Below are 127,337 nucleotides of genomic sequence, written 5' to 3'. Positions count from 1 at the left end.
CCGTCTGATTAGCCCGGGGAGCAAAGGACGGGAAGCCAAATCGTGGGGCGGAGACGTACGCTGGGTTGAATTCGCCAGGCTAGCCCGGGGAACTTAGATTGAATCCTAGTGGCGGAGACGCAAGCTACGCTGTGTTACTCGCGGAAGCCGCCGCGTGCAGAGAGAGCACGGGGCGTGAATAGATAGGGAACGCTGGCGTAGGCCGTGGTTCAGACGCGAAAGGGTTAAGCGCGAGACCGCGGAGTGTGCGCGCAAAGCCGAGCCGCGCAAAGCCGGGAAGCTGCGCAGATGAGAGAGGCGCGCGGGCTGAAGCGGCGCAGAGCCGGGAACCCGCCGGCGGGGCGAGGTGCCGGAAAGCTGCGGGGATAAGAGAAACAGAAGTTTAGAAGTAAAAGAGAAATAGGAATGTTGGCAGACAGAAGTAAAATGGGAGAAATAGAAATGCCCGGAGATAGAGAAATAGAGAAAAATAAGGCCTCCCCTCAACATGCCAATTAGGAGGCTTGGATTCGGTCTGCCTGATTTAAGGCGGTAAGCGCCAGCAAAGCTCGACCAGAGTATGAGCTGCAGGTCACCGAAGATAGGCACAAACCAACACTAATAAGTCTCCCCCACAATACGGCAATGAGAAGGCTTGGATTCGGTTTGCCTGATAGGTTTTGTAAACACCTGCAGGCAGTTCTAGCAGAGCAGAGTATGCGCTGCAGGGCACCGAACACAGGCACGCATCAGCGCCTAAAAACCTCCTCACAACATGGCGAAGAGAGGACCCGGATTCGGTTTGCCTGATGGATAGGACTTGTAAGAGCCTGTGGCAACTCTAGTGTGTGCCGCGGGACACCGAAGACAGGCGCGTATCAACGCTAAAAAATAAAAAGAAAGGGGGATCTGTGGGGAGCAATCCGGACTAGACTGTTACTCGAATTAGGACTTATTCTATGCATCTGCTCTCCCACAATATGGCGCTGGGAGAGAAGTAAACAGCTTCCGCACAGCTGCCTCCAGTTCAACCAATTAACTGTAGGACTTGCTCCTGATTGGAGAGCAGCGTACTCAGCCGAGTTGGGATTGGCGGAGGAGGACTATAAAGGAGGAGAGAGACGGCATGCACCAGGAACATCTATGGGGAACATCTAAGGGAACCCGTGCAGTCCCCGAGAGAACCGGCCGGTGGTGTGCCGCTCCCCTGCGGAAGTGGGGAATGTGGCCAGGGGGAACTGCCCTTCCACGGAGGTGGAAGGGAGAGTAGCCAACCCGGGAAGAACCAGCAGCAAACCCGGGGAGGGCCGAGCAGACGAAAGAACAGCGCAGGGTCCTGTGTCGTTCCTCCGCGAAGAGGGGGAGCGACAGAGGAGCTATCCAATGTAAGGCCTCCATGGGGCTTTGTATCTTTCCTCTGGTTTTTTGGTTATAGAAAGTTGTTTACTTCTGTTGATGTGTCCCACCTTTTTTTCACAGTTGTAGGACACACCAGTGTTAGTCTCTGGTGTGTTCAGGGTTATATCACCTTATTTAACAAACTGCACCTCTAATCTATGGATATTTTCTTTTGGTGAGGTTTCCATCTGTTATGAGCTGCTATGTGTCTGTGCACTGCAAGTAGACAAATTCAGTCCTGTCTATTGGAACCCAGCTCACTTCTCAATCATGGTAGAGGCAGGTATGAGCTCCAGTGCTTGGGGTCCCACCTACTGGGGCCTGGCTAGTTTCTCAATGGTGGGTGGAACAGGCTTGAGTTTTAGATATTCAGGACTTCTCCTTGCGGTACAGCTTGTGTGGTGGGGAGGAAATTCTTCTGAAATGTTGTGGTCCTCATTCCTAGGTGGGAGGTGTGGCCCCTGCAATTGATGGACATGTGTACGGGAAGCAAAGGCAGAAGTCCCATGCTTATGTTCAAAAATGTAAATAAACAATATGGCTTCTCCCAGCTGGCTGAAGGTCTGGTTGGGGGGAGGGATGGAAATGGGCAGGGGAGTAACTGACCTTTCTGTTTGTTCCTCTATATCTTCTCTTATTTTCCCACATGAAAATTCACAAGCAGTTTACCAAGTTCCCCCTACTGCTGCTATCTGCAGCTCCATGGACCCACAATTTTCCATCTAACCTGGTCTCCTGGAGCTTGACACCAGCCTCCCTGGTCCACACCTCCACCACACCTCTACTGCTTCCCTTTCTTATTTGCCCTTTCATGTGGACCTTCCCAGTTTCTGTTGGTTTCCTGGGCTTTCTGTCACGAATTTCCCACAGCTCTATCTCCAGTGTGTTTTCTTCTCTCCTTTTTATTTATTTTGCCCACATGACTCGGATCATCCTGTTGCTATATCGCCATCTTGGGGACCACACCCCTGCAGTTGTCTTCTGATTAGTGTTAGCATGGCATATTTTTCTATTCTTTAACTTTTAACCTACTAGGTTTTTAAAATCTGTCTAAAATGTATTTATTGAAGACAGCATATAATTGAGTCTTGCATTTTTAGACAATTTGACAATCTCTCTAAGACCACAAAATTCCACCTGGGTCACTCCCTCTTTCTCAAGGGTTAGCTGTAGCATTCACTGTTGTTTATTCTTTCTTAGGGATAACTGTTTTTTCATTGATTAAGGTAAAATGACTTGAAAACCATTGTTTTAATAAATTTTGTCCTTGTTATTCCAGGTGGTAGGGTAAATCTGATTCTTATAATTCCTTCTGGGCTGGAAGCAAAAGTCTTAATGTTTTACTCTGTTTTTTATTGTTGTTGTTTTGTTTTGAAAGGCAGAAAGAGAGACTGACAGACTTATACAGATAGTCAGACAGCTTTCATTCACTAGTTCACTCTCCAAATGCTCACAAGGCGGGGCCAGGCTGAAGTCAGGAGCTAGGAACTTAATCCAGGCCTTCCACATGGGTGGCAGGAACCCAAGCACTTCAGCCATCACCTGCTACCTACCAAGATGTGCATTAGCAAGAAGTGTCAAGATTCAGACTAGGCACTTTGAGATGGATGTGGGTGTCCTGAGTGGCATCCTAACCACTGCACCAAACACATACCCAAGAGTTTTATTTTTTTTTAAAAAAAGATCTATTTATTTATTTTAAAGGCAGAGTTACAGAGAGGAAGAGGTAAATGCAGAGAGAGAAAGAAGTCTTCTATCCACTGGTTCACTCCCCAAATGGCTGCAATGACTGGAGCTGGACTGATCTGAAGCCAGGAGCCAGCAGCCAGGAGCGTCCTCCAGGTCTTCCACGTGGGTGCAGGGGCCCAAGCACTTAGGCCATCTTGTACTGCTTTCTCAGGCCATAGCAGAGAGCTGGATTGGAAGTGGATCAGCCAGTCTCGAACCGGCGCTCATATGGGAAGCTGGCACTGCAGGCAGTGGCTTCACCTGCTATGCCACAGCACAAAGCCCCCAGTCCTTTACTTTTTATTTTACAGCATCTGCAACCTTCTTCAGAGGACTAATCTTGGATTACATTCTACTTCATAGGATTGCAGAGAGCCAAAAAGGCCTGGAAATTTCCCTCCCTTCAGTTTAACCAGTAGCCAGGGACTGGATGAAGAGCATCAAGCTCAGATCCTTTGCCTCCAAATGGAATAAACTCTTGCACTGTGATTTACTCACTGGATCAGGCTGATGTTGAAATTATATCATTGTTTTTCTTATTCTCCTTTCTGGTCCTGTCTCCCTAACTGACTTACTGGTTTTATATATACACACATTTCCAATAAATCATTTATACCTGAGAATCCATGTCTCAACACCATATTTTGGAAAATTCAACCTAAAAATAGCTTGCACTGTGGGCCAGTGTTGTACTGTAGTAGGTAAAGCCACTGTCTGCAACTCCAGCATCCCATATAGGAGCTGGTTCAAATGCTGGATGCCCCACTTTCATTACAGCTCCCTGCTAATGCATCTGGGAAAGCAGCAGAAGATGGCCCACATCCTATACCTCTGCACCCACATGGGAGACCTGGAAGAAGCTCCTGGCTCTTGGCTTTGTTATGGCCCAGCCCTGACCATTGAGGCCATTTGGGGAGTAAATCAGCAGATGGAAGATTTCTCCATCTCCATCTCCATCTCCATCTCCATCTCCATCTCCATCTCCATCTCCATCTCCATCTCCCTCTCCCTCTCCCTCTCCTTCTCACTCTCATTCTCTCTCTGTGTGTGTGTGTGTGTGTGTGTGCCTCTCTCTTTCTCTGTGTAACTCCTCCAAATAAAAAAATCTTTAGAAAAATTATCTTGCATTTAGACATTGCTCTTCTGTAAAATGTCTCCTTAACTAATCTACTTTGCTGTTATTCTTAAATTTTTTAATTGCTCACTTGCCCTCCAAAACCTTAAAATAAATGTTTTGAGTCAAATAGCTATTCAGTATATATTAGAATATACCCAATCAAATTTTACTTATTTTATAAATGAAACAACTGAAGTTCAGGATGTTAAATAAATAACTAACCCATATTTATACAAACTAAGAGTAATTAAAATAAGCTGAGTGGCTGGCACTCTGACACAGCAGGTACCAGTTCAAGTCCTATCTGCTCCACTTCCATCCAGCTCTCTGCTATAGCCTGGGAAAGCAGAAGAAAATGGCTGAAGTCCTTGGGCCCATGCACCTGTTTGGGAGACCTGGAAGAAGCTCCTGGCTCCTGGCTTTGTGTCAGCCCAGCTCCAGCCATTGAGGCCATTTGGGGAGTAAACTATCAGAGGGAGGATCTCTCTCTCTCTAACTCTGCCTTTCAAATAAATAAATAAATCTTTAAAAAAGATAAGCTCAGAATTAAGTTTTTTAACACACTCTTAATTTCACAATGATCAGGTTTTATTAGCTATTGAATAATATGTTATACACCTTTACTTATGAAAATTGGCATATATGTTTGTACATACTTTCTCCAAATCTCTGGGGCAGCTCAGCTTAACTACATGGTAGAAAATAAAGTGAAGTTTTATGGTTTGACTTTTGTAATTTTGGTTCCGTGTAGACTAACATTTTTTTTCTTTTCATGGTGGCAAATTTAATATTACTGTATGAAATTGTCAAAAAGAAATCAGAAAAATGAACTGCTTGGGGAGGACATTTAGATTAAAAGAAAAAGTGAACACTTGAATTCTAAAGAAAAACTTTAAAATTTAAACATAATATTATTTATTACAGTTACTCTGAATATGAAAACAACTGATATAATTGACAACACAAGAGTTAACTAATTTTTTCAATAACTGAATAAAATATTGACTGTTCTAAACCATATTTTCTCCCCCTGGAAAAAAATCTTTAAAACTGAGCCTTGGGATGGGTATTTGGCTCAGAAGTGAAGACATGTGAGACAGGGGCCAGGAATGCAGTGCAGCAGGTTAAAGCCCTTGCCTGCAGCGCTGGTAACCCATATGGGCACCAGTTCAAGTCCCGGCTGTTCCACTTCCAATCCAGCTCCCTGATAATGTGCCTTGGAAAGCTGCAGAGGATGGCCCATGTTCTTGGGTCCCTGCACCCATGTTGGAGACCCAGAAGAAGTTCATGGCTCCTGGCTTCAGCCTGGTCCAGCCCCAGTCATTGTGGCCATTTGGGGAGTGAACCAGCAGATGGAAGACCTTTCTCTCTGTCTCTACTTCTCTCTCTGTAACTCTGCTTTTCATAAATAAAAATAAATCTTTTTTTAAAAAAAAAGGAAAAAAAGACAGGTGGACACCCACATCCCATTATCAGAGTGACTGGTGTGAGTCCTGGCTCTGCTGCTGCTTTTTTTAAAAAAATATATATATTTATTTATTTGAAAGGCAGAGAGAGAGAAATAAAGAGAGAAAGAGAGAGAGAGAGAGAGAGAGAGAGAGAGAGAGAGAGAGAGAGACTCTTCCATCTAGTTCACTTCCCAGATGGACACAACAACCAGTGCTGGGCCAAGCTGAAACTAGCAGCCAGGAGCCAGGAACTCTATCTAGGTCTCCCAAGAGGGTGGCAGGGGCCCAAATACTTGGGCCATTCTCCACTGATTTCCCAGGCACATTAGCAGGGAGCTGGACTGGAAGCTCAGCAGCCAGGACTCGAATCGGTACTTCAGTATGGGATGCCAGTGTTGAAAGCAGAGACTTAACCCACAGAACCACACTGTTGGCCCCCTGGCTCTGCTTCTGATTCCAGCTTCCTTCTAATGCACATTCTTGGAGGCTCAAGTACTTAGGTCCCTGTCATCCACATGGGAGACCTGACTTGAGTTCTATGCACCTGGTTTTAGTCTGGCCCAGTTCTAGCTATTGGAGGCATTTGAGGAGAAAATCGACGATTTCTCTCTCTCGCTCGCTCTCTCTCTCTCTCTCTGTCAAATAAAATAAAAATAGGGGCTGCTGCTGTGGCACAGAGGGTTAAGTCACAGCCTGCAACACCAGCATCCCACAAGGGTGCTGGGTTGTACCCTAGCCACTCCAATTTGATCCAGCTCCCTGCTAATGTGCCTGGGAAAACAACAAAAGATGTCCAAGCACTTGTGCGCCTGACACCCAGATGGAGTTCCAGGCTCTTGGCTTTGGCCTGGCATTAATGGCCCTGACCATTAAGCCATTTAGGGAGTAAACCAGCAGATAGAAGATCTCTCTAAATCTCCTTCTTTCTCTGTAATACCACCTTTAAAATAAATCTTTTTAAAAATAAAATGAAAATAAGTAAAAATTTTAAATTTTACATGAATTTCAAATGGAGCCTAAATGAGTATATGGATGTCTGAGAGAAAGAAATGGATGTTGGGTGACCACATGCATGCTGATGTAAATGTCATTTCTATGTGAGAAGCAAAAGGAAACAGAACAAAAGACTATTTGTATCTCCTAAATAAACTCTATCTATTATAATTGATTTGGATAATAAACTACTCTTTTGGAATTCAAATACCCTCACAGATGATTAAATCTGTTGATCAGTCACACAATTGCTATCATGAAAATAACACCTGAATGAAATCAACCTCCATGGAAAGCATTTTCTTGAGGAAAGAAAAAAGGTCAGAAGTAGATCTTGGACTTTAATTGCATTGCAGATAAAACCCAACCCTTTCCCACAGGTAGGTCTGAGCTTCAAGATAAAAATTAATACCTTGGGATTAAGCATCAGCAGGTCTGGGTTTGGAAAAATGGCTCTACTATTAAACTGTTATTTTGCCCTAAGTAATTGCTTAATTCCAATATATCACATTTTCCTCATCTGTAAAAGTAGGAAATAAAACAATAACTCTCTACTAGGGATATTATAAGAATTAAATGAGATAATATATGACAAGTGCTTAGAACAATGCCTGGCACAAATCATCAAAATATAGCTATCATTATCAATATTACCATTATTAGATGCTATAGGCAAAGTATTTTGATACTAAAAGTCCTCGATGATTTTCAATGACTGAGAACTGAAAAAATAATTGGGTAGAATGAAATCTAAGAGTATCTACACGTTTAATTAAAATACTATATTATAACATGTTTTATTGCTTTCTTTGCCCACAGCCTCTTTTTTTTTTTTTTTTTTTTTTTTTTTTTTGGACAGGCAGAGTTAGACAATGAGAGGGAGAGAGAGAGAGAGAAAGGTCTTCCTTCCGCTGGTTAACCCCCCAAATGGCCGCTATGGCTGGCACACTACACCGATCGGAAGCCAGGAGCTAGGTGCTTCCTCCTGGTCTCCCATACAGGTGCAGGGCCCAAGCACTTGGGCCATCCTCCACTGCCCTCCTGGGCCACAGCAGAGAGCCGGACTGGAAGAGGAGCAACTGGGCCAGAACCCGGCACCCCAACCGGGACTAGAACCCAGGGTACCAGCGCGGCAGGCAGAGGACTAGCCTAGTGAGCCCAGCGCCGGCCCACAGCCTCTTTATATGAGAACCTTCCAGTTCTAAGGCTATGATAAAATTCAGCCAAGTTTGTATCATGGACACCTGACACAAGGATATCCAATGAATTAAGTAACCTAAACCAATCACATTCTCTTTCCCTCTCTCTCTCTCTCTCTCTCTCTTTCTCTCAAAATAAAAATCTCAGCTTTTAATAACTTAATGGTAACCAGTATATCATATAAACATATATAACATATAAATCTTGGAAGTAATGAAAATGTTGAATCCTAAGCAAGAAAAGAGGAAGCAGAGATTTTTGTAATGTCCATGTTTTCATCTTTTTCAGCTTACTCTTACTTTGTAGCACATCCTTTAATAATTTCTTAAGAAAAGATAAACAGGGGCTGGCACTGCAGCACAGCAGCTTAAGCCACTGTCTGTAGCACTGGCATCCCATGTGAGTACTGGTTCAAGTCCCAGTTGTTCCACTTCTGATCCAACTCCCTGCTGGTATGCCTGAGAGAGCAGTGGAGGATGGCCCAAGTCCTCGGGCCCCTGTACCAACATAGGAGACCTGGAGGAAGCTCCTGGCTCCTGGCTCAGCCCTGGCCATTGTGGCCATTTAGGGAATGAGCCAGTGGATGGAAGATATCTCTCTCTTCTCCCTCTTGCTCTCTCTCTCTCTTTCTCTGTAACTCTAACTTTTGAAGAAATAAATCTTTTTTTAAAAAAAAGAACAAAAGAGAAGATGAAGAGATACAATTTTAGAAGCTGTATGTATCCAAAGCTATACTTAATGTACTCTCACACTTGATTTCAAGTTGAATAAATATAGAATTCTTGGTTTATAAACACTATGCTTACAGAATTTATTTTTATTTTTATTTTTGACAGGCAGAGTGGACAGTGAGAGAGAGAGACAGAGAGAAAGGTCTTCCTTTGCCATTGGTTCACCCTCCAATGGCCACCGCGGCCGGCGCACTGCGGCCGGCACACCACGCTGATCCAATGGCAGGAGCCAGGTACTTATCCTGGTCTCCATGGGGTGCAGGGCCCAAGTACTTGGGCCATCCTCCTCTGCACTCCCGGGCCATAGCAGAGAGCTGGCCTGGAAGAGGGACAACCGGGACAGAATCCGGCACCCTGACCGGGACTAGAACTCGGTGTGCCAGCGCCGCTAGGTGGAGGATTAGCCTAGTGAGCCGCGGCGCCAGCCTATACTCTAAATATAGAATTCTTGGCTTATAAACACTATGCTTACAGAATTTTTAAACTAATTCATTGCTATCTAGTTTTCTGAGTTGCTGTTAAAGCTGTGCTATTCTGATTCCTGATCCTTTCTATGTGATCATTTTGTTGTGCTAGTTTCCCTTCTCTTTCTCTGGAAGTTTCTGTATCTTTTCCTTATCCCCGGTGTTCTGAAATTCCATGATGATATACCTTTTGGGCAGCCTTTCTGCATTCATTTGCTAGGCATTTAATGAACACTTTCAATCAGAAACCTGGGTCTTCTGTTTACAGGGAAAAATTCAGACTATTTGATAATTTTTAATCTTCCATTTCTCTATTATTGGTTAAAACTTTTTTATTCATGATTTTTAAAAGATTTATTGATTTATATGATTTTATTAATTTATATGATTTATATGATTTTATTGATTTATATGAAAGGCAGGCCCAGTTACAAAGAGAGAGAAGGAGAGCCATGGAGAGAGGTCTTCCATCTGCTGAATCACTCCCCAAATGGCCACAACCACTGGGGCTGGGCAAGGCCAAAGCCAAGAGCCAGGAGTTTCTTCTGGGTCTCCCATAGGGGTGCAGAGGCCCAAGCACTTGTGTCATCTTCTGCTGCTCTCCCAGGCACATTAGCAGGGAACTGGATAAGTGGAACAGCCAGGATTGGATCCAGCACCCACATGGGATAGCGGTGCTGCATGCTGTAGCTTTAACCTGCTGCACTGGCCCCTAGAAACGATTTTAAAAATGTTTTATCTTCTATTTCTCTTTGTTTTATCTTTCTATTTTATATCTGGGAAATTTCCTCAACTTTATCTTCTAACTCCTCTTACTGGCTTTATTTCTACCACCATGTTCTTACTTTCCAAATCTCCTTTTTAGTCTCTAAAAGTTCTACTTTTAGGTATCTTTCTGTTCTTGTTTTACATAACCAGTAATGTCTTTAAATTTAATATATTAAAATAGTATTTCTTAAATTATTCTGCTCCCTGTGTTGTTAACTGTTTCTTTTCTTTTTTTTTTTTTTTTAGATTTTTTTAAAATTTATTTATTTGATGAATACAGTTACAGACAGTGAGATGGAGAGACAGAAGAAAGGTCTTTCATCCACATGTTCACTCCCCAAATGGCCACAACAGCCATAGCTGAGCTGATCTGAAGCCAGGAGCCAGGAATTTCTTCCAGGTCTCCCATGCAGGTGCAGGGGCCCAAGTGCTTGGGCCATCTCCCACTGCTTTCTCAGGCCACAGCAGAGAGCTGGATTGGAAGAGAAGCAGCTGGGACTAGAACTGGTGCCCATATAGGATGCTGGTGCTGCAGGCAGAGGATTAACCTACTGTGCCACAGCACTGGCCCCTACGTTCTTTTTATCTGTTGTTTCTCTTCATTTATTTCTTTCATATTCAATGCTCTCCAATCAGTTGCAAAATGCTAAATGGTAATTCTGTGTGCCTACCTGGGATTAATTGATTTATTTAAGGGTTATTTGACCAAGAGATTTAACATTATAGTAGGGTCTCTCAACCTTGGCCTTGTTGACATTTTGGACTGGATAATTACTTGTTGGGGTGGGAAGATGAGCTGCTGTGTATTGTAAAATATTTAGCAGCATTCTTAGCCCCTACCCATCAGATACCAGTACCACACCTCTGCCCACCTCCGTAGTTGTTATAATCAAAAGCTTCTCCAGACATTGCCAAACGTTCAAGGGGCAAAATCAACCCTAGGATACAACCACTGTATTAGGCTGATCAGAGATGTGACTGTTTTTCAGGCAGAAATTCACTACTTCCCTGCTTTGTGAGTGAAAAATAGGAACTTGGGTACTAGCATTCGGAGGCCTAGTGGAGGAATGGACTGGGCAACTCACCAACCAACATAAAGACAGACTTGATCTCTGTGGTAGGAAGAATAATGACCTCTTAAAAATGTCCACACATCCTAATCCTAGAAAGCTATGAATATGTGGTTATATGGAAGAGGTGGATTTAGGTAGCAGATGGAATTGTGGTTGTTAATCAGCAGACCTTAATAGGGAAATTGCCTGGAGTTATCCAGTTGGATTTAAATGTAGAAGACAAGAGCAACAGAGTCAAGGTCAGAATGATTTGACAAAAGAAAAGTCTTAGCCAGCCATTGCTGACTTTGAAGATGGAAGGAGACCATGGCCCAGAAATGCAGACAGCTACTGGGAACTGGAAAAGACAAGAAAACAGTTTTCTCCCCCCAAGAATGAATTCTCCATATATGAATGCAGCCCTGCTGACACTCTGATTTTAGTTCACTGACTAATTTTAGACTTCTGACCTCCAGAGTGGAAAGATGATAAATCTACATTGTCTTAAACCACCAAGCTTCATGTAATTTGTCATATACGCAACAGAAAATGATGCAATCTCCTTGATTTTAATGGGGATAATTCACAATTCACCCTCTGCTCTCCCTGGTATTCCCAAATCTAGAATCAAGCTAGGACAATCTCTCCAACCATTAAAACACAAATCCTACCTATCTTCTACCAAGGTTGAAGACGGGACAGTCTCCAGGCTTTGGGTCGATTAAGGAACCTGCAGAGCAAATTATTTCTTAAGCAAATTTTCAACCAACATACAATTCTGAGCCCACTTCACACCCCAAGACTATTTACAGGTAGACTGTGCTTCCAATCCCTGATGTTTTTCAGCATTCTGCAGCAAAGTCAGACTTCTCTTTCTCTATTCTGCTAAGCCAGTCGCCACATATCCTGTCTTCCTCTTCTATATCTCTTGTCTGCTAGCTCTCTCATTCCTTTTGATCCTGAAGAGTTCATGCTGTTTTGGTTCTTCACTGTTATTTTAGTGGGTTTTCAAAAATAATAAAAAACCAAATGCCCATGTTCAAATGTTTAGCTGACATTTTATAGAGCCCTCAATGTGTATGAGGTTTTTAGATAAGCTTTTATGTAAATTGTGTTATTTGGATATTTCAATTACTTTAAGGTATAGGTACTATTATTTTTATTACCATTTTATAAATAAAATTGATGCTTGATTAAAGAGACAAAGCTATTAAGAATAGAATTGTAATGGAACCCAAGTCTTTGTCATTTCAAAGCCAATTTTCCTACCCAATATGCAATCTTGTTAACTGTTAAAAAAAATCTAACTTTAGATTAGGTGTTAGCCAAATATGGCTTACTGGCCAAATCTGGCCTGCCACCTGCTCTGTAAAGTTTTATTGGAACACAGCTACAACCATTCATTGACTATTGTCTATATCTACTTCTGTACTAGTGTTACAGATGAATACTAAAATGAAAACAATTTGGCTCACAAATTTTAAAATATTTAGTTTCTGATCCTTTACAGAAAAATTGGCTGACCCTTGTTCTGGAAAATACTTAATTACCAAATTCTGAGTAATAATAACTTGAGAGGCATTCTTTTTACCCTTCTTCTTGCCTTTTACTATCCTACAGATAGCACTTTTTGGTTCTGGGTATAAAAGTATTCTCTAAACCAGTCTACCTTGTGGTCTTCTCCACAGTTATACTTGTTCACTTTTCTGTGCTCCTACCTCAATTATTATAATTATAGTATTGTATACAATTTGACTCACACAACAGTTACTAGTTGTGTTTCCCTTGGGATCTGGCAAATGCTGACTCTGAGTAGATATTTACTTAGTAAGCATTTACTAAGTATTTCTAAGTGTCAGTGTTCTAGACACTGGAGACACAAAAATGAATATGACAAATTTTGGTTCATGTGTATTTCCTTTAGTTAGACACAGAAAGATAACTTGAATATGGAGTCTGGTCTATGGTCTCTGCAAGAACACTGCCCAAGAATCGAAGGAAGTGCAAAAGTGCGTAGGCAATAGAATCAGAATCTCTTGAGGTGAGGCCCTGCAATCTGGGTTCTAATTAGCATCTCAGATGATTCCTGGGCAGAAAAGTTTCGGAATCACTTCGTCAGTAGGTACAGAAGACTGTTTCTAAATGTGCAAGAATTAATAGAGTAAAAATAAATCTCACATGATCTCCCTTTATATAAATAATTTCTGTCCAACTGGAATCTTATATTGCTGTTTTACTAAATGTATCTTTTCCACCATTGTGAACCCCCTACCTAGCAGAATTCCTGAAAATTAGTAGCTATTTCTGTTGAACTGCTGAATATCCAAAGTAAAACTTCTAACTTGCCTCTGGTATGTAGAAGTAGTTTTTCCAATTTTAGACTGGAATGGTATGAGGATCAGTTGAGAACAAGGAAGATAACACACCCAGGCGAATATTTGGTCAACCTACACCTTGCTTCTCTCCCTCTAAAAATGCTTCCTTCTCGTTCTCAGGGCTCCTACCCTGGTACGGAATACTAATCTCTCCCCTCAAGGCTAGACCAGTCCAAGCAAAGCCAAGTTGACTAGTGGAAAAGTTCAGGCATTATGAGATTTTTCTTTCACTGTAGATTATCTATTTCCAGAGGCTTCGGAAATAAAAGGATTACCTATCCCTGCCTGAGGATAACAGACCACTTGTTTATATGTATCTACCAGAGGAGGCTTATAACAAGGGACTCTCACTATACCTGACACGTATCTACCACTCCCACTAGAATTCTGAATTACTTTGCTGGAGGCTACAACATTCTCAGTAGTTTGTTGGGAGTTGACGGAGGTGGGGATAACTCACCCAGTACAAGTTTTGCAGAGTTGAGCCGCTGCAGCATGTTGAGCTAGTCTTTGATGCAGACTGGTCAGACAAGTTCTGGATCTACTGAAGAACCGGTTTGACTGGCCTGTTATGCCAACATATTCTGGTTTGATTCCATGTTCCACAGACGGTAGAAACCTGCCCAGCCAGTTAAATGAAAGGCATATTAGGTTATCCATTGCACACAGTATATAGCTTAGATGCAGCAGATCTCTTCCACATAGCAGTAGTGCCTAGCAAGCTCAAGTGTGGTCCAAAGAGGTGGCGTCCACTGATTCAATGTTTAAGTTCATAGCTTCAGGGAAAGTGAGCAGTGACATACCTGCTTTTGACCAACAGCAGAGGTTTTCTAAATAAATTGAAGGGTAAGTTATATCTTTTGTATTTCTTGATTTTCTATGCAATTTTAGAAGGTTAAATTTTAAAATTATGTTCAAGAAGGTATATACTTTTTAAATGGTAATACCTATATTATACTCTTTCTGTTATATAATGTTTTATAACACTTGTCTATGTGTTCATTGATTTGCTTGGATAAAGGTTATTTGGTATAGAATATACTTTTGCTATCTTTTTTTTAAGTTGGACAAGGCCATATTCCTTTAAAAAGCCGAGTTGAATAATTTGCTAAATATATTTCACATAGTAATCATTCATCTCAAGCCATCTACTTCTTTGATAATATACTATTATGTTTTACAGGCTGTAGCTATGTAGTAACAATTTTATATGGTAAATCCAATTGTGAATAAAATAATAATTGCCTAAAAGTATTGGCCTGGTTGTTGATCCTGAGTATATTAGAGTAACAATTCACAGCAAGAATTAAGGAGTGTGAAAAACAAAGATTGTGGAATCTGGTAACTGATTAACTATTGGAGCTCAAAAGCACTTGCTGAGCTGAATAGAAAGGAATGAAGACAGGTTTTATCATGCCTGGTAGTTCTGAAAAACTTTTTAGGTTAAAGAATACTTGCATCTTCTTTTTCTTTGTATTTTAAAATGATTTATTTTACCACACTCTTTCATTGATCCAGTTACTTTAGTAAACTGTATCATTTAAAATGAAAGTCACTAATATTTTAATATTTATTTTGGCATATCATATTACCTCTTTCCTGTCAATATCTCTCTATAGATCATCTTAATAGGACTTTCAACTGAGCAAGTCTGATGCATCCTTTTTAATTATGTTCAAATTCAAAGTCTGTATTAATAGTGTTTTTAGGATGTTCATAAAGAATAAAGACAAAAAGCGAAAATGCTCAGATGAGATTGCATTTTTTTGCAGGGAAAAGCTTTGGATATGTGTTAGTCCTACCTCTAGGCAATACTACATGAAGCTTCTGGTAATTCAGCTAAACTTCTGAAAAACTATGCAATGTATCTGCAAAAGGAATGTGCTGATTCAGCAACTCAAAATTACTTTGATTCAGCATAAATTGTATCCAGGTCAAAACTTTCAGTTGGTTGAGTTTTTCTCTTTTCAATCAGTTTTCAGGTGAGATGTGTGTGTGTGTGTGTGTATGTATGTATATATATGTATGTGTGTATATATATGTATATATATATATTTAAACGGAGCATATTGTTAGTATTGCCAGTAATTTTAAAATGTTAAAGCATATTGTATTTAAAATGCAGGGATCATGCATTTTAAATAAATTAAACATAAACATAGAGGTTCTAATTTATTTACTGAATATTTTTTATGTTTTTGATTTTAAGAAAACCTATGTAGAAATAGGTTTACATTATATATAGGAACTAGATATACATTACATATAAAATCAATAGGTTAAAATGCAAGTCTCACTCTACATTTTGGAAAGGTGTTCTACAGCTTCCATTAAATAGAACTGTTATTTTCAAATATATGTTGTCTATATTAAATATGAATTTTATGTATTCTCCATAAATGGATTCCTTCAAAATAATAACACAGTGCACCGTTTTGATTAAAATAAAAGGATATATGAATTCATTTAAATTAAAACTAAGGATATATGAATTAATCATATTAGCACACATTTAAGGATATATAAATTTATCAATCATATTAGGACACATTCCTTTGTCTTTATTCCTGACCACACAATCTCACAGAACTCATTTTGTCCACAATGTTAAACTGCAGCCTCTTTCCTTCCTGAGTATCTCCATGTGTCTTCTTGTAAAAAAAAAAAAAAAAAAAAAAAAGCTTAAATTATGACATTTTGAGCTGGAGCGACTCTTAAAGAATAATGAAAGGATTCAACTCCTCATTTTTGAGTTGAGGAAGAAAACTCCAAAATGGCCGTTAGGTCACTAGTAAATGATCTAAGGATAGAAGGGGTGACCAGTAGCTTTTCCTACATTTATTCACTCTTCTGAATATCTCATGAAATTTAATCTATGGTTTGTAAAGTATTTGTAAGATGGTAAATTAGACTCTATAGTCATGTTAATAAACCTTTGGTGAACTAAAATATTTTTGCTTCCATATTTTAATTTATATATGATTTCCCCAAACATTTTTGGCATAGTGGTGCAATGTATGGGGTTGCCATTGGTAATAAAGTGACAACTGGGGTGACAGTTTGGCCTAACAGTTAAGATGCCTGTTAAGATGCCTATGTCCCACATCAGAGTGCCTAGGTTCTATTCCTGGCAGGTTCAATGCCCAGCTGCTGCTCCTGACTCCAGCTGCCTTTTAACCGTAGACCCTGGGAGACAGCAATGATGGCTCAAGTACTTGAGTTCCTGACACCCATGTGGGAGACCTGGATTGCAGTCAGCCTGGGCTCCCATTGTTATGGGCATTTGGGGAGTAAACCAATGGATGGGAGCTGTGTGTGTGTGTGTGTGTGTGTGTCTGTTTCTCTGCCTCTCAAATAAATAATTTTTTAAAGTGACTATCACTTCAAACCTTAATCTCTTAATGCCATCATATAATTTTGTTTCAAATTGATAAGGAGGCCTTACATTCATGTTTGCCTAGATTGTGGATCCTGCTATAACTTTCTGACTTAATATCGCTTTAAACTACCACAAATATTCATTTTCTTGATATGTATTATATATTTTTATATTGTTTTAGTCACCCTTATAGGGTTATAGTTTAGCATTTGCTTATGAAGTTAGTACTTGGAGCCATCATTGTGATACAGTGGATTAAGCTGCTGCCTATGATGTCTGTACCCCATATGAACGCAGGTTCAAGTCCTGGCTATTTTCACTTCATATCCAACTCCCTGCTAATGGACTGAGAAAGCAGCAGAAGATGGTCCAAGCGCTTGGGCCCCTGCCATCTACATAGGGGACCTAGATGGAGCTACAGGCTCCTGGCTTTGGCCTGGCCCAGCCCTGGCCGTTACAGCTATTTGGGAGTGAACCAGAGGATGGAAGATTGCTCTCTCTCTCTCTCTTTCTAACTGCATTTCAAATAAAAGAATTTTTTTTTTAAATTAGTACTTCCAAAATTTGGTTAGAACTGATAGGATATTTTCAGTAAGGTTATGGAACCAGAACTATAGGACTTAAAACCTATGTTAGAGGCAATAGAATCTGTTATGTAAGAGGTGAGCTTCTTTGTATACAAGTGCTCAAAATGCTTTAAACGTGTTTAACTTGAGGAATTCCTTGGAATTGGAACTACAGAAAGGTCAAGAAACAAAGGCTCAAAAATTTCAATTCTGATTCCTGGCACTAAATGTTATTTCTTTGACCTTTTATCTTTTTGCAGGTAAAAATCCTACCTAAGGGATGCTTCTAAATTTGCTAATTTTAATTCAACCAAGTGAAATCCGAAATATCATCACTTTCATTTGTTTTCCTTCTTTTTATAATCAAGAGAAAAGATATATTGAAAAGCATATCAGCTTTTAAGCCAAACTGATGTGAGTTTGAATACTGACTCTGCTCTACTATTTTAGCCTTGAAAATTATTTAACTGAGTTCTTTCTTCATCTGTAAACTAACAAAACTTAAACCATTCATTAGGAGTTGTTGAAAGGATTAAATGAGATATTATGCATAAACCACTTAACACCGTTCTTAGAAGATGTTAGGTGCTCAGCAAAAAGTCAATACCCTTCCAAGCTCATGAACAGATAAGAGAGTACCTAACAGACATCAACAAATAGCTTTAGTTAGAAAAGTCAAAGCTTAATTTAGAATATGTATTTTATTTTTGTAAGAGCTAAAAGCTAAGTCAGCAAATTAGAAGGCATTAAGATTTAATATTGGAAAACATTTTAACCTTAAAATTTTAGAAACAAGAAACCCATATAATCCAATCCTGGTAGATTCATTTCAAAGAAGCCCTTGTTAAGAGTACTTTGAGAGCAGTACACCAAGATGATTACAAGGATTAAATTTTTTTAAAAAAATTAAAATTTCAATCATCTAAACTATGGAAGGAAGAGATAAATGGATAATTCTCGTAATCCATGTTTGCCTAGAAACTGAGTTTCAAATGCTACTTATATCTATTATCTAATATGGTATCAAATTAGTTAAGCAAAAATTTCTATATGCTCTAAAGATTGTGCTGTTTCTACTACCAACTGAATTATTTTTTCAGGACTCTAGAATGTATTTTTTCCTTCAAAGAATTCCCTTCTCAATTAAATTTATTATAGGTTAATATTAAATTATATTACATTCTCTCAATCACAAATAATGATGAGAAAAGTATTACATTCTCTCAATCACAAATAATGATGAGAAAAGTAAGTATAAAATGTATTGGGTATAATATGTGATAAAGAATAGGATTTCACATTTTCTAATTATCAAATTATCCTCAGACTTTGCTAATGAGCAAAGATGACACAGGAGCTATTGCTGAAATCTATGTCTTTGGTCAGAAGGGAATGCAGAATCCTGTGATAAACACTGAGTTTATGTAACTGAACTTAGATCAGTTGACACATCCTCCAATGAATAAATAAAACACAGGAAACAGGTTAGGAGTTAATATTAGAACCAACTAATAGTTTCATTTATAACACAAACTGATCATATTCATTTCTTGTAATCAACTTTAGTTTCATGAAAATTGTTTGACTGCTATACAAATAAGCTTTGTGCTTATCCTATAACCCGAGTTTATAGACATAGAAAGCAAATTTTGTTTTTCAAATTGTAGAGCTTGTATGTAGAAGGTATACTAAAAGACAAAGTACCAGTCCACCAATTTATCCCCCTAGTTATATATTCTTGTCAAAACTAACAAATTAGGCACATAAACAATTTATCCTATGTGACTACTCATTAATATGTAACTTAAATTTACTTTCATGCATTCAGAGTAGATGTTACAATAAACAATTGAAAAGTAATAAAAATTTTAAATGTTTAAAATTTTTTCTATATAAATAGCTAATTTGGATAATTCAGGACTAACCTAAACTTGCTATGAATCAAAATTTAACTGGGAAATAGAGAACATTATAGCTCATTGTATTAAAGACATACAGTCTAAAAAGTAACCAGAGAACTGTTATTTTAGAAGTTATGTACTACTAATAAAAGAGTTCCTTTTAATCCAACCTATTAACACTATCAGAAAAACTCAAATGTCTGACAAATCTTAGGTCAGCATTAAAATCCTGAAAATTGTACAATTAATCTAACTGCCCCATCCATGTCTGAATTCTTTCAAAAGTTAAATTTTCCATTAGTAACTCAAAAGTAGTGAATGGAGATCTCGTGCTTCCCTTTTCTTTATCTCTTGGTCTAGTTCTCTATGGAAAGTAGATTGGGAGTCTTCTGGCATGTGTGCAAGTTCTGTATTTGGGAAGTCACCCCAGGAACAGGAATGGGGGATTAGGAGAAGGAAATGTGGTAGGAGGGAAAGCCAATACAAGAGTGCATTCTTGACTTCATCCCTCACTATGATCAAGTAAGGCTCAAAACCCAGTATGTTCTTAGGACCCATGAAATGATCTCAGAATTGCATGCCAGACAACACAAGAGAAGGACATTTATGCAATGATTCTGACTTCCGTCAGTTAAGGGTAGCCTCATGGGTTGCTAATTTCTTACAGCTTCAAGTTGTAATACACTTGTTTCCACTAGCTTCAGAGAAGCCCCTAGGGCAGAAAAGTCAGGTAAAAAACTGTCAGGAAAATGGCTGAAGCAAGCAGGGCCCAAGAAGTGTCCTATATATCACATTATAGGACAAATACGGTCAAACTGTTTTTCTCTAGTTTTACCTGTATTCTAGTTAGTACTCAAAACAACTATAATGGATTTTCTCAGAAGTGAGTATATTGTAGCAATTTTAAATGGAAAGTAAGGAACTTCAACCTATTTTGTATTTGATTCATTCCCACAAAACCTGAGATGCACTGAAACCTGATCTTCTGTGAGAAAAGTACTTTCTAAAAAGCTACAATTCATTTCCTGAATTTCGCTGCCAATCTTTAAAGGGCCAAACAGCAGCAAAATGAACAATTAGTATGTACTCTGTAAATACTTTTATATTCGGCATTGATCCAAAGACTTTACTGTTTTAAGTTTACATTGGTAAAATTATAGTAAAAACAGACAGACTGCATTGGACCCCCAAGTAACACTTCTTATTATAGTGAAACACAGAATTTTGAATAGTACAAGTTTGTCTTGGACTGTAGCCAAGAGGGTCTGGTTACAAGAAGTAATTCATTATAATCCATAACGTGATCCTGGAGTTTGGGCATGAAGAATATATTATATGAAGGCTCTAGGCAAGCACATTATAAATGGAAAAACTGAACAGCTAGTCGTGTGCTTTAATTAAGCAAATAACCATATTTCTTGGTATAATGTGTGAACTTAAAAGAAAGTGAAGGAGAAATAGGTGCTAATAAAAAAGGAATCTGATTTGTTGAACTCTTAGTGTAGGGTTAACCTTATGATCATTAAGTAAACTGAAAACAGATCTTTGCAAAAATTAAGAGTGAAAAATTGCGGCCGGTGCTGTGGCACACCAGGTTAAAGCCCTGGCCTGAAGTGCCGGCATCTCATATGGGCACCAGTTCTAGTCCCAGTTGCTCCTCTCCCAATCCAGCTCTCTGCTATGGCCTGGGAAAGCAGTGGAAGATGGACCAAGTCCTTGGGCCCCCTTGCCCACGTGGGAGACCTGGAAGAATCTCTTGGCTCCTGGCTTCGGATCAGCATAGCTGCAGCCGTTGTGGCCATCTGGGGAGTGAACCAATGGATGAAAGACCTCTCTGTGTCTCTTTCTCTGTAGCTGTCTTTCAAATAAATAAGAAATGAATTTAAAAAAAGGAGTGGGAATGAGAGAGGGAGGAGGAAGAAGGATTGGAGTGTGGGCAGGAGGGAGGGTAGGATGGGAAGTATCACTATGTTCCTAAATCTGTATATACGAAATACATTAAAGTTGTATAACTTAAATTTAAAAATTCATAAAAAGCTGGCAAAACATCATCTTTTCATTCTATTAGAATAATTAAAACAGCTGGCTTTTTAAAATAACTGTCTCAGGAGGTAGTTAAATGTCACCCCTCCGCAAGCAGAGGAGCGGCACCGGACCGGACGCTGTTATTCCCTTTCAGTCGGTTTTTTCTACAGTAAAGCAAGCACAAGTAAAGAGAAGAAGGAAATAACGAGCTTCCCAGCGAACTCTCCAACCGACTCTCCAACTAAGCCACCCACCCCTCCCCCCTCCCCGAACTCTCCACCAGATCAGAGACAGTAGTTGTCCCAGAAAGTGCAGTTGAGTCCCCTTTTATAGTCCTCTTCCACCAATCCGTGCTCCGCTGCCCGCGTGCTGAGCACGCCGCTTTCTTCCAATCAGAGGTTGGATCAGCTCCTGCAGCTCCTTAGTCAAATTGATGAAGCAGCTGAAGCCGCTGTGTAAAATTTGTTTACTCCCTCTCAGCGCCATGTTGTGGGAGCCGGGCCCTGCTTCCCACAGTTAAAGTAGCTAATGAACTGAAGAATCAAATAAGAAAACAAATGTGGAGTACACAACAAACAAGAAATTGGGACGGAGGTCAGCGCTGCAGCTCACTAGGCTAATCCTCCGCCTTGCGGCGCCGGCACACCGGGTTCTAGTCCTGGTCGGGACACCAGATTCTGTCCCAGTTGCCCCCCTTCCAGGCCAGCTCTCTGCTGTGGCCTGGGAGTGCAGTGGAGGATGGCCCAAGTGCTTGGGCCCTGCACCCCATGGGAGACCAGGAGAAGCACCTGGCTCCTGGCTTCGGATCAGCGCAGTGCGCCAGCCGCAGCGGCCATTGGAGGGTGAACCAACGGCAAAGGAAGACCTTTCTCTCTCTCTCTCTCTCTCACTGTCCACTCTGCCTGTCAAAAAAAAAAGAGAGATTGGGGCGATAACACTCTGCTAAACAAAGTCAAGTAATAGATACTACTTTCTTTTAACATTTTTAAGCTTTATTTGAGAGGAAGAGAGAAAGAGACAGAGCAAAAGTAAGAGAATGCACTCCCATCCCATCGTTCACTCCCCAAATGCTCTTAATTCCTGGACTGGGCCAGGATGAAGCCAAGATTCAGAAACCTAATGCAGGTCTTCCACATGAGTGGCAAGTACCCAAGGACTTGAGCCATCGCTTGCTGCCTCTCAGCGTGCACATTAGCAGGAAGCTGGAACTGGGAGCCAAGCCAGGACTCAAACCCAGGTATTCAATTTGGGATGCAGGCGTCCCAACTAGTGTTTTAACCACTAGGCCAAACACCTACCTCTAGATATTATTTTCAAAAGGAGGAATCAAATACACTCAGGTCTTCATTACATTAGCTCAGATCATAGTTAACTAGATACCAACATTCCCTTTCTTAGACTTGAAGCTGAATGGATCATAAATCAATGTTAAATAAATTATTTCTTAGAACCACAAATTACTGAAATAAATGAATAAATTGGTTTTTCCTTTCTACATACTTTAGCTGTCAGGCTAGATGATTTTTTAAATTCCCTTCAATATATCAGATAGTAATTATATAATAATACTACCTACATTGCCTAAACTTAATTAGATAGATCATGAGATAATCTATGTAAAAGCATTTAACAATTGTAATTTAATCCCTTTCACAACTACATACCAATTTAACAATTTCATACATACAACTTTAACAATTGAAGAGATCTAACTAGCTGTTATTTTTCAATGTATCTACTATTAAACAACAGTTTCTCACATTGCTTGGATACATATATACATAGAATTTTTGGAAACATATCACAGAATTGTTGATATAATTGAGATGTGTATACATATCATCATTTCATTGATAACAAAAGTACAGAGAAGTTAAATTATTATTTAGAATTAAAAATTAGAATACATTCAGCACATTAAATGAGGCTTCTAGTGCTTTTCCAATACCAACCTATACAAATACCTTATTATATACTTGAAGTTTCCAGAACTCAGAACGATTCTCCTCAGCAGAATCCTTGCAAAAGCCTTCTACCTGGAAAACCTGCTAACACTTTACTCCTAATAGGCAAGCAGTTTTTCAAACTTAGGAAGTCAACTTAAAGAAATTTCAAATATATACTTTAATTCTTATAACAACCCCTTTGGGCACAGTAAGTATTAACAGTCTCATTTTTCAGTTGGAGAAATAAAGACTTATTGAGGAAACATGTAGACATCTTTCAGCTCAGGACATCTTACATTAAGGCTGGGAATAAGATTAAGTGTCATCACTGATTATAGAACATGATCACAATTTTGGGGGGAGCACTTGCTGCTCTGATTTCTTCTGAGATTATGACATAATTCAACACCTTTCAAACTGTTTGATTTAGTTTTTAATTTAAGAGGCAGAGACAGAAAGGCAGGGAGAGACAGCTTCCATCCACCTGTTTACTTTTCAAATGCCTGCAGTGCCCCTCTGGCCAGGGCTGCTGAAGCCCAGACCCAGGAACTCAACCCAGGTCCCCCTAGAGAGTAGTAGGAATGCAATTACTTGAGCCATTACCAATGTTCCTGGGATATGCATTTGCAGGAAGCTAAAGTCAGAATTGAAACTGGGCATCAAACCTACATACTCCAATACAGGACACAGGCATCTTAATTGCTAGGTCAAACACTCATGCCCCAATCTATTTAATATTTTTATTTTCTATTTTTTAATAAGTATAAATGTACAAAGTACAACTTTTGAATTATAGTGGCTTTTCCCCCATAACCTCCCTCCCACCCGCAACCATCCCATCTCCCACTCTCTCTCCCATCCCATTCTTGATCAAGATTCATTTTCAATTATCTTTATATACAGAAGATCAACTTAGTATATACTAAGTAAAGATTTCAACAGACTGCACCCACACAACCGCACAAGATATAGAGTACTGTTCAACTAGTAGTTTTACTGTTAATTCTCATAGTACAACACATTAAGGACAGAGATCCTACAAGGGGAGCAGGTGCACAGTGACTCCCATTGTTTATTTAAGAATTGACACTCTTATTTATGACGTCAGTAATCACCTGAAGCTCTTGTCATGAGCTGTCAAGGCTATGGAAGCCTCTTGAGTTCAACAACTCTGATCTTGTTTAGACAAGGCCATATCAAAGTGGAAGTTCCTTCCTCCCTTCAGAGAAAGGTACCTCCTTCTCTGATGGCCCATTCTTTTGCTGGGATCTCACTCACAAAGATCTTTCATTTAGGTCATTTTCTTTTTGCCACAGTGTCTTGGCTTTCCATGCCTGCGAAACTTTCATGGGCTTTTTAGCTAGATCCAAATGCCTTAAGGGCTGATCTGAGGCCAGAGTGCTATTTAGGACATCTGCCATTCTATGAGTCTGCTGTGTATCCTGCTTCCCCTGTAGGATCATTCTCTCCCTTTTAATTCTATCAATTATTATTTGCAGACACTGGTCTTATTTGCGTAATCTCTTTGACACTTAACCTATCTTTTTGACCAATTGTGTACTTAAACTGATCACTTTAACTAAGATGGCATTACTACATGCCACCTTGATGGCATTGAATTGGAATCCCCTGGCACATTTCTAACTCTACCATTTGGGGCAAGTCCGATTGAGCATGTCCCAAATTGTACATCTCTTCCCTCTCTTATTCCCACTCTTATATTTATCAGAGATCACTTTTCAGGTAAGTTTCAACACTTAAGGATAATTGTGTATTAATTAAAGAGTTCAACCAATGGTATTAAGTAGAACAAAAAAATACTAAAAGGAATACAATTGTAAGTTGTTCCTTGACAGTCAAGACAAGGGCTGATCAAGTCATTGTCTCTCATGGTGTCCATTTCACTTCAACAGGTTTCCTTTTATGTGCTCAGTTGTCACAGATCAGGGAGAACATATGATATTTGTCCCTTTGAGACTGGCTTATTTCACTCAGCATATTTTCCAGATTCCTCCATTTTAATGCAAATGACCGGATTTCATTTTTTTATTGCTGTATTCTATAGAGTACATATCCCATAATTCCTTTATCCAGTCATCTGATGATGGGCATTTAGGTTGATTCCATGTCTTAGCTATTGTGAATTGAGCTGCAATAAACATTGAGGTTCAGATAGCTCTTTTTTTTTCCAGTTTAATTTCCTTTGGGTAAATTCCAAGGAGTGGGATGGCTGGGTCATGTGGTAGGACTATATTCAGGTTTCTGAGGAATCTCCAAACTGTCTTACTTAGTGGCTTTACCAGTTTGCACTCTCACCAACAGTAGGTTAGTGTCCCTTTCTCCCCACATCCTAGCCAGCATCTGTTGTTAGTTGATTTCTGAATATGAGCCATTCTAACCAGGGTGAGGTGAAACCTCATTGTGGTTTTGATTTGCATTTCTCTGATGGCTAGAGCTCCTGAGCATTTTTTCATGTGTCTGTTGGCCATTTGGATTTCCTCTTTTGAAAAATGTCTGCTAAGGTCCTTGGCCCATCTTCTTATTGGGTTGTTTGTTTTGTTGCTGTGGAGTTTCTCGATCATTTTATGGATTCTAGTTGTTAATCCTTTATCAGTTGTGTAGTTTGCAAATAATTTCTCCCATTCTGTTGGTTGCCTCTTCACTTTCCTGACTGTTCTGTTGCTGTAAAGATACTTCTCAATTTGAGGTAATCCCAATTGTTCATTTTAGCTTTGACTACCCATGCCTCAGGGGTCTTCTCCAGGAATTCTTTGCCTGTTCCAATGTCTTGAAGGGTTTCCCCTATGCTCTCAATTAATTTGATGGTGTCATGGCATAGATTTAGATCTTTAATCCATGTTGAGTGGATTTTTGTATATGGTGTAAGATAGGGTTCTTGTTTCATACTTCAACATGTGGACATCCAGTTTTCCCAGCACCATTTGTTGAAGAGGCTATCCCTGTTCCAGGGGTTGGTTTTAGCTCCTTTGTCAAATATGAGTTGGTTATAGTTGTTTGGATTGATTTTGGGTGTTTCTATTCTGTTCCATTGGTCTATCCCAATCTATTTAATTTTAAACTTACTATAGGAGAGAATCCACAACTCAGACCTGGGAAAGCTAATACAAACAGTTTTGCTAATTCCATTAAAAATCAATTTATATTTATCCCTTAAATGTACATACCTACTATAAGGCAAATAGAAAGAATATATGTGCCCAAATTACTAAGAAATAAAATTAATACAAGAAAGTCTAAAAAATTAACTGGTGTGGCTCGCAATAGGCACTTAACTTAGACTGACATCAGTTTATTTTCCTCTCCTCAATCATGAGACTAAGTTATTGCTAGCAAAACTAAAAGCCTTTTACTAACCTTTTGCAATGTAAATTTTTTGAAAGTAAACAGAAATATCTACTGAGACTGTAAATTAATCTTCAGGTAGTAAGTTTTAGTGAAAATTCATAAACATTATTTTCTCAAAAACACTGAAAAAAATAAAGATTTTATTATTTATTTATTTATTCATTTATTTGAAAGGCAGAGTTAGAGAGAGAGGGAGAGGCAGAGATCTTCCATCCACTGGTTCACTCCCCAGATGGCCATTATGGGTTGATCTAAAGCCAGGAGCCAGGGGCTTCTTTGGAGTCTCCCACATAGGTGCAGGGGCCCAAGCACCTGGGCCATCCTCCACTGCTTAACCAGGCACACTTGCAAGGAATACAATGGGAAGTGTAGCAGCTAGGACTCAACCCAGCACCCATATGGATGGTGCCACTGCTGCAGATAGCAGTTTTACCTCCTATGCCACAGTGCTGGCCCCTAGATTCTATTATTTAAAAACAGCTTAATGTACTGAAGAGAATGCATGGGGATGTGTATAACATACTTTCAGAAAACTGGGAACCAGGATCTACATCTTGAATCTACTTGTTTGTACCTAAAATATTAAACAAAATTTCCAATCTCTGGGAAAAGATGAAAACTGTACCTGCTTTATCTTTATGACAGTAATTTTATGTTCAAAAGAAAATATACATAGGAAAAAATTACTTGGCATTTTATCATTGTTAATTAATTTTAATTGTTAATTAATTAATTAATTTCCTATCAGTATTAAACAAGACACTTCTCAACTTACAGGAATTTCAGAGTACTATCAATAAATTAAAAAATGCAGTTATTTTACAGTATATATTATCTATACAATAATCTAGAAAGTTTAGATAAGTCTGTACATAGATGAGAAGGAAATACTCCTGACTATAAAAGAGCATTAAAATCTCCTCTCTTTTATTAGTTTATATTTCAAATTCCTTAAAGCTTCTGACCATGATTGATCACCCAAATCAAAATATTTTTTAGAGTAAACAGGAGCTCTATTAATAATTAAGTTTGAACAATAGGCACTAACCTGGACTATTTCTAATAAACCATAACATATGGTCACCTTATATAAGAAGCCTACTTTTAGGAGAAGGATGCCTAGTTTAGACCAATGATCCTAAATAGTCCACAAAAACAGCCATCAAGAGTATGAACTGAATTAAAACATAATCTTGATATAAATTTTTAATGCTTCTGTTTAAAACTTAAGTATAAACGAAAAAATACTACCTAAAACACAGTCTCTTATAAGAACTGAATTTTGAATACACAACTTCTTGTATTTACCTTTGGAAAAGTTACTATCAAAGCTTCCTTAACCATAGACTAATACACAGATTAGGAAAAGAAAAAAAGCCAATATTTTATTTCTTTTAAATAATATTTTATTCTTTTTTTTAAAGAAAGTATTCATTTATTTATTTATTTGAAAGCCAGAGTGGGAGAGAAAGAAAGCTCTTCCCCCCCCACTGGTTCATTCCCTCAATGCCCACAATAGCAGAGCTGGCCAGGCTGAAGCCAGGAGCCAGGAGCTCCATCCAGGTCTCCTTCATGAAAGGTAGAAACTCTAAATACTTGAGCCATAATCTGTTGCCTCCAGGCACTTAAGCAAGATGAACTGGAAGCAGATAAGCTGGCACTCGAACCAGGCACTCTGATATGGGATGTGGGCATCCCAACTGGCAATGCCCTTTCAAACAAATATTGTAAATAAGGTCTATTTTTCTGAAGCATAATTAGAATAGGAAAAGACTGAAAAACCTTTGTGTTCAAAGATATATCTGTAATTTGTGAATTGTGAGTACACTAAACAGCATAGCTACTTACCAGCATTAAATAAATTAATCAACTCACAAATGGAAAAATTACCACTAAATATGAATCATTAGTTTTTTTGTTTTTGTTTGTTTGTTTGTTTGTTTGACAGGCAGAGTGGACAGTGAGAGAGAGAGACAGAGAGAAAGGTCTTCCTTTTGCCGTTGGTTCACCCTCCAGTGGCCGCCGTGGCCGGCGCACCGCGCTGATCTGATGGCAGGAGCCAGGTACTTATCCTGGTCTCCCATGGGGTGCAGGGCCCAAGCACTTGGGCCATCCTCCACTGCACTCCGGGGCCACAGCAGAGAGCTGGCCTGGAAGAGGGGCAACCGGGACAGAATCCGGCGCCCCGACCGGGACTAGAACCCAATGTGCCGGCGCCGCTAGGCGGAGGATTGGCCTAGTGAGCCGTGGTGCTGGCTGAATCATTAGTTTTTAACAGTAGACAGTGTATACTACATGTTTCCTCTCATGAACCTACTAAACACTGCTTTAATGAATAGACTTCAAGTAGCAGTGATTTGTTCCTACTCTTAGTCTTTTATAATATTTTCAATTACTGTAAATAAATGTCATTTCCACAGCTTCCATCATGGTAGCATTATACATATGTACACAGGAAAATCAGAATATTTAAGTGAATGGATAAAATGGTAAAGACTCATTTTTCATGATTATCCAAATAAAATAAACTTTCCGCTATAGTTTTAGTGATCACTCTTAAGTTCTTTTATCATTTCTCCAGCTGTTCAGTTCTGAGGTTTGTGTAAATACCAATGTTAGAGAGAAAGCCTAATAGGCTAACCACACAACAAAATTCCTGGGATTCGTAAGCCTACAGGATGCACAGATAAGAAATATTACTCAAATAGTCATTGCATTACAGATAGATGACCTGGAAGACACAGATGTCCTGTTCCACTGATGAAAAATCATTTTGTAAATAACATATCCGTAACATTTTTTATCAGCCTATCATCACCTTAGACTAGGAAACTATGAATAAACTTCTTCATCAAGCATAAAGAGATATTTCCTAAATTGAGCAAATTATATAGCCAGTAAAACTTTGCCAATTATTAATGTGAAATGAAGTAGCTCAGTCAATGATGTCTAAAAAAAAATAATGTCTAAAAATGACTTTAAAAGCTTATAGAGGGAAATAAAGATGGTATTAAGTCCAGTGCATCTATCATAAAGTTCAAAATAAATCTCGTTTATCTTGGGAATTGGCTAGACTATATGAGGCTACTCTAATTGGAAAGCAACATGTAATCTTTAATATCTATTATAAGCATATAAATGAACACCTAAGAGTCTGTCAAAATAAAAACTATGATACTGACATACTCCATGAATGTTAAATATATTTAAAAACAATTATAAAACTGTTCAACCTAACTGGAATCTTGGCACCATCAATGCAAATCATGAACAAAGCATTTTGGCACGTGAGGCAAGATCACTAAATGATGTATACATCCACCCACAAACATCACTTACTAATTACTCTAAACAAGTTTTTAAAAATTAAGTTAAGGGTTCATTTAAGTTGGCACAAATATTGACAGTTAACATTTTCTCTTGCCTTCAAGCTTTTCCTCCCCGCCCCTCTCAGCTTTTGTCCTGTTATTTAGTTCTGACTGCCCAAGTAATAGGTCACCCCATTTACCATTTACCACCCCATTGGTGTGGGTTCATGCTAGAAGTGCTAGAAAGTATGTAAATAACAATGGGCTTAATAACTTAATTTTACATTTTGTGCCTGGAAAGATACAGGCACTCAATGCTAGGGTGAGTGGGAAGTGAGGAAGAATTGGAAAACACCCAACACAAACATCGGAAATAGTGTTAGACTAAGAATCAGATACTGATGTCCTAGTCCTAGCTCCATTTTGGTTCTTTAGGTAAATGACATAACCTCATTTGTTCATTACATATGCTAGGCCAGTACAGCAGCCACTATTCATATCTGACTTTCAGCACTTGAAATGGGGCTAGTCTGAATTTTGATGTGCTATAGAGGCAAAATATACACCAGATCTAGAGGACTTTAGTATGAAGGAAAAGGATGTAAAAAAATCTCATTAATTTTAATTGATTATATTTAAATAATGTTAGGTAAACTGAATTAAATAAGATATAAGTTAAATTCACATGTTTTTTACTTTTGAATATGTGATTAGGAAATTTTAAATTATGTATGTGGTGCTATGGGATAATTCTGTGCCAAGAACTAAAAAAACTTGAAAATTATAAAGAAAGCATAGTGTCTGACATGAAGGAGCCCACTCTGTCTGAAGACAAAAACACAAAGATAATTACAAAATAATGTCGTTAAGTACAGTGTTAAAGATATGTGCTAAGGGGTTAGCAGAGTGGAATGAGGGGCATTTGTGGAAGCGAGTAGGAAGGAGTAAAGAGATGTTAGGTAGTCTTCTGGAAGAGGTTTACCTATGCTGAGACTCACAGGATAAGTAGAAAGGTGATGTGCAAAAGATGAAGGTGGAGATAATTACAAGAGAAAAGGATTATATGAGCCAAGACAAAGAAATAGCAAAGGGGAGACAGAAATAAAAGCAGTTTATTGCTGATAAAGGGAACTAACAAAATGTATAGCAGAGCATGATGGGCTTCTGTGGCATTTTAAAGGGACTGAATTTAAACCTTCAGGCAGTAGAGAGTTGTTGCAGGGTTTTAAGCAAAGGAGTGGCAGGATAAAAAATAATGGTTTAAATCTGGGACAACTGTGTAGAAATTTGCTTAAGGAGAACAAGATAGGAAGCAAGGAGGTTGTCAAACAGGTAATATTCAAAGACTAAACTAGGACATTAGGAGTGAGGGAGAAGGAAATGCACTAAGTCAAAATTACATTTAGGAGGTAGCAAACAATGACTGAGTTGCTCTCACTCCATGGAAAGGAGAGTAAATCTAAGATGATGGCAAGACCCTGATATGTTCTGGACAGGAGAGAGTGATGTTCTGACAATTTTAAAGAACTACTCTGATTGCCACTAGAGAACACACTGTAACAGAAGAATAGTGGGAATTGAAAGATAATTAATTTTTTTAATTAGAGGCTATTCCTATTGAAAAGCACGATGTGGAAAGGAGGCATCTTTTCTGAAGGGAGGAAGGAACCTCCACTGTGATATTGCCTTGACTAAATAAGTTCAGAGTTGGTGAACTCAAGAGGCTTCCATAGCCTTGACAGCTCATGGCAAGAGCTTCAGGTGATTACTGACGTCATAAATAAGAGTGTCAATTCTTAAATAAACAATGGGAGTCACTGTGCACCTGCTCCCCTTGTAGGATCTCTGTCCTTAATGTGTTGTACTATGAGAATTAACGGTAAAACTACTAGTTGAACAGTACTCTATATCTTGTGCGGTTGTGTGGGTGCAGTCTGTTGAAATCTTTACTTAGTATATACTAAGTTGATCTTCTGTATATAAAGATAATTGAAAATGAATCTTGATCAAGAATGGGATGGGAGAGAGAGTGGGAGATGGGATGGTTGCGGGTGGGAGGGAGGTTATGGGGAAAAAAGCCACAACAATGCAAAAGTTGTACTTTGTAAATTTACATTTATTAAATAAAAGAAAAAGAAAAGTGTGATGTGGTTTGGGCCAGGGTGGATACAAAGGAAGTGGTGAGAATCAACTGGGACTTTGGTTGTATTTTTGTTTAAAGATTTATTTATTTATTTGAAAAGTGGAATTACAGAGAGGCGGAGGCAGAGGCAGAGGCAGAGGCAGAGAGAGAGATTGATTTTTCATCCACTGATTCACTCCTGAGATGGCTGCAATGTTTGCAGGTGGTCCAGGCCGAAGCCAGGAGCTTTATTTAGGTCTCCCAAGTGGGTGCAGGGGACCAAGCACTTGGGCCATCCTCTACTGCCTTCCTAGACCATAAGCAGAGAGCTGAATCAGAAGAGCAGCAGCCTGGATGCTAACCGGCACCCATGTGGAAGGCCAGTACTGCATGTGGCAGCTTAACTCATTATACCACAGCCGCTAGCACTGTGTATTTTTTCTGCAAAAATGCTATTAATTCACAGCGTTGAAAAAGGCAAAGAGAAATTTAGGGAGATCATACCTGTTGTGCTCAATTTTCTTGTTTAATCAGGAAGTTAGGGTATCTGCTGAGAGTGAAAATACTGTACAAAAACTTGAGGAAAATAGTGAAGGTTTGGAAGACAGCAAAGGAAACAGGAACTGAACAAAGGCTATTTTATTGATGCTTTACATGTAAGATCAGGGAATTTTAGTGACATCAATCTACCCTGATTTATGATCTTCCCTTCATAACACTCAATTACCAGTTGTAGGAGTTAAGCACAGATTATACAATCAAGAGTTGCATTTGTTAAGATGTCTTGAATTAGAGGACTTCAAAATGTACGTGCATTATTTCAAGAAACCTAGAGTTTTTACTGCTTTTACATAATTTTTGAAGTTGTGGTTAAGTATATGTGACAAAAAAATTTTAGCCATTTCACAAATTTAAAGTATCCAAAACAGGGGCCTCCTATGGGTTATAGAAGTGCTGGGACATTAAAAGCCCATGCCTGACGATGACAGTGCAGGGCCTGAAGTGGTTTCGAGTCCCAGCTTCTGTTGCCTCTGTATGGAAGCAGCTTTGTCCTTCCACCTGTCCAACAGTCCCTACTGTATTCACTTCCCATGTATCCCAAAATGGAAGAAGTTCAGGAAGCACTGTTTTAAACCTCAAATATGAGAAACCTGGTATTACAAAGAGTTCAAAGTAACTGCTTCTCTGTTAAAGATGTTTTCTTAATAGATCTTTGAGAGTTTATATTTCACCATGTGGATCTTAAAGCTTCTTGCTGGGGGCAAATATTTGTGAGTACATCCACATCTCCATTGTTTAAGTGATCATTATAAAATCTCACTAAGAAGTCTAAGAATTTTGAACATATCCAAAGATTTCCACTTACATTAAAAACAGAAATCCACCAAGGAATGCCAAGTTCATTCATTTTATCCAGAGTACTGACAATGGCAGGCACTGGGTTAATTTCTGGAGATAAAAAGATAAACAATACATTGTTTTTGACTTCAAGAAACAGCCTACTGGGGAGACTGAATTAAATAATTAAAATGGTTCAGAGTGTAATATGGGGAATATACATAGTACTACAAGAGGATCTAATAGAGAAAATTAGTGGAATAAGACAAAAAGGGTAAGCTAGGCTTGGTGGAGAATTACAGGCAGAGGCAACAACATGCAAAGGCCTAGGAGATACTAAAAAGGCCCGCAAGGCCACGTGACAGAAAATGGAAAGGAAGTTGGAGAGATAGTAGACAGTTCAAAGGGGGCTTTCATCAGAGTAACAGGAAGACACTGAAGGGGTTTAAACAGCATAATAACATTATCAGATTTACTTTTCAAAATAACAGCAGCTGCAGTGTAGAGGAGTGTTCTCAAAGTGGCATACTTTAAGGTGGGATGTTATATTTTAATTCTATTTTTTCTTCATCTTTTAAAAAATCTTTAAAATGTAATATTCAGTGTGTTAGCTCCAAAGTACTACTTATACTTAGCTTTTATTAAGCACATACTATGTATCTGAACACTATATATTTGTTCACATACATTCTTCATTTAATCTTCATTCTCTGTGAGGCTGATACTCTTTTTTTTTTTTTTTTTTTTTTTTTTTATTTTTTAGACAGGCAGAGTGGACAGTGAGAGAGAGAGACAGAGAGAAAGGTCTTCCTTTGCCGTTGGTTCACCCTCCAATGGCCGCCGCGGCCGGCGCGCTGCGGCCGGCGCACCGCGCTGATCCGATGGCAGGAGCCAGGAGCCAGGTGCTTTTCCTGGTCTCCCATGGGGTGCAGGGCCCAAGCACCTGGGCCATCCTCCACTGCACTCCCTGGCCACAGCAGAGGGCTGGCCTGGAAGAGGGGCAACCGGGACAGAATCCGGCGCCCCGACCGGGACTAGAACCCGGTGTGCCGGCGCCGCTAGGCGGAGGATTAGCCTAGTGAGCCGCGGCGCCGGCCGAGGCTGATACTCTTACTAACCTCATTTTACAGGGAGAAAAGAATAAGACAGAAAAGTTAAGCAGAGCTGATGGTCACTGCCAGGAAATATCAGAGAGGATTCAAACCCAGGAGATCTGGTTCCAGAGCCTGCAACTCATTCATTAGAATTTGTACCATTTTTCACTAGTACATGCATACAATTAAATATCAAATAATACATGAATTAGTAGTAGATGCTCAAAAATTCAACACCAGTGAAGAGAAAGGGTTAGGTGGGTTAGTTGGTCTGGTGAATATAACATAACCTGAGAGAGGCAGAGGATGGATTTAGATGATTAGAAAGTAAGACTGACAGGACTTGGTGATGGATTGCATATGGAGATTAAGGGAGAAGAAAAGTGTCAACATGATTCTTTGGATTCCAACTTGCATAAATGGATTAACTAGTGAGTCTGGCAGAAGCCATAGGAACAGGTTGTCATTCTACTCAGTTTCTCTGCGGATGACAAGGACGCTGTTCTTTCCATTCACTATTAAACGACCAACTGATCACGGGCTTTTTGCATTTATAACAAAACTCCGCATTTGCATTATAAAAATTTACAAAGTGTTATGAAATCTTACTAGACTTGGAAATGAATGACAGTATTACAGGGCTATGACGGTTCAGCACCGACTTCCCTGTGGCAGTGCTATTATAGTACATAAATGTCTTGTCATGGCCAATTCAAGAAGTTAGGATATTTAGCCACCCTTCTCATCTGGGAAGAAAGGAAAAATTATCTTTATGCTTTGTCCTTACGATTTTTTACTTCATTTTTAAAAGCTTATATAATAAAATCTCCATCACCTTCCCGGGTCTTTCAAGTATTACCAAAAAAGTATTGTAAAAGATACTGTGTTTTATTTGTAGAATTTCTAATGATCTAAAAACATTTGAGAAAAATCAAGATAAATAGAATATACTCAGTTGGATTATCAAACAACCAACCAAAGGAAAATCTGCCTTGCTTTGGAAAACATTCCCCAATAGTAGGTCGTCCCAACAAGTAATGCTGGTCGCTTCCGATTTCTTCTCATTGCAGGTTTGCCAGAAACTCCGCATTTCACCGCGGCAAAATCATCATTTCGAGACCCAGCGCGGCCAACCAGCCCCGCCGGGTTGCATCCCTCAACCGCAGGTAATGATGGCTACAAGGCTCAGAACTACAGCAGCCTTGGCCGTGCTCATTCCCAAATCAGCTAATTTTATTCTCCACCGGGCACAGGTGACGCACGCACACACGCTTTCTCTGAACTGTGCTTTGGGCCACACACCGTCCAGGTAACTTCCACGCTACACCGAGGACTTGAAGCACCCAGACCGAAGGGCTCGAGTTTGCCTCAGGACACCCTCAGAACGCAAGCGGCGAGCCCAAGCTCCAGCCTCCGTCCCCGCCGCGGCGCCCCGCACCACACAGGGAGCTCCCGGGTGAGCGCGAGCGTGCGGGGCGCCTCCGGAGGAAGGGGCGTGACGCCGCGGGAACTCCCGCGTGACGTCGCGCGGGCGCCCGCGGGGGGCGGGGTCGGGGCCGTCTCTGAGCCGGGCCGGCCGCCCTCCGGCCTTCCCCCACCCCTGGGAAGCGCAGGCTGCCCCTGCCTCGGGCGTGGCAGCCCGCTGAGGGGAAGGGGCGCCAGAGGAGAAAAGCAGCGGCCGTCCCTCCGCAGCCCCGCGAGGGCGTCTGCGACCCTCCGGGGACTTGCGAACTCTCGAGGCAGTCTTGGAAGCTGTGAGTAAAGAGCAATCTTCCCCCTCAACCCGGGGCGCTGGGTCGTAGCGGCGACTTCCGGTCTGGAGCGGCGCGGTCAGCAAAGAGATTTGGCTCCTGGAGCCGGGGAGGTGGCCGCAGGGCTCTCGGCCAGCGTCTGAGGAAGGAGGCTGGACCCAGGCTTAAGCTGGAGGAAGCGGCGCGCGGCGGGAAGCCGAGCTCGCGCCGCCTGCTGCGTGCCGGTCTCCCGCGCGGGCTGAGGAAACGCCTCCCGGCGCCGCGCCCGCCCCGCGCATGCGCTCAGTGCGCCGCGCGCTTTTCCGACGCCTGTGGCGCCGTTCGCGGTCGGAGCCTTTTCCCCGGGCGCGCGCTGGGTACCTACGGGCGGGAGTTTGCTGGGAGGCCGAGGACCAAGGGGCGCGGGGCGGGAGGTCGGCACCCGTCCGCCAGGCACCTGCCTTCCCTGTGTGAATGCTAGGTGAGGTGTGAAGTACATCGCTCACCCTCAGAGGGGGGGTCACCCTGTCCAGGGTTGCGCGGACGTGGATTCTGTCAGGACAGGCTTCGGAGCCCGGAATGCCGCTGGGCGTGCATTCCGGAAGATGAAGGTGCATTGTGCCGCGAGTAACGGTTCAGTGCCCAAAGAGATGCCAATCAAGGGCGCTGGGCGGGCGGCTTAGGTGGGGAGGGTTTTGTGAGCCGGAATAGGCGAGTTTGGCATTGATGACTGTTTTATGTGGGTAACAAACAAGGCACCTGTTTGAAGCGGCCTCTAAAGATAGGTCTCTTAAAGGACCCACATTTTGCACTCTTGAGGTTAAACTGATATAGTGAGCAGTTTTAAATTACTGGTTAAAGTAATTAGACCTGTATTAATAGAAATAATTTGTTTACTTTTGTTGATGTTATTCTGCTACGCAGAAATATTTTATAGTTATTAGACTCCCAACTTAGACATAGTGGTGCCCTACCTGTGTCACCTTGGGTGAGTCGTTTAATCTCACACCTGTTTCCCTAACTCTAGAATGAAATTGGTAATAGGAGCTGTTTGGTAGAGTTGGCCAGAAGATTAATGAATGTAAAATGGCAAATCCCTGTTTAAATATTTGATCAGTGGTGGTTTTTATTGATAATAATATAAGCCTCTTGGTTTAGAGTTAAAAAGTCGTAAAATACTAGCTTTTGTGGAAACAGAGCTGTAGTGATGTAGTGCGCCTAATTCCACTTTAAAAAAATTATTTATTTATTTGAGAGGTAGAGTTACAGAGAGAGAGAGAGAGAGGGAAAGACAGAGAAAGGTCTTCCATCCCCTGGTTCACACTCCCTAAATTGCCGCTGTGGCAGCAGCTGGGCAGATCCGAAACCAGGAGCCAGGAGCCTCTTCCGGGTTTCTTATGTGGGTATGGGAGCCCAAACACCTGGGCCATCTTCCCACTGCTTTCCCAGGCCACAAGCAGAGAACTGGATCAGAAGAGGAGCAGCTGGGACACCACCCCATGTCCATATGGGACACGGTATCATAGGCAGAGGCTTAATCTACCAAGCCACAGCGCTGGCCCTCTAATTCCAAATTTTTAAAACTTTTACCATGGAAATAAACCTTACCCAAGAGAGACTAGAATTATCAACCCTCCTACGTCTCATCCATTGCCCAACTTCAGTATTGTTAGAGGTCCTTCTTAGTTTGTCTCCCCACCCAGCACTCATTTTTTGTTTGTTTTAACCTGGAGTATTTTTAAGCAAATTCCAGAGACTATGAGAGATACATCAGTATACCTATAAACACCTCAGTGTGTGCGTGTGTATGTGTAAATAAAAGATAAGGCCTTTTTTTTTTTAAAAAAAAAAAAAAGAGAGACCAGATCATTACCCAAGAAACAAGAAAATTAACAGTAAGTCCTTAATATTATCTAAAATCCAGCAAAGACTCAGTTTTTGCTGGGTTTTGTTTGTTTTTTTAAGATTCATTTATTTGAAAGTCTGTGTTAAGAGTTCTTCCATCTGCTGGTTAACCCCACAGATAGCTGTAATGGCCAGCGCTGAGCCAGGAGCTTTTTTGCACACCTCCCATGTGGGTGGCAAGAACCCAAACACCTGGACCATCTTCTTGCTGTTTTTCCTATGCCATTAGCTGGGAACAGGAGCAGAAGTGGAGCAGCTGGGACTCATGGAATACCAGTGGCCATATGGGATGCCAGTGTTGCAGGCTTTACTTGTTATACCACAATGCCAGTCCCGTGTTGGTATTTTTATTTAAGAAGTCTTAATAATTTTTGAGGCGCCTAATAAAAGTATGTGTTCATTTCTGTAGTGCTTTTCGATTTACCAAGTGGCTTCACAGATACTCTTGTTCCCTTTAGAAATTGTATTGCTTATTTTAGCTCCTTTATCAGATACCTCAACAAATAGTTAGCAAGAGACACAAGTCAGTTTGGGTATTTGTTAACCATGATAGGACATTGTCTAAGGAACCAGATGTGACGATTCACTTGCTAATCATTTTCTTCATGGTAACTAGTTAATGATTTCCGTTTAAGAACACCTATTACAATATGTATTAATCCACTTGAACTTCATAATATCCTGTTGTTTCCTTCAAGAGCTACATAAGTAATACACTTATTCACCTTTAGTCAGAGAGACACAGTAGCCTTACTCTTGTACCTCTAAATCTGTTTCTGTATTCACAGATCTTTACAATGCCTGTATCTTACTGACTTGTGCTCAGAAAGCTATAGAAATCCAGTTGTGTGCATATACAGTAATACTGTCTTGCCATTTTATAGCATGTCTTGGTATATGCATGTATATTTGTGGATGCTTTTTAAATAAGGAATATTTTAGGATGTTTTCCGGTTTTTGGCTTAGCATATTATGTTATTCTACATCAATTCAAAGTTAGGAAAGCAATAAATTCTTTGGTAATAGTAAGTCAGCATTGACTATTCATGATTATAAGCCTCACAATGTCAGAGTCCTTTCAATTTAACATAAAATACATAAAATAATTACTCTTCTATGAGAATAAGAGAAAATTTGCCTGTAAATTTACCTTTCGTAAAGACCAAGTAACTGAAATCAGAGTTTTTCCTCACAGTAATTGTCTTTTCTCATTCTCCTCCATCCCCTCCAAAATACCCAAAATGATTGCTTGTAAATAAATGAGGGAATCAAGAATGGCTGGGTTTGTGTTTCATCCTGATTTTAAATTACATAAAGTTAAAAAGCATGCATCATATAAATTGTAATCTGTCATTTCAGGTATTTCAGCTGCCTAAGACAACTTCACACCAAATAATGTAACAGAAAAGATCAGAAAACATTAAGCAAATAGAAGTGAGGAACATTTTAAGCAAAATGAACATTCCTGGAAGCAATTGTGGAAGCCCTAATTCTTCAGAAACATCTAATGACTTTAAGGACTTTTGGACAAAGTTAAAAGAGTGTCATGATAAAGAAGTACAAGGTAAAGTCTTCTCTTAAATCAGGTGGGAAACAGCTGACCTGCAGGCCAAATAAGGCTGATGAGATCTTTTGGCGCTCCCAAGGCAACCACAGACAGAACTTGAAATTCAGTAAATCTATAGCTTACTAATTTTGGGGTTCATAATTTTGAATGGCCTGTGAATGATGTTATAAATATCCAAATGGCTTTTGACAAAAAAAAGGTTTCCTTGTTCCTATCTTCAATACTTAAATATTTACTGTGGTTCTATATATAGGATAGAAGAAAAGCTGTAAGTTAGTTGACTGAAAGTCTGGACTTAAATTCCAGTTCCATTTACCTGCTTGCTCTGTGCTCTTGGCCAAGTTATAGAACATCCAAACTGAACTTTGTTCTGCAGAATTCTTTGCAGGAATATTTACACACATAAAGATACTGAAGTAATTTGACAAACCTTTGGGAATGTGTTTGTTCCTAAGCACTGAGATACCTATTGAATGGTAGTTTTGACTTCAGAGAACCTAAAAGAACCTACAGCCTAATAGAGAAAATCACATAAAGAGAAATTGCAACAGTGAAATAAGAGCTGGAAAGTTTTAAATGAAATTCAATGAGTATACAGAGAAATATTATTTGTGTTCCAACATACTCCATAGAAAGGAATTTCTATTAGAGTTAAGCTCAAAGTTTGATATTAATTTTTAATATACTTTATGATTTTTGCCATAATACACTTTTCTCAAGTCTGGGAAATGCTTCTTATAACATTTATGTCTTAATTATTGTAATCATAGATTTAATATTATTGGGCTTTATACCTTAAATATTACACTGGCCGTTAAAAAACCGATCCAGCTGAATCTAAAGTTTTATGTGTGAGTTTATATTGGGCTTTCCTATGTAAAAGTTTCTGTCCAAACTTCATAATAGTCTTGTCATTAATTAATGAGTTCCAAAATATGAACCCCCAAAGTAATGTTGCAAGGCCCAGTGTACTTGGAGACACAGTGCTTGTATTATCAGGGCTGACTATATACCATTCCAGCTATACACTGGGATACAATGAGAAACTTTTTAAAAAATTAATTTTAAAGTTGTATTTATTTGAAAGTGAGAGACACATGAATGCAGGCACAAAGATCTTCATCCAGTGGTTCACTCCCCAAATCCTCACAGGGAGTCTGAAACTGAATCTGCGTCTTTCTTTTTTTTTTTTTTTTTTTTTTTTGGACAGGCAGAGTGGACAGTGAGAGAGACAGAGAGAAAGGTCTTCCTTTTTCCATGGTTCACCCTCCAGTGGCCAGCGCGGCCGGCGAGCTGCAGTTGGTGCACTGCGCTAATCCAAAGGCAGGAGCCAGGTGCTTATCCTGATCTCCTATGGGGTACAGGGCCCAAGCACCTGGGCCGTCCTCCATTGCACTCCCGGGCCATAGCAGAGAGCTGGCCTGGAAGAGGGGCAACCAGGACAGAATCCGGTGCCCCGACCGGGACTAGAACCCGGTGTGTCGGCGCCGCAAGTGGAGGATTAGCCTATTGAGCTGCGGTGCCAGCCATAATCTGGGTCTTTCATGTGGGTGGCAGGAAGCCAACTATTTGAGCCATCACCTGCTGCTTCTCAGGAGGCACATTATCATGAAGCTAGAGTTGGAAGCAGAGCTGGAACTCAAACCCAGGTACTGATATGAGATGTGAGCATCCCAGGCAGCATCTTGCTGCATCAAATGTCTGTCTCTACTCTGAAAAACTTAACAGAAGTTTCACATATGAGTTTCTTTTTTATTGTCTCCTTTATGAGTTTAAAACTATTGCTCTCCAGGCTGGCACCACGGCTCACTAGGCTAATCCTCCGCCTTGCGGCCCCAGCACACCAGGTTCTAGTCCCAGTCGGGGTGCCGGATTCTGTCCCGGTTGCCCCTCTTCCAGGCCAGCTCTCTGCTGTGGCCCGGGAGTGTAGTGGAGGATGGCCCAAGTGCTTGGGCCCTGTACCCCATGGGAGACCAGGATAAGTACCTGGCTCCTGCCATCAGATCAGCGCGGTGCGCTGGCCGCGGTGGCCATTGGAGGGTGAACCAACAGAAAAAGGAAGACCTTTCTCTCTGTCTCTCTCTCACTGTCGCCATTGGAGGGTGAACCAACAGAAAAAGGAAGACCTTTCTCTCTCTCTCTCTCACTGTCCACTCTGCCTGTCAAAAACAACAAAACAAACAAACAAACAAAAGCTACTGATCTCCAGGGGAAAATAGAGAGGAAGTAAAATAGAATTTGAATGGTTAACACAGCTTAGAGGGGCTGGTGCTGTGGCACAGTGGGTTAATCCTCCGCCTGCAGTGCCGGGATCACATACGGGCACTGGTTCCAGTCCCGGCTGCTCATCTTCTGATCTGGTTCTCTGTATATCCTGGGAAAGCAGTGAGAGATGGCCCAAGCACCTGGGCCCCTTGCACCCACATGGGAGACCAGGAAGAAGCTCCTGGCTCCTGGCTTCAGATCAGCCCAGTTCTGGCCATTGCAGCCATTTAGGGAGTGAACCAGTGGGTAGAAGACCTTTCTCTCTGTCTTCCTCTCACTGTAACTCTACCTCTCAAATAAATAATTAAAAAGTCTTAAAAAAAAAAAAGCTTATTAAGTTCTTAGTTTCCATGTATTTTTGTGGGGGAGGGGAGGTAAATATTAGGTAAATGTCCAGCTACATTCTTTCACATGTGGATATCTGGTTTTCCCAGCATCCTTTGTGAAAAGACTATCCTTTCCTTTTTGAATAGTCTTGTACCTTTGTCAAAAATCATTTGATCAGGGGAGGCATTGTGGCATAACATCCTGGGAGGCAACAGATGATGGCTTGAGCCCCTGCCACCCAAGCAACCCTGTGGGAGTCCAAGCTCCTGGCTTTGGCCTGGTGAGTGAATCAATGGGTGGAAGATCTCTCTCTGATTTGCAAGTAAATGAAAATAAATAAACATTAAAAAAAATCATTTGACCCCACATTTGAGTGTTCCATTTTGACCTCTCCATTTTCCTTTGTTCTACAAGTGTCCATATGGCAAACAATTGTTTTGATTTCTGTAACTTTTTGTAATTTTTGAAATCAGAAAGTGTTACACTTGAAACTTTGTTCTCTTTAAGATTTTTTGGTTATTCAGATTTCTTGGGATTGCATATGAATTTTAGGACAGGTTTTTCTAGTTCTGCAAAAAGTAATGTTGCAATTTTAATAGAGATTATATTGAATCTGCAGATTGCTTTTGTAGTATTCACATCTTAATAGTAAATCTTACAATCCATGAACATGGAATGTATATTTACTGGTGTCTTCTATAATTTCAGAAACTTTTTGTACTCTTCAGTCTCCTTGGTGATACCTATTAAGTATTCCTTTTTTTATAATGCTATTGTAAATGGAGTTCTTTTCTTAATTTCCCTTTCAGATTGTTCATGGTTAGTGTGTAAAAACATAACTAATTTTTTTTGAAAGATTTACTTATTTATTTTAAATAGTTAGATAAGAGTGAGAGATCTTCCATCTGCTGGGGCACTCTCCAGATGTTCGCAATGCAGGGCTGAACAAGGTGAAAGCCAGAAGCCAGGAGCTTCATCCTGGTCTTCCACATGGGTAGCAGGTGCCCAGGCACTTGGACCATCCTCCTCTGCTTTTCCCAGGCCATTATCAGGGAGCTGGATAAGGAGTAGCCAGGGGCCAGTGCCGTGGCACAGTAGGTTAATCCTCCGCCTGTGGCGCTGGCATCCCATGTGGGCGCCATTTCTAGTCCTGGCTGCTCCTCTTCCAGTCCAGCTCTCTGCTGTGGCCCAGGAAGGCAGTGGAGGATGGCCCAAGTGCATGGGAGACCAGGAGGAAGCACCTGGCTCCTGGCTTCAGATCGGCTCAGCTCCAGCCATTTGGGGAGTGAACCAGCGGAAGGAAGACCTGTCTCTCTACTGTCTGTAACTCTACCTGTCAAATAAATAAATAAAAATCTTGAAAAGGGGGGGGGGGGTAGTAGCCAGGACACAAACCAGTACCTGTATGGGATGCTGGCTTCACAGTGGAGGCTTTATTTCCTATGCCACAATGCCAGCACTACCACCTACCCCCCTGGCTGATTTTTTGCATGTTAACTTTGTATTATTCAGCTGCCATGAAAATTTCTAGCTCTCAATGATAGTTTTTATGAAGAGTTGGAGTTTAAATTCTTCTGTTCTTTTACCTGCATTCTTTACCACTCTGTGATGCTTTCTTTTTTCTTTGATGGATCATGCTGACCCGTGTTTGTGTTAAAGTCCTTGTCTGGCATGCAGAACTGCTGGTGCAATCAGACTATGATATTGTTCATGTAGACATCCAACTATCAACAGAATTGGTTCTTGTTTTTTCTTTCCATTTAAAAAATTCCCGTTTTTTCTAAAAATGTCAAAACACAAAGTAAAAATGAAATGTTTTCTCCACTACACCAAAAAAAGTAACCATTTTCATTATTTTTTGAGTGTGAGTTCTTCCAGAGTTTTCTGAAATATGAATATATGTTGGTTTTATTTCAGTTTTAAGCTTTTTTATTTTAGGCAATTTTTCACATATAAAAATAAAGATGATAATATAAGAAGTTCTGTATACTCAGGGTCAATTATAGCATCATGTGGCCAGCCTTGTTTTACATAGTTAAGTATACTTGACTGACTTATCCACTTTTCCCTTTTCTACTCAGTGATTTTGAAGTCCCTGACATAATTGCATCTATAAATACTTTACAGTGTATTACAGGTTGTCTTTTTAAAACAATTATCATACTAGCAAAACTTCAAATTTTCTCAAGTTATCTCAAGTCTTACAGTTGTTTACAGTTTGTTTATATCTGTATCTAAACGTATCTCCACGTTGCATTTGAGTAATGTTTCGATTTTTTCAGTATAAATTTGTATTTCCCTAATAGGAGAGATTAAATATTTGTATTTGTTTTTCTTTGAACTTTTTGTATATTTTATTATCTTCTTGAGTTGACTTTTTCCTAATAATTTCTTTCCAAGGCAAATTAGTTGACTTTAAAGACCTAAAAATATAAATTTTTATTTGTTGTTAGTAATAAAGATCTAATTTTTAAGTAAACTATGTTTTTGTTTTGTTTAAAGATTTATTTATTTATTTGAAAGAAAAGTCCAAGTTACATAGAGAGAGGAGAGCAGAGAGAGAGAGAGACCTTCCATCCACTGCCCAATTGGCCGCAACGGCCACAGCTGTGCCAATCCGGAGCTAGGAGCTGCTTCTGGGTCTCCCCCACTGGTGCAGGGGCCTAAGGACTTGGGCCATCTTCTACTGCTTTCCTAGGCCATAGCAGAGAGCTGGATCAGAAGTAGAGCAGCTAGGACTCAAACCGGTGCCCATATGTGATGCCGGCACTGTAGGCGGCGGCTTTACCCGCTACGCCACAGCACTGGCCCCCAATAAATTGTTTTTGATCATATGTCTATAGACAAATATTAATATTTTACATTAATACTGCTTTTCATTTGACTATCCAAATTTTATCCCAGAAAGTGGGATAAAGTAAATAACTTAAGAAAGGATTCTGGGCCGGCGCCGCGGCTCAATAGGCTAATCCTCCGCCTTGCAGCGCCGGCACACCGGGTTCTAGTCCTGGTCAGGGCACTGGATTCTGTCCCGGTTGCCCCTCTTCCAGGCCAGCTCTCTGCTGTGGCCCGGGAGTGCAGTGGAGGATGGCCCAAGGCCCTGGGCCCTGCACCTGCATGGGAGACCAGGAGGAAGCACCTGACTCCTGGCTTCGGATCAGTGCGATGCGCCGGCCGCAGCACGCCAGCCGCGGCGGCCATTGGAGGGTGAACCAACGGCAAAAGGAAGACCTTTCTCTCTGTCTCTCTCTCACTGTCCACTCTTCCTGTCAAAAAAAAAAAAAAAAAGGATTCTGAGTTTTAATGATGATTTACCATTCATTTAGTGAATTGTTACTAAATTATGTGTTAGGTATGATAGCATTATGAAGATGTAAGAGTGGAAAAGCCACTGGATATTTTTTGACAATTGTTTTCTTTTTCAAAAAAAAAAAAAATTAGCTGAGAGAGAAAGAGGCAGACAGAAAGGGAGAGCGCACATATAGTAGTTTACTTCCCAGATGTCTGCAGTGGCCAGGGCTAAGCCAGGGCTGAAACCAGGAGTTAGGAATTCAATCAGGTCTCCTGTGTGAGTAGCAGGAATGCAATTGAGCCATCACCAGTGCCTCCTGTGGTCTGCAGGAAACTGGAATCAGGAGCAAGAGTTAGGAATCAAACCAAGGTACTCTGCTGTGGAATACAAGTGTCTTTTTTTAAAAAATACACTTAATTGAAAGACAAAGCATCAGAGAGAGAGATATCTTCCATCTGCTAGTTTACTCCCCCAGTTGGTTGTAACATCCTGGGTTGGGCCAGGCCAATGTCAGGAGTCATGAACTCCATCTGGGTCTCCTACATGGGTGACAGGGGCACAAGCATTTGGGCCATCATCTGGTGCCTTCTCAGGCACATTAGCCGGAAGCTGGATCCAAAGCAGGGTAGCTGGGACCTAAATTGGCACTCTGATATAGAATGCCAGTGTTGCAAGTGGCAGCTTAACCTGCTGTGCCATAATACAGGACTTAATATGGACATCTTAACAAGTGGTGTTAACTCTTTGGATTAGCACCTATCCCTGTATTCATTTTCTTTAGGAAAATATTTACACAGAATAATTATATAATTAAATGATAATAAGATACAAGACCACTAATAATAATGATGGCATAAGCTACATGTGCTCTTTTAGAACTGAGAATAGTAATCAATCTTACAGCTTCCACTGAAGAGGTATCAATATTTTCCTTTGGTTATGATGATGTGAGCCCAGCCTTCAGGTATACCAATAAGAACATCCTCAAGTTTAAATTGTTGCAGGAGTATCATTGCTACATATTAATTTTAAAAATTTACTCTTTTAGCAAATACAAGTTTTTGAAATAATTCAGTAGGACCATATATACTTGAGGTTTTAATAAACATTTGATAAGTGAATTAGCATTTTACAACCTTCAAGTGTAAAGTTGTTCTTTATCCTAAAAATGATTACTTAGAGTTGTCTTATCACTGATTTTAGTGAACTCATTACATTTTTATTAAGCTTAGTTCCTATCTCAGTCATCTTACATCTCCATGGCTAAAAGTGGTTGGCCCATAGTGACAAATCAATAAGTGGTCTAAAAATGGATTCTATGGTTTATAGCTAGATCAGTGGAACTTTTTCTTGAACTTTAGTTTTTAGAAACCTGTAGTATATGAAAATGTCAACAATTGTGTCTGAAGCCATGGAATACTCTATTACCTGTCTACTTTAAATTTTTTGTTTTGAGATAATATTCTAGCAAGTTGCTAAAGGAAATGTAAGTCACCAGTCTGCAAGAATGATGTGTTTTTGTTTTTTCTTTCCTAATTTTAAAAGAAATACACATAGATTATTACATTTTTGTGATCATTATATATATTGTTTTCTTTCTGGATTATTTTTAAAAATTTTTTAAGAAGATTTGTTTTATTTATTTGAAAGACAGAGTAACAGAGAAAGGTAGAGACAGAGAGAGAGAGGTCTTCCATCGCTGGTTCACTCCCCAGATGGCTGCAATGGCTGGAGCTGGGCTGAGCCAGGAGCTGGGAGCGTCTTCCAGGTCTCCCACATGGGTACAGGAGCCCCAAGACTTGGGCCATTCTCTGCCACTTTCCCAGGCACATTAACAGGGAGCTGGATTGGAAGTGGATCAGCCAGAACTCGAACTGGCACCCATATGGGATACCGGCTGCGTCTTTAACCCGCTGTGCCACAACAATGGCCCTTTATTACTATTCATACTGTACTTATTATACATAATTATCATTTCAGAATTGTTGTCATACTTATTTAAAACTAGGCCAGTTTTAGTTTTTGACTCTTAATTTAACAGGTATAAAAGATTTAGGGGATTTGTTCTTTATTTTCATTTTGCAAGGTCTACAAGGAGACTATTTTATGATGAAGAAGCATCAAGGATATAAATTACATACTCTTCTTAAAATTTTTTTTTTATTTATTTATTTGAAAGAGTTGCAGAGAGGCAGAGAGAAAGAGAAAGAGACTTTTATCCACAGGTTCACTCCCCAGATAACCACAACAGCCAGAGCTGCGCCAATCTGAAGTCAGGAGCCAGGAACTTCTGGGTCTCCCACGTAGGTGCTGGGGCCCAAGGACTCTGGCCATCTTCTACTGCTTTCCCAGGCCGTAGCAGAGAGCTGGATGGGAAGAGTAGCAGCCAGGACTCGAACCAGCACCCATATGGAATGCCCGCACTACAGGTGGCAGCTTTATCTGCCATGCCACAGCACTGGCCACTAAATTTTACACTCTTTACCAAAATAATATGCCATATTCATCAGAATTATAGAATATATGTAAAACTCAGAAATATTACATAGTGGATAATTCTTTTCAATTATGTGCTATACCTTAATAGTTTGTACTCTGAAAACCTTTAAGGGAGAAATATAGCAGTTGTTGATGTATTGATTAGTATCTGTATGTTTTATGAATGGTAGATACTGCATATATATGTATCAGCTGATGAAAGAAGATAACTTTTGGTATCTTACATATATCAGATTATTTTTCCAATTTCAAATCACTTAATGATTTTTTTTTCTAATTTTAAAGGTTTATTTATTTGAAAGGCAGAGCAGTGGAGGGAGAGAGAGAGATACAGGGAGATCTTGCATCTTCTGGTTCACTCCCCAGATGGTCACAATAGCCAGGGGGTGGGCCAGGCTGAGGCTAAGAAATACATCTAAGTCTCCCACATGGGTGATAGGGCATAAGTTCTTGGGCCGTCTTCTGCCTTCCCAGGTGCATTAGCAGGGAGCTGGATCGGAAGTGGAGAAGATGAGGCCTTGAACCTGTGCTCCAGTATGGGATGCTGGAGTCACAAGTGGCAGCTTACCTCAGTTCTCCACAATGCCATTTCCACTTAAGAATTCTTGAAGTGTTAAATGAATAAGCATTATTTTTTAAAGAAAATGGAAGGCCGGAGCCATGGCTCACTAGGCTAATCCTCCACCTCCGGCATCGGCATTCCGGGTTCTAGTACCGGTTGGGGCGCCGGTTCTGTCCCGGTTGCTTCTCTTCCAGTCCAGCACTCTTCTGTGGCCTGGGAGTGCAGTGGAGGATGACCCAAGTGCTTGGGCCCTGCACCCGCATGGGCGACCAGAAGGAAGCACCTGGCTCCTGGCTTCAGATCTGTGCAGTGCGCCAGCCATAGTGGCCATTTGAGGGGTGAACCAACGGAAAAGGAAGACCTTTCTCTCTCTCTCTCTCTAACTCTGCCTGTCAAAAAAAAAAAAAAAAATCGAAATCGTTCGAAACCTTTTGGTTTGGACCTTGCAAATTTGTTGAAGGCAGGGCTTTTTAAAAAAAACTTTAGCTCTTTGTCAGTGTTCATAGTTCCACATAAAATTAGATCCCCTGTGTGATAACATCAAAGACATGCCTAAAAGGTACTTATTTTTTTTTTAAAGGAGTAGGATCCACTTGGAGAAACTGGTATAAGAGGCTATTTAAAAGACATCAAACATGGACTTGTCTGGACATTGTAGGTTTTGAAATGTACATAGGAATCAAAATTGACTCATTACTTTTAAAGCATGTCAGTAAAAAATGAGAGAAATGTTATGAGTGGTAGTACTTGGTATATAATTCTTACTTAGATAACTAAGGAAATCTACCTGTAGAAACTTACATGCATCTGAATATCCTGATTTATATGTTTAGAGGATATTTTTGTCTTATTTAACCAAAATGTAACAAAATTAAAGCCAGAGTATGCCCTATATAAAACAGTATGTGCATTGATCACAATATAATAAGTTACATGAATTTCTTTAAAACCACAAAAGAATAAACAAACCAATGATATGCACACCAGATTACTTTGGGGGAAAAATTCTGGAGACATTTGTTACTGAGTTTATAGGCTTATTTTAAGGTCTGTTGTATCCAATTCATGATCATTCTCATGTCCTATGTTACTACTGTTGTGGTTAATATTAATTGTTATAGATAGTATATAATCTTTATGCTTTGAATTCAGACCTAAGATCATTTTATTAGAATTTAATAGGAATTTCAGAATTCTTTAATTTTCAAGAGTCTTAAATGTATTCGGATACAGTTTTTTTGCCTTTTAGAATCTCTTTTAGTGTCATGTTTAGTAAAAGCACAGGTTATGAAGCTGAATTTAGAATATTTACTTTTTAGAATGCCACTAATTTAATAAGAGGTCTTCTGTCCATGGCCATTTCTATCATCAATATTTAATGTATTTTCCACATCCGATAAATGTGATAATCACTTTAGTAAAGAAATAAGCAGACTTTGGGGTACGAAATTAAGACTCCTTTGAATAAATAGGAAAGTGTGGAGGCTCTAATGTGACAGGAGAAACATTTCTTGGTTCAGTTTTGGATTACTCTGTTTTCTCAGATATGTAATTAAAATCTCAAAAAGAAGACATTAGCATAAGACTATAAAATTTACAATGAAAGGTATTGTATGTAATCTTAATCTATAACTTAAGTGCCTTACTCATTATTAGGAATGCTGTCAGTAATGCTTTCATCTGTTTTTATTTGTATTTGCATCTCTCAATTTTTAAAATTTCTTCATTTTGTGATAATTGAATCTGAAGCAAAGTGAATGTAATGCCTTAAATATCAGTGCATCATAAACAGACAAGAATTTTCACTTTGAAATTGAAATTACTTCTTAGGCGATTATATAAATACTAGTAATAGTATTTTTAGTATGAGTTAAATTGCTTGATCTAGATATAAAGTCACCGGTTTTCAAAAAAGTACTATTAAGCTTATTTATAATTCAAAACCATAAGTAACCTTTTTTAAAGTGACCATATATAAATTAAAAACATGATTCTGTGTAGAAACTAAATGAGTTAACATAGCAGTGATTTTTGGTTTTGTGTAACATCAAATCATTGCCTCATTTCTGAGCTGTTGAATCTAGTGTGTTATAGCTACATGTATAGGCAATTGATTGTTTCATTACTCCAAAATCATATCTGAGTAGATGTAGGGTTAATTGTATTACAGTACTTGATCTTTTGAGCTCTGTTTCCTCAATAGGTGTCTCAGGTTGCCAGTGTTAAAATCCCAAATACTTTGTTGAACAGACTACCTGTTCATACAGGAGCTGCATTGTTGTATAGCCTCATTCCTTCCGATGGGTGTGGAACAGGATTAAAGCACACTTTATAGGGGTTCTAATTGTAGATGCCTAATTGACTTGATGAATAGCAGATGCTAAAATTTAAACACACACATATGCATACATAATACCTGTTTCAGGACTGATCTGCATGACAGAACAAATATCTCACAGGTGTTGAATGCTTGTAAGATAAAAGAGTAGTCTTTCCTTGTTTCCCAAGAATTTTCTTCTGAAGTTTATATGGATTTTCTGTCTCATTGTTTCTTTTCTTTAAGTGGCTTATGGCAAGAATCCATTTCATCTTTGGCTGCACTTTTTACTTCTGAATGCAGACTTGAGTTTTCGAAGTCAGCCAAAACTAAAAACAGCAAAACCTGTCAACAAGTAAATTTTCACACATTTTGGGAAGGAAAGAGGAAAGAAAAAAAACTGCTGACTCTACTCTCTGGCCTAATAGGAAGACAATTTCTTCCTTTCTTAATTCTTCAAGAATAGTTTAATGCATTACTCTGAGTACTTACAAGGTCTCATGAAGTTGTCATCATCATATGAAAGAGAAGTGTCTCAGGCTGGGAATTTGACAGATGGAAATTGATTTTTTAAAATCAATCATGTTAGTTTTTACTCAATGTTTAACAATTTCCCAAATCTCTTAGGGAAAATAGTTTTCCATAATTTAAAAAATCTTGAGGCTGGCACTGTAGTGTAGTAGGTTAAACCTCTGCATGCAGCGCCCTCATCCCACATGGGCATTGGTTCGTGTCCCAGCTGTTCCTCTTCCTATCCTTCTCCCTGCTAATGGCTGGGAAAGCAGCAGCAGATGGCCCAAATACTTGGGCCCCTGTACCCACGTTGGGTACCTGGAAGAAGCTCCTGGCTCCTGGCTTTGGAACTGCCCAGCTCCGACCATAGTGGCCATTTGGGGAATGAACCAGTGGATGGAAAACCTTTATCTCTGTCTCCCTTTCTCTATAACTCTGCCTCTCAAATAAAAGAAATAAAATCTTTTAAAAAATAATTTTATTTTGAGTTAATAGTAGACTCATATATGTAGTTGTAAGAAGTAGTACATGGGGCCAGCACTTTGGCATAGTCAATAAAGCCACCACTTGCAATGCTGGCATCCCATATGGGTGCTGATCAGGAAGCTCCTGACTCCTGGCTTCAGATTGGCCCAGCTCCATTGTTGCAGCCAGTTGGGGAGTGAACCAGCAGATTGACGATTCTCTCTCTCTCTAACTCTGCCTTTCAAATGAATAAGTAAATCTTAAATTAAAAAAAAATAGTATAAAGAGGGAAAGAGGGTGATACACATGCAAGAAGAAAAGAATAGTACAAAGAATTCTCATGTACCCACTACTCAGTATTTCAAAACATTTGTGGTTAAATGGGAATTAAAAAATAGCTATTTTGCTGCAAAACACTTTTGAGCTCCATGAATAATACACAGTTCGCTTTTGTCATAATACACTTTTTCCATTAACTTTGAGAACTCATGTGCATGGATTTCAGAATCTTTTGAACTGAACTTTAAATTCCATTTTTCCTTGGACCTTTTGAAGTATCCTCATATAAGTACAGTAAATTATCACAATTAAGAAAGTGATATTGGTGCTATCTACCAGCCTTATAAAGATTCCACCAAGTTGGTTTTTTTTTTTTTTTTTTTTTTAACATTCAATTTATTTATTTGAAAGGCAAAATTGGAGAGAGAGAAAAAGAGAATCTTCTGTCTACTGGTTTACTCCCCAAGTGGCTGCAGTAGCCACGGCTAGGCCAAGCCAAAGGCAGGAGCCTGGAACTCCATCCAGTTCTCCCAAGTATTAGACTATTTTCTACTGCTTTCCCAGACACATTAACAGGGAGCTGGATCAAAAGTGGAGCACCCAGGACTTGAACTGGCACTGATACGGGATGCCAGCAAAGCAAATGGTGACTTAAGACTGGGCAGCGACACTGGCCCTGATTTTACACGTACTCACTTGTGTGTGTTGTTTGCAGCTTATGCTCTGTCGCTCCCCCTCTTCGTGGAGGAACGACACAGGACCCTGCCTAGGCTTCATATCCGAGTCACGGCACCATTATGTCGCTCCCCCTCTTCGTGGAGGAACGACACAGGACCCTGTGCTGTTCTTTCGTCTGCTCGGCCCTCCCCGGGTTTGCTGCTGGTTCTTCCCGGGTTGGCTACTATCCCTTCCACCTCCGTGGAAGGGCAGTTCCCCCTGGCCACATTCCCCACTTCCGCAGGGGAGCGGCACACCGCCGGCCGGTTCTCTCGGGGGCTGCACAGGTGTTCCCTCAGATGTTCCCCCTTAGATGTTCCCGGTGCATGCCGTCTCTCTCCTCCTTTATAGTCCTCCTCCGCCAATCCCAACTCGGCTGCCCACACGCCGAGTACGCCGCTCTCCAATCAGGAGCAAGTCCTACAGTTTATTGGTTGAACTGGAGGCAGCTGTGCGGAAGCTGTTTACTTCTCTCCCAGCGCCATATTGTGGGAGAGCAGATGCATAGAATAAGTCTTAATTCCACTAACTTAGTCCAGTCCGGGCTGCTCCCCACAGGAGAGCAGATGCATAGAATAAGTCTTAATTCCAGTAACTTAGTCCAGTCCGGATTGCTCCCCACAATGCTCATTTGTGCATGTGTGTATATTTCGTTCTATTCAGTAATCACATGTAGATTCCTATAACTACCACCGGGGATCCCTCATGTCACTCATTTAAATCTCCAGATTTACCCCTCCAACCTCTGGCCTCCTATAATCTTTTCTGCATCTCTATATAATTTTCTCATTTAAAGAATGTTAAGCAGTGGTAAGCACTGTGGCACACTGGTACAATGGGTTAAGCCACTGCTTGGGATGCCCACATCCCATATTGGAGCTCACTTTGAGTCTCAGTGACTCCGGTTTCAGTCCAACACTTGCTAATAGTCCTGGGAAGCAGGGGATGGTGGCTCAAGTGCTCGAGGTACCCCTTTCATATGGGAGACCCAAATCAATTTCCTGGTTCCTAGCTTCGGCCTGATGTAGCCCTAGCTCTTCTGGACATCTGTGGGCTGAACCAGCAGATAACAAATTGATCTCTGTTTCTGTTTCTCAAGTAAGTCCTTAAAAAATATCAAGAGTCTTCTAAATGTTCATGAAAAATATTTTTATTAAAAATATTGTTCATGGGGCTAGCATTGTTGTACATTACCGCCTGTGATACTGGCATCCCATATGAATGCTGGTTTGAGCACTGGCTACTCCACTTCCCTGCTCATGCATCTGGGAAAGAAGCAGAGGATGGTTCAAGTTCTTGGGCCCCTGCCACCCACACCAGAACCCAGATGGAATTCCAGACTCCTAGCGTTGGCATGGCCCTGCCCCCATCATTATGGCCATTTGGGGAGTGAGCCAGGAGTTGGAATATCTCTTTCTTTCTCTCTGCCTTTCAAATAATAAGTAAATACTTTGAAAAAAAAAAGTTTTTTAAATTATGCATGGATTTCAGCTTTTCGGGCACCAAAATAGACTTATCTTTTAAGTCAATTTTTCCAGTAATTTTTTGAGGTACTCTTATACATACAGCAGATATGTTGACATAAAAACACTGCTGTCCTTTGTTAAGTACTTTTCTGTAAGCAGTTGTGCTTCTAGTCTAGGACTTCCTGCCACAATCTAGTTTAATCCCTTAAGACTTGAGCTTATATAAGTACTGTTGCTCTTAGCAGATACATAGGCTGTGTCAGAACATAGACCTTCATTTACAGTGAACTTCTAATTACATGCTTTCCTCTGGTATTAGAAAGGAAATAACTCACTTTAGGTGGGGAAAACTTCATTCTACTTGGCTATCATATAATACAGTAAAAGCAATAGTGTTGTACATATTTTGTGACCTTAGGGTACAAGTCAGGGGAATATACTCTACAAACAAATGGGACCTGGTTATTATTCAGAGGCCAGATTTAATACTGTAGAATTTGATTCATAAGTGCATTTAGATAACTGCTTTAGAAATAATGAAATGTACAAATAAAATAATACAGTTTTTTCTTTTTATTTTTCAGGTTTACAAGTAAAAGTAACTAAACTGAAAAAGGAACGAATTTTGTAAGTATTAGTGTGTAATTCTGACTGATTTTGTCTTATTTATAAAGTGATACTGGTGTCCTATCTAAACTCATTGTCTTATTTATAAAGAAATCAGCTTTCCTTGGTGTGAGCCTTGGATTATTGCCATTGTTCTCAAAATCTAAAGCAAAAAGAATATCTTTGTATTTTTAATTACATCTTTAATAATTGCATGTATTTATTTGTATTTTAATACATATAAAATATTTTTCAAGATGAGAACTTATCTGTTAATTCATATTATTATTATTATTATTAATTTATTTGAAAGCTAGAGAGGTAGACAGATCTTCCATCCACTGGTTCACTTCCCAGATACCCATAACAGTCAGGGCTGAACCAGGCCAAAGATAGGAGCCAGAGCTCAATCTGGGTCTCCTGTGTGGGTGTCACAGACCCAGCTACTTGAGCCATCACCAACTGCATATAACAGGGTACACATTACAGGAAACTGGAATTAGCAGAACAGAGACTTCAGCCCAAGCACTCTGATGTGAGATGTGGGCATCCCAAGTGGCATTGTAACTTGTAAGCCAAATGCCTGCCCCTCATTCTCATGTGTCTAACAACAGCGTTCTTTTCTCAGCTGTGTTAACACCTGGGATTCACAATAGTACCGGGAGGAGGGGAGAAGGTGAAAAGGGGAGGAAGGAAGAGGGGAGGGGGGGATCTGTGTTACTGTACAAATGTTACTACCTTTGCTTCATGGCATAGACATGTAGGCTAGAAAGCTGGAGTTTCTGCTCACCCGTTAGCACATGCTTACTTGTTTTCTATGTTGTTATCTGAAAATGAAAATTGGGAAAATCTTCACACCCAGAAAGTCATATTTGGAAGTAGACTTAGATTCAGAAACATAGAATCATAAATTCTAAAATATTTTAATTAAAATTTAATTAATTTTTGATTCTTATCATTTACCAACACTTGTAAATGTTTTGCATTGTTTAAAGTATCTGTGTTCCTACCTTAAATATGTCATTTTAAACTCCCTTGGCCACAAAATTACTTTTTCCTTGGTAAAACTGTGTTTAGTTCCCACAATTGAGAGATGTTTCTTTACTTACAGAGGAAATTAAATAAGTCTTTTCTGAGTAGTAACTCTAGCATGTATATCTTATTAGTAGTATTAATTTTTCTTCTGAAAAACAAGAATAACGAGAAGTATGCTTTCACAGTAAGTATACTTTCACAAGCATACTTTCACATTGAAAGCCCCAAGTAGGGACATTCCCGGATTGTTTAATCAGTAACCCAGATCATCAAAGACTCAGATTCTTTTCTCTGTCTCTTCTCTGCCATTATTAGTGTTCCGCTTGCCCCTTAGTCTTTGTTTTCTTTAAAGATTTATTTTATTTATTTGAAAGAGTAACACAGAGAAGTACACACACATACACACACAGAGGTCCTCCATCCTTTGGTTCACTCCCCAGATGGATTCAACAGCTGGAGCTGAGCCAGTCCGAAGTCAGGAGACAGGAGCTTCTTCCGGGTTTCCCACACGGGTGCAGGGGCCAAAGCATTTGGACCATTTTCTCCCGCTTTCCCAGGCCATAGGAGAGAGCTGGATCAGAAGTAGAGCAGCCAGACTCTAAGCGATGCCCATATGGGATGCCAGCACTGCAGGCTGGGTCTTTAACCTGCTGTGCCACGGCACCAGCCCCACCATTAGTCTTGACTCACTGCAAAACGGTGAGATGGCCGTCATAATTATAATCAAAACTTGCAGAACATCTATGTGCCCCCCCCCCCTTTTAAAGATCTATTTATTTATTTATTTGAAAGAGTTATAGAGTAGAGAAGGAGAGATAGAAATCTTTGATCTGCTGGTTTACTCACCAGACCGCCACAGTTGCCAGGGCTGGGCCAGGTCGAAGCCAGGAGCCAGGAGTTTCATCCAGATCTCCCACATGGGCCCAAGCATCTTCCACTGTTTTCCCAGGCGTATTGGCATGCAGCTGGATGGGAAGTGGAGCAGTCTGGACACAAACCAGCACTGATATGGGATTCCAACACTTCAGACAGCGGCTTAACCCACTACACCACAGTGCCAGTCTCACATGTGTCCTTTTTAATTACAGCAGTTTACCAGAAGCATCAGCCAGCATCCTTCCTCTAACTTCTGACCACAATTTTTTGGTAATATCTAAACAATATCTGCAAAGGAATCAGTATTTTTTTGGCTCAGATTAATAAAGATTCCTGTACTACTTTATATATGTATTCTAGAATTGAACAAATAAATATTTTCTGTAATGAGCACCAAGATTCTCACTGTCAGGAGAAAGGTGTTACAAATACTGAAAGGGAGAAAGCTGGAATGAACCCCATGCTGTTGAGTAGGAATTAGAGTTCCCGGTATGCACTTCTTTTTAATATAAGAAACATTAAATCACTAAACAGATTTAAAAGAATACAGAGATATGTTCATGTGTGTCAGGACATCCATATATTTCATAGGCTTGGTATGTTGAAAGGTATTAGAAGCGATGGCACTCCAGTAACTCAAATGTTGGTTTCTTAACAGTGTTCTCTAGTAAGAGGAGTCAAGGTTTTTTGGAGAAATGGCTTATTTTAGGATTAGGGCATGCAAAGTAGTTACAAGATAAGTTGGAAAACTGGAGCCAGAAAATAAGGAAATGCTCAAAAAGGGAGTGTATTTAAAGGATACAGAAGGCAACTTGGGAAAAAATTCCCAACTTCAAAATCTAGGACAACTTGAGTAATGAAGTCATGCTGATAATGTTCTGCTAGTTGTGGAATGAAGGGACAGCTCTTCCTTATTAGAATTTCAGTAGTTAAATGTAGGAAGAATGCCAGTGGAAAATCACCATTTGGCAAAGATCACAACATTAACTGTTAAAAGCAAGAATCAACAATGGAGGCTAAAAAAAAGGATGACATTATGAGAAATAATATTTGCAAATTTTATAAATTATTCAGAGTTTATCCCCCACAAGATACATTATTAATTACAAAGGGAAAAACTGTAATACTTTAGCAGAGAAGCCTGGCAGACTGAGTCTTAATAAATTGAAGTTAACATTTACCTCATGACATGGTATAATAAAAAGTGTACAACATCACTTCTGTTGTAGTCTTACCAAAAATGCATAGCTTGAATTTTATTATGGGAAAACATCAAACAAACGCAAACTGGAGACAGTCAGCAAAATAACTAAAAAATGCTTTCAAAGGTGTCAGGGTTATGAAAGACAAAGAAGACTGGAGAGACCATTCCAGAATGGAGGAGACATGACAGTTAAATGCAATGTTGTATCATGGGCCAGAGAAACTATATTAGAGGAGCAGTTGACAGAGTTTTTTTTTAAATAAGGTCTGTAGATCAGTTAGTACTATTTATCAATGTTAATTTATTGATTTTGATAATTAAACTGTAATGCCAAGTGTTAATATTTTGAGAAGCTGAGTGGTAGCTATGTTCTATATTTGTATCTTATTTGTAAGTCTGAAATTACTTCCAAAATGAAACATTAAAAAAGAATACCTTCTCTCAAAGCTACTGCTGTCTGTTGAAGAAAATGAACATTGATTTTAGGAAGGAATAGAAAGGAAATGACTCTTGGGTAGGCAGCCAAAACTGTTGCTGTAGTTAGGTCCTAGTACTGTGGCTCAGGGAGTACTAGCAAGTAGAACTGTTGGCGTGATTTCCTTAGATAGCATAAATTTTGTTTGCTCTGGTAGCAATAGAGATTTCAAAAAATTCCCAGCCTTTCAATACACTTTAATATTTCCTTTTGTTTATGCAAGAATCATCTGAATTACAGAAAAAAAGACTTTATGTACAAGTATGTAAATTCTCCCTATAATAAAAATGACTCCAAAAATAAATGTAATGAAATTGCATTGGTTTGGGTCAGCATTATAGCATACCAGGTAAAGCTGCTGCCTACAGCACCAGCATCCCATATGGGCACCAGTTCATGGCCTGGTTGCACCACTTCTGATCCAGCTTCCTGCTAATGGCCTAGGGAAAGCAGCAGAAGATGGCCTAAAGTGCTTGAACCCCTACCCATGTGGGAGATCTGAAAGAAGCCCATGGCTCCTGGCTTTAACCTAGCCCAGCCCTGGCCATTACAGCCATCTGGGAAGTGAGCCTTCAGAGGGAGATTCTCTCCCCATCTCTCCCTCTCTCTGTGTAACTATAACTTTCAAATAAATAAATATATCTTTAAAAGAGAGAGAAAGAGAGAAATTGCATTGGTTGAATGAGGAAATAAGATCATTTTCTTGGTTAATAGGTAAAATTTCACTTTTTTTTGTTCACTTGAAATCAAATAGGGAAATACCTTGTTTTACTCTGGAATAAGCAGATTTTCTTCGATGGGGAAAGTGTTTTCTTTGAGTGATTTGAGATTTGAAGTTAAGAAATTGCCATATTGTTTTCGACTTCATTGTTCAGATAAACCTGCTAGTGATGGTTTATACAAGCACTGTTAATCAGAAGACAAATACTGTCACTGACTTGGTAGGGTGACTTAATCAACATACCAAACAAAATAGCTAAATTGTGTGTTGGAGTTATCTTGTAAATCTCCCTTTATATATAGCAATGCTTTATAGGAGGTTTTTTTTGTTTAAAGATTTATTTTATGTATTTGAAAGATAGAGTTACAGAGAGAGGTAGAGACAGAGAGGTCTACTGTCTGCTGGTTCACTCCCCAGATGGCTGCAATGGCTGGAGCTGTGCCGATCCGAACCCAGGAGCCAAGAGCTTCTGGGTCTCCCATGTGGGTGCAGGGGCCCAAGTGCTTGGGCCATCTTCCACTGCTTTCCCAGGCAATAGCAGAGAGTTGGATCGGAAGAGGAGCAGCCGGGACTAGAACAGGAGCCTATATAGGATGCCAGCACTTCAGGCCAGGGCTTTAACCTGCTGCGCCACAGTGCCGACCCCATAGGAGTTCTTTCTAACACCAAAGGTTTGATGTTTCAGAGTTGCTTAGTGGTTAGTGTGCTCCTTATACTATACCTTGGCTCAGTATTAAATTTAATGATCTTGTAAATGCTGGATTACCAACCACTGATTAGAGTGACTCCCCTAAAGGAGAAGTCAAATGCTGCTCACTTTTTTTTTTTTTTTTTTTGACAGGCAGAGTTAGTGAGAGAGAGAGAGAAAAAGGTCTTCCTTCCATTGGTTCATCCCCCAAATGGCCACTACAGCCGGTGTGCTGTGCCGATCCGAAGCTAGGAGCCAGGTGCTTCCTCCTGGTCTCCCATGTGGGTGCAGGGCCCAAGGACCTGGGCCATCCTCCACTGCCTTCCCAGGCCACAGCTGCTCACTTTTTAAGAAGCAGTACTAAAACCCAGAAATTATTGTGTTTGCCATTTGACTATATAGTTTAAAGCCAAATTCACTAAATGTTCTTGAAGAAAATTGATTTTATTAAAATGGATCCCTCACATAAGGCAAATAATTTTAAGCATTACTATTTTAATGGTAGTGTATATCCATAAAATTCATTTTATCTTAGCTTGAATCAGAATCATTTCCCTGAAGATTAAGTAATTTAGAAATGATCTAGATTTGCTCTTTTTATACCCAATGTTTTATATAAAATGTATTACTCTACAACTATACCATGCGAAAAAGGTAAAATCCAGTTAAAAAAGGTAAAATTTGTAGATGAATGTTGAATATTACTTTCTCAGAAGTAGTAGTAGGCTTAGCCTACTATACCACAGCACTGGCCCCAGGTTGTATGTTTTTAAAGCACAGTAAGTTGCTAAGTTCCCTTTTATTTCACTATTCCTGTTTTACTACATAGTGGAACCAGGAAATTGGGCTTACCTATATCACCATAATCTCCATTTCCCAGTAAATTTTACAGTATACAGTTAGGATGCAGTAACAGTTATGATGTTGTATCTCCATGTTTTTAGAATAGGTGTATTTGTAAGATATCCCAGTCCTTAGGAATTCTCAACTGGAAGGAGCAGTTTAGTAACTGGGTTGTGTGTGTGTATGTAAACTATCACAGTCCTTAGGAATTCCCACCTGGAAAAAGAAGTTATAAAAGGAATCAGTAACTATACTATTTGTTCAACACTTACTTGTTTCAGATTTGTATTCTGATGTATTTTACAAGTTGTCTGTGTACATAACTAATGTTTTTTCATGAATTCATTTGACTGTTGAATATTGTGAGATTATTTAGAAAGTTATCCTTGAGTCTGGTCTGCCAGATCCTTTTATTTTTATTTTTATAAGATGTCTTTATTTGTTTATTTGAAAGGCAGAGTGACAGAGAAAAGAGACAGAACAAGAATAAGGGGTGTGGGCTGATATTGTGGCACAGCAGGTTAAGCTGTGATGCCAGCATCACATATGGTGGGTGCACGTTTGAGGCCTGGCTCCTCTGGTGTGGATTCAGCTCTTTGCTAATGAGCACAAACCAGCACTATGATATGGAATATGAGTGTTGAATATGGCGGTTTAACCTGATGTGCCACAGCATTCAGCCTCTGCCAGATTGTTTTCACCTGTTTAATCAGTGATCACAGATAACATATACCAATCAGTATCCATTATTTATCAACTGTTTTGACTGTCACTGGTCAGGTTTTTTTTGTTTGTTTGTTTGTTTTGTTTTGACAGGCAGAGTTAGACAGAGAGAAAGGTCTTCCTTTTTCCATTGGTTCACCCCACAAGTGGCGCTACAGCCGGCGCGTTGTAGCCAGCGCATTGCGCCTATCCGAAGCCAGGAGCCAGGTGCTTTTCCTGGTCTTCCATGTGGGTGCAGGGCCCAAAGACCTGGGCCATCTTCCACTGCACTTCTGGGCACAGCAGAGAGCTGGACTGGAAGAGGAGCAACCGGGACAGAATCTTGTGCCCCAACCGGGACTAGAACCCCGGGTGCTGGCGCCACAGGTGGAGGATTAGCCTAGTGAGCTACGGTGCCGGCCTGTCTTACTGGTCAGTTAATGAATCTGATCATTCTGTTTATATCAGCCTTACTTAAAGAAAAATAATCCTTATATTTTCTACTGAGGATATAACAAAGGTGATATCTACCAAATTCAACCATCCAAGTACTTAGTAAGTACTTAGTACTTGGTAGTACTTACTAAGAAAATTCACTTATTAGCGACTAAGAAATTTAGCAATTCTGAAGTATGGCCTAATCCCCTACAAATAAAACCTTGTTTTCTTTTATATTATTTTTTAAATTAAGGGGTTTAAAGAATTTAAAAAAAAATCGTGCATTTGTGCAGGACTGTTTTCATATCTTTGATTTCTTATTATTAATTGGGTAGTAAATAAATGAGTAAAGGTGGGGCCAGCAGTGTGGCTCAGTAGGTTAATCCGCTGCCTGTAGCACTGGCATCTCATATGGGTACCAGTTCAAGTCCCATCCACTCCACTTCTGATGCCTCTCTGTTAATGGCCTGGGAAAGCAGTAAAAGATAGCCCAAATGCTCGGGCCCCTGCACTCACGTAGGATACCTGGAAGAAGGTCTTGGTTCCTGGCTTCCGAACTGCCCAGCTCTGGCCATTGTGGCCTCTGGGGAGTGAACCAGTGGATGGAAGATACTCTCTGTCCCTCTCTCTGTAACTCTGCCTCTCAAATAAATGAATAAATCTTAAAAAAAATGTATGTATGTGTGTGTGTGTGTATATATATATATGTATACTAATGCCTTTTTTAAAAACTGAGTAAAGATACCTTATTTACATGAACAATTGACCAAAAAAAAAAAAAAGTAATGTAACAGTAAGCATACATTTTGAAGTTCATTTTGACAAAGTTGATTTTTTTGGCCGACCCAGAATCTACTCCTTCTTGTGTGTCCCAGCATCATATACTGAATGCCTGGCACTTAACAGTAATACTTCCATTATACATAAAAGCACTGCAGAGCAAATTCTAGTGTGATTTTCACTCTGATTAACAAGATATTCAAACCTCACTTTTTAAGTTGCTGTATTTTGATGGAAGAAATCCATGATATATAAGTGGTAAGACCAAACTTTGAAGTTCTGATTAGAGTATTACCCTTTTAGAGTATTTTTACCTAGAAAACTTCTATATTTCTTGACCTTTAGAGATGCACAAAGACTGGAAGAGTTCTTCACCAAAAATCAACAGCTGAGAGAGCAACAGAAAGTCCTTCAGGAAACCATTAAAGTTTTAGAAGATCGGTGAGTCTGGTTCTTGGGTCTTGAGTAAGAGGTGTTTTTCCCCTCAATAGTAATCACTATATAATCAGCTCTGGGATTAAAAGTGATCTTGTAACACCTGCCCCTTCATAGATACTATTTAAAAAAAAGATTTACTTGTTCATTTATTTCAACAACAGAGCAACAGAGACAGAAAAAGAGATATTCCACCTACTGGTTCACTTTCTCATGCTTGCAATAGCCAGGGCTGGGCCAGTAACCAAAAACTCCATCCTGATCTCCCACATGGGTAGCAGGGACCTGAGTACTTGGGCCATCATCTGCTGCAGTTCCTGGATGCATTAGCAGGAATATGGATTGGAAACAGAGTAGCCAGGACACAAACTGGCACTCCAACATGAGGTGTGGGCACCACAGTGCTGGCCCCCATATATATTATTAAGAGAGGCAGCTGAGAGGAAAAACTGGAGGTAATACAGAAGTTAGGGAATTTTGCTTCATTTTATAACTGTCTAACCAGTGACATTTTAAAACTCCTCCTACATTTGAAGTTTTTATTTTAGTTCTTGTGTTTGACCATTGAACCTTTGTTTGTATTTAGGTCTTGTTTTCATGGTCCTTTACCTCTCAGTTATGTCCCTGAACTATATTAGAGGAAGCTACTGATGTTTTTACCCTTCCCTGAATCACTGTTCCTCTGCCCTGGATCAGTGGAGCCTTTACAGTATGACTGTTGTGAAGGGTGATGATAGTTACATTCTATATTTTTTCTTTTTCTTAGATTTTATGTATTTATTTGAGAGAGAGAGAGAGAGAGAGAGTTAAAGGCAGAGGCAGAGAGAAAGGTCTTCCATCTGCTGGTTCACTCCCCAAATCGCCACAAAGGCCGGAGCTGGGCTGATCCGAAGCCAGAAGCCAGGAACTTCTTCTGGGTCTCCCATACGGGTACAGGGGCCCAAGGACTTGGGCCATCTTCCACTGCTTTCCCAGGCCATAGCAGAGAGCTGAATCGGAAGAGGAGCAGCCGGGACACGAACCAGCGCCTATGTGGGATGCCAGCATGGCAGTTGGAGGCTTAGCTACTGCGCCACAGCACTGGCCCCATTACATTCTTTTTTGTTACAAGATTTCAGTCTTTTGTATTTTAAGTTAATTGTAGACTTTGTAAAATAGTAAACAGTGTGTTTGCTCTTATTTTAATCAACTGTGTAAGTATTCACTGTGGAGTAAGGATTACATTTCTTTCTCTATTGTGTCCATGTTTTGACTTCTCTGGCCACTGAAGGACAGTGTTTCTATTTTCCAGGTCAAATACATTCTTTTCTACTTCCTCCTCAGGCAGTTGCTTAAATCAGCCCATAATTATAACAACTTATTGTTTTGTTTTTCCTAGTATTTCTGACTACCTTTTAAAATACTGAGACAAGAAATATATTTTCCTTACTACATTATATTTTTTTAAAAATATTTATTTATTTATTTGAAAGTTAAACAGAGAGAGAAGGAAAGGCAGAGAGAGAGGTCTTCCATCCTCTGGTTCACTTCCGTCGCTGGTTTACTCCCTAATTGGCCATAACAACCAGAGCTATACCAATCCAAAGCAAGGAGCCAGGAGCTTCATCCGGATCTTCCGATGCAGTTGCAGGGGCCCAAGGACTTGGGCCATCCTCTACTGCTTTCCCAGACCATAATAGAGAGTCAGAAATAGAGCAGCTGGGACTTGAACCGGTGCCCACTGGGGATGCCAGGCACTGCGGGCAGCGGCTTTACCGGCTACGCCACAGCGCCGACCCCTCCTTACTACATTATTAATATTACTTAATGTTTTAATTATTCTACCATTATTATCTTTTTTTGTTGTAATTCTTTTTTTTCTTGGACATATAACTTCTTGGGCTGAAAAACTTTCAATACTAATTTGGACCATTCTGAATTTTCCTTCATTGGCTCTCTGCATTAATTCCATTATTTCTTTTACCTTATTTTAGACAGTTAACATTTATGGAACTCCTACATTGTGCTAGGCACTGTTTTATTCCTTGAGGATACACTAGTTAACATGGTCAATAAAACCTGGACCTGTTTTACCTTTCTTTTGTTTTTTTTTTTCATGCTCATTCTGTTATAACTCACTCTCAAGTGCCTGCTGAGAATGAGCAAACAGGAAGTAAATTTTCAGAGTTCTTGTACCCTGACAGTGATTGTATTTGATGATTGCATGTAGTTGGTATTTTGGCTGTAAATTTCTGGGATCAAAATAGTTTTCCCTCAAAACTCTAAAGGCTTTTTCTCATTGTCTGTTAGTATTCTAGTTCTGGTAAGATGTCATGTCATTCTAATTTTCATTCCACTATAGGTAACAGATATTTTTTACCTTTCTGGAATTTAAGATGTTTTTATCCATAATGTGTGTGTGTGTGTGTGTGTGTATGTGTCTGTTTCCTTCATTGTGTTACACACTTAACCCACTAACCTGCAGACTGTTGTTTCCTAAAGTCTGACAATTTGTTTCCTTTTACTGTGTCTCTTCCTTTTTTTGTGGTCTCCTTCTGGAGTACTTAGTCATAAATTGATTCTCTGTTATCTTTTCTCTCATTTTCTGTTTATTTTCTTCCATGTTCTGAGAGACTTCCTGTTTTCCAACGCTGCCTGTTGGAGTTATTTTGATAATCTCATGTTTAATGTTAAAGAAATTTGATATTGTGTGTGTGTACGTGTGTCCCAAAATATAAATTGTTGAGTTACTCGTCCTTTATATAACATAAAATACCCATGAGTGTGCCTTATACAAGTATGTTCATTGATGACTGAACATGAACTGTGCTGTCATGAATGACATAATTTTTCAAAATTGTAAGTAGGAACAGTTCTGACAAAGTAGTCATATTTGTTTAACAATCAGAGTTTAACTAGTTTAATCAAAGCACCTATTTTAACTTTTAAAATTATTTTGTATGTGTGATCAGTAGTCAGCAAGAAATACAGATAAATGAATGATAAAAAGGAAATGATTATGTAGCTAGAGGATCAGCATCCATATCAGATACCTGTTGGTCTTCTGTTAACTCTTCTCTTAGCTCTGAGTTTAAGCCAAAATCACCTGCATTCTTAGAGTATAGGAGAGAATGTATTGGCATGATCATTTCTTTAAACATACTTCTGGTACATGTCACATTGTTTTTAGGTTTGTTCTGTCCGTTAGAATTTTATGTGAGAATGGAAATGTTCTACGTCTACACTAATAAGGTAGCAGCTAGAGACGTGTGGCTATTGGAGCACTTCAGTGCAACTGGAGGAGCGCCTTTTTATTTTTTATTTTTTTATTTTTTTTTTTTTTAAACTTTTATTTAATGAATATAAATTTCCAAAGTACAGCTTATGGATTACAATGGCTTCCCCCCATAACGTCCCTCCCACCCACAACCCTCCCCTTTCCCACTCCCTTTCCCCTTCCATTCACATCAAGATTCATTTTCGATTCTCTTTATATACAGAAGATCAGTTTAGCATACATTAAGTAAAGATTTCAACAGTTTGCTCCCACACAGAAACATAAAGTGAAAAATACTATTTGAGTACTAGTTATAGCATTAAATCTCAATGTACAGCCCACTAAGGACAAAGATCCTACATGAGGAGTAAGTACACAGTGACTCCTGTTGTTGACTTAACAAATTGACACTCTTGTTTATGGCATCAGTAATCACCCTAGGCTCTTGTCATGAGTTTCCAAGGCTATGGAAGCCCCCTGAGTTCACTGACTCTGATAATATTTAGACAAGGCCATGGTCAAAGTGGAAGTTCTCTCCTCCCTTCAGAGAAAGGTACCTCCTTCTTTGATGACCCGTTCTTTCCACTGGGATCTCACTCGTGGAGATCTTTCATTTTTTTTTTCCCCAGAGTGTCTTGGCTTTCCATGCCTGAAATACTCTCATGGGCTTTTCAGCTGGATCCGCATGCCTTAAGGGCTGATTCTGAGGCCAGAGTGCTATTTAGGACATCTGCCATTCTATGGGTCTGCTGTGTATCTCACTTCCCATGTTGGATCATTCTCTCCCTTTTTGATTCTATCAGCTAGTATTTGCAGACACTATTCTTGTTTATGTGATCCCTTTGGTTCTTAGTCCTATCATTATGATCAATTGTGCACAGAAATTGATCACTGGGACTAGTGAGATGGCATTGGTACATGCCACCTTGATGGGATTGAATTGGAATCCCCTGGTATGTTTCTAACTCTACCGTTTGAGGTAAGTCAGCTTGAGCATGTCCCGAATTGCACATCTCTTCTAATGAAGAACTGGATTAAGGATTCCTCTGGGTTGCCTTTAGAAATCTCTCTTTTTTTTAAATAATAGGTAAAATCCAACAATTTTGTGTAGTATAAGCAAGTGGTATTTATCCCACGTAAGCAAGGCTGTCAGCATTTTAAAAAATCAATAAATTGGACATACTACACAAACTGCAAAAATGTTAAATGGTTACATCAACTTTTGTAAAAGATATTTGGCATAAAAAAACTGAGCAAACAAGAAACAGAAGAGAAATTCCTCATCTAGATAAAGAATATCTACCAAAACCAACTTTAATAGTGAAATTGGACAGTTTTCCCTTAAGTTGGGGAAAGGGGGAAGTGTCTTTTTCTCACCACTACTTTTCAATATTATGGTGGAATTACTAGACAGTGCAGTAACACAAAGAAAGGATACAAAATGCATACATATTGGGAAGGAAGACATAAAACTGCTAGCAAATGTCATTATTGCGTGTATAGAAAATTCAAAAGTACATCATAAGTACCCCTGGAACAATGTTAGTGTAGCAAAGTGGCGAATTACATGTACAATTTAATTGTTGTTCCATGTATGGGTAAGAGCTAGGATTTGAAATTTAAAAACAAAATTAAGCATCATTTAAAATTGCATCAGGTTAAAAAGCAAATCCCAATCGGTGTCTTTTAACTGGACAGTTCAGGCCATTAACGTTCAATGTGACTAATGAAAAGTGGTAACTTTGCCCTGCCATTTGCCAAAGATAAGTTCTAATATATGCTTTGAATTCCCTGTGATCTTTTGCTGTGAGGTTTCCTTCCTTTATCTTCTTTCATACTGATGACCGTGTTTCTGTGTTTCTGCGTGTAACACATCTTTAAGCATCTGTTGCAGGGCTGGACGAGTGGCGACAAATTCTTTCAATTTCTGTTTGTTATGAAACATCTCTATTTCACCTTCATTCACAAATGATAGCTTTGCAGGATACAATATTCTGGGCTGGCAGTTTTTCTCTCTTAGTACCTGGGCTATATCTCGCCATTCCCTTCTAGCTTGTAGAGTTTCTGATGAGAAGTCAGCAGTGAGTCTGATTGGCGATCCTCTGAAAGTAATCTGACGTTTCTCTCTTGCACATTTTAGGATCTTTTCTTTATGTTTCACTGTGGAGAGTTTAATTACAACGTGTCGTGGTGAGGATCTCTTTTGGTCGTGTTTATTAGGGGTTCTGTGAGCTTCCTGTACTAGGATTTCTCTGTCCTTCTCCAAACCTGGGAAATTTTCTGCTAATATCTCACTAAAAAGGCCTTCTAATCCTTTCTCCCTCTCCATGCCTTCAGGAACTCCTAGAACCCGAATGTTGGTTTTTTAATAGTATCCTGAAGATTCCTGACAATATGTTTTAGATTTCTAATTTCCTCTTCTTTTCTTTGATCTGACTGTATCCTTTCCTGTTCTCTCTCTTCTAAGTCCGATATTCTCTCTTCTGCTTCACCCATTCTGTTTGTAAGGCCCTCTAATGTGTTTTTCATTTGATCTATTGAATTCTTCACTTCAGTCACTATCACAGTTTCCTGTTGTACTAATTGTTTCGTTTCATTTTGATTCCTCCTTAATATTTCATTTTCACGAGAGAGATTTTCTATCTTGTCCATTAAGGATTTCTGTAGTTCAAGAATTTGTTTTTGAGAACTTCTTAATGTTCTTATCAATTTTTTGAGATCTGCTTCTTGCATTTCTTCTATCTCATCATCTTCATAATCTTGAATTGGGGTGTCTTTTTCATTTGAGGGCGTCATGGTGACTTCCTTGTTTTTATTACCTCGGTTTTTGCATTTGTTATTTGGCATATTGGAGATATTTGGTTTCTTCACTGTGGTGCTTTTTCTTGTTATACTATGACTCTAGATTAAGTGGACTATCTGTTTTTGATGGAGCCTTAGGGCTTGAGATGGGTGTGGCCTGAGAGCTCTGTTTGGTGTCCCAAAGGTGACACTCCCAGGTTAGGAGTGGTAAATCTCTCTTTCTCTCTCTTTCTTTTTTTGATTCAAAAGGGAAGTAATTCCGCACAGCTGAACGAAGTTGGAGGTAGTTAGCAGGCAAATGATATACCCACAGGAGCCAGAGATCAGAAGCTCTTTCCCAAGGACCACACAGGGAATCTGTTTGGCCCTCAGAGTGGGTTCAAATTCTCCTTCAGTCTCCCACTGGGTTGCCAAAGTTACGGAATTGTAGCGTCTCTGGAGAGTACTCAGGTGAATTCCGTGAGTTCTCTCCCCCACCGTCTCTTTTTTCACAGTCTCAGTTCAGTAGCACCACAAATTTACTAGGTCCTAATCTCCTGTTAATTCGCCCCGCCCAGAGTCAGGGTTTTCTGCTAGGCTCAGGGCCGGTGCAGACCTGAGGTCGCTCTGCTTATGACGTATGTCCAAGATGGCGCCTGCTCTTTGTCTTGCTCGCCCTTGAGAGGTGAGCAGAGAGAGAGAAACCCGTGTCCGTACCAGTCACCTTTTTTTTTTTTCTCTCTCTCTCTCTCTTCCAGTTAGCCTGGTGAACTTTCCCCCCCCCGGGGGTCGTTCCCTCTAGTCTCCTCTCTCTGCTTGCCTGCCGGTGTCTTGGGCTATTGAGGTTCGGCTCACCTTGCGTTCCAGCGCTGGTGTGTTGAGTCTGCCGCTGGTGTCCCGAACTGTGGGCTCCCACGCTCTCCACACAGGTCCGCTGTGAATCACGCGTTCTGGAAGAGTTTCTTCTGCTGTTTCCTCCCCTACTCTTCCTTGAACCTGCAGTATCTCCACTTTTATTAAACTATCTCTCCCCGGACTATCAGTGTGCTCCCTTCCTATTCCGCCATCTTGCCTCTCCCTCGCCTTTTTATTTTTTAAAAAATTTTTTAAATTTATTTGACAGATAGAGTTAGATAGTGAGAGAGAGACAAGAGAGAAAGGTCTTCCTTCCATTGGTTCACCCCCAAAATGGCTGCTACGGCCAGTGCTGCGCCAATCCGAAGCCAGGAGCCAGGTTCTTCCTCCTGGTCTCCCATGCGGGTGTAGGGCCCAAGCACTTAGACCATCCTCCACTGCCCTCCCGGGCCGCAGAGGAGAGCTGGACCGGAAGAGGAGCAACCGGGACTAGAACCCCGCCGCCCATATGGGATGCTGGCGCCACAGGCAGAGGATCAACCAAGTGCGCCAGGACACCAGCCCCAAGATAATTCTTAATAACATTCAGAATATACCTTTCTTTTCTTCCCTTGCTCCACATCCCTTCATGCAATATATGTATTGCCTTCTTCTCTTTAGTACTCACAAATTATTAGTAAAAATATTTGTAATCTATTTTTACATAATAATACATTTTGAATTTTTACTAAGGTTGGTTCTTGATGCTGAGAGGAGCATATGAGGTTACTTTTTTTTAATTTATTTATTTGAAAGGCAGAGAGAGTTACAGAGCGGCATATGCCATGGCAGAGAACTGGATCAGAATTGGATGGGCTGGCACTGTGGAGTAGCAGGTAAAGCTGCCGCCTGCAGTGCTGGCATCCCATATGGGCGCTAGTTCGAGTCTCGCCGCTCCACATCCAGTGCAGCTCTCTGCTATGGCTTGGGAAAGCAGTATAATATGGCCCAAGTGCTTAGGCCCCTGCACCCGCATGGGATACCCAAAAGAAGCTCCTGGCTCCTGACTTTGGATTGGCACAGCTCTGGCCATTGCAGCCAATTGGGGAGTGAACCAACGGATGGAAGACCGCTCTATCTTTGCCTCTCCTCCTTCTCTCTCTCTGTAACTCTGACTTTCAAATAAATAAGTAAGTCTTAAAAAAAAAAAAAAAATTGGAGCAACTGGGTCTCAAACCAGCGCACATATGGTTTGCTGGCAGTGCAGGAGGTGGCTTTACCCGCTGTGCCACAGTACTGACTTCCAAGATGACATCTTTATTCCTTCATATTTCCTGACCTTTAATGTTTATTCAAGAAATAAGACATTTTTGAATACTTACTGTCATATGCTATACTGAGCAAAGTGGCTACGAACTTGGTTAAGATATAATTTGGTCTCTTGGTATGGGACTAGGGTTCATGTGCTGACCTTAATAAATAAAAGCAACTTCAGTTCCTTTAATAAATTTCCTTGGAGTTTAAAATTGGCAGATTTTTACACAGTTTCACTCAGAATTGCACTCTCTAGAAAATGGTTTCATAGCCTGATTTAAGCATATCTAAGACTATAACTACAAAACTCAATTAATCTAGTTGATTCTCACTATATTTATCAGGTCAATTCTTAAGATCTTCATAAAGTATAAAAATGTCAGAGTACAAATGTAAGTTGAATATCCCTAATTCAAAAACCAGAAATCTGAAATACTCCAAAGTCTGAAACTCTCACTCATAGTTTTGGCTTTAGGAGGATTTCAGATTTTAGATTTTCATTTAGGGATGCTCAACCAGTAAACATCTGTACAAATATGCTTAAGTTCAGAAACACCGCAGAATCTGAAAGTTTTCTGGTCCTGAGCATTTCTGGTAAGGGATACTCAGCCTGTGTTGGGAAATGTCTTTTAATTTAAGAAAAATGTTTTGTTTTGGTTTCATAGGTTAAGAGCAGGATTATGTGATCGCTGTGCAGTAACTGAAGAACATATGAGGAAAAAACAGCAAGAATTTGAAAATATCCGACAACAGAATCTTAAACTTATTACAGAGCTTAGTGAGTTCCTTTCAGTTATTAAGTATTTAAAAATTAATATGTTGTTAAAATCTATTAGTAAATTGGTTGTAATCAAATGGATTGTTTCCGTATCCTTTTCCTTATTTAGGTAACAGTTCGAATGTTCCTTTTTCCCTATTTGTAGATCTAATCTCCTGCTTTAGTAACTAGTAGGCTTCAGAAAGGTTGTCTAAATACTGTCCACATTGGCCTTGCAGTCTCACCAGTTCTCAGACAAGAAACAGATATCCTTTGGACATGTCCATGTCCTGCTTTGGTTTATATCATTATTTCAGGTAATTTGATTACCTAGTAAAATTAAATACAAAGCAAACAATTTTATAAAGATATATGCTTTTTGGTTTTCATAATATACAATTATAAATGTACTGTTTTCAGTTTATTCTCCTTACCCACTTAATCTAGGGTTTTCTTACAATACATTACCTGGTTTACCCATAAGTAGTGTACAACCAACATGTCAGAAATCAAATTAGCTATCTTCTTTTCCAAACTAATTCCGTATTTTGACTTTACTATTTTTTTTAGCTATGTTGCTATCGTTTGGTTATGTAAGCAAGAATTTATAACCACATGCTTGTTACTTTAGAAAGAAATAAGAAAAAAATATAATCTCAATGTGCCCAGCAGTGACTGCTGTTAGCAGCCTGTATGTGTCTTTCCAGATGCAGGTTTGTTTTTCTGTGTATCTCTGTCCTTCATTTTACCTCCCCCAGTCCTTTCTCTTTTACCTTGATTTTTTTTTTTTTTTTACATTTATGTATTTGAAAGGCAGAGTGATAGAGACACACACAGAGATCTATATATATGTATATGCTGGTTCACTCACCAAATGGCCGCAGTGGCTGCGACTGGACCATGATAAAGCCATGAACCAGGAGCTTCATCTGGATCTCCCACGTGGGTGCAGAGGCCCAAGGACTTGAGCCATTTTCCATTGCTTTCCCAGGTGCATTACCAGCGAGATGGATCAGAAGTGGAGTCGTAGGGTCTCAAACTGGTACCTATATGGGCTTTTGGCATTACAGGCAGCAGCTTAACCCATTACACAACAATGCCAGCCCCTCTTAAAATTTTTTTTTAATTTATTTATTCATTGGAAAGAGAGATCTTCCATCTTGTAGTTCACTCCTCAAATGCCCACAATAGCCAGGGCTTGGCCAGGCCAAAGCCAAGACCCTGTAACTTAGTATGATGCTACATGGGTGGCAGGCATCACCTGCTACCTCCAGGTTATGCACTACAGGAAGCTGGATCTAAAGTGGAACTGCCACTCAAACCCAGGCATTGTGTTACAGGCTGCTAGTATCCCAGGCGGTATTTTAATCACTGCCAAAGGCCTGCCACTGCCTTTTTTTTTAATCACCTCTAGCACATACATGGGGGAGTCTGTTCCTTTGACTCCATTGCAGGGGTTCAGGCCTACACTGGAGATCTCAAGTTCAGCCCTTCCAACGTAAGTGCAGTGCGTACTTCCAACATCTGCTCACTTACACTGCTCAGGTTTTGGCTCATGGTTTTGTTTTGGTTGAGCCTTTGAAAAAATATTCCTAATGTTAGTTATACTTAATAAAAGGTATTTTTCCTATATTAAAATTATTTATCCAGAAGCGAATTCTTTTTAACTAGTTTTAAACCATTTTTAAACGTTAATAGTTTTATATCTCTTAATTTGATTTTCTTAAATGCAGTCTTAGCCTCAGGGAGAAGCCTTTTTGCTGATAATAAAAGTAAAAAATTGAAATTCTGATTTATAGGGGCCCTCCAGTGGCGCAATGAGAGGGATAAGGACCCCTGGCTGGAGAGGTTTTCTGTAGGGCAGGTGGATAGTTTGTGGTACATCATATCAGCATTGATAAGACTTGTGGACTTCAGTGGAAATTGTAGTTTCAAATTGGGTTTCCGCTTTATAAATTAAATAAGGATGAATAGGAAAATTTAATGGTGATAGATTCAAATAGTTCATTACTTCAATGTATATATTTATATTACTGATATTGTAATTTTAAATAAAACATGGAGCATGATTAAAGCAGAAAATTTGACTTTATGAATTTGCTTATGTTATAAAAATTATACTGATATTCAGTGTTATATTATTTTTATGATTGAATTTCAAGATAAATCTCTCACTAAAATGATATTTGGAGGCAGACAACTGGCCTAGCAGTTAAGATGCCTGCATCCTATATGGGAGTGCCAGAGATCAATACCCAGCTCAATTTCTGAATCTAGTTTCCTGCTAATGCAGACCCTAGGAAGCAGTAGTGATGGTTTAAGTGGTTGGGTCTTTGCCATCCATATAGGAGACCTGGATTGAATTCCTAACTACTGGCTTCAACCTGGCCCAGCTTTGACTGTTACGGGCCTTTGGGGAGTGAACCAACAGAAAAGAGCTCGCTCTCTGTTTCTGTTTCTCTTTTTCTCCCTTCCCCCTTTACCTCTCCATTTTCCTCTTCAAGAAGTAGAAAATAATTTTATATATAAATTAAAAGAACTTAATAATATAAATAATTGAACTTATTGATAGAAATTAATAGAACTTAGTGATCAGATTAGAATGCTTTGTCTTCAGTATGAATAATTAGGCTATACTCCTTAGTATATGAAGTGTTCTCTTTTTTTCCCACAAGCGTTACATAAAATTATCAGTTAGCTATATGGAACTGGAGCAGTATGAGTGATCACTGCCTAGGAACAAATTATTTTTGCACAGTAATGTTAACCCTGTACAACATGACATGAAAATCCTTATTTCTTTATAAATGTTGACATTTTATTTAAAACTATTGATATAGATGTTAATGTAGCTATTTTATGTACCTTTTTCACATTGTTTTTAAGTGAATGAAAAGAATATTCTCCAGGAAGAAAATAAAAAGCTTTTGGAACAACTACAACAGAAAATTGAGTGAGTATTTTTCCTGAATTGTAGTGCAGGATATTTCTGCCCAACCTTCTTTATTTTACTTTGCTATACAAACTGTGAAGATATCTTAAGAGTTACAGAGTTTTAATAATTATAAAATGTTCTCTAATAAAAATAAAATCACTATATTTTTTGTGTTTATACAAAACACAAAAAGAGTGTGTGTACATCTGTTAGGTTAGTGTGTGAGTATATAAGGTATCAACATTTTAAAAAGCATTTTAATTTTTATAATGATTTGTTTTTTATAACAATGGTAATATTGTGATTTTTATTAGAATACTTATATTTCTAATATTTGAGTTTTGCTGTATCCCTTCTAGCCCTGTCTCAGAAACTTTATAAAAGCAAGCTGAATAATTCCTCTATTAGTTCCCAGATCTGTTAGAACTTCCTTCCTGTTTTCCTCCTCCTCCTTTCCCCAGATCTATTAAGGAATAAAAATAGTAACTTTTATCCTGTGTGCCAGTTACTGTTGTTTCTAATCCTCACTGTGATTCCACAATTGTTTTTATTAGCCTTACTCTACAAATAGAGAACCAAAGCTCAGAAAGTGTAATTTGTCTATGGTGTCACAGCTAATAGGTAATTAGACCATCACTCAGACCCATATCTTCTGACTTAAAAGCCTCTTTTCTTTCCATTATGCAACACTGTATCAGATGCAGGATATTTTTGTGAATATGCTCTGATTAATGCCAAGCAGAGATAGGGCTAGCTCTTAGTTCCCATTTATATAAAGCTTATGTAATGGTTTTCAAAACCTAAGATTCAGTATCGTCCTAATGCTTTCATAGGGTTCTTAAAGATTCTGGTCTATTTGAATAGACATCTACCGAAATGCTGGTAATCTATACAGATGTAGCATATTCTTTTGGCTTAGAGTAGTTACTGTCTGTGTATAAACACAACTCGTAAAAATGAACAGCTGAAAAATTTTACTCTCCAGCAATCAGAAAGGAGATTTGAAAGAGGAGAGAATAACAGGTGTACATACTGAATTTAACCAAAAGCTGCGGCCTAAACTCTTAATTTATCTTGGGAAATCAGAGAGCTGATGTTTCAAAAAAACTTTGTTAAGACATAGGAGTTAAATTTTTCCCCCCTTTGTGGTAAAGAAAGACAGAGCCATAACTTGCTTATTTAGTTTGAGCTGAATTGTGGGTTCTTTTTTTTTCCCCCTTTATTTTTGTGATCCTAACTACTGCTTCTAGATAGACTCTGTTAGGAAGTCAATTTCTCCTCATGACTCATTCATGTTTCAGGTTGAATTTTTATGACTGATATGCAAGAAGACTGTGACGTGATTAGTTAAAGCTAAGTCAGATAGATTTCACACTCCATTAATTTAATTTATAAGGCTTTCTCATGTGACTTCAGCTTACTCTGTTTTTTCCAGAATAAGAGCAGAATTGCAGGAAGAGATTAAAAATTATATATAAATCTATTGCACAGAATGTTGAACTATTATAAATATGAATGATTTGCATATTTTCAAAAAGTAGATTTTTCAATGTTTTCTGCACAAAAAACAAGTATCTGAGTTGACAGGCTTATCAATTGGCTTGATTTAATCACCCACAAAGTAAGCATCAAAACATCACATTGTACCTCCTAAATATGTATAATTATTATTTGTCAATTAAAAATAATAAATCTTTAAAAATGTTTGTTTTATGTAAAGATTGTTCCTTAGTATATAGTATTATAGACCACAAGTGATATTATCCAAAAAATTAAAATGTAAATCTTTTTTAAGAAAAATTGAATTTTGTCTTCTAATGTTTTTAAAAATCTTTTGTCATCATTTATGAAATTGTTATATAGTTGTTTTGATATTAGTATGATAGGGCAGACAGATCTGGTGACCTAAACTCTAAAATATCTGACCAACTGGTAAGAATTGGTTGGCACATAAGGTTAGTGATAGTTTCACCTGGGAAAGTCCGCTAACTTTATTTTACTCAATAACCACATTCAGTCCAAACCCAATCATTCAACTATTTATGCACTGCCTACTTTGCAGGCAATTTGATTCATCAGTGAACCAAAGATCCTTATCCTAGAGCTTACATTCTAACAGGTAAACTGTAGACATAGTCAATAAATTGTTTCCTGTGGTAGAAAGCAGTAAATTTTATGGATAAAGTAAATAGAGCAGAATAACAAGGAGCAGGAATCCTAGGGTGTGGGAAAGGTGTTGCAATTTTAAACAGTAAAATTGCAACAAAGACTTGTAGGAGATCAGAAAATTAGCAGTATGGCTATTTGGGGATAAACATTCCAAGCAGATGAACAGCCTGAGCAAAGAACATAAGGTAGGAACATGAGTAGTGAGTTTGAGGAACCCCAAAGAAGAGAGTGTGAATGAAGAGTATATTAGAAAAAGAGGTCAGAAGTGGAAAGGTAATGGGGTAGGGGGTGGTCAGATCATGTGGGGTCTTGTGGGTCAGAGGACTTAGGCTTGTGTTCTCAGTGGAGTGAGATGTGGCAGAGTTTTAGTTGGATTTAATTAGTATGACTAAAGTTTGAATAGGACAGTTGTAGCTGCTGTGTTGAAAGACCATAAGGGCTTTAAGTAGAAGCAGTTAAAGTGTGGTCAGTCATAGACTCATGGTCTACACCAAGGATAATACATCCAGTGGTTAACAATAGAAGCTGCTCAAGTCTGACTGCTAGGGTTTAAATCCTATTACTCTTTTAGTAAGTGACTTAACTTTATATCTTCATTTCCTCATTTATAACATAAGAGTAATAATATCTCACAAAGTTGTGATATTAATAAGTGCTTGGCAGTGTAAACTAAAGGTTGGTAGTTCTTAGTGTTGTGTTATCATTCTGTATTTGTCAATTGCCAACTCACACTGGTGCTACTACCACAATGTTTAATAACTGTCCTTTACATTCCATATACACTTGCAGTATCATAAATCAAGCCACAGAAGCTCTTAGCTCTGCTACCATAGCCACTATCTAATTGATTCCCTTGCCCCTACTCCATGTGTCCCCGTCCATCTGGCACACTGCTGTTAAACTGTCACATTGCTTCCATGCACCTCTTTCTTCCATGCATTCTCTTTCTAAATTGTATGTATACTTGCACAAGACTCTCCTTCCTATAGTTCTAGTTGCCCTTCTCCAACACAAGTAGAAGTACTAAATGCCTTTACTCAAACTGCGTGGCTCCTCTGCAGATCTTCTCTGTCATTCAGAGTACTTTTAATTTCACTTCAAGTGCCACCAACCACACTTTCTACTTCACTTTTCTTTTTTTTGACAGAGTGGACAGTGAGAGAGAGAGACAGAGAGAAAGGTCTTCCTTTTGCCGTTGGTTCACCCTCCAATGGCCACCGTGGCTGGCGTACCGTGCTGATCCAAAGCCAGGACCAGGTGCTTCTCCTGGTCTCCCATGGGGTGCAGGGCCCAAGCACTTGGGCCATCCTCCACTGCTCTCCCGGGCCACAGCAGAGAGCTGGCCTGGAAGGGGGGCAACCGGGACAGAATCCGGCACCCTGACTGGGACTAGAACCCAGTGTGCCGGCGCCACAGGCGGAGGATAGCCTATTGAGCTGCGGCGCCGGCCTCTACTTCACTTTTCACAATAACAATTCCTCCTTGGTCCTGTAATCATTCGCATACTTCTCTAATCATTAGTTTTGGAACATTAGGTATGAGGCTATATCTCTTACAGTATCATATTTGTGTCCTTCTACAAATCCATACAAGGTAGTAAATATTTTAATAAACATTTGTTGAATTCATTTTCTTTCAACTGTCATTTTCCTTTAGGAATGATCAACAACATCAGGCAACTGAGCTTGAATGTGAGGAATATGAGGAATATGTTATTCCAGATTCTCCAATAACAGCCTTTTCATTTTCTGGCATTAACCGACTACGAAGAAAAGAAAACCTCCATGTCCGATACACAGAACAGACACATAATAAAGTAGAGCACTCTGTGGGCACAAATGGTAAGAAGTTGGATTTATCTTTTAGTTACCTCATTTTTAAAAAAAAGATATTCATCTATTGTTAGTTTGCATTATTCTGTCCAATGAAACACGGATAGTCATTTTTCAGGTAACCCCTGGTATAGCTAAGTTTAACTTTCATTGCCTGAGAAAGCATTTTTCTACCTATATTATGTATAGACATGTGATATGCATCTGAGTATGTAAATACTATGCATTTTATAAATATAGTAAATAGCTTCTTTTATTTTCACTTAAGAAAGAATAAGTATTCTGTGGTATCAATGCAGCTTTCCCCTGTTATATATTGGTTTGTAGCACCATCTAGTGGAAAACAAAAGAACTGTTAGAAGTCAAATTTAAAGGGAAGATCATAGATCTAGAATGCATATTGATTGGCTTTTTAGTCTGCTGTCAAGACATGACTTATTACAAATAATCATCTACATAATTTAGATAGTGTTTAAATCCATGTATAAAAATATCCAGAAAACCAGTCATAGCAATTTGCTTTTCTAACAAGTCTTCTTTTGTATCCAGTATAAATGATTGTTTTATTTCTTCATTGTATGAGAGCAGCATTTAACTATTCAAAAATTGAATTTGTTTTAATTTTGTTATCCTTTTATATGACTTTTGAAATTTTGATTTGAAGGTAGTTTTTGAGCCATGCAAATTATTTTAAAATAAATCATACACAATTTAATTACTAATTAGTCCTGTTCTCTAACTGCTGATCTACTGGTTTCTCTTCTCAAATGCCTATAGTAAACCAGGGTTGGAACAGGACAAAGCAAGAAGTTGGGAACTCAGTCCAGGTTTCCCATATGGGTGGCAGGAACCCAAATACTTGAACTATCACCTCCTGCCTGCTAGGGAATGCATTAGTAGGAAACTGGAATTGAAAGTGGAGCTGGGACTTAAGTTCAGACACTCTAATGTGTGTTGGCATCCCAAACAACTTTTAACTGCTGCGCCAAATGCCTGCCTTTTAATTAAAATCAAAAGTAAAGCTTTATTTTCCTTTTGTCCTCTTTTTGGGGTTGGAGGTTTCTTGAATTAAATCCTTAAATAGTAAAATTTCTGATGAATATTTCAAGGTTTTCTTTCAGAAAATGAAAACTTTAAAACAAAGATTGAGAAGATACATGATGCAGTACACATTGTAAACTCACCTGCTGATTAGTAACAACTACAAGAGAAAGAAATGTTAAAACTTAGAAGAAACTTTTGTTCTAGCCCTCCCTCACCCACTGTCCTAATTTATAGATGAAACTAAAGGCACTTATTTCTTAGAATATGATAATTATGTTAGTAAAATGTAAGTGTTTGTAATGTTTAAAGACAGGTTCATATTGACTTACCACATGGGATTTTAATAATATTTTCCCTCATGATTGCTTGTTTATTATGCAGTCTTTCCCCCTTTTTTTTTTCTCCATAGAATTGAGAAAAGTTTCGAAGCCTTTAACTCACCCACAACATCCTAATGAAAATGAAATCCTCGTAGCTGATACTTGTGATCAAAGTCAGTCTCCAGTGGCTAGTAAGTAATATACTTAGATTACAAGTTTAAAATCTGTAGTTATTGGTAGGCAAGAGTGACCACCAGTCTGCACTAAATAGCATTTTTAATATATTTTCCATGTATTCTTTTGTATTACTAGCTGTTTGTATTACTAGTTGTTTAGAAGTCTTGCTGGTTTTGGTGTGGGGGTAATTAAAAGTCGGGGGTTTACTTTTGGGAATATTCTGTTTGATTTTGGGTGGGAGGATGGATGTAAGTTCAAGTTTAAGGAGAAGTTCAAGATGGAAAAACAAGGAAGTATATATATATATATATATATATATATATATATATATGTGAGCATATAGATTGTATCTAAAACCATGAGACTGAATGAAATTGCTAAGCAAGGCCTATACATGGGGAGGAGAGGTTCAAGAACTGAGCCCTGGGGAACTCTGTTACATAAAACATTGATTCTCAACTTTTGTTTTATCATCACAGCCTCTCCAAGAACTATTTTAGGTATTTTCTCTCTTAATGACTTCCTCCATGAAATTTTTTAAAAGAATAAAAAATTTTAAATTGTATTCTTTATTTTAATTGTTTAAGAGAGAAACAGAGAGCTCCCATGCAGTGATTCATTCCCTGGATGCGCACAATGGCCAGGCTGAAACTTGGTTCAGGGAACTCAATCCATGTCTGCCATGTGGGTGGCAAGGACTCAAGTACTTCAGCCATCACCAGCAGCCTCCTAGTGTGTACATTAGGAAGCAGCTGGAATAGAGGGTAGAGCTGGGACTCCAAACCCAGGCACTCTTTGGATGTGGGTCTCCCAAATGACATCTTAACTACTAGGCCAAATGACCACCCACTCCATGGAATTTTAATACTGCACAAATACTACATATTTATGTGCTGGGTGTATGTTTATATGTCTCTGCTTTATACATAAAAAGAGTAAGATTATTTTGTCCCCCCACCATTTTTTTTTAAGATTTGTTTATATTTTGAAGGGCAGAGTTACAAAGAGAGATCGAAATTTTCCATCCGCTGGTTCACTCCCCAACCCAAATGGTTGCAATGGCCAGGGGTGGGCCAGGCCGAAGCCAGGAGCCAAGAGCTGCTTCCACGCTTCCACATGGGTGGCAGGTACCCAGGCACTTGGGCCATCCTCCACTGCTTTCCCAGGCACAAGAGCAGGGAGCTAGATTGGACATAGAGCAGCTGGAACTCAAACCAGCACCCACATGGGATACCAACACTGCAGGCAGAGGTTTTACCTGCTATGCCATGGCGCCAGCCCCTTAATTGTCCCTCTAAGAACAATTTTTCACCCACTTGGAGGCAATATTGCAGCTGTTGAGGTTTTGATTCAGGGATTATGAAGATGAGGAAGAACCAACAAAGTAGCCAGAGAAGGAGCTGCCCATGAGACAGGAGTATTCTGTAAGCCAAGTGGAAGGAAGAGCAAGGAATGTTTGTGTTAAAAACAGCTGGTAGGCCGGCACCATGGAGCAGTAGGTTAATCCTCTGCCTGCGGTGCCAACATCCCATATGGGCGCCAGTTCTAATCCCGGCTGCTCCTTTTCCAATCCAGCTCTCTGCTGTGGCCTGGAGGATGGCCCAGGTCCTTGGGCCCCTGCACCCACACAGGAGACCAGGAAGAGGCTCCTGGCTCCTGGCTTAAGATCGGCGCAGCTCCGGCCATTACAGCCATTTGGGGAGTGAACCAACGGACGGAAGACCTTTCTCTCTGTCTCTCCCTCTCACTGTCTGTAACTCTACCTCTTAAATAAATAAATAAAATCTTTATTAAAAAAAAAAAACAGCTGGTAGCTCTGACCTCAGAATCAGCCTCTAAGGCACTCTGGTCTGGCTGGAAAGCCAAGACACTCTGGCAAAAAATGTCCTACATAAAGGATCCCTGTGGGTTAGACCCCAGTAGAAAGAAGTGACCACCAAAGAAGGAGGTACTTTTCTCTGAAGGGAAGAGAGAACTTCCACTTTGCTTATAGCCTTATCAAGCAAGTGGATCTAAAAGGCTTCCATAGCCAAGGCAGCTCATGTCAAGAGACTTGGGTGATCACTGATGTCATACCTAAGAGTGTTACTTGTTAAATACACAGAGTCAATGTGCTCTAATTTCCCATGCAGGACCTCTGTCCCCAAAAAGTTGTACTATGAGACTTAATAGTAAAACTTGTTCTCAAGAATCATTTCCTTTTAGTGTATTAAATGGAAGATATTATTATGTCTCATAAGTTATAGTTATGTCTAAGAGCTCACAAAAGATGTATCATCCTTGGGTTCTTCTTTAAAGACAATTAAGCTTATAAAAGGAAAGAAGGGAGAGGAAGGAAGGGAAAAGAGGAAGGAGGGAAAAAGTTAAATCACCTTCGAGAAACAGTAACAGAACAGGCCTTGTCTAGACTGTTGAGGGGCAGTTCTCTTAGCTTTTTCATTCCATTCTTTCATTTTTTTTCTTTCTCAGAATAAACAGGAGAGGGAGAAGGAAGAGGAGGGGGAGAGTGGGTAGGAAGAATTACTATGTTCCTAATGTTGTATTTATGAGATACATACAAATAAATAAAGTGAACCTTAAAAAAAAAGAAGAAAAGTGCTGGTAGGTCAATTAAGATGAATACTACTTAGAATTGCCCATTAGGTTTGGTTGCATAGAGATCATTCAATGTTAAGCTAGTAACCTGATAAAAAACTGTTAAGGTGTAACATTTTTGGTATCAAGCTGAAGAGAAACTAGAGATAGAGAAAGTAGAAAGAGCACACATAGACCTGTTTTCTTGGACATATCACGGTGAAGGAGATGAGAGAATGGGACAGTGGCCAGAGAGGAATATGGGTCAAGGGAAAGTTGTGAGTTGTTTTTGTTTTGTTTTGTTTTGTTTTGTTTAAATTTTACTTATTTGAGAGACAGAGCTCTCATCTGCTAGTTCACTTCCCAAATGCCCACATTGGCAGGGACTTGGCCAAGCAGAAGTCAGGAACCAGGAATTCAATCCACATCTTCCATATGGGTAGCAGAGACCCAAATAATGAGCCATCACCTGCTGCCTCTCAGGGTCTACATTGGCAGAAAGCTAGAGCCGGGTGTGGAGCCTAAGTACTCCAATATGAAACCTGGTTGTCTTAACTGCTAGGTCAAACACTTGCCTCCAAGGGTGGGTTTTTTAAGATGGAATATAATAGCATGTTCAGTGTATTTTTATGCTGATGGAATGATCGATGAAAGGGGGAGATTAGTAATTAGGGAGAAAGAGAGAATAGTAGCTAAATCCTTAAAAAGATGGCAGGAAATAAAACCTACAGCCCAGCTGGAAGCACTGATAAAGGTTAATCACTAGTTTTATTTATTTATTTTAAATGATAATTCTTATTGGTTTTTATTTGTTCATTTTCTTTTTTATTTGAAAAGCAGAGAGACAGAAAGATATAGAATGATCTTCCATTGATGGTTCACTCCCAATGGCCCACAACATCCAAGCTATGTAGGAGGCTGAAGCCAGGATCCCAGAACTCAATCCATGAGTCCCACAAGTTCTTAAGCCATCATCTGCTGCCTCCCAGGGTGTGTACATTAAAGTGGATTAAAGGCAGCATAGTCAATACTCGAAACAGGCGCTCAGATATGGGATGCAGATGTGCCAAGCAGCAGCTTAAGCACTCTACCAAACACCATCCTCTAATTTTATATTAATGGGAAAATTGTGTTCTGAAAGCTATAAATCATTGTATAATATGTGTGTATTTGTGTGTGCACAAGTATGTGTGCACATTATAGACAGGGTTGTTGGGGATGTAACACTGAGTGGCAGATCTCTGCTGCTGCACACTCTCGAACCCATTCTCTTCTGCTACTGCCAGGACTTCACCCCACCAGTTGTACTCTTTATCTCCAGTTGCCCTCTTGGTCTTTTCTTTTCAACATGTATATGTGTGTTATCGTCTACCTTTTAACAATGGCAATTCTTAATTCTTTCCATCTTTAGCTATAGCTTCTCTTCAAAGTTGAAAAAATGATATGTACTCAGTATCTCCACTTTCTTTTTTTTTTAATATTTTATTTATTTTTTTTAACTTTTATTTAATGAATATAAATTTCCAAAGTACGATTTATGGATTACAATGGCTTCCCCCACATACCGTCCCTCCCGCCCACTACCCTCCCCTTTCCCACTCCCTCTCCCCTTCCATTCACATCAAGATTCATTTTCGATTATCTTAATATACAGAAGATCAGCTTAGTATACATTAAGTAAGGATTTCAACAGTTTGCTCACACAAAAACAAAAAGTGAAAAATAATAGATGATTTTTTTTAAGTGATGATGAAATCAGATCAGACCTATTGTCATGTTTAATCCCAGTGAGAGTCAAGTTGGGAGTTGATAATTTTTTTTTTCTTTTTTTACAGAGGATCAGTTTAGTATACATTAAGTAAAGATTTCAACAGTTTGTTTGCACCCCCATAAAAACACAAAGTGAAATATATTGTTTGAGTACTCGTTATAGCATTAAATCTCAATACACAGCACATTGAGGACAGAGATCCTACATGAGGAGTAAGTGCACAGTGACTCCTGTTGTTGACTTTACCAATTGACACTCCTGTCTATGGCATCAGTAGTCTCCCTATGCTCCGGTCATGAGTTTCCAAGGCTATGGAAGCCCTCTGAGTTCTCCAATTCTTATCTTGTTTAGACAAGGTCATAGTCAAAGTGGAGGTTCTCTCCTCCCTTCAGAGAAAGGTACCTCCTTCTTTGATGACCTGTTCTTTCCACTGGGATCTCACTCACAGAGATCTTTTGCCAGAGTGTCTTGGCTTTCCATGCCTGAAATACTCCCATGGGCTTTTCAGCCAGATCTGAATGCCTTTAGGGCTGATTCTGAGGCCAGAGTGCTATTTAGGACATCTGCCATTCTATGAGTCTGCTGAGTATCTCACTTCCCATGTTGGATCACTCTCCCCTTTATTTATTCTATCGGTTAGTGTTAGCAGGTACTAGACTTGTTTATGTGCTCCCTTTGACTCTTAGTCCTTTCATTATGATCAATTGTGAACTGAAATTGATCACTTGGAATAGTGAGATGGCATTGGTACATGCCACCTTGATGGGATTGAATTGGAATCCCCTGGTATGTTTTTAACTCTACCATTTGGGGCAAGTCAGCTTGAGCATGTCCCAAATTATACATCTCTTCCCTCTCTTATTCCCACTCTTATGTTTAACAGGAATCACATTTCAGTTAATTTTTAATACTTAAGAATAACTGTGTATTAATTACAGAAGTAAACCAGTCATATTAAGTAGAACAGACAAAAAAACTACTAAGAGGGATAATGTATTAAGTTGTTCATTAACAGTCAGGGCTATGCTGATCAAGTCACCGTTTCCCATAGTGTCCATTCCACTTCAACAGGTTTCCTTTTTGGTGTTCAGTCAGTTGTCACCGATCAGGGAGAACATATGGTATTTGTCCCTTTGGGACTGGCTTATTTCACTCAGCATGATGTGTTCCAGATTCCTCCATTTTGTTGCAAATGACTGGATTTCGTTGTTTCTTACTGCGGTATAGTATTCTAAAGAGTACATATCCCATAATTTCTTTATCCAGTCTACCGTTGATGGGCATTTAGGTTGGTTCCAGGTCTTAGCTATTGTGAATTGAGCTGCAATAAACATTAGGGTGCAGACCGCTTTTTTGTTTGCCAATTCAAATTCCTTTGGGTAAATTCCAAGGAGTGGGATGGCTGGGTCGAACGGTAGGGTTATCTTCAGGTTTCTGAGGAATCTCCAGACTGACTTCCATAGTGGCTTGACCAGTTTGCATTCCCACCAACAGTGGGTTAGTGTCCCTTTTTCCCCACATCCTCGCCAGCATCTGTTGTTGGTAGATTTCTGAATGTGAGCCATTCTAACCGGGGTGAGGTGAAACCTCATTGTGGTTTTGATTTGCATTTCCCTGATTACTAATGACCTTGAACATTTTTTCATGTGCCTGTTGGCCATTTGGATTTCCTGTTTTGTAAAATGTCTATTGAGGTCCTTGGCCCATCTCTTAATTGGGTTGTTGGTTTTGTTTTTGTGGAGTTTCTTGATCTCTTTGTAGATTCTGGTTATTAACCCTTTATCTGTTGCATAGTTTGCAAATATTTTTTCCCATTCTGTCGGTTGTCTCTTCACTCTCCTGACTGTTTCTTTTGCAGTACAGAAACTTCTCAATTTGATGCAATCCCAATAGTTGATTTTGGCTTTGACTGCCTGTGCCTCCCGGGTCTTTTCCAGAAACTCTTTGCCTGTGCCAATATCTTGAAGGGTTTCTCCAATGTTCTCTAGTAACTTGATGGTGTCAGGTCGTAGATTTAGGTCTTTAATCCATGTTGAGTGGATTTTTGTGTAAGGCGTAAGGTAGGGGTCTTGCTTCATGCTTCTGCACGTGGAAATCCAGTTTTCCCAGCACCATTTATTGAATAGACTGTCATTGCTCCAGGAATTGGTTTTAGATCCTTGATCAAATATAAGTTGGCTGTAGATGTTTGGGTTGATTTCTGGTGTTTCAATTCTGTTCCATTGGTCTATCCATCTGTTTCTGTACCAGTACCATGCTGTTTTGATTACAACTGCCCTGTAGTATGTCCTGAAATCTGGTATTGTGATGCCTCCGGCTTTGTTTTTGTTGTACAAGATTGCTTTAGCTATTCGAGGTCTCTTGTGCCTCCATATAAATTTCAGCACCAATTTTTCCAGATCTGAGAAGAAGGTCTTCGGTATCTTGATTGGTATTGCATTGAATTTATAAATTGCTTTTGGGAGAATGGACATTTTGATGATATTGATTCTTCCAATCCATGAGCATGGAAGATTTTTCCATTTCTTGGTATCCTCTTCCATTTCTTTCTTTAAGGTTTTGTAATTTTCATCGTAGAGATCTTTAACGTCCTTGGTTAAGTTTATTCCAAGGTATTTGATTGTTTTTGTAGCTATTGTGAATGGGATTGATCTTAGAAGTTCTTCCTCAGCCATGGCATTGTCTGTGTATACAAAGGCTGTTGATTTTTGTGCATTGATTTTCTACCTTGCTACTTTGCCAAAATCTTCTATGAGTTCCAATAGTCTCTTAGTAGAGTTCTTTGGGTCCCCTAAATAAAGAATCATGTCATCTGCAAAGAGGGATAGTTTGAGTTCTTCCTTCCCAATTTGTATCCCTTTAATTTCTTTTTCTTGCCTAATAGCTCTGGCTAGAACCTCCAGAACTATATTGAATAGCAGTGGTGAGAGTGGACATCCCTGTCTGGTACCAGATCTCAGTGGAAATGCTTCCAACTTTTCCCCATTCAATAGGATGTTGGCTGTGGGTTTTTCATAGATTGCTTTGATTGTATTGAGGAATGTTCCTTCCAAACCCAGTTTGCTTAGAGTTTTCATCATGAAAGGGTGTTGTATTTTATCAAATGCTTTCTCGGCATCTATTGAGATAATCATATGGTTTTTCTTCTGCAGTCTGTTAATGTGGTGTATCACATTGATTGTCTTGCGCACATTAAACCATCCCTGCATACCAGGGATAAATCCCACTTGGTCTGGGTGGATGATCTTTCTGATGTGTTGTTGCATTCTATTGGCGAGAATTTTATTGAGGATTTTTGCATCTATGTTCATCAGGGATATTGGTCTGTAATTCTCTTTCAGTGCTGCATCTTTTTCCGGCTTAGGAATTAAGGTGATGCTGGCTTCATAGAAAGAATTTGGGAGGATTCCCTCTTCTTCGATTGTTCTGAATAGTTTGAGAAGAATTGGAGTTAGTTCTTCTTTAAATGTCTGGTAGAATTCAGCAGTGAATCCATCTGGTCCTGGGCTTCTCTTTGTTGGGAGGGCCTTTATTACTGTTTCAATTTCTGTCTCAGTTATGGGTCTGTTTAGGTTTTCGATGTCTTCCTGGTTCAATTTAGGTAGGTTGCATGTGTCCAGGAATCTATCCATTTCTGATAGGTTTCCCTGTTTGCTGGCATACAAGTCCTTGTAGTAATTTCTGATGATTCTTTTTATTTCTGTGGTGTCTGTTGTTACGTTTCCTTTTTCATCTCTGATTTTATTGATTTGGGTCTTTTCTCTTCTTTTTTTAGTTAGTTGGGCCAATGGGGTGTCAATTTTGTTTATTTCTTCAAAAAACCAGCTCCTCGTTTGGCTGATTTTTTGGAATGTTTTTCTTGATTCAATCCTGTTGATTTCTTCTCTGATTTTAATTATTTCTCTTCTCCTACTAGATTTGGGTCTGGTTTGCTGTAGGTTTTCTAGATCCTTGAGGTGAATTGAAAGCTCATCTATTTGGTGCCTTTCCAATTTCTTGATGTAGGCACCTATTGATATAAACTTTCCTCTTAACACTGCTTTTGCTGCGTCCCATAAGTTTTGGTATGTTGTGCTGTTATCCTCATTTACTTCCAGAAAGTTTTTGATTTCTCTTTTGATTTCTTCTATGACCCATTGTTCATTCAGGAGCATGTTGTTCAATCTCCATGTGTTTGCATATGCTCTAGGGATTCCTGAGTTGCTAATTTCCAACTTCATTCCTTTATGGTCTGAGAAGCTGCATGGTATGATTCTAATTCTTTTGAATTTGCTGAGACTTGCTTTATGGCCTAGTATGTGGTCAATCCTAGAGAAGGTTCCATGTACTGCTGAGAAGAATGTAAAATCTTTAGCTGTAGGATTGAAAGTTCTGTATATATCTGTTAGATCCATTTGGGCTATAGTGTCGTTTAAATCTATTGTATCCTTGTTGATCTTCTGTCCTATTGATCTGTCTGTTTCTGAGAGTGGAGTATTGAAGTCCCCCAGTACTATTGTATTGGGGTCTAAGTCTCCCTTTAAGTCCGTTAACAAATCTTTTAGGTAAACCGGTGCCCTGTAGTTAGGTGCATATACATTGATAATTGTTATATCTTCCTGTTGAATTGATCCCTTAATCATTATGTAGTGTCCCTCTTTGTCTCTCTTAACGGTTTTTGTGGTAAAGTTTATGTTGTCTGAAATTAAGATGGCTACGCCTGCTCTTTTTTCATTTCTGTTGGCATGGTATATCTTTTTCCAGCCTTTCATTTTCAGTCTGTATGGATCTTTGTTGGAAAGATGAGTTTCTTGTAAGCAGCAAATAGATGGGTTTTGTTCCTTAGCCCAATCAGCCAATCGGTGTCTTTTAACTGGACAATCAGGCCATTCACGTTCAATGTGACTAATGATAAGTGGTAACTTTGCCCTGCCATTTGCCAAAGGTAAGTTCTAATATATGCTTTGAATTCCCTGTGATCTTTTGCTGTGAGCTTTCCTTCCTTGGTTTCCTTCCTTTACCTTCTTTCATATTGATGACCGTGTTTCTTTGTTTCTGTGTGTAACACATCTTTAAGCATCTTTTGCAGGGCTGGACGAGTGGCAACAAATTCTTTCAATTTCTGTTTGCTATGAAAAGTCTTTATTTCACCTTCATTCACAAATGATAGCTTTGCAGGATATAATATTCTGGGCTGGCAGTTGTTCTCTCTTAGTACCTGGGCTATATCTCGCCATTCCCTCCTAGCTTGTAGAGTTTCTGATGAGAAGTCAGCTGTGAGTCTGATTGGAGATCCTCTGAGAGTAATCTGACGTTTCTCTCTTGCACATTTTAGGATCTTTTCTTTATGTTTCACTGTGGAGAGTTTAATTACAACGTATTGTGGTGAGGATCTCTTTTGGTCGTGTTTATTAGGGGTTCTGTGAGCTTCCTGTACTAGGATTTCTCTGTCCTTCTCCAAACCTGGGAAATTTTCTGCTAGTATCTCACTAAAAAGGCCTTCTAATCCTTTCTCCCTCTCCATGCCTTCAGGTACTCCTAGAACCCGAATGTTGGGTTTTTTAATAGTATCCTGAAGATTCCGGACAATATGTTTTAGATTCCTAATTTCCTCTTCTTTTCTTTGGTCTGACTGTATCCTTTCCTGTTCTCTGTCTTCTAAGTCTGATATTCTCTCTTCTGCTTCACCCATTCTGTTTGTAAGGCTCTCTATTGTGTTTTTCATTTGATCTATTGAATTCTTCACTTCAGTCACTATCCCAGTTACCTGTTGTACTAGTTGTTTCGTTTCATTTTGATTCCTCCTTAATATTTCATTTTCACGAGAGAGATTTTCTATCTTGTCCATTAAGGATTTCTGTAGTTCAAGAATTTGTTTTTGAGAACTTCTTAATGTTCTTATCAATTTTTTGAGATCTGCTTCTTGCATTTCTTCTATATCATCATCCTCATAATCTTGAATTGGGGTGTCTTTTTCATTTGAGGGCTTCATGGTGACTTCCTTGTTTTTATTACCTTGGTTTTTGCGTTTGTTATTTGGCATATTGGAGATATTTGGTTTCTTTACTGTGGTGCTTTTTCTTGTTATACTATGACTCTAGTTTAAGTGGACTATCTGTTTTTGATGGAGCCTTAGGGCTTGAGATGGGTGTGGCCTGAGAGCTCTGTTTGGTGTGCCAAAGGTGACACTCCCAGGTTAGGCGTGGTAAACCTCTCTCTCTCTCTCTCTCTCTCTCTCTTTTTTTTTTTGATTCAAAAGGGAAGTTATTCTGCACAGCTGAACAAAGTTGGAGGTAGTTAGCAGGCAAATGATATACCCACAGGAGCCAGAGATCAGAAGCTCTTTCCCAAGGACCACACAGGGTATCTGTTCGGCCCTCAGAGTGGGCTCAAATTCTCCTTCAGTCTCCCACTGGGTTGCCAAAGTTACGGAACTGTAGCGTCTCTGGAGAGTGCTCACGTGAATTCCGTGAGTTCTCTCCCCCACCGTCTCTTTTTTCACAGTCTCAGTTCAGTAGCACCACAAATTTACTAGGTCCTAATCTCCTGTTAATTTGCCCCGCCCAGAGTCAGGTTTTTCTGCTAGGCTCAGGGCCGGTGCAGACCTGAGGTCGCTCTGCTTATGACGTATGTCCAAGATGGCACCGCTCTTTGTCTTGCTCGCCCTTGAGAGGTGAGCGGAGAGAGAGAAACCCGTGTCCATACCAGTCACCTTTTTTTTTTTTTCCTCTCTCTCCCAGTTAGCCTGGTGAAGTCCCCCCCCCCCGGGGGGGGTCGTTCCCTCTAGTCTCCTCTCTCCGCTTGCCTGCCGGTGTCTTGGGCTATTGAGGTTCGGCTCACCTCGCGTTCCAGCAGCTCGGTCCTGCGGCTCGGCTTCCGCGCGGTGGGCGACCTTGTTCTCCCAGTAGGTCCTCCGATTCACGACCACTCAATCCAGAAGGGTTTCCTCTGCAATATTTTCCTGGTTCTTTTTTCTGAGGCTACCGTAACTCCCCTTTTATTAAACTAAATTTTCCCGGACTATCGGTGCGCGCCCTCACTATTCCGCCATCTAGTATCTCCACTTTCTTAACTCATAGTCACTCAGAAGTATGGATTTTCTACACCCCTTTGTTTACCCTACCTCAGAGGGGAAGAGAAAGGGATGTAGGGGAAGGGAGAAAGAACCAAGTGATTGAGATCACATTTGCATAGCCTTTTTTTTTTTTAAGATTTATTTATTTATTTGAAGGCGGACTTACAGAGAGGCAGACTTACAGAGAGAGGTCTTCCATCCGCTGGTTCACTCCCCAGATGGCCGCAACAGCTGGAGCTGCGCCAATCCGAAGCCAGGAGCTTCTCCTGGGCCTCCCACACGAGTGCAGGGGCCCAAGCACTTGGGCCATCTTCTGCTGCTTTTCCAGGCCATAGCAGAGAGCTGGATTGGAAGTGGAGCAGCGGGGACTTGAACCGGCACCCCTATGGGATGCCGATACTGCAGGCAGCGGATTTACCTGCTATGTCACAGCACTGGCCCCTGCACAGCCTTTCACTCATTATACTGTAACAGCTTTTGGAGCGGATCATCAGTGTTGCTGTTCTCAGATACAACTGTGTCTGATCTTGTGCCTGTTGTCTCTTTCTAGGGAAATCTCTCCTAGAAGTAGCATTCTGCTTCAGTCTGTATGCTGATAAATCCCAAATCTGTATCTCTGTCCAGGACTTTGCTTCTAGATTCCAAACCAGATATCTGCCTGCTGTTGAACATCTCTACCTGGAACCCTTTCACCTTCAGCATTTCCAAAATTGAAACTTTCCTGTCAAATCTACTACTTATTCTTGTATTTGCAGTCTCAATGAATGACTCTCTACATACCTCTTGGAGTTAACTGAAACAGAAATCTATGATTCATACCAGACTCCTGTTTCTTCATCTCTTATTTCAAAACAGCATCCAAGTTTCACTGATTGATTCTACCTCCTACGTATTTTCTTTACATGTTCTTCTGCACTCGGGTCCACGGGTTTAGACTATCAACATTTCTCATCAAGACTGTTGTAGTAATCTGATTAGTCCTCTTTCCTGTTAGTGATTATCTCTTGCCCTGTGAGCCTGTCAAAACCAGCTCTACCTTTTTAGCGCAAATATTAAATCTGCCCTCCATTTAAACTTCTCAGATATCTCTTATTGTCTACAGGAGAAATTCCAAGCTCCTAAGTCTTATCTGTCCCCTAACAAACCTATCTGGACTCCTGCCCTGTTTCTTCCATCTTCTGCAATTTGACTTCTGACAATTAAACCATGTGTAATTCCCTGAATAGCAATTTTCTTTCCCAAATCTAGACCCTGAAACATGCCTAGAATCCTACTTTCTGTTCCCAGGCAAATTCCTCTCTCTCTCAGAACTTAGGCCTCACTCTGTGTAGCTTACTTTGATTTCCCAAATAGATTTAGGAGTCCTTCCTCTGTGTTTAAATCACCCTTATAACTGCTTCTGTTAAAATGTTCATTACAATCTATAGCAAAAATTCTGTTTACCTTTCAACTGTAGCCCATAAGCTCCTTGAGGATAAGAACTTTTTCTTTTCATCTGGTACTTAGCACAATGCCTGGAGCATAGTAGGTGCTCCATAAGTACTTGTTGAGTTAGAGGAGCTCTACTTGTATAACACACTATTAAAGAACTTGAGCATAGATGATTCCTGTATAAACAATATGGTTAGCTTAAAACTTGAAAATTATGCAGGGCTGGAAATCTCTTCCACAAAGTATATTTTCATGAAAAACACTAAATACAATTTGAAACACATGGTATATCTTAGGTCACAATAAATCCATTGTAAATCCACTTTAAGATTTGTTTTCTGTAGCAGCAGTAAGAAAAATAATATGCCTATTTTATTCACTTCATTTAGGAAAAGTAGCAAATTTGGCAGGAAAAATTTTGGCAAATTTTGATACATACCACAGGTTATTACCATTTATATTTTGGAATTTTTTGTACAGAAATTTAAAAATTGTCCTTATAAATTAACATAGTTTTTTGAATGTTTCCTTCATTTTTGTATTTTTAAAAAGATTTATGTATTTATGCATTCATTGGTTTGTTTGAAAGTCAGAGTTAGAGAGACAGAAAGAGATCTTCCACCCCTTGGTTTACTCCCCAGATGGCCACAATGGTCAGGGCTGGGCCAGGCCAAAGTCAGGAACCAGGAACTTCTCCCAGGTTTCCCACATGGGTGATAGGAGCCCAAACACTTGGGCCATTTTTCACTGCTTTTCTCAGGCCATTAGCAAGGACCTGGATCAGAAGTGGAGCAGCGGGGGCATGAACCTGCGCTTCACATGAGATGCCGGCATCGCAGGCAGTGGCTTAACCCACTGTGCCACAACACCAACCCTCCTTTTTGGTAATTTTTATACATTGAGTTTCTACAATTATATAATTTTTTTCTCACTTAGAAACACATGGAACCAGCAATCATCCCACTGATAAGTCATCTTTTAACTTAACTACAGTTGTTGCTGAAACACCTGGACTTGGTGTTCAAGAAGAATCTGTAAGTAGTAGTGTTAATATGAATTAATATATTCTTTTAGACCAGTTCTTAGAGAATTAAAAGAAAAAATATTTTATTCAAAGCTTATTGGATAAAGATCTAGACCACAAATGATGATGTTAGAAAGGCCCATTTATATTGTCTATCCCAGGCAATATATAATCTTCAGAATTGGGGGAAGTAATGCTGACAGAGCATTTTGTCAACCTTCATTCTTACCCTCTCTGCCTGCTGTTTCTCCACCCTCATTCCATCTAAAAGAAGACGTAATATCTTTGGCTTGATCTAAGAATTTATTAGGTCTTTTTTGACATCTTTTAACTGGGCTTTGGTTTGAGAAGCAGGTTGAATTTGAGGGACTGATAACAACTGCCAACCACTTAGACCTAATTTCTAGTGACTGTCAGAGAATGCCCTCATGATTTTCTTTTTGTTATTTGATGCCTCCTTATATCAGACAAGTTTACATACTCTTTCTTTTTTTCTTAATTTATCCCTAGGAGAGAGAAAATTTGATTCTTCAATTTTAAGGAAAACTTACATTTTGACACAGCTTTAAAATAATATTCCTTTAGTAAATATATGTGTTTTATTACAGAATTGTCTTGCCACTGAATTTCTAAAAATAGAACTAAATTTTCCATTATATTTGGATTTTTTTGACTTCTGTAGTTTGAAATCCTTCTTCAGATGATACTGGGTAGTTTTCAATCTTTGAATTTTAAATGTTTCAATGAATTATAATTCCCTTTTACTGTAAACTTGGCAAGTCAGTGGTTTATACACCAAAGAAATTAAAGGAGCTGACACCTAAAATCTTGCTGCCCAAAGCAATCCACAGCCAAAAGTAACTGCATCTTTTTATTTTGAGAGACAGAGCTCCATCTGCTGGTCTACTCCATCTGTGCTTGCAGTGACCTAGGGTAGGGCAGACTTGCCAGGAGCTGGGAACTCAATCCAAGTCTCCCATGTGGGTGGCAGGAACCCAACTGCTGGGGCCGGCACTGGTGTTTCCCAGGGTCTGCATTAGAAGAAAGCTAGAATCAGGAACCAGAGCCAAGTGTCAAACCCAGACACACCAAAAAGGGACGTGAGCATCCGAACAGCATCTTAATTACTAGGCCATTTGTCTACTCCTTCATCTGTTTTGAAACTTTTTAGAATTTCAGACCTGCTGAACTTGCACTTTTGTTTATCTGATTTATGTATTTATTTATTTGCAAGTCAGAGTTACAGAGAGGGAGAGACAGTCAGCTGGTTCACTCCCCAAATGGCAGCAATAGCCAGGTCTGGGCCAGGCCAAAGCCAGGAGCTTCTTTTTGGTCTCCCACGAGGGTACAGGGGCCCAAGCACTTGGGATATCTTCCACTGCTTTTCCCAGGCACATTAGCAGTGAGCTGAATTGCAACTGGAGCAGCAAGGACATAGACTGGCACCCATATGGGAGGCTGGCACTGCAGATGGTGGCTTTACCCACTCAGAACACCAGTCCCCTGAACTTCCATTTTAACAAGATCACCAGTTGACTTCTATGCATGTTAAAATTTGAGAAGCACTGATACATAACTGATCGTTTAGATTCATTGCCCACCAGTATAGTTAATCATCTTTGCTTCCCTAATCTTGATAACATTTATTTGAGTTGAAGTTTTATATATCAGTATTATAATATATTTATGTAAGATATTAAAATATTACTGCTTTTCTCTTTATACACAAAAGGCATTCCACTTTTTTATTATAAATGAATTCACATAACATAAAATTAATAATTTAAAGTGTACATTTAGTACATTGACAATATTGTGCAACTGTGACCTCTATCTAGTTCTAAAGTATTTTTATCATTTCAAAAGAAAACTTCAGTGGCCGGCACCATGTCTCACTTGGCTAATCCTCCAGCTGTTGCCCTGGCACCCCGGGTTCTAGTCCTGGTTGGGACGCTGGGTACTAGTCCTGGTTGCTTCTCTTCCAGTCCGGCTCTCTGCTGTGGCCCAGGAGGGCAGCAGAGAATGGCCCAAGTGCTTGGGCCCTGCACCCACATGGGAGACCAGGAGGAAGCACCCGGCTCCTGGCTTCAGATCGGCGCAGCACTGGCTGTAGCGGCCATTAGGGGAGTGAACCAACAGAAGGAAGACCTTTCTCTCTGTCTCTCTCTCACTATCTATAACTCTACCTGTCAAATAAAAATAAAGAAAGAAAGAAGAAAACTTCACCAGTAAACATTCAGTCCCCAGGCTTCACTTCCTTGCAGCCTCTGTCCCTATGGGTTTTCCTGTTCTGAGTAATTCATATTAATGGAATGTACTTTATGCAACTATTGAGTCTTTTTTCCTGTAGCATTTTTTTTTTTAAGATTTATTTGAGAGACAGAAAGGGAGAGACAGAGAGAGAGGTCTGCCACCCACTGGTTTACTCCCCAAATGACTGCAGTGGCCAAAGCTAGGCTGATCCGAAGTCAGGAGCAAGGACCTTCTGGGTTTCCAATAAGGGTGCGAGGGACCAAGCACTTTGGCCATCTTCCATTGCTTTCCCAGGCCATTAGCAGGGAGCTGGATCACAAAGTGGAGTAGCCAGGTCTAGAACTAGCTCCCAGAGGGGATGCCGGCACCGCAGGCAGACACTTAGGCCTACTATGCCACAACACTGCCTCTCCTTTATCATATTTTTTAGGTTCATTCACATGCTAGCATTTGTTGATACTTTATCTTGTTTTAAGGATGAATAAAATTTCAATATATGGATATACTTCATATTTTATTATTGAAGGAGTGTCAAGGTCCAAGGAGCCCTCTTGGTGATGAGCTCTATCCCTGTGTGGAAGGAAATCACAAGAAGCAGCCTTTTGAGGAATCCACAAAAATTAGTGAAGATTGTTTAAGGTAATTTGGGACACTGGTGAAAACTTGCAAGCTATGGCTGAGATCCCATTACAGTGAATTCCATTTTTCTCCTTTGGCATATTATTCTGGTTATATTAATATTTATCTTAAAAATATCTCCCCAATTTATGACCTATTGTGATCTTAACTGTAGGACAATAGAGAGATTGGTATTATTGGTAGATACCTTCTTTATGTCCACCAAGCAGTACTTAAAGGGTTCCCAAACTTGATACTCTCCCTCTTTAAAGACCCAATTATGCATTTGGATTTGTATTTCCAAAATGTATATGTTATACAAATGCATCTGTATGCTTAGGTGATCTTCTAAGACTGTTTTGTGTCTCAGTTTTGCTAATTTCAGAACCTCCGTTAAGAACATGAATATTTTGCTTCTTATGATAGCTGTTGGTTTTTAGATACTTATGTCACATTCAATCTGTCATCGTAGTAACTCATTAAAGTAGGTTTACTATTCCATTTTTTAAAGAGATAACAGAAATGTAGCTCCATAAGGTTAAATGTCTTTTTTAAAGCTGCACAGTATTAAGTACCAGCACCAAAGCTGTTACCCACCTCACATTTTCATCAAACTTAAACCTAGTCTTTCTACAGTTACCTCCTCTGCTAGGAACAGGCTGGGTCTTAACTTATATTCAGTACTGTAGTATAAGAATTTGAGTCCTCAGTAGGATTTGTTAAAATCTTATTTTTGTATATAACAGTTACTTAAGTTAGAGGAAAAAATTTTTATAGATGTATTATGATATTAAGACTTCTGTATCATTTTCTTTTGCTTTTCTCTTGTCAGCCAGATACAGAAGCCAACAGCTATGAACTATCTTAAATTCTGATCATCTGCTTCTAATTGATAGATAAGACCTTACTGTTAATTCTGTGTTAGTAAAGTACTTCTCATTATGCTTATCTTTTAATGTTTGCCCTATGTCTTTATTAGGAAAAAAAAATCTTACCACTATTTATTTGTTTAGGTTTTCAGATTCTACTTCAATGATTCCTTCTCAAGAAGAAGTGTCTACTCGGGTGTCATCTCCTGTATTTGGAGCTACCTCTAATGTGAAAACTAGTTTAGTTTTGAATACAAGTTTATCCCCTTCTCTTTTAGAGACTGGGAAAAAAAGCCATCTGAAATTGGCCCCTTTTAACAATACTTCGGTTTCAAGATCAGAGAAAACTAGATCAAAATCTGAGGACAGTGTCCTTTTCACACATCGTAATCTAGGGTCTGAAGTGAACAAGGTCATTAGCCAATCATCTTCTAATAAGCAGATACTTTTAAGCAAAAATGTAAGTGAATCCACTGATGAACAGGAGAGTGCTGATCATACTAAAGATTCTATTACTGATAAAGCTTTGGTGCCCTTGAAATCACTGGGAGGCAGAGCATCCAAAAGGAAGAAAACTGAGGAGGAAAATGAACTTGAAGTCAGCTGCCCTCAAGCCTCTTTTGATAAAGAAAATGCTTTTCCTTTTCCAAGAGACAGTCACTTTCCCTTGAATGGGGATTATATGATGGATAAACCTCTAGATCTGTCAGATCGGTTTTCAGCTTCTCATCGGCAAGAGAAAAGCCAAGGAAGTGAGACCTCTAAAAACAGACTGAGACAAGTGACTCTATATGAGGCCTTGAAACCCATTCCCAAGGGCTCTTCCTCAAGCCGCAAGGCTTTGGGTGGGAGCTGCATGTTACCCAAAGATTCCCCAGAAGAGCCCCATTCACAGGAGTGCACCCTCCAGTCCTTGAGTAAATGCTCTCCAGAAAATAAAATACCATTACAAATAAAAGAAGAAAATCCTGTCTTCAAAATTCCTCTACGTCCACGTGAAACTTTGGAAACAGAAAATCTTTTTGATGACATGAAGGTTTGTATAAGTGTTAATGATCTTGATTAAAATTGATGTGATTTCATCTAGAAGCTAATAGTCATTTCTTTTTCAGGGTGCTGGTTCTCATGAGCCAATAAGAATAAAAAATAGGTCTGTCCAGGGAGGATGTGAACTTGCATCAGTTCTTCAGTTAAATCCTTGCAGAATGGCTAAAGCAAAGCCTCTGCAGAACAACCAAGGTGTGTACACTATAAGTAGGAGAGCACTCTTTTAATGACTTTGAAGTTAGATTCTTTATATTCTTTTGAAGAGATTGAGTTGTTTTGAAAAAAAAAATCGTAACTTCTTCCTGCATGAGTCTGTATTTGCAGTATAATTTTCACTGGTTACATTTGACTGTGATTTTTCTGCTCTTGTGCTTTTTGAAAAAAGTAATTGAGATCTTTTGGTGCTTTTATAGGTGATTTTATGGATTTACTTGTGAGGATTTTTTTTTTTTTTTTTTTGGTGGTGAGGGAATCTGTTTTCTTTACAGAAGGTTAAAAAAATTAACTGTATTTTATTTAAAAAAAATAAAAATTAGAACTTTCCTTATCTAAACTTGTTGCTCACTCTTGGCCTTTACAGGTATGTCTGTCAATACATGTATACATGTATTGACAGGCTTTTCAACTTCTTATTTGAAAACATTATTTGCTTTCATATGTTTATGTATTGTTTCATAATTTTGTTGTGTTTAAAAAAAGTCCTTTTGTCTTTTCAGTCACCAGACACTTCTGTAAGTTCAAGTACACTATGTTTTTCCTTTATCCTTCATTGGCAAGTTACTCCTTCATTCTGGATTTATTTTCCTTTTTTCCTGAAGCACATAATTTTAATTGTTCTTCCAGTGACAGTTTCAGTCTCTGCATGAAAACCTTTTTTACCATCTTATTCCTGAATTTTTTTAGCTTTTTGTTTTTATTTTTTTTAAACTTTCCATGTTGATTTGAAATGGTTGTGGGACCCTGGGAGAGAGAAAGAGAGTTATCTTTTCTGCTGGTTCACTCTCCAAATGTCCACAACAGCCAGGGCTACACCAGGATCATGGAACTCAATCTGGATCTCCTGTGTGAGTGGCAGGAACCCAGGTATTTGAGCCATCGTCTGCTGCCTCTCATGGTGCACATTAGCAGGAAGCTGGATCCAAAGTGGAGCAGCTGGGACTAGAACCAGGCACTCCACTATAGGATGCACGTTTTCTAAGCAGTGACTTACCTGCCACACTAAACACCTGCCCCTTTGTTTTTACTATTTTCATGGTTATCCCAGCGATTACAGTATAGCTACTTCATCTTTCAGGATCTATTGGAGGTAATATTTGTACCACTGCAACTATACTTTATGTAGTTATCATGTATTATATAGGCATACATTAAAAACCCCTCCAGTGTTATAATTTTAACTTTTTTTAAAAAATGTTTGTATTGAAATATAATTCACATCATAAAAATCACTCATGAAAGTGGACAGTTCACTGGTTTTGGTATATTCATGGGATTGTACAACCATCACTATATTCTAAATTTAGAACATTTTTGCCATTTTCCAAACTCCTTCCAAAACCTAGGTACCACTAATCTAATTTGTTTTCATATATTTGCCTAATCTGGAGTTTTCATATAAATGGAATCAATATGTGGTCTTTTGTGACCTCTTTCACTTGGTATAATGTTTTCAATTTTCATCCATATTATAACATATTAATATTTCCTTGTTATTGCTGAAGAACATTACATTGTACATGTTTTATTTGCCCACTCATTTTATTTGTTTCTATGTTTTTGCTATTAGGAACAGTGCTTCTGTGAACATTTGTGTACAAGTCTTTCTATGGATGTATGTTTTCATTTTTCTTAAGGTCTACCTAGGAGAGAAATTACTGAACCATATGCTGACTCTGTGTTAAACCTTGTGAGGGACTGATGAAATGTTTTCCAAAGCAACTCACCTTTTCACATTCCCACCAGCAACATGGAGGGTTCCAGTTTCTACATGTCCTTACTAACATTTGTCTGTCTCCCTGATTCTTGCCAGTGTGACGAAGTGTCTTATTATGGTCTTGCACTTCCCAAGGGCAGCTGATGCTGAGCATCTTTTCATGTACTTATTGGCCATTCATGTATCTTCTTGAAGAACTGGCTGATCAGATCCTTTGCCCATCTTTTATTGGGACATTTATCTTTTTAATATTGAGTTGTGAAAGTTCATTCTGCAACCTAGATACAAGCCCTTTACCAGATGCATAATGTTCCATGTGTACTACTCTGTGGCCCTATAATGTTTTAAAGTGATGGGAATTTTTATGTATTTTTTCCTCCTTATTTAAGATGTATCCTTTGAAAATATCCAGTGGAGTGTAGATCCAGGAGCAGACCTTTCTCAGTATAAAATGGATATCACTGTAATAGATACAAAGGTAAGTTACAAGTAGAATGAAAACACATCTGATTTTAATTCTAGTGAGCTGTTAGTCAACCTTCTTTTCTGACTCACTCTAAGACCTTAAGATCATCAGATTTCTCTTAAAATCTACATTTACTTACTCAAAAAACTGCGAAATAAAGGTACTTGTTATTCTCACTTTATGATGTTTTGAAAGGGTAATATTTCCTGACTTTAAAGACTTTTGCTAGGAAACATTCATGTAGTTTTATAAGTAATATAAGGTACTAGTAATATATTTTAAATAATTGTTATCCAAATAATTTATCATCCATCTTGATTAGCTGTGAAGTCATGTTGCTTCAAAAAGAAAATTCATATTCCCAGTTGACTATTTTTATAATTAAAATTCATACTGAAAATACTTTTTTGCCTTATGATTCTAAGTAATTTGAGAAGTTGTCTTTTACTTTAGTAGCATGTTCACAACAAAATGTTTAAATAGGTGATATATATACCAAGAAAGAAATCATATTTGGTTTTGCTATTAGTGTACATTGGTGTTCATTACAGTGAGACAAACTGGAGAAGAAAGGTAGCACAAGCTCCAGGGAGTTTGGTGTCAGTAGCTCTCCCTTTGTAGCTGTTGTTAAAATACAAATGTGAATATGAGTTCATTCTTAAAAACTGAAAGATTTATTGTTTATTTTATCAATTTGTTTTTGTGAAAAGTAAATATAAGGCCACAAAGGGATAATTGTTTTAGATTTTTTTTTAAATATTTTTCCAGGATGGCAGTCATTCAAGATTGGGAGGAGAAACAGTAGGCATGGACTGCACATTGGTCAGTGAAACCATACTTTCAAAAATGAAAAAGCAAGAGCAGAAGGGAGAAAAAAGTCCAAGTAAGATTTTTTTTGTTTTTGATAAAAATATGGGGGGAAAGTTGGTCATTGTACTGTTGCACTGATGAACACCATGTTCTCCTCACCATAAACCAGTTTGTTTTTTTCCCCTGCTTTGTTAATTTTATTTTCCTCTTAGGAAAGCTCAATTCAGTATTTTGGGGGGGAAAAAACACCTTTAACCTAAATAATTTTTATTTCAGAAAGAAATCAAGTTATGTCCAGGGGTCAGTAAACTACAGCGAGTTAAAATTAAGTTTTATTGCCACACAACCTCTTTTTGTATTGATGTGTTGCCCATGGCTACTTGTACTAGACAGTGACGGAAATCAGTGAGTGGTTGGTGCGGAGGCCCCATGGCCCCACATGTTTAAAATACTTACTACCAGTCCTTTTGAGAAAAAGTTCACTAATGTCTGGTTGAGATAAATTTTTTTATGAAGCATATAAAGAATCCTGTGTTGGGCCAGCACCGCAGCTCAATAGGCTAATCCTCCGCCTGCAGCACCGGTACCCCAGGTTCTAGTCCCAGTAGGGGCACCGGATTCTGTCCTGGTTGCTCCTCTTATAGTCCAGCTCTCTGCTGTGGCCCGGGAAGGCGGTGGAGGATGGCCCAAGTGCTTGGGCCCTGCACTGACATGGGAGACAGGGAGGAAGCACCTGGTTCTTGGCTTCAGATCAGCGCAGCGTGCTGGCCATAGCAGCTATTTGGGGGGTGTACCAACGGAAGGAAGACCTTTCTCTCTGTCTCTCTCACTGTCTGACTCTGCCTGTCAAAAAACAAAAAACAAAAACAAAACAAAACAAAAAAAACTAAAGTATGACTGACTACTTTGGCTTTAAATCTATCTAGTTGATTCAAAGAACACAATAGTTTCCAAAATGTATTTGAAGCAAGTATCATGTGAAATAAGACTAGAACTTGGACTAATGAGTTTAGTTTATAGAGATAATTAAATAAATTGTTACAGAAACTATTGTGGCATAATAAATCACCCCCAGAACTTGTGGATTAAACAGCAATGCTTTTCTTTTCTTTATTTTCTGTGGCTCCCCAATTCAGAAAGGGCTTAGCTGGAGAGGTCTATCTCAAGGTCTCTCGTGTAGCTGTGTGCAGATGGTAGAAGGATAAGGAACAGCAGGGCTGGGAAGCTGGAGGGTGACTTTTCAGTCTCAGGACTTCTTTATGTGCTCTTTCCACGGGGGCTTGTTGGAGCTTCCTTATGACATAGAGGCTAAACTTCCACAGTGAGTACCCCACTTACTGGGGTAGAAAAGAGAGAAAAGCAGAGGTACATGGTGTTTTTATGATCTTGAAAGTTGCATAGTGTCAGAGATATCCCCAGCTTCAAAGTGAGCAAACATAGACCTCAGTGTTTCTTCAGTGGCTGTCAATGAGAGAAATGTCAACATCATGTTGTACAAATAGCACATGGAATAGGAAACATTGTTGAGGCTGTATTTTGAAAACAATCTGCTCCATAAAGGAAAATCTTTTTTTTAACACTTAGAACTGATTAAAAAGGAAATATAATGAGAAAAGCTCCCAATTACTGATAATATTGCAATTCAACAAAGTTTTTCTGTACCCCTCCTCTGCATTAGGCTACCCGATGTTAGACTTACTAGGTGCTAAGATAGAAAGATCAATACAGCTAACATCTCTGAGCACCTAAAAGGTAATCTATAGAAGTGAAATTGTCACTTTGAGATGCAGTGACTTTGAACACCCTTGTCTCGACTGTTGAAGAACAGGTTTTTTTTTCATACTATATGTTGAACTCTTTACTTAGTATAGAGTTAATCTTATGTGTATAAAGTTAATTGATAATAGATCTTAGTAAAAATAAGAATGGGGATAAGAGAGGAAGGAAGAAAAAGTGGGGGGGGGCGCATAGAGTGGAAAGAATTACTATGATCCTAAAGTTGTATTTATGAAATGCATGAAGTTTGTATAACTAAAATAAAAGGTTTAGAAATTTAAGAAATCTGTAGCTTAAAAAAGCAAAAAAGATAGTATCTCTGTCTTCAGATATTTCATAGTAAGAAGTAAGACATACACATGAACCAGATCAGCAGTTTAACATTGTAGCTTATTAAATGGCATATACAGAGTTCTTCCAGAATGCCTAGCACAGTACCTGGCACATAGAAGTTTTTTTAAATTATTTTTTTATTTTATTTATTTTTATTGTTTTTTACAGATTAATCATCCTTAGCATGAAAAAATGTGTTTTTAAATTATTTATTTTGATTTATTTGAAATGCAGAGGGACAGAGACAAAGAAACAGAGATCTTCCATCCACTGGTTCATTCCCCAAATGCCTACAATAGCCAGGGCTGGGCCTTGCTGAAGGCAGGAGGCTAAAACTCAGTCTGGATCTTCTGTGTGGGAGGCAAGGACCCAGAAACTTGAGCTGCCTTCTCCTGCCACCAGGATGCACATTAACAGGAAGCTGAATCAGAAGTGAAGGGGCCAGACTCAAACCAAGCAGCCAGTGTCCCAAGCAGCATCTTAACACTGTATCAAACACCTGCCCCTAGAGAATTGTTTGCCGTTCAGTAATGTCAAGCAAAAATTCTGTACCAAGAGGTAGTCTAGGAACTGCAAATAATAACTAAACACAGAAAAGGGCCTGCCTCGTGGAGCTTATATTCTAATATTGGAGAAACTAGCACATATGTAGTATGATGATGATGCTAAGTGTAGGAGAAAGATAAAGTGGATAAGACAGGAGGAACAATGAAATGGGAGAGACGCTAATATTTTAATTAAAGCAATCTTGTTAGGACTCCAGTCTGTTACATTTGTTAGCCAGCTGGTCTATTTCTGTTCCCTTTTTTTTTTTTTTTTTTTTTTTAAGATTTTATTTATTTGAGAAGTAGAGTTACAGACACTGAGAGGGAGAGACAGAGAGAAAGGTCTTCCTTCCGCTGTTCACTCACCAAATGGCTGCAACAGCTGGAGCTGGGCCAGTCAGATGCCAGGAGCCAGGTGCTTCTTGCTGGTCTCCCACGAGGGTGCAGGCACCCAAGCACTTAGGCCATCTTCCACCACTTTCCCAGGCCACAGCAGAGAGCTAGATCAGAAGAGGAGCAGCCAGGACTAGAACCGGCGCCCAAATGGGATGCCGGTGCCTTAGGCGGAGGATTAACCTACTGCACCACAGCACTGGCCCCATATATCTGTTATTTCTTAAACTCTGCTGTTTTGAAAAATCTTGTATGATAGGAAATATCATACAAATTTTAGGTAATTTCAGACTAATGGAAGTTCTACAGAGTTAGATTTCTGAAGATGAATTTAGTACTTTGGCATATGAGATAAGATATTAAATTCATTATTTCTATCAATAGTAAATTGCCAACTACTAATGATAATACAAGAAAATACTTTTTTTGCTACTTCATTAGAAAAATAAGCGGGGAGGTAGAGAAAATGGCAGGTGTTTGGCACACCAGTTAGATTGACACTTGGGACACCTGCATCCCATATCAGAGTGCCTGGTTTGAGTCCCAGCTACTGCACGTTCAATCCAGCTGCCTGCTGATGCACATCCTCGGAAGGTAGTAGGTTGTGGCTCAAGTGTTTGGGTCCCTGCTATCTGTGTGGGAGACCTGGATTGAGCAGCCCTGGCTGTTGCAGACATTTGAGAAGTGAACTAGCTTATGGAAAAGCTCTCTGTACCTCTCTGCCTTTCAAATAAAGTGAAAATAAATAAAATTTTAAGAAAAATAGGTGAAAAAATTTCAATAGTTATTTTCTATTTTTCACAGTTTCTTTGGTAAGACTCTTTTGGGTTTAGTCTGACGTTTACAGGAACTGATAGAAGAAAACTTATTTGTAAGGGATATATGTCTATAGCAAAAACATTCTCTTCACGTGAGTAAAGGGCACATAGAACATGAAAGTTTTGTAAATATACACTATCCAGACTTGAGGATTTACTCTTGACTTCATGCATGAATAATAAAAATTAAACTGCACTGTAAGAATTGTGATTTAAGATGTCTTTAAATATTTTATTACATTCATTGCAATTTAGTATCCACTTACATTCACTGAATTAACACTCTTAACAAGATGACTTACAACTAAAAATCACCTTTTACACATGGTTGTGAGCACTTCATTACATATATCTGCTCACTGAAAAACACTCTTCTTTATCTTAGATGGAGAAAGAAAAATGAATGATAGCCTAGAAGATATGTTTGATCGGACAACACATGAAGAATATGAATCCTATTTGGCAGAGAGCTCCCCCCAAATAGCTGAAGAAGAAGAGGAATTGTCTACGACTAAAAGGAAACCAAACAGTAAGGCTATTTTCTCTTTTCTGCTTCTCAGTTACATTAGTAACTTACATAATTAAGTTAAGTCTAAGGAGACTTAATGAGGTATATTGAAGATTTGTAATATATATATATAGGAGATTGTATTTTTTGTATAAAATTTTTTAGGTAATTTCAGACTAATGGAAGTTCTACAGAGTAGTTCAAAGAGTTCTCCTCTACTTTCATTTAGCTTCCCCTTCTGTTTGGGTCTTACATAACTGTAAGATGTTTATCAGAACTGTGTTAGCTTTTCATTACGACAACAGAATACCTCAGAAAAACTAACTTTTGAAGGAAAAGAGGCTTATTTCTGCTCACAGTTTTAGAGGCTCACCGTTCAACAGTGGATAGGCCCCACTGGTTCAATCATCTGGTGGCTGGAGGGTGGTGATGGCAGACCAGGGGTGGAAGAAGGGTCATGTGGCACATCAGGAAACTGGAAGGGTAGCTGGGCTAGGCTCAGGCTTGGAGACCCAGCCCTCTCGTGGGCATGTACCTAGTGACCTCAGGACTTCCTCCTAATTGGCTAGGTGTTTCCAACCCCTTTGCATCATCAGTTTAAAACTTTGGAATTTAATTGTCTGCGTGAATTCAGGAGCCATATATGATTCAAACCTCAGCAAAAAAACTAACAAATCAGTCTTGATTTGATACAATAATTCATATTAATGAAGTTTATAGTAGTGTTGAGAAATTTCTGTTAATTAGTGAATAATTATAACCAAATAGGAGAAAGCTTTGCAGTAATTGAAACTCATTTTCTGCTATGAATGTTTTCTCTATCCTGACAAAGTACCTAATAACTATTAATATCAGTGGGTTTTTTTTTTTTCCTTTTAAGATTTATTTTATTTATTTGAAAGAGAGAGAGGGAGACAGAGAGAGGTTTTCCATCCACTGGTTCACTCCATAAATGGTCACAACGGCTGGGACTGGACCAGGCTGAAGCCAGGAGCCAGGAGCTTCTTCTGGGTTTCCCACGTGGGTGCAGGGCCCAAGCACTTTGGGCTATCTTACACTGCTTTTTCAGGTGCATTAGCAGGGAGCTGGATCAAAAGTGGAGCAGCTGGGATTCAAACCTGCACTGATAAGGAACTCTGATGTTGGAGGCAGTGGCTTTACCCACTACACCACAATGCTGGCCCCTGTTTATATCAGTTTTAAAATCTGGTTAATTAGAGATAGCAATGAGAAGATACAATGAGAGGTAGCATTCAGAAGAAGAATATAAAATTGAAACTTTAAGTAGATAATCTGGAACAAAAGTTAAAATTCTTGCTAAATATTTCTTTTTCTTACTGTGAATAAGGCTGTCGGAATTTTTAGTCTTGCAAAGCTTGTTTTACACTGGCTGAAATGAGCACTCATCCTGTTATGGCACAGTCTGTCTTGACTGTGCTTCCCTTATGCTTCCATCAAGTTTTTTAAATTAACGGCCCTTTGCTCAAAGTGAGTGAGCAGAGAGAGTGAGCAGCAGCTTTTTGCTTGCTCTGTCATGGAAAAAATTTACAGCTATTCAATGTACTCTGCTTCCCCAGAAGAGTCTTGCAAATTGGTTTCACTTCAGTGAAAAAGAATATTCTGTTACAAAGGTGTGCTTACTAAGCTACGTCTTTTTTTTTTTTTTTTTTTTGTAAGTTACATTTGACATTGACCTTTCCAAATTTTCTTCTCCTTAATCTTTGATGATGTTGTGCTGTTCTTTTGATCTCTGGAAACTTCTGTTTCCTAGAGTATCCCAAGACTCTCCTTCACATCTTGGTTTTTTTTTTTTTTTTTTTTTTTTTTTTTTTTTTTTTTTTTTTCACAGCATTTATTAAATACTTCTGAAGAGTAATGCATGTCTGCATCTGTAGGTTAGACTTCTTTGATGAATACAGTCCTGCATTTCTGAGTAATTGCTAGATACTTGTGTCTGTTCAGCTTAAACTTAACATACCTGAGTTCCTTTTTGTTTCCCATGAAGTTACCCCTTCAGACTTTTTTATTGTTCCCAGTGATCCAGGCATATAGTTTAGGATTTGTTGTCCGTTTATTCATTTTCTTAACTCTGTTATCTCAAAGTCCTACTTCATCTTCCTTCATAGGCAAGAGAAATTTGGGAGGAGAACTTAACAAAAGCTCAATTCTGACATATTAATACTTACTGAATTCTTAAGTAATACATATTTAGTATGTAGTTGGAATGTGTGTAGAGTTTGGACAAGAAAATCAGAATAAAAAAATAATTTGGTAGCAGGAAGTCAGAGGCAAGCAGCTAGATGATGCTTAAAGCACTGAAATTGTGTGAGATCACCAAGATACTGACTATAAATAGAAACGAGAAATGCTGGATTCAGCAGCACATATACTGAAATAGCAAGAAGCATTTAGCACCCACTGAAGTGGTTGAAAAGACATAGCTAAATCCGAAGGGGAACAGCAGTTGGATTTGTTACTATTACTTTGGAAAATAGTTTGACAGGGCTTTTTTCCCCACAGGCTTATGGAGGTTTGTCAGGTTTGTATAATGTTCAGTGTACACCTCTCCCATCATCAAGCAGTTTGCTTCCTAGCTTTATGAGATCTGATTTTTTAGCTGTTTAATAAATCTGAGGTGAGTGAGAGAACCAGTAACCTCTTCTTTTGGCAGATGAAAAAGAAAACAAAAAGTAGTTACAGAAAATTTAAGTGAGTTGTTCAGGGATATAAATTATGAAACATTTAAAACATGAAACAAGCTGTTTCTCATTAAATTCATTCTATACTCAGTTTGTGATATGCTTGTCTTGTTTACAGCTCATGGTGATAAACAAGATAAAATTAAGCACAAAGCATTTGTGGAGCCCTATTTTAAAGATGATGAGAGGTAAGTTGGTCTTAATAGCAACAATGTGATTGGAGGTACAACAGGACTATCTTTGTCAGAATATCTCTAGGGTGTTAAATCGCGGTTTTGGCTAAAGAAGGATCATTTACTTTATGATCATAACAAAAAAGAAACTCAAACATAAAAACAGATTTCAAAATAAGGAAATTTTTAGCACCACCACCATTTTTTTTTTGTTGGATAATAGTAATAGTTATTTTCTCTGCTTAATTATAACATGGTGTATTTTTGTTCTGTTTTATTTTGAATTTTGAGAATTTGTTTTATACTCTTTCATATATGTAAAACTTCAGTGGGGGAGCCTTAAGTTGTTTATGCTTTGGAATTTTTTATTTTTTAAGATTTATTTATTTGAAAGGCAGAGTTAGAGAGAGGAGAGACAGAGAAAGAGTTATCCATCTTCTATCTGCTGGTTCACTCTCTAAATAGCCACAACAACAATGCCTGAGACAGCCAAAGTCAGAAGCCTGGAACTCCATCCAGTCTTCCACATGAGTGGTAGGGGCCCAAAAACTTGGGCCATCTTCTCCCACTTTCCCAGGCACATCAGTAGGGAGCTGGATCAGAAGTGGAGCAGCTGGTTCATGATCTAGTACCCATATGGGGTGCTGGTATCACAGGCAGCAGCTTAATCTTCTGTACTACACACTGGTTCCTGAAATTATTTTATGAGAATTTTTAAACCCTTAAAAAATTGTTTAAGCATCTTTTTTTAAAAGATTTATTTTATTTATTTGAAAGAATTACAGAGAAAGGTAGAGACAAATAGAGGGGGTCTTCCATCTGCTGGTTCACTTCCCAGATGGCCACAACAGCTGGAGCTGCGCCAATCCGAGGCCAGGAGACAGGAGCTTCTTCTGGGTCTCCCACGTGGGTGCAGGGTCCCAAGGACTTGAGCCATCTTCTACTGCTTTCCCAGGCCATAGCAGAGAGCTGGATTTGAAATGGAGCAGCTGGGACTAGAACCGGCGCCCAAATGAGATGCCGGCACTGCAGGCCAGGGCTTTAACCCACTGCGCTACAGCACTGGCCCCTGTGTAAGCATCTTGATTTTGAACTATACACCTTTCTGCCTTGTGTGCAAATACTGAAAATTCTGTTATCTTCATGTGTGTATCGCTCATTTCTAAAATGAATTTAGGTAATTCATTCAAAAAAATTTTATGCTTTTTTTCTTAAAGTTACGATGTTGGCAAGTTGGATTGCTCAAAAAGTAAAGTGTTTGTACTTTCTTACTCCTGTTGAGAATTTTAGAAGTCTACTAGGCTAAATTATTCATTTTTATGAGATTCGGATAGTTAAGAGCTGTCATCTTGTTAAGTGCTAATTCTTCTTTATTTACCAGTGTTTCAAAGTGATCTCCTAGCATCTTTAATGTGGCTAGTTTTTTATTTAAGTGTCATTAAACTCATGGATTTAAATATATTTGATCTGCTTCAATCTAGGGCAGGATTATCCTTATACATACAGTAGGACCCCCTTATCCATATAATGTGTTCAAAAACCACCAAAGGATGCCTGAAAAACTCCAAGCCATATCAGTTCAGTTCATACATGTACTATGCTTTTTCTAAACATGCATGATAAACTTTGAGCTTTTAACTTCAAGGAAGCGCCTTATAGCTTCTCTTTGGCATACGTGAATGCCAGCATCATTACTGTTGTACTTTGAGGCAATTTCTATGTAAAATAAGGGTTATCTGAGCACAAGCACTGTAATATTGCAACAGTCTATTTGATAACCAAGACAGCTACTGACTAGTGGGCAAAGACCATGTACAGTGTGTATCCACTGCTTGAGAATGCTTGGGTGAAGGGACAGTTAATGGCTTAATCAGGAGGTGCAAGATTTTATCCCACTACTCAGAATGACACAATTTAAAATTTATGAATTTTTTATTTCTGAAATAGTCAACATAATATTTTCAGACTATAGCAGGTAACTGAAACCTTGGGAGCTGAAACTGTGGATAAGGGGACTATCATACTCAAATTGTCACATCTTTCTCCCCTAGAAAGAATGCTGCTTTAGTCATTTTTCATAGCTCTCTTATCTCTATTTTGACAGTGTCCCAGCTCCCTTGTTCACTCCCTGCTGTAGGCCCAGGATTTCTCTAGGAGCCCTGGTTCCTTTTAGTGAGAAATGGTATTTAGGCCATAATTTGGCCATTAGTTGCTTATTGCTAGGATTAGTCACTGTTTCTGGGCCTTCTAAGTGGCCAGTTAAGAATAAGATTTTTTTGTATGTTTGTTTGTTTAAGATATTTATTCATACAGCTGCAACTGAAATGCAGGATTATAGGACTTTCATGTAACCTCCTCTGTCTTACATCTACATCTGTTTTCCTGCTTACTGAAAATATTTCTTCTCATCAGTACCAACATAATTCCTCAGTTTATTTTACAGTACACACATAGAGTAGTATAGTAATGCCATCAATTAGATGACTAATAAAAATAGACTTTTGTACATAAGACAAATATTATCCTTTGGCACAGTTGTTTTCTGTATAGTTATGCCACTAACTCAGTACCTAGGTTTGCTTTATTTTGTTTTTTATGTTTTAGGAATTGTTTTCTTTTCATATTTAATTCTTTATAAAATTATGTAAAATATGTACATTATACTAAAGACTACAGTAGTAAAGTTTATTTAAATAAATCTAGCTTCTATCCTTGTCCTCTTTGCCCTATTAGCCTGTTACTCCTATCAGTAACAATCTGTTAAAAAATTTTTTTCTTCTATCTTAAAAAATGAGAGCAAATACATTTATATTGATACTCTTCTTTCTCTTAGACTAATATTAGAATGTTATATGTACCTTTCTCTACTTTTTCATTTGACTGTTTATCTTTGAAACATTCAAATTATATAAAGTGATATCCCTCATTTCTTTTTGAGCTACATAATTCCTCATTCTGTGACTATATCGTAGTTTATTTCTTAGCAGTGGGCACGTGGGTTGTTTATTCTGACATACAACACAGCAGTGAATAGCTTTGCACATTCTCTTTTTATATTGTTGCCTGTGCATCTTTGGGATAGATTATTAAAAGTAGGATTGATAGATCCTCATTTTAAATGTTTCTCATTAGAGGTTCACTGATTTTTTTAAAAATACGAGTTTAAGTTATTCTGAAGCCACGAGATAGCTGAAGAAACAGGAGGAAGATAAAAGTATAGGGATGGTAAAGGTCTCCAGTTAGGTTTGATTTCTTTCCTGCTGATTCCCACTGAGAATCCTAGCAAACTCTGGCAAAATGGTTTGTGTTTTCAGAAGCTGGGTAGCCTTCTAGGAGATGCCTTGAGATCCTACTCAGATGCCAGTCTACTGGTAGATTCCTTGCTGCGTTATACAGAAACACAATAGAGAATAATCAGAGGGAATAATGTGGCCAAAATGTGTTTTACACAAGCTTAGGAGTCTATAAACTCTTGGGAAAAAAGATATAAAAAGATATAATTGTGACAATATTTTTTTAATCTTTCCTTTCTTGGTCTCCTTTTGTAAATTCGCAGATTGCTCCAGATTTGAGGGTTCTTGTGTTGAACACATACAAAAAAGGACTGATAACTATATACTTTTCAATAGAGTAACTGAAACCTCTTTTGAAGCAAAGAGCTTGCCAATTAGAGGGGCATGTGATCCAGATACCTCAAAGGAGCAGATAATAAATGACCAAAGAGTCATTTTAAAAATCACTTGTTCTGAGTTAGACTGTTTAAGCTCACTGGAAATATTCCCATTATGAAATATATATATATACACACACACCATAAATAACTTTGTTTAACTGCCTTGTAAGTTTTTCTATATTTGGCTTTTGAAAATGAGATACAAGTATATTAATTTTTTTAATCTTGTGTTTCCTGATTGCTTTTTCTTCCCCTAAAGTACTTTATAACACATTAATACATTCCACTTACCCCTACCTCAGTGGCTTTGACCCTTCCTGGGTTTCCAGTAATTCATAATAGGATCTGATCCATTTAAAGAAAAGCGCAAATGATAATTATGCAAAAATTTTGAAGAACTCGGGGTAAGTGGAGGCAGCAAAAGGTACGTTTTCAAGCAAACAACAGCTAAACAGAAGAGTCTGTTCTTTGGAGAGAAAAGGTTAGCTAGCACCAAAGTAGGCATTCTTACTATTAGAAAACAGGCAGTATTCGTTTTCTTGATTATTTCATATAATATCAATTCTTGATTTTAGTAACAACATTTTTAAATATGTTATTCTATTTTACTTACTAACATAATTATACTTTCAGCCAGTCAGAAGCAAAATAAAAACTAGTATTTATTTTTTAGATTAGGGAAAAATACTCATAAAAATAATGTGACATTGGCTGGCGCCATGGCTCAATAGGCTAATCCTCCGCCTGCAGTGCTGGCACACCGAGTTCTAGTCCCGGTCAGAGCACTGGATTCTGTCCTGGTTGCTCCTCTTCCAGTCCAGCTCTCTGCTGTGGCCCGGGAAGGCAGAGGAGGATGGCCCAAGTCCTTGGGCCCTGCACCCGCATGGGAGACCAGGAGAAGCACCTGGCTCCTGGCTTCGGATCAGCGCGGTGCGCTGGCCGCAGCACGCCAGCCACAGCAGCCACTGGAGGGTGAACCAACGGAAAAAGGAAGACCTTTCTCTCTGTCTCTCTCTCTCACTGTCCACTCTGCCTGTCAAAAATAATAATAATAATAATAATAATAATGTGACATAGAGTAAGCACTTAATAAACATTTAAAGAAGAAACATTTAATTTTTAAGATGCTTTCTCCTCTGAGCTGTTACCTTTGTTCATTTAAATCCTAAACCAAGATCTCTGAAGTAACAAATAAATTAATTTTAGTTTACTTCATTTTTTTCTCCCAGAGAAACTGGCTTACAAAATTTTCCTCATATTGAGGTGGTTCGGAAAAAAGAAGAGAGAAGAAAATTGCTTGGGCACACGTGTAAGGAATGTGAAATTGTAAGTATTAATGTAAACACTATCCATTTTGTTTTTAAGTATGGCTTTGTAGATCTAAATGCATGATTTAAAAATCAAAGATACAGGGGCTGGTGCTGTAGTGAATTAAAGCCCTGTCCTGAAGTGCCAGCATCCCATATGGGCTGTGGTTCTAGTCCCGGCTGCTCCACTTCCAATCCAGCTCTCTGCTATGGCCTGGGAAAGCAGTAGAAGATGGCCCAAGTCCTTGGGCCCCTGCACCCACGTGGGAGACCCAGAGGAAGCTCTTGGCTCCTTTGGCATAGCTCCAGCTGTTGTGGCCATCTGGGGAGTGAACCAGTGGATGGACGACCTTTCTGTCTGTCTCTACCTCTCTTTGTAACTCTATCTTTCAAATAAATAAAATAAATCTTTAAAAAAAAATCACAAGTACAAACCATATTTGTATCTAGAAACTTTGGTTGAATCAAGGATAGCAAAAGGAATAAATTTTATACTGGCTACGAGCTGAGAGGTACAAATAGATGAAAATGAAAGCCTTCAGTATTTCTTAGATCGAGTGAATTTGGGGCCTGAGCCCTACTTTTTATGTCCAGTGTAAAACATCCATACCATTTTCCTTTTGTTTATTTATTTGCATTGAATTTTCCCCTTGCAAAGCAAAGTTTCCTGTATACAAACAATTTTGGGAAAACTTTGATATTTCAGTAGGAAACATTATTGTACCTTTTATTCCTAACACCAATACTCAGGAAATTAACTACACTCATATATATATGTACATATATATGTACATATATATATACATATGTATATGTATATATTTTAAATAGTTGGTATCACCATAAGCTCCAATTTTTTCCCCATTTTCCTCGCTCTTATAGAAAATGTGATGAATAGTATTCATATCATTCTTTAAAACACTTAAATTTTTCCTTTCATACATGGGAATCAACCAAATGAAAATCTTATGTGAAAACATGATTAAATTGCAGTGAAGGTAAGTATTTGATAAAAAACAATATGCTCTCATACACTAATAGTATAAATTGGAATCACTCTTTATAATGTCACAGTAAAATCAAAATTGCCTATATTGTTATTTTTTCATAACATCATTTGAATATATTATGATTTCTTTTTTTTTTTTTTTAATTTATTTATTTAATAAGAGGCAGGGTTAGCAATAGAGACAGAAGAGAGATCTTCAATCTGCTGGTTCATTCCCCAAATGGCTGCAACAGCCAGAGCTGGGCCAATCTGAAGCCAGGAGCCGGGAGCTTCTTCTGGGTCTCCCACATGGGCGCAGGGGCCCAAGCACTTGGGCCATCTTCCACTGCTTTCCCAGGCCATTAGCAGAGAGCTGGATCACAAAGGTACAGCTAGGATTCAAACCGGTGGCCATATGGGATACCAGCACCACAGGCAGAGGCTTAACCTAGTATGCCATATCACCAGCCCCTATATCATGATTTCTTAACTAAAAGCATAATCTACATACATAAATCTTCAGTTTTTAGTTAGAATCATAACTAATTCTTTATAATCTAGAACTAATCCTATTATTAAAAAAGAAAGCTCTTTTTCTAGAAATTCTATAATGTTAATTGATTTTCTTCTCAGTAATCATTTCCTGTACGTACCATTGTTCAGTCTCTTAAAAACCATCGTTTCATATGTCTTCTTTAGTTTTCCTAGGGTGAATCTTTCTATCGCTCTGTGATAACCAGAAGTGAAAGTGCCAGTCCCGTGTACTTAAAAGTGTCTTTACGCTTACATTTCCTGATTTTATCCTATACTCTACATGTGAGATGTGTAATACACATGCAGATGTGTGACAGTAATCTCAAATCTCCCATGTTGAAAAGCAGACATAGAATTTCTGCTTCTGGCTCCCAAATGTCACTACGACTGAGTTGCCTGTATGTCTGTTCTTCTAGCTGTTTAACTGAAAGGTCATTATTTCACATCTCATTAATTGAACTGCCAGCAAATCCCATTAAATCTTCCTTCAAAACATATTCCATTTCCATCCACTCATTATTTCCACAATAATACCCTGAACCCAGGTACCATTTTATTTTGCCTAGGCTATTCAGATATTCTAAGTGCTCTCCTTGTCTTTGTTTTTTAATAGACTTTGCTTTGTAGAGTATTTTTAGGCTTGCAGGAAAACAGCAGAAAATACAGGGATCCCATAAACCACCTTCCTCCCTTCTCTTTTTTCATTCTATCTCTTTATAGTATACTTTTAACCAGCTCAACAGTGGTCTTTTTTTTCCTAATGATTTTTTTGGAGTAAAAGTTAAATAATGGCACCTCTATGCCCTTTGGAAACCCTTAGTTGTCTTCCCAGCTTACTAAGAAATAGAATCCAAGATCCTGAGCAAGAACAACAAACTCTTGGTATCCCTCTTCTCTTTGACTACGTATCTCCTACTTTTCCACCGTTCAGTGTGTTACAGCTGCACTCACCTACTGTTGTTCCTTGCGTATCTTTTAATTTGGTGGCAGTGTTTTTTCAAATAAGCCATCACTCTCTAAGGTTATCTCATCCCAAAACCCAGACTAAGATAAAAAAAAGGCTTATACTTACGACAGTGAGAGTGATGAAAAACATACTCAAAAAGAAGTTGTTTCAAAGATTCTCTGAAGGTTTTAATCTTTGTAAAATAAAAATTTATTATAAACCTTTACTTCAAACTTAAACTCTAGTCCTAAGTCTATCACTTTTTTTTTTTTTTTGAAGATTTATTTATTTATTTGAAAGAGAAGGAGAGGCAGAGAGAGAGAGAGAGAGTCTTCCATCTGCTGGTTCACTTCCCAGTTGGACATACGGCCTAAGCTGTGCTGATCTGAAGCCAGGAGCCTGGAGCTTTTTCTGGGTCTCTCATGTGGGTACAGGGGCCCAAAGACTTGTGTCATCTGCTGCTGCTTTCCCAGGCCATAGCAGAGAGCTGTATTGGAAGTGGAGCAGCCAGGTCTCGAACATGCGCCCATATGGGATGCCGGCTCTGCAGGTGGTGGCTTTACTCACTACGCCACAGCGCCGGCCCCGTCTATCATTTTTAATAGGCAATTATCTTATCACTTTGATTTTCAATTTCTCAAATATAAAATAAAGGAATTGACTGGATTAGGTGATCCTGTCACCTGTGTTCTATTAAGTTTTAAACTATTGTTTTGTTTTCTTCAGATCTAGAGCCTGAAGACCTGTACAGTTTTCATAAACAAGTTTCATCCTTGTTTGCATATAGTTCAAGTTCTTTATTATGACAGCTGTTAAAGTGTGTGTGTGTGTGTATGTGTGTGTATAGTATCCCTTTGATCCTGATAAAAATCCAACTTTTTTAAAAGGGTAACATCATGAAACCTACAACATTCAAATCTTTTTCTAAGTTGTTTTTCTTGGTCAATTGTGTCATTTTAAAAAAGTTTATTTTTATTTATTTGAAAGGCAGAGTGACAGAGACTGGGATCTTCCATCTGCTGGTTCTCTCTCCATATGCCCGCAAAAACCAGGAACCTAATTTTTCATCTGGAATTGCCACAGGGATGGCAATGGCCCACCTCAGGTACCTGGGCCATCGTCTGCTGCCTCCCTGGATGCATTAGCAAGAAGCTGAATTGGAAGCAGAGTAGCTAGAACTCAGCCAGCACTCCAACACAGGATGCATGCATCCCACCAGTGGCTTAACCTGCTGTGCCACAATGCCCATCCCATAAATTTTTATTGTAAAAAATTGTAGAGATATAAAAATTACTCTGAGGGATGGGTATTTGGCACAACAGTTTAGACACCACTTGGGATGTGTGGGCTCTGATATCAGATTGCCTGGGTACGAGTTCCTGTGAAACAATGAAAGCTCAAGTACTTGGGTAGCTGCCCCCCACTTAGGAAACCTGAATTGAGTTCAAGGCTCCTGGCTTTGTGTTGGCCCAGCCTCAACTCTTATGAGCATTTGGGAGTGACTCAGCAGACAGAAAATCTCTGTCTCTTTGCCTTTCAAATATATTGTTTAATCTTAAGAATTACTTTGAAACACACATGCTATATCCAGATAACAAATGAGAAAAGTGCAGACCCTCTGAATTTTTGTTACTTGTCTGGCAAAGATGAGGTGTTTGCACCAGTATGTAAATCAATTGTGTCACTAACACATTGTAAAACATTCAACTGGCAGTGTTTTGTTTGTTGCAAGACTTTATTTTTGAAGGGAACAGTACATTAATTTCTGGTGTGATACAAGCTCCTTTTCTCATCTGTAAAGCAAACATTTCAAAGATCAGTGCCAGCACTGATTACTGTTAGTAGTACTATCTGTAAGTATTAATTTCTAATATTAATATGAATCTTCCTTTGAAACTGAATATTTTAATAAATGGCTCTTTAAGCTTCTAATTCATAATTAATAAGTCTAGCACTTAATGTATTATTCCTAAGTGAAAAAACCTTACCAGTTTTTATTGTTAGTATTATGCAGATTTGCCAGCAGAAGAAAGAGAAAAGAAGTTGGCTTCCTGCTCAAGACACCGATTCCGTTATATTCCACCCAGCACACCAGAGAATTTCTGGGAAGTTGGTTTTCCATCCACTCAGACTTGTGTGGAAAGAGGTGAGAGTTTAGATTGTAACTTTGTAGAATTGTTTTTTTAAAATACTCTCTATACTCCAGTTTGAACACTAATCTGGTTCTTTTTTTATCTTCAAGTTTTGATACTAATTTTCTGACATAAAAACAAATTCCTAAAAATAAAAGGCTTACCTTCAATTCATTTAGTAATTTTTTAAATGTTTGTTTATTTTCATTTACATCAAAGAGCAACGGAGAGAAGGAGAGGTCTCCCATCTGCTGAGTCACTCCCCAGTTGCCCACAACAGCCAGGGCTGGACCAGGCTGAACACAGGAGCCCTGTCTCTCTCATAGGTGGTGGGGCAAGAGCACTTGAGCCATATCAGCTGCCTCGCAGGGTATACACTAGCAGAAAGCTGGATCAGAAGTGCAGAAACTGGGACTTGAATGTGCACTCTATAGGGTGTGGGCATCCCAAGTAGCAGCCTAATCCCCTGTGTCACAGCTCCTGCCCCTCATCTAGTAATTTAATTAAGACCAGACACTGTTTGTAATTACTATAATGTGATTTAATGTATTATCTTAGTTTATCATTCAAGTTTCAGAAAGAAGTTTCTTTTTCATCCTAATGTCAAAATGACATTATTATTTATTTCAATAGCAACAAGTTGCCAGTAAATTTTTATTGCTAAAAAGAGAGTATCTTTTTAAATCTATTATGTTAATTTTATATTTAAAACCTCACCCAGAATGCTGGATGTTCATAAGCCGTGTCTGAATAAAAAGGATGTTGGTTTGCCTGTTGACATTTAACTAGCTCACTCACATGCAGCACTTAGTAGTTAATATAATTTGAGAATATATACATCTTTAAAGGTGACAATAAAAGATCATAAGTAGCAATTTTTGTTATTATCTTATTGTTACTACTTACTTTCAAGTGAGTGCTATGCTAAAATAATGTGGATACAGACTTTCCTGGTTTTATGTTAATTTTCTCCCAGATTTGGCCAAGAGTCCTCACATCATAGTAACTGTCTTTGGGACAGCATACTCCCACTTCTGTGCCAGGCTATTACCAGCCATCTGTACTATCCCAGTATTTAGGAAGTTCAATCATGCATAGTCATTGAGCCTGAACTTTATTGTAACCACTGGTTTAAATGAAATAAAATGCTCTAGGGTATATAGCCTTAAAAGAGTTACTCAGCTAAGCAGTGTCCAACTCAACAAGCCCTTTGTTGTGAAGATAGCATTCCAGCGGATTTTATCAGACCATCTAATAGTCTTTATCAAGGCACCTCTTTAATTCTAAAGATTTTACTTCTTATAGAACTATATTCTTAGGTGGGATGTTTATTTTTTTTTTTTTGGAACATAGTCTAAAACTCAGATGTAATTAAAGGAATGTTGGTGTAGTGTTCAAAAGAGGATCTATTCAGATTTTTTGAAGAATTTTCAACTCAAAACCGTCCTAAGACATAATGGATAAATATTGACATCAAATGTGTGCATAAATAAATTTAACTGAACTTAATTAGTATTTTTTTTGCTCTTTTTCCACATGGTCTAAAGACTACGCAGTTAAAGCTAAGTCTTACTTTGTAGTTCAAAGTACTGAGTTTTTTGGAAATATGATGTATCTTCTGAAATGTGACTGGAAAATACAGTACTATTCAGAATGTTTATAATTTGGTTTCTAGATTTATGAAAGATTTCACTGATTAGTAGACTTCAGGCCTCAGGCATGTATTTATAAGTTGTAAATAAATATATAAAACCTTTGCCCAGAAGAAGATAAAATAACATTGAATGCATATCAGATGATAAGATTACCACCTAAAATTGCCATTTTATAGCAACACTTCTTTTCTGATGGTTTGTTTGAGGAAAAGTAGAGACCCTTCCTCACTTTTTTCTTTGAAGAGTTTTTTTTTTTTTTTTTTAATTAATTTGAAAGGCAGAGAGACAGAAATCTCCCATCTACTATTTGACTCCCCAAATGCCCACAACAGCCAGTGCTAGGCCTGGCGAAAACCAGGAGCCAAGAACTCCATTCTGCTCTCCCACATGAGTGGCAAGAACCCAAAGACTGGGCTATCATCCATTGTCTTCCAGGCACATTAGCAAGAAGCTGGATCAGAAGCACAGAGCAGCTGGGACTTGAACCGGGCACTTCCATAGGGAATGTAAGCATTCCAAGCAGCAGCTTAACCCACTGCACTGCAATGCCCACCACAACTTTTCTCATTTTGACAAGCTACAGATAGTCAACTGTAAGTTAGTTTTTCTGAAAGATGTGAAGTCTTTGATACTATTTACCATATTTCCACTTTACCCATTAACAAGCTGGATTAAGTCCCCTTTGACATAATGTCTCTCTGCTTTGTCATCCCACAGAACCAGGTAGTTTGGATAGAACTTCTGGTTATAGTCCTAATGGGGCCTTGGGGTATGGCAGAGTTCAGTCAACTCCTGGAAATTATGTGACTGAGGACACCTTGGAAAAAAGTCTTAATGGTCTGAAAAGTAAAGAGGCATGTCATCTAATGAAATAGCTACTGTAAAGTCTTTTTGATAAGCACCTGGAATTTGTCATAATAATAGAGTTCATGTTTAGCAGTTTTTCCCAATTGCAACCTAAGGGAGGCAGAAGAGGAAAGTGTATCCTTATAACTCTGGTTCTGCTACTAGATAGAGCTCTCTCACTTCTAGCTTTGTGAATTTGAGTGAGTTACTTACCTTGCCTGGGTCTCCATCACCTCGTCTGTGAAGTAGCTCTGTGGAAGCTACTTCAGAAGAATTTGAGTTACCTGAGATGATGTATATAAAGCATGTGGTAAATGTTTGCTGCTGTTATTGTTACTAAAGAAACTCATGCTGAGAGATCATACCTCAGCTAGCAACCAGGAGAATCACATCAACTTGGCTTCAAATAAAATGTTTACTAAAAAAGTGCTGAGAGAAATATGTGTTACAAATGCAGTCTTCTAAATTTGTAATTTGTTTTAAGGTTACATTAAGGAAGATCTTGATCCTTGTCCTCGTCCAAAAAGACGGCAGCCTTACAACGCAATGTTTTCTCCAAAAGGCAAGGAGCAGAAGACGTAGATGTTGATGCAAAAATAGAAGAATAGAGGATGGTTTTTCTTTTTAGTTATTTATAATTAAAGTTGGTATTAAACATTTGATTTTTTGAATCTCCTATAAATTGACTTATAAATCAGTTTTCTATTGAAAATGTTTTAAAATGCCATTTACTCACCATGTAACTATTTAAAATGTGGATATATTTGTGTTGTATTTTCTTGATTTTGTACCTTTAAAACAAGAAGGTGTTTTCATTTTGCACTCTTAAGAGTTGTTTATTTACTTTATTTGGTAATACCTAATTACAGTTTTGAAAATAAGATAGTTGTAGTGTGTGATTTGTTGGCTTTGGTTTCTTCTTTTTACTTCATCTTCCCTTAAAGGAGAAAGGCTAAATTTTAATAGTCCTTTTAACCCTCCAGATTCTTTTGTTGAAGTGGAATGAGATACTCACTACTCTGTGGTGCATTCCTTTCATAGGGACCATAAACATCCTCCTTTTTCCTATTCCACATACTGTAAATTAACACCATCCTCTGATCTGGTCATCATATTCTAGCTCTTCACATATTTTCCTTTTATACTCATTTTTCTGGTACAGTTTTCAAGATGAATTGGTTTACTTCTCTGCCCATGTGTTCAAGTTCAGTTGTATTATTTCTCTGATTAATGTTTGAATTTCCAATTTAACTTTAAAATAGATTTTTATATTTAACAACTGTCTTTTCCATTGGAACCTGGTGTCTGAGTCATTAAGAGGACTGACCACATCCGTGTCCCCTTTTCTAGAGGCATTTTGTGTATTCCAGTGTCTTTTGTGTATTCCTTTAATTCATGCATATCTTTACAGTACTCCGTAAACAGGAATACAAGAAATACTGAATGCCTCAAAAAATCTAACTGACCTTATAGATCTGATCTTTGCTTCTCAGTGTTCCTAAAACCTCTTTGCTTACTCTAGTCTCCTGTTGATCAGAGTTCTTATGTGAATTAATATCATCAGTTTGTGTTCTCACAGATAGGACAGGAAAATAAGTTACATGTATTGAATATCTACTGTATGTACATTGTTTGGCACTGAATCTGATCTGATTTTTTTTTTACAATTTTTACATTTTACAATGCTATCATCACTTCTGTTCAGCATTTTTCTCCCCTTCTCAAATTGACTTTAATGCTTTGCTAGCAGTCAACTAATTGTCCAAAAATAATAGCAGCCATTTATTTGTCACATACTATATGTCCAGAACTGTGTTACACTCTTCCTATAGGTTTTTCATTTTCAATCCTCAAATAATGATGTGACCTTTTATATAACATAATAATGTTAAGCTACAAAAAAAAAAAGATACAAAAAATAACAGATTAGATAATAAATGACTAGCTTTATTTTTCTTATTTTTAAAAGTCTGGGTCAGGGGCTGATGCTGTGGCACAGCAGGTTAGAGCCCTAGCCTGCTGTGCCAGCATCCCATATGGTTCAAGTCCCAGCTGCTCCACTTCCCATCCAACTCCCTGCTAATGTGCCTGGAAAGCAGCAGAGGATAGCCCAAGTCCTTAGGCCCTTGTACCCACATGGGAGAACCAGAGGAGGAGGCTCCTGGCTCCTGGCTTCAGATCAGCTCAGCTCCGGCCTTTGCAGCCATTTGGGGAGTGAACCAGTGGATGGAACACCTGTTACTGTTTCAAATAAATAAAATAAATCTTAAAAAAAAAAAAAAAGCCTGTGTCAGCCATTTAAGCCACTGGTGCAGCTGTGTAATACCCCCTAGTACCCAGACTTCTAGATTTCTGCCCTTCCTTACTGTGTATGTGCCATTCATCCTTGGTTATGAATGACTGCTACACTACCATACCCTCATGTCCATGTTCTACACAAAAAGAAAAGGAAAAAAAAATAAATGCCATGGGGTTTTGTCCCTTTTGAAAAAATTTTCCAGGAAGTCCTACCCAGTAACTTTCCCTATGTCTCAACGGCCACAATTGTCACAGGGGTGGCTAACTGTAATAACTGATAGTTTTGAAGTCAAAAATCTATTGCCTAATTCCAGAATCAGAGCTCTAATGTAATATTGTGCTTCTAAAGGATAAGAATTTGAGAGACAATTGAGTTTAAGCAGGTAAAAGAATGTATGGTTATGTTGTAGGATTATAGAAGTCCCTAGCTGTGTTTATTCCAGGTTCTTATCTCAGCGTAAGAAACGAATTCAAGGGGCCAGCACTTGGCACAGCAGGTTAAAGCCCTGGCCTGCAGCACCAGTATCCCATATGGGCGCTGGTTCAAGTCCCGGCTGCCCCACTTCTGATCCAGCTCCCTGCTAGTGTGCCTGGGAAAGCAGTGGAGAATGGCCCAAGTCCTTGAGCTCCTGCACCCACATGGGAGACCTGGAAGAAGCTCCTGGCTTTGGATCAGCTCAGCTCCAGCCATTGCGACCATTTTGGTAGTGAATAAGCAGGGAAGACCACCTCTCTCTCTCTCTCTCTCTCTCTCTCTCTCTCTCTCTCTAATTCTTTCAAATAAATAAATCTTTATTAAAAAAAAAAAGCAGAAACATAGATAAGGTGCAATAATGGGAGTAGGAGCAGGATTTATTTAAAGAAATTAGAGAGTACACACAAAAGCAAATGTGGGCAGTCTCGTGGTGGAGAACCGCACCAACCCCAGTTAGTTTTTCCCCTTTATTGGCTGGGTGGTAGTGCCTTAACCAAATATACAAATGTGGAGTTTGGGAAGGTTTCATGGCATTTCCACGTGGAGTTCAGCAAATTGTTTTTCATGGCATCTGCTGCCTGACGGGAGGCTCAAGTGTATCATGGGAAAGTGGGTATGTTGCATTGGAAGAGGGTGGAATTTTTAGGGGTGCAAGGGCTAAGGCACAGAAACTTCTGGAAGCCTCTTCTCTCTTTTTCCCTCACTAACTCCCTGCCTATCCCATATCAGTGAGAGCTGTGTATCTCCAAGTCAATTTAGCCTTAAAAAGCAGCTTAGGCAGAGAGGTAGAAATTGTCTTGCTGATAGTAGCTTGACAGGTTTCCAATCTATTTGTTACTAGCATGTTTTATTTCATCTTCAGTCACCCAGTGAGGATGAGTGTACTGATGATGTCTGTCTCCCTTTTTAACTGCTGTTGACCAGCTCTGCCTTTAAATGGAGTAATGAAATAGACACTTTTCCAAAAACACTTGAGTTAACTCAAAGGATGCATTTAAATGGAAAATTTGCAGTATGACACAGGGTCCTCAAAGGGTGGAGAACCTTTTTTCTGCCAAGGGTTGTTTGAGTATTTATATTCAAATATTTTTATATTCAATGGCCATAAAAAATTATCAACTTAAAAATTAGCCTCCTATAGATTTGCTGAATTTCAAGTCCCACCTCTGGTTGCCCATGGCAGAGCCAGGCCAGATGATCTCTCAGGTCTTAGGCAGCCTCCAGGCTGGGAGTTCTCCGATCCTGTAACCTTTTCTTTAAGAAGATAGTGTAAGTGGAGCCAGCATTGTGACATAGCGGGTAAAGCTGCTACCTGCAATGATGACATGCCATTTGAGCACCTGTTCGAGTCCCCGCTGCTCCACTTCCTATCCAGTCCCCAGCTAATAGCCTGGGAAAAGCAACAGAAGATGGCCCAAGTGCTTGGGCCCTTGCCACCCATGTGGGAGACCCAAAATAAGCTCCTGGCTCCTCGCTTCAGCCTGGCCTAGCCCAATCCAGCCCAGTCCTTGCCTGGCCATTGCAGTCATCTGGTGAGTGAACCTGTGGATAGAGAATCTCTCTCTCTCTAACTCTGACTTTCAAATAAATAAATAAATCTTTAGGAGGAAAAGGCAATATAGGTAAAAGATGCAAATGTTCCTCCCAAGAATGTCTATAATTCATAATTCAGTTACAAAAGAATAGAGTTACCATAAACTAAATAGCATTTACTTAACAGACATCTATTAAGTACTCTATCTTCACCAAAATACACAGTAACAGCATCAGAATCAGACAAATTGTGACAAATTTTCTCCAAAGAAGCAAATGTCTAAAGGTGCACATCTAGAGTGGGTGTTTGGTGTAGCGATTAAAATACCACTTAAGACTCCTGCATCCCACATCGGAGAACCTGGGTTCGAGTCTTTGTTTCAAATTCCAACTTCTTGCTATTGTGCACCCTTGGAGGCAGCAGATGATGGCTCAAGTGTTTGGGTCTCTGCCACTCATGTGGGAGGCCCAAATTGGGTTCTGGGCTCCTGGCTTCCACCTGGCATGGCAAGCATTTGGGGAATGAACCAACAGATAGAAGATCTGTCTCTGTCTCTGTGCCTTTCAAATGAAAAAAATTTTTAAAAATAATTTTTTAAATCTAATTTTAAAAAAGAAACAGATACCTAGAATCTTACTCCATTCTCCCTGGCTTCCTAACAAACATCAATTGTACTTTAAAAAATGCCACTTCAGATACAAACATTTGAATTATGTCTCAAATTTACTATCTTTAAAAAAAAAAGATTTATGTATTTATTTGAAAAGCAGAGTTACAGAGGCAGAGAAAGAGAGATCTTCCATCCACTGGTTCACTCCCCAAATGGCCACAACAGCTGCAGCTAGGCTGATCCGGAGCCAGGAGCTTCTTCCAGGTCTCCCATATGGGTGTAGGAACCCAAGGACTTGGGCCATCGTTGCCAGACCACAGCAGAGAGCTGGGTTGGAAGTGAAGCAGCCAGGACTGGAACTGGTGCTCATATGGGATGTTGGTATCACAGGTGGCAGCTTTACCCACTACCCCACAGCACAGGTTCCTACTATCTATTCTTGATATATCTAGCAGCTTCAGAGACACCTGAGTCTTTAGTTAAGTTAATGCCCAGTAGGGTTCCTTAGAAAACTGAAGTGTTCTTACACTTGAGTTAACAAAGAATTAGTGAAACGATTTTCTACTATCACACCAGCAGAGGCCAGAAGAGAGCTATTTTTGGAGAAATAATAAGTCAAAATCTAGGGACTGAGCAATCATAAAAGAAAATTTCTCAGATAAATAGGATATGAGTTTGGTTCCTTTGTATAGTAATTAAAGCTCATTCAACCAAAAAGAGCTTTCAGTCTAGCCATTGTTGGAATAAAACAAATGATGAAAGCAAGAATTCATGGTCTCAAGAGGGGAAAAAAAAAAAAAAGGTTCTTCTGTGCCTACCG

The 127,337-nt window shown here is 39.0% G+C and overlaps 1 protein-coding gene across 8 annotated transcripts; it reads left to right on the top strand.

The window, feature by feature from the left end:
* The first annotated feature begins 13,954 nt into the window (after positions 1-13,954).
* RBBP8 (RB binding protein 8, endonuclease) lies at positions 13,955-122,481 on the top strand. 8 transcript variants are annotated; one of them, XM_070050397.2, is made up of 21 exons: positions 13,955-14,099; positions 15,026-15,235; positions 35,369-35,464; positions 39,293-39,497; positions 54,787-54,829; positions 62,916-63,011; positions 71,856-71,968; positions 74,834-74,900; positions 78,708-78,892; positions 80,337-80,438; positions 94,191-94,288; positions 97,058-97,170; positions 98,163-99,054; positions 99,131-99,272; positions 101,388-101,476; positions 102,233-102,347; positions 106,525-106,668; positions 109,465-109,534; positions 114,422-114,518; positions 118,972-119,113; positions 121,190-121,449. In XM_070050397.2, the coding sequence occupies exons 4-21, from the start codon at positions 39,389-39,391 to the stop codon at positions 121,339-121,341; spliced, it is 2,769 nt and encodes a 922-aa protein (XP_069906498.2). In that variant the 5' UTR covers positions 13,955-14,099; positions 15,026-15,235; positions 35,369-35,464; positions 39,293-39,388; the 3' UTR covers positions 121,342-121,449. The 8 variants fall into 8 exon arrangements, with proteins under 8 accessions (XP_069906498.2, XP_051707310.3, XP_008259357.3 ...); XM_051851350.3 differs by lacking the exon at positions 15,026-15,235; XM_008261135.5 differs by lacking the exons at positions 13,955-14,099; positions 15,026-15,235; positions 35,369-35,464; positions 121,190-121,449 and adding exons at positions 35,814-36,052; positions 122,085-122,481 and having other exon boundaries at positions 99,131-99,257.
* The last annotated feature ends 4,856 nt before the right edge of the window (positions 122,482-127,337 follow it).

The sequence above is a fragment of the Oryctolagus cuniculus genome, chromosome 10 (genome assembly GCF_051225735.1).
Source record: "Oryctolagus cuniculus isolate XC-2025 breed Fujian yellow rabbit chromosome 10, ASM5122573v1, whole genome shotgun sequence".
In the NCBI taxonomy this organism is placed as follows: domain Eukaryota; kingdom Metazoa; phylum Chordata; class Mammalia; order Lagomorpha; family Leporidae; genus Oryctolagus; species Oryctolagus cuniculus.
This window is presented reverse-complemented; position numbering and strand designations above follow the sequence as displayed.

Bases quoted from the DNA above. Each gene is read 5' to 3' on its own strand.
- RBBP8 (XM_051851350.3), top strand. From the start codon at position 39,389: ATGAACATTCCTGGAAGCAATTGTGGAAGCCCTAATTCTTCAGAAACA. The intron at 39,498-54,786 runs GTAAAGTCTTCT...TTTATTTTTCAG, and splicing joins TCATGATAAAGAAGTACAAG to GTTTACAAGTAAAAGTAACT. The intron at 54,830-62,915 runs GTAAGTATTAGT...CTTGACCTTTAG, and splicing joins CTGAAAAAGGAACGAATTTT to AGATGCACAAAGACTGGAAG.